A 144,179-nucleotide genomic window follows, 5' to 3' on the forward strand; every position below is an offset into this window, starting at 1 on the left:
CTGACTACTAATACCTAGGTGGAGGTACTGATAAAAGGATGTTCACCGCATAGTGGAAGGTTAAGCGTGGGTACATTAGACTAGGGAGTTAGTAACCTAGAGTCCCTTTATAGAGAGTAAAAAGGGGTTACATAAGTGTAGTATTACAGAGTATTAATGTAGCATACCTCCCAACCATCCCGATTGCGGTGAGACAATCCTGATTTAATGGGGATTGTCCTGCGTCTGACCTTTTGTCCTGACTTTCAGGGGTTAAGAAGGTACAGTACGCTACTGCTTCACAAGCGCCTCCCTGGCATTCAGCTGGAAGTGTGGTCATGTGCCAAGATTGATGCTGCCATGCCCGGTCCAGATTTTGCAACCTCCCAAAGCTAGGAGGTGTGAATATATCAAAGTTAAATTATCCATATACATTGATGCAGGAAGTGGGCAATCTGCAGGCTTGGTGACCCGATTTCCATTGAATCAGGTCATTGTGGCTCTGCCTCCGCTTTGCAATCCCGGCTTTGTATAGCGGGATGGCATCATACTATGGTGCAACATGAAACCTGGGATTCTGCCACCGGTCATTGCTTGGATGGATTTAGGTTATGTGATGCAGCTTCTCAGATGTACTGTATAATTTGACAAGGTGCAGGCTGGTACAAGTTAGCATTTTGACGAGTACCAAGTCAAGCATACAGACAGGGGGTGGGCACCTGGAAGATGTGTGTAACTCTGCATTTGGGGGAATATATGACATTATTACTCTGCATGCAATGTGGAAGCACATGCAGGACATTTCCTTCCACCTCTGCAACAGGCCCCTCATTCCTTCATTCCTGCCCGCTAGCCATGAGTGAAATGGAATGATAGTTTGCTGCTTACTGCACGTCATACTTGTCTACTCTTCTCGATCATCTGGGAGGCTTATGAAAATCAGGTGGTGCTTTCAGACGCCCAGAAGAATGGGAAAGTCTCTTAGGGATATTGGCCCTCATTCAGAGCCGTTCGCTATTTGCGGTCGTTCGTTTAAAAACAAGGGGTGGCTATTCAAATGATCCGTACGCACATTGCAGTCTGTTCACACCTCTAAGTCTGAACGAACGAGCAAAACATACGCTCGTTTATTTGTTAAAAACGCCCCCTGGCCGCTCGCACCATACGTCATGTCCGCTATTTATTAGATTAATCGAGTACATCGACCAGCGTATGAACTGCTCGCTATTCTTGTGGTTGGTGTTTGCTACCACAAATTTGCGAGCAGTTCTGGCTATAAAATAACCCAGTGACGTGGTCAATGACGCTGCTGTTTTAAATATACACACCCATAAAACGCCCGTTTTGACCTTTAAGCACGCCTGCGTTCGGATCTCCACTCCCCATTTTCAAACACCTTCCCCTGTTACCACCCACATACGCCTCATTCTGTCACTCAAAATAGCAGGCACTCGCTATATAGCGTACAAACGATTTTCGGCCGCACTGACTGGTTCGCGCATGCGTACTAAAAACCGTACGCATGCGCAGATGTGCAAACATCGCTCGGAACGAGCGTACTGCCGCTAACGAGCGGCTCTGAATGAGGGCCATAGTTACTAAAGTGCAGGTTTTTAGAAGTGGAGATGTTGCCCATAGTATCCAAGCAGATTCTACTTAACAATTAACTAGCACCTTCTAGAAGATAATAGCTAGAATCTGATTGGTTGCTATGGGCAACATCTCCACTTCTACAAACTCTCACTTTAGTAAATATACCCCTTAGATGTCATCTACAGTCCGTCCACGGCTGCCCACTTTGGTGGTCTTCCCCCTGCTTCACATTTGCTGCATTGTATAGTCCATGATGATAGGATCGCAGCCTCCTACTCCCGGGGAACATGCTCCCCATAGTGCCAAGATGGCTGTCCCCTCCCAGACGGAGTAGATAATTGCTATAGGGTCATGCACAGCTGGGTGCTGTCAGTTTGTCGTCTATGGACCAGTGGTCTCTCTGCTATAAGGGGAAGGCAATGGTATTACTGATTTTTTTTAAATATGGATCTTTCCTGGAATGATCATTAATAAGTACTGAAACTACAGTAAGAGCATAAAAATATATCACAGACACATACCAGAAAAAGAGAAAACAATTTATATATGCCAATCTATAGTATTTCCCTGTGATAAATAGTGAGCCTATAAGAATAAATGCCTATAAAATAGTTTTTACACTATTGGGGAGAACTAAGTTTGGGCAGCAGTTTCAATCAGCCAAAGATCACAGGTGGTTTTCACCTTTGGGGAGAGGCATGAATCCTTGGAGAGTAATAAAGGGCCTGATTCATTATGGATCACAACTACGATTACGCACACAAATGGCCGATTGCTGCGTACTGCACATGCATATGCATCACAGTGCATATGCGCTAAGGCACCACTCGATCGCAATGCGATCTCAGAGATCACTCAGACCCATCGCAGAGTGAATGACAGGAAGTGAGCGTTTGGTAGTGTTGACAGTGGGGGTTGTTGGCGAAACACAGGTGTGCCAGTGCGTTGGAACACCGTTACAGGGGCGTGCATAAATTAGCCACTGCGATGGCATATGCAGCCTGAGCTCTCACTGCTTACAGGAAGATTAGCAATTTATGAGTATGGTCTGACCTTGTGAAATTGTGCGTGAGGCTCCTATGTTACTTGATGGTACCGATGTTTTCGCTGACTTACAAGGTGTTACGGATGTGAGTAAGGGGAAGCGTCTTTATGTTGGGTTGCGATGGCATTGTGATTGCAAACAGCATATTTTCACGCGGGTCTGCGTGTGTAGTCGCAGCTGCAATCGCAGTTCGATCTGTAATGAATCAGGCCCAAAGTGGAGAAGTTGCCCAAATCGGCCAATCAGCTTCTGTCATTTCAAAGACACTGCTGATAAATTACAGTTGGAAGCTGTTTTTGCTTTTACCTTTTATATGATTGTCACTTTAAAACATTGGGCTGACTGGCCGGAATCTTACAGACGCCTGATAGTCTCAGGTTATTAAATTTCCCCTATGGTCTTGATATAAATGATTACACTGTAAATCATTACATAAAATGTCCTTAATTGCAGTGAGCTCTTCCCTGAGCTGATTACAGCATCACAGATTTTTTGCATCATGTATACACAACAGTGTAAAAAGAAACACGACTTACCCTGAGCGTCCATGTGTTTAGCATTGCCGGGCAATGACTATGGTACTGTGGTGGTGTAACGAATGATAGAGCACACAGTACGTGTTATGTGATATGTGTGACTGAACATCCTGCCCAGTTTTCCTGTGTGATCTAACCAGACTAGACGGACATCTGACTTAGAGCTATTCATAAAGCATCTCAATTCTCAGTAACGTTAAGCCTGTAGCTTTACAGAGCATCTGTGCTTTACTAGCCCTTAACAGACATCTCTCCTCATTGGAAGTCTATATAAAGTCTGTATAAATGAGTTATGTGTTTAGAGAAATGAGTAGCTGAACTGATTATTTGGGATGAGTTTTAATCGTTTGCATAGCCTATTGTCAGATTATTATAAATGACGTCTTACTATACACACACAATCACATGGCTGCAGTCTTACATATCACACATCTAACAGTCACAATATTTGCTAGACAGTATTGATTCCCTGTGGGCATTGCCTATTGGTTTAGGGGTATAGCCATGGCAAAATAGGGAGATGGCTGGGTGGAATTGGGCGGGAACCGGTCAGAATCCTGATGTGCGGGATGCCGGCACTTAGAATGTCGGCATCATAATCACGGCACCGGCATCCCGACTGTAAATAGTGGGCTTAAGGGAGAGTTAGGGTTAGGGATAGGCACTAGGGGGAGGGTTAGGTTTAGGGTGCGGGAGGGAGGTTAGGTTTAGGCACTGGGGAGGGAGGTTAGGTTTAGGCACTAGGAGGGAGGTTAGGTTTAGGCACTAAGAAGGAGGTTGGGTTTCAGCACTGGGGAGAGAGGTTAGGTTTTGGCACTGGGGAGGGAGGTTGGGTTTAGGCACTGGGGAGTGAGGTTAGGGTTAGACACTAGGAGGGAGGTTAGGTTTAGGAACTGGGGAGGGAGGTTAGGGTTAGGCACTAGGAGGGAGGTTAGGTTTAGGCACTAAGAAGGAGGTTGGGTTTCAGCACTGGGGAGAGAGGTTAGGTTTTGGCACTAGGAGGGAGGTTAGGTTTAGGCACTGGGGAGGGAGGTTAGGGTTAGGCACTAGGAGGGAGGTTAGGTTTAGGCACTGGGGAGGGAGGTTAGGGTTAGGCACTGGGGAGGGAGCTTAGGTTTAGGCACTAGGAGGGAGGTTAGGGTTAGGCACAGGGGAGGGAGGTTAGGTTTAGGCACTAGGAGGGAGGTTAGGTTTAGGCACTAGGAGGGAGGTTAGGTTTAGGCACTGGGGAGGGAGCTTAGGTTTAGGCACTAGGAGGGAGGTTAGGGTTAGGCACAGGGGAGGGATGTTAGGTTTAGGCACTAGGAGGGAGGTTAGGTTTAGGCACTAGGAGGGAGGTTAGGTTTAGGCACTGGGGAGGGAGATTAGGTTAAGGCACTGGGCAGGGAGGTTAGGGGTAGGCACTGGTGAAGGAGGTTAGGGTTAGGCACTAGGAGGGAAGTTAGGTTTAGGCACTGGGGAGGGAGGTTAGGTTTAGGCACTGGGGGGGAGGTTAGGGTTAGACACTAGGATGGAGGTTAGGTTTAGGTACTAGGAGGGAGGTTAGGGTTAGGCACTAGGAGGGGGGTTAGGCACTAGGAGGGAGGATAGGGTTAGGCATGGGGGATGGAGGTTAAGTTTAGACATGGGGGATGGAGTTTAGGGTTAGGCACTGGGGATGGAGGTTAGGGTTAGGTACTAGGAGGGAGGTTAGGGTTAGGTACTAGGAGGGAGGTTAGGGTTAGGCACTGGGGAGGGAGGTTAGGTTTAGGCACTAGGAGGGAGGTTAGGTTTAGGCACTAGGAGGGAGGTTAGGGTTAGGTACTAGGAGGGAGGTTAGGTTTAGGCACTAGGAGGGAGGTTAGGTTTAGTACAATACATGGATGTCTCTGTAGAGGACATGGTTGTACAGTGGATGGTCCATCACTGATCTTCCACTGTACAACCAGGTCCTCTACAAGGGACACACTTTACAGGAGCTCTCTGCACTGCACACTCACTTCTCACTGCAGGCATGCCACTTCCAAGCAGCTTTCCCTCTCTTATCCTTGACAGGGGGTCTCCCTCTATTGCTGCAGTCACTCATCAGCATCTGTTGCAGCAGAGCATTTCTTCTCTTCCTTGTACACTTACAGGGGAGTAGTCTTACAGGAGGACCTTTAATGTGCAGGGTCTTTCCTGCTCTTCTTTACCTTTTTATGGGGGGGGGAAATATTAAGGGAGACCCTATCTTAGTGAAGGCTTCCCCCTTTTCTTACAGATGATGGGGCACATCAGAGGAGGGCCCTTTGCTTACTGCGCTTTACCCCCTATACTTCTGGTGCCCCATCACAGAGTGATTGACAGGAAGTGAGCATTTGGGGTGTTGAAAGCGGGAGTGGTCGGCGAAGCGCAGGCGTGCCAGTGCGTTTGAACACCATTACAGGGGCGTACATAAATTAACCACTGCAATGGCATATGCAGCCTGAGCTCTCACTGCATACAGGAAGATTTCTGAGTAAGGTGTAATTGTGCGTCAGGCACCGATGTTACTTGATGGTACCGATGCAACGGCACTGCGATTGTAAGCATTAGCATATTTTCGCAGCGGGTCTGCGTGGGTCATCGCAGCTGCGATCCGTATTGAATCAGGCCCAAAGTTGTAAAGTTGCCCAAATCGACCAATCAGCTTCTACTGTAATCGTCATTTCAAAGTCTGTGCTGATAAATAATAGTTGGAAGCTGTTTTTGGTTTTGCCATTTACTGAGAATTCATGGCTAATGCTGCAGTCGCTGTAATGTGCACAGAGACACCCACCGACATTTGCGTACGTACACTGACCCACCATCAAACTTCTAAACAGCCCTATGGCTGGATACACATCAGAATGATGTGTATCCCAGCTAACCTGAGGCCCGATGGAACGATAAACACTATGTAGACAAATGTGATTGGACACTGACAGCAAATAGATCAACAAGATGTTATTGACGTCAGTACTTTGTAGATCCATCTCGTGCTGTAATTACTGCAGACACCCTTCTTGGCAAACTGTACACAAGTCCCTGGACAGCAGCAGGCGGTATGTTTTGCCATTCCGCCTTATGTACAGCGACCAACTGTCACACTGAAGAAGGTCGAGTCGGCCTAGAACGCACCCGTCGCTCCAATTCGTCCGAGAGGTTCTCAATGGGGTTAAGATCTGCACTCTGAGCTGGCCAGTACATCCGGGTTACCGATTTTTCTGTATATCAGTCCAGCGTCACCTTGAAAACAGGACAGGTGGCATTATCGTCCTGACAGAAACATTTGTTGATTCCGTAGAACTGCCACAATGCAGGGAGTACAAAGTTATTGAGAACATCTCTATACCTTCTCAGAGCTAATGTGACCATGCATTACAACTAGTGGACCCATGCCAAACCAGCTGAAACGCAGGGGTGTCCAATCACTCTTCTCTACATAGTGCAGCAGTCGGCCGTATACACTGCACGATCCGGTGTACGAGCACCTTCCATCCTCCACCTACCTGCATGCCCTTGTCAGCGACAAGTCGTCCCATCTGATGTGCAGCACAGCCGACGGGATGACGTAGCTGACCATATACGTGCATGAGCGATTGTGCGTACACATTAGACGATATGAATGATATGTCGTTCAGATCCACGCCAGAAATGTGCTCAGACACATTTAAATGCCCCTCATATCACATTCCCCCACAGAGAACCCCCCAGCTCACATTATGCCACAGTGCTCTCCACACTGGTGATGTAGCTACAGTATGTGTGTGGGCCCCTGGGAGACCGCACCAGTTGCCCTGTTGGTAATCCTGCACTACTAAACCCCCATCCCCCCAGCCAAATAAAAAGGGGAAAATTGTTTTCTGCAAATCAAGAAGTTGGGAGAAACAAGTTTAGACTGTTTCACAGTTTGTTTAGTTATGAAATGTAACATGCGGCACCATTGTGGGTGTGCCAATAAATTCTAGCTTAGTATATCCGATACCTTTTGAGCTGTAGCACCTCAAACACCATGACCTCATCTTACAATAGCAGCACAGGGGAATTCATTTAATTGTTTTATTATTTTTTTAAGATTCATGACAGTGCCCTTATAATTATAATATTATCCTTATATTACGGCTGAATTCAATAAATAACATTCCGCTGTGTTAATCCTATGAGAAAGGGGCACAGTGCTTGAGTGGATACATGTCCAAACCAATCAGACATAATGAGGTGAAATAAGGTATGTTCATGGAGAACCATGTGTGGGTGCTGCGTGCCAACTTTCAGGGCAAAAGAAAAAAACATGTTGTTTTGTTCAATTACTCTTGTCTCATGGTCTTTTGGGGTTAAAGTTTTTGAGAAAGTTAGCATTTTTCAATTTGGATATATACTGTCTATATATTACATATATATACTGTTTCTGTATATATAGTATACACTTACTGAAGTGCCAAAAGTCATGGAATAAAATCCTAGATTTGTGTAAGGACCCCCTCTAACCAGCCGAAGTGCAGCAACTCAACGTGATATCGATTCCATAAGTGAATGGAAGACCTCTGGAGAGATGCTGACCCATGCCATCTGGATAGCTTGTCACAGCTCCCTGTTATTTGTAGGTGCAGGATCTTGGGTGTGAACGGACCTCTCCACCACGTCCCATAAATGCTTGATTGTTCATGTTGGCCACACCATTCGTCGGAACTCTCCAGAATGCTCCTTGAACCAATTCTGGACAACTTGGGACAAATGACATGGTGCATTATCCTGCTGGAATATTCCATCATTGTGGGGTACATGAAGTCCATGAAGGGCTGCAAATGGTCACCAAGCAGTGCAACGTAGTGGATACTGGTCAATGACATGTTCAGGTGGACCAGCGGACCCAACCCATGCCACAGGAACACACCCACACCATAATGGTACTACCACCAGTCTGCACAGTGCCTTGTTCACAACTGTGGTCCATGACTTCATGGGGTCTGCAGCACACCTGAACCTTACCAGCAGCCTAAAACAACTAGAACCATAACTCAACAGGCCACTCCACATGTTGCCAATTCTTCAGCGTCCAATTATTGATATCACAAGCCCAGGTGAGGTGCTATGTCTGGTGTCATAGTGTTAACAGGTGCATTGTGTGAGTCTTCTGCTCCCATATCCCATGGAAGCTAAAAAAATCTGGTACCTCCTGCATTGAATGTGGAAGCGATTTGACAAGTGTTGCCTGTCTGTTACCACGGATAATTCTGGCCATGATTATTAAGCACCCATTGTCGGCCACTGCATTGTCCATGGTGGATGGTAAAGCCTTCCATGAAGTATTCCCAGTACAAACTTGATCCTGTAGATCAAGAAATGTTGAAGGTATGCCCAACTTTGAAAATGGAATGACCCATCTGTTGGGCACCCACTATCATGCCCCATTTGAAAGACGGTGTTCAAACTGACTCAAATGATGTCAGATTATCAGATTTCAACTGATACAGGTCCTGGCATTTCCAAGATGTCACAGTATGGTGATGCCACCTACCATTACATATTACATACGCATATGCACACACAACCAACACACACATATGTTTGTGTGTGTATATATATATATATATATATATATATGTATATATATATATATATATATATATATAGAAAGCACTGGATGTTTCATTCTGTATAAATGATCATGTTTATTATACCTTAGGGGCAACATTTAAGAAATTATTGGGGACAATCCAATTAGCTATGAGGGGTGCGAATCGGGTACGTGCTGCTGTTGCCACGGTGTTCAAACGCCGGAAATTGCACCGCTTTTCGCACCCCTCAGGGGCCCTCTTTCGAGCTGAACTCGTTAAATATTGTACGCAACCCCATGGGTCTACACTCAGTTTTGAGATTCAGGCTGCCATCCAGTGCGGCCGTTGTCGCAATGACTCGCATCCGCAAAAGCACCTCTTATAATTGGATTGACCCCTTTGAATAGATTGAAACTAGCCAGCATCATAGATGTTTGTCCTTAAAGAAAAAGCCTCATAAGTATTATACTGTATGGTGCAATATTCAACTTACATGTTGTAGCTCTACTGCCACCTACTGTCTAAGATCTTCTCTTTATTTCTCTGTAAAGCCTCATTCGTGAACACAAGCAAATTTAAACTACCGATGTGCCCTCATTTAACTATCATTCGGCAAATGCACTAAGCCTCGGAGAGAGATAAAGTGGAGAGTAATAAATTACCAACCAATCAGCTCCCGTCAGTTTACAGGCTGTATTTGAAAAGTGAGTTAGGAGCCGATTGGTTGGTACTTTATCACTCTCTGTAAAGCTTAGTGCATCTCCCCATTGGTGAGAATAAATCTGAGTGCAAATGAAAAAAAAAAAAACATCCTGTGATAAGGTGTCACGAGCTAATTAGTCTATATAGAACTCTACACAATAATAGCTTCTGACACATTATCATGAGTTTTTATTTTTTCTTTGCTCTAGCAACTCGCACAAAGCCACACACACACAGGCCCGCTGAGAGCCGTGGCGGGCCCGGGTAATAGGGGGCGTGGCCTAATCGCGGCGGCGTGGCCACGCCCCTTCCCGAAAACTAAATAAATATTTGCAGCGCTGCCCGCTGGGGAGGGGGGCACTCTGGGCCCCCTCAGCCCTGCTCAAAGCCAGGGGGGGCACGATCAGTGTGATCGCTCCCTCCCACAGGCATAGGAGACTGCTGTGGCTGTTGCTCTGCAGCCACGAGCAGTCTCCACTGCAGCTCAGCACACGCTGTGTGCTGGGCTGCTGTGAGGGAGGGGGAGCGGCGCCGGACCCGGGCCCCCGCCGGGCCCCTCAGAAAGCCCGGGCCCCGGTAATCTGTACCCGCTCCCCCCCCCTCTCGGCGCCCCTGCACACACATCCGGCCAGAAGGATTGTTACGTGGATACGTGGACACGTCTGAATTATGCTAAAAGAAGTTAGTAGTACAGTTAGAACTATAAGAGAGGAATTTAGCCCACAACCACATGTTATATGTGTACATCATTTTCGCAAACTTAGAAACTTTTTTTTTTTTTTAAAGTTCCAGTCATAATGCCGGTGAAAGGACTCAGTGATATGTGCCGGGCCGGATTAAGGTTTGTGGGGGCACCTACCAATAAAATGATCAATATTATATACTGGCAATGTTGACAATGGTGATGCTTGAACCCCTCCTCCTGTTATGGGATACAGATTCCGTCGGATACTTGCAGGATTGTCCTCTCATTTCTGCACCAACTGTATTTCAATAATCCAGAGTTCCCATCACGGCACATTATTTATCGGCATATTGGCTGCAAAGAAGTGTTAATGACCGACATTTACCACCGAGGAAAGTTTCAGTGAACATGCTGTAATAACTAAGTAATGAAACTATCGGTCTCTAAACAAGATCTTGTGAACTTGTAGTGCTAGAAAATAAAACTGAAAGTATCCCGGCACGATGTTCCGTCTGGACATGCAGAGTAGATTTTTCTGGCTTCACCTAAAATTATTTAACACTTATCCAACCTGCCCAGACTGGAAAACATTGTAACAACTAATAAACACTAGTACTGTATACATCTGCTAATTTCGTAGCATCTCATATTAAAATAACTTTTTAATGAATTGTAAAAATGTATGTGTAAGCAGACTGTTTCCATAACTCTCTCTACATCTACAGTATTTGATTGCATTAATATATATACTTAGGAGTTAGGGGTCTTTCTACCATTGGGGTAGTACCCCTGTGGCAAATATAATTATGTATTGCTGCATATCACAGTGATACATAATAAAGTATGTATCATGTTGGGGCTAGTGCTGAATAGTTTCACCTACACTAGTAGCCTAAAAAGACAAAGTATTACATGTTACTAATGTCGGTGTGTTGTGTTTGGAACCAGCGGGAATTCAGTGATGCCTCTCCAACTTCATCGATCTCCACTAACAGGGTCAAAATAACAAAATCCTTGGTTGGTGTTTTTGGCGAAAGGCAAAGCTTTGCACTACCTGGTAAATAGGCTCCAGCTGCTTTCCCCCTAGTGGTCTATGGGAGCAGCAGTGAGTGGCAGGTAATGAGGAACCAATGTAGAAAAAAAAAAAAATTTCTCCACTGTTAATGTATGGTGAATTTCAGCAAAAGGACAGAGCCATTGGGCCAAATGTAATAGGGTGAGAGTTTAGAACATTGAGAGTTTAGCAGTAACCTCTCACACTGGGCGAGTTTCATCTTCAAAATGGGAAAACATCTGGATGAGAGTTTAAATCGTGAGAGTTTGAGTCCAAAAACATGCAAGTTTCCATGTTCTCGGGCTCTATTACATTCGGGGAGTTTAAAAAGTGCGAGAGGTTACTGCTAAACTGCCACGTGTTCTAAACTCCCAGCCTATTCCATTTGGCCCATTGTCTTTTTTGCATGTAGAGTCAAACTAGGGTGTACCCACACCTGACTTTCAATTTACCTTACATTGCAACATAGTATTTCCAAGGTACAAAACAGTGACTACTAGATGTAATTATGCATGGCTCTTAATGAGTCCCATTATGGGAAAGTACATTGCAGAACAAAATTGTGGGCATTTTGAAAGAAACTTTGGAGCCTAATTTACCTTTGAAAATACGCTGAGATCACACAGGCATTCTACGGTACCAAAAACTGCAAAGATAACCGTTAAGTTTTAGGCTTCAGCACTTCTATCTTTACAGCAGTTTCTCATATTAGGGGTCAGTAGTGCTTCTCTTTCTGAGCAGACACAGGGGCCCATTTATTAAGGATCGCATTTTGCAATGCTATCAGGGCATGCAGTACCGCCCATGATCGCATTGCAAAATGCGATCATACCGGCCGAATGTATCACCCGGCATATGCACAGAGACGGGCTCCGAAAAGAAAATCTGGGAGATCCTTCCGACGGCTGAAAATGCAGTAAGTGCCCATAGGACACAGCGGCTAACGCTATCTGCAGATGGCGTTAGCTACTGGGGTCAATATCGGGAATGCGAAGCATTCCTGATATTGATACATTTGGCAGCATCACATCCCCCATAGAAACCTATGGGGGAGGCGGCTGCCGGCGGCAATGGAGAGATCGCAGCAGGTATCGGAGATACCTGCTGCGGTCCCTCCTTCATACATTCGGGGGATACTAAGTATTTGAGGTAAACCCCCGAAAACAGGTGTTTTCGGGGAATTTACCTCATATGATCTTTGATAAATGGGCCTCACAGTCTGAGTGACAAGTTGTCATACTTGCTCCAAACAAAAGCACAGAGTGGTTTGTACTGTAGATACATACAAGAGGGGCAGTGATGTCACAGCAACTCAACTGACTGAAGTCTCAGCTTCCTGACCAGTATTAGATCCCTTTAAACACATGTCCTAAAAGAGGCGGTGACTTTAGTGGTCAGTAAAGGAGTGACACGGTAATACTTGTACTCTTAAACTTTATTTTTGATCAGGGGAGCAGCAGAATGTCAGGTTAACACTTTGAAATCTTCAGGCACAAAGTAAAACATATAAACAATTTTAGAATTAATGAACATTTTAAAATGGATCTACTTTTCCCTACACTCAGTTGCATGCATCATTAACATATTTACCAGAGTGAAGCAGGCGTTCTAGAAACTAAGCTAAAAAACAAACACACTGTACATTTGTAGGTCTCTAGGCTACAGTACCTGGCACTAAATTTCCAGGTCTTTTGTAAAAACAGGTTTGAACCATTGCAGTTATTTTGAGTTACTACAGTAGGTTACTGTAGGTTTCTTTTGCCTATTTAGCAGTTATATGCTATAGACTGTTGTACCAGAGGGGATAATATCTGCACAAATGTAAGTTATTACAGTATGAAGACTTCACAATACAGATTACAGTGCGATTCGAAGATAGATTTATATTATTTCCTAAACACATAAACGGGAGTATGCATTGTTGTCCAACTAATTCGTAGATGTGATAATACAATTAGCACAAGCGATGTCCACTTGTTAGAAAGCCGGTGGTGGAGGATATAGATGGCATGGGTCGGCAAGACTGGAAAAGGGCCTTCATCATATTTCTCTGTGTGCAGAAACAGAACCGTCAAAAACAGTACATAGATCTAAAACAAATAACCCTCCTAGAATTCCTGCAGTCCTAAAGTCTGAGTCCATGGGGTCTATTTACTAAGCAGTGTTAGAAGACAGAGTGAAAAGTGATAAGGAAGTGAGAAGGTGCCAGTCAATCAGCTCCCAACTGTCATCTCACAGGTTGTTTGAAAAATGACAGTTGGGAGCTGATTGGCTGGCACCTTATCACTTTTCACTCTGTCTCCTTACACTGCTTAGTAAATAGACCCCCATATCTTGTGTAAATCTAGTGAATCCACCTACAGCCAGCCACTTTCTTCCTCATAAGGTCTCCTCAGTGTAGGATAGGACTTTATGGTCAGTATGTTAAGTTTTATAAAGACTGTACCCTGAAACAGTGAAAAAAGGTACTTCGACTTGAAATAATCAAGAACAGCATCAAACTGCTTGTCAGAGGGTACAGAGGGCCTGATTCAGAGATGGACGCTCTGACAGAGCGCTCACTCTGAATCTGGGCGTCTTTTTTTTTTTTTTTGGTGCGGCCTCCTGGCCGCTCATATAGCTGTGGGTGACCACCCACAGGTATTGCGAGCGGCCAGGTTGATAGTCGCGATGGTCTCGACCATCGGGCATGCGACAAGGCCCTTGCAGTAGGGTCTCGTCTGCCGCAAGCCCCAGTGAGCTTCCGGTTCTAAATAGAGCCGGAAGCTCACCACTGACATCACTAGTGATGTCAGTGGGGCCGCCCCCAAACGGAAAGCGTTCCGTCAGGAACGCCTCCGTTTGGCCCCCCTGCCCGCCTACCAAATGGGACGAGCTGTCAATCACCATCGACAGCTCGCCACCTTTGGTGCGAGACCCGGAGCGACAGAGCGCCCGTCACTAGCCGGGTCTCGCGCATGCGCACGACAGAGCCGGCTCCATCGTGCGCATGCCCAGTGGGCAAACATGGACCTGGTTGCGAGCGCTCAGTGCTTGCAACCGGGTTTGAATCAGGCCCAGAGTACAGTAGTGATCTTTTTTGTAAACACAAAGATAATTTAAAAATGGCTTACAAATAACACATTGGGGATGATGCAATTGTTTTTGCGCACCCGATTTCCCATCTAAAGTGATTGGAGATCGGGGTGCAATATTCAATTGTTTTTGGGTGCCCATGCTCATGTCGCATCCAAATAGGCTGGATTTAGCAGCGTAAAGTGGCTAAACCCATCTAAAGTTGTGGTTAGAGAGCCCAAACCGCTTATCGCACATTTCCTGCTCGCCACCTCAGGAGGCGGCGAGCAGAAATGCCGGAGCTGGTGGCTCTCACGCCGGAACGGAGTAACAATTGAATTGATCCATCGGGCGCCAATCACTGACAGCTGCCAATAACAATTGAATCACCCCCCCCATTGATATATTAATGGTATGTACAACAAAAAAGTTGCAGATCTCATCAGGACACAATTACTCTCAGTAACAAATGTCACAGACTTGAGACAAAAAAAAAAAATCTTGTGTCTGTTGTGTAACTCGTGCAAACATGTTTTTGATTTCCTGTGAACTTTATAAAAAATCTCAATTCATGGAGGACATGGAACAGAGGGAAAAAATATGTGGATACGTATCAAGTAAAGTGCAGAGTGAAAGACATATAGAATATTCTTGGTTCCATATACTTTTATAAATGGTCCCCTGAGTCTGTGAAGTTGGCCCCTGGGTATAAGATAATATGATCTTACCTCCAAACTCCTCATATGTTAGAGCAAGGATGGCGCATTACAGCAGCTCCATTTTCAGCTGAAAGAATAGGTCAAATAAAAATGGAAAGAAAAAAAAAAGATACAGTAAGCAACAAGATACAAAGAACATCTTACGTCAACTACACAAAGGAACCAAATATTAAGAACGATGCAGAAGTTAGCTGTATTTAAAAAATAATATGTGTCAGTAAGTAATGAATGCACCTGTGCACCTGTTAGGGGACATGGAATATGTGACCTGTTTGAGGCCCTGAGGACCGGGTTTGAGAAACACTGCAGTAAACTAATTAGGCCACACCCATTTAGCCAACGAGTAAGTGTCTGTGTGTGTCCAGAACCTTCATAATTCATGTGTCCTTGATTAAGGGATATTGTAGCAACCCTAGCTTAAGATTTCTACTTGGTGGTGGATCACTGACTGTATGAGGGCCTCATAAATAGACACTATATTTTTTAATCTATTGTAGATTCCATGTTTGATTTGAGAAGTATTGCATATAAGTGATACAATGCAAATATTTAACAATCGTACAAGTCAATCCACATTGTCCTTCACCAATACGCACCGAAGACACCTGTTTTTTGTGAAATATACAGTTTACCTGTCTCATAGTAATCCCAGGCTTTAGCAATTTTTGGTTGGAAATTCAATACCATTGCAGTCATTTCTAGTTTTAGAGAGAAGCTGAGGACATCACTGCCGACCTGTAGACACAAGGAAGACAAAGGTTAGAAGATCTCCTAGAACATGATGAGTCAAACCGTATACTTGCACTCTTTGAGAGGGTTGGTGCTTTTTATTGTAAGTCATGTTCCACAAGCCATGCCAACTCAAAATAGGGAAGCTGGTTATGTAAACTAGTGCCAAGCAAGCCAACAATTAATATAAGGTACATATACCCATATCACACTGAAGGAGCAAGTGAGGTATCCAAGTGACAGAACTCACAAGATCTGATAGGTAGGTCAACAAGCTCCACAACACATCCAAGGAGAGATGTGCTGGTACTTTAATTGAGGGCATAAGGGTGATATCTGGATTGTTTAAATACATGAAGTAAAGAAAAATGTTCCACAATAATAATTAAAATAATAATAAGACAGAATATTACTAATAATAACATTATTTGTATTATTATTATTATTATTATTAATAATAATAATAATAATAATAATAATCTTCAGTTGGAAAGAGAAAGTCATACTTAGTTTGTTTTTGTTTTTTTAAAAGCCAAAAAACAGCTCTTTATTGAAACATGGATTTATGGGTAAGAGTTGCCAGCTCAGAGACCTGTCCCTCGGAAATAGGTTAGAACACGTAGGAAAAAAATTCTCACTCACAACAGGACCTTAGATCTAGGCTCAGGTCCCATTGAGATATACTGTAGGAGAATGATTGGGTAGCAAAATGCCTGTACTTTGGAGAAGCAGCATTTGTAATCAACTATCACTGGCGGGCAAAAAAATAAAAACAAACAATTAACACACTTACTGATATGGTGATAATGGCAGAGATCTATATCCATCAAATCGGCACTAGGACTTGAAAAATGTGGGGATATAGAGACCAAAGTGCCAGCCAGAGAAAAGCAGACTCAGTAGATCTAAAACAACTTCTATTTTCTCTAGGGGTCTGTGATAGGATCACTGGTAAAATGGTCAGTGACAGGGACATTTATCCCAGATTCCTGTCTCATGTGTTTAAATCCCCAGGAGAAAATCTGCAGTGTAGCAGGCTTGAGTCTCGGCTTTTTGAAAAGCCGGTTTGGGACCTGGGGGTTGTGGGTGAGAGGAGAGGGAGGGCTCCACCCACGGCCACTCCAGGTTTTGGTTCTCTTAGCCTGGTAACAGGCTTATTAGGGCTTCCACCTGAGAGTGGCCAAGATAAGCATAATGTGTTGAGGGCTGATTGTCTCACCTGGGAGAGCAGACAGGGAGTTTGCTCAGAGACACTGGAAAAACCTAACTGTGAGTGTTGTGCTGTGCCTTGGTTACTGGTGAAGGCATTAGGCCCTGCCAGGTTCTGGTAGTGAGGGAACTACCTGTGAAGTTAGTGCCCCGACAGGGCTAGGATTTATGTTTATGTTTTCTTTATGTTATTTCGGACATTGTACAATAAAGACTGGCGCCGACCAGCTTGTACTTGCATCCAGACTGGTGTGCTGCTTCCCTGCTGCTGTGGGTGTGTGTAAGAAAGGAGTCCTTCTACCCCGGAGAGGGACCCCCTAACCTGACTGTGTCACAATATGGTGGAGAATGCGGGCACCCACACACACTGAAGTTGCAGCAAGAGGAAAACTTTCCATTTAAAAATTAAAGGGACAGACACCCAATTTGTGAGTGTGGAAATAACACTGTGTCCTTGGAGTCCCATAGAGGGGGCGTCAGCCAATGCGCAGAGAGGCAAGGTTCAGCTTCCAACCTACACCCCAGGCCAAAATGGAGGACATTATTAAGGCCTTGCTCCAAGCTACAGCAGCTCAGCAGGAAGCTACCAGGTCTCAGCAGGAGACTAACAAACTTCAGCAGGAGTCCACCAGGGTGCAACTGTTGGCCTTGGAGACAGCCCAGAGGCAACAACAGGTCGCCGTCGAGGAAAGCCGCCAGGCCTTAGTGGAAAACAGCCGGGCCTTAGCGGAAAACAGCCAGGCAATAAAAGAGGTGTACAGCACCTGGTCGCCCAGCCCAGAGATGTTACTGCTGGTCCTCCCACCACCACTCACTCCATACGAGCCAGTCACTTCCTCCAAAAGATGACTTCGGGCGATGATGTGGAGGCCTATCTCGCCGCATTTGAAAGAACGGCCGAAAGGGAGAGTTGGCCTAAGGAGCAGTGGGCAAGTCTGGTGGCACCTTTTTTGTCTGGGGAGCCACAAAAGGCCTATTTCGACTTATGCCTGGCTGATGCCAAGGACTATAAAAAACTAAAACAGGAGATCCTAACTCGCTTGGGAGTCACCTCCTTTGTTCATGCCCAACGGGTCCACCGCTGGGAGTTCCATATGGACAAGCCTCCACGTTCACAGATGCATGACCTCGTCCATCTGTCCTCAAAATGGCTACAGCCCAAGATGCTGACGGGACCAAAGATTGTGGAAAGGGTCATGATGGACTGGTACCTGCGATCGGTACCTGCGACTCTGCGCAAGTGGGTGAGCCATGCAGACCCTAAGTCCGCGGACCAGTTGGTCGAGCTGGTGGAGAGGTACGTGGCGGCTGAGGAGCTGAATAGTATGCCCCGATGGCACACCGGCGAACTCCCACAGACACTGGTAAGACTGTTCCAGGGGAGAAGGGTGCTGGGCGGTGGAATGTACCTAAGACTGAGGGTGTAGAACCTGGAGACAGGCCTGCCAGGCCAGGAAGGTTCTTGCCCTGTAAACTACTAGACATTAATATGATTCAGTGTTTCCGGTGTGGTGACTTCGGCCATATTTCCGCTAATTGTTCACTTACAACTGAACCTATGCAATGTGATACTGCTCATGTGTACCGCAGGGCGTCTTTCTATGCACAGACAGCCTGTACGGCTGACCGGCAGGCTGAGAATGATAAGCACATGTGTGTACTCACTGTAGATGGCAACCGAGTAGAGGCACTGTTAGACTCTGGTAGCTTGGTGACACTTATAAAAGCTGAGCTGGTGAACCCCTTGAGGCATACAGGGAAAACTGTTGGTGTGACCTGCATACATGGGGATACTCAATATTGTTACTGCCGAGGTGAACATCGAGACACCATGTGGTTCTGCTATAGTTTCTGTGGGTTTGGTGCCTGGTCTGATGTGCGATGCAATATTTGGGAGAGACTTTGCTCACTTCTGGAAGTTGTGGGAAAGCCGTTTTGTTCCAGAAGTGAACAACCCCGATCCATTTGAGAAGGTTGTCGATGTAGTGGAGGAGGGAGTTTCTTCTGAGTCAGAGGTACTCCCTTTTTCTACTATGATTGGTGAACTAGAGAATGCGGAGCGTGACGGTGGCCCGCCAACTGATGTGCCTCCCATTGAGGTGGAACGTGTTGTTGGGCCAGTTGATCGTCTGCCTGATTTAGAGGTCAGAAGAGAGGTCTTTGCCGTGGAGCAGTTGAATGACCCTGCTTTGGTAAAAGCCAGGGAGAATGTAAATTAGTTGATGGTAAACCCGTAGACCCTGAGAGTCCTTTGTCCTATTCCCACATGGCAATGTGTCAGGATTTGTTATATCAGGTAACTAAGAAGGGGGAAGATGTTGTGGAACAGGCTCAACAGGCACGGCAGAGGGTATACAACCGCAATGCTCGGTTACGCAGCTTTGCTCCCGGGGACAGAGTGTTAGTGTTGGTTCCCACTGTGGAAAATAAACTTTTGGCTAAATGGCAAGGCCCCTTTGAAATCTTAGAAAGAGTGGGACAGGTCAATTACAAAGTTTACCAGCCGGGGAAAAGAAAGCCGGAACAGATATACCATATAAATCTGTTAAAGCCCTGGAAAGATAGAACGGTACTGTCGGCCGTCCGAGCCCCTCCAGTAAAATCAGGGCCCTTAGTTCCCAAAGTGACAGTGGCAAAAACCCTGTCAGCAATTCAACAACGAGAGGTCAAGGAGTTTCTGGTCAGATCTAGGGTGCTGTTCTCTGACGTACCTGGGAAAACCTCGGTCGTTAAACATGACATCATCACTGACCCAGGGGTTAAAGTTAATCTAAAGCCCTATAGGTTACCAGAAGCACCAAAAGAATCGGTGTCGAAAGAAATTAAAAATATGCTAGAGTTAGGGGTTATTGAAGTATCACATAGTGAATGGTCAAGTCCCATTGTGTTGATTCCAAAGCCCGACGGGAGTGTGACTTCCAAAAGTTGAACAGTGTTTCAAAATTCGATGCCTACCCGGTGCCACAGTGGAGAAGGAAGCGTTGGCCATAAAGTGGGCGTTAGAGGCTCTCAGGTACTACTTGGTTGGTAGAAAGTTCAAATTGATCACTGACCATGCCCTTTGAAGTGGATGTCCGAAAATAAGGACAGTAATGCGAGAATTACGTGACGGTTCTTGGCGTTACAAACTTTTAAATTTTCAGTGGAACACAGGCCAGGGGGCCTGTTATTTAATACAGATGCGTTGTCATGCGTTCATTGTTTGGGGCTTCAGTTGTTCCGCCCCATAGGTCGAAACAAAGGGGGGGAATATGTGATAGGATCACTGGTAAAATGGTCTGTGACAGGGACATTTATCCCAGATTCCTGTCTCATGTGTTTAAATCCCCAGGAGAAAGTCTGCAGTGTAGCAGGCTTGAGTCTCGGCTTTTTGAAAAGCCGGTTTGGGACCTGGGGGTTGTGGGTGAGAGGAGTGGGAGGGCTCCACCCACGGCCACTCCAGGTTTTGGTTCTCTTAGCCTGGTAACAGGCTTATTAGGGCTTCCACCTGAGAGTGGCCAAGATAAGCCTAATGTGTTGAGGGCTGATTGTCTCACCTGGGAGAGCAGACAGGGAGTTTGCTCAGAGACACTGGAAAAACCTAACTGTGAGTGTTGTGCTGTGCCTTGGTTACTGGTGAAGGCATTAGGCCCTGCCAGGTTCTGGTAGTGAGGGAACTACCTGTGAAGTTAGTGCCCCGACAGGGCTAGGATTTATGTTTATGATTTCTTTATGTTATTTCTGACATTGTACAATAAAGACTGGCGCCGACCAGCTTGTACTTGCATCCAGACTGGTGTGCTGCTTCCCTGCTGCTGTGGGTGTGTGTAAGAAAGGAGTCCTTCTACCCCGGAGAGGGACCCCCTAACCTGACTGTGTCACAGGGTCTTTGAAGGGTGCTGCTTCTGATGAAGGATTCCGAGATATGTTTGGGGAGTGGGCAGATCCAGAGAAACGATTTCATGCAACTCCGAGATCGTCTGGCCAAAAAACTCTAGGTGATGTGTTGATTTCTAAAACCAGTGCGCAAGTTGACCTTTATCTTGGGGGATTTTATATCTATCTTTGAAGAAAATGGGCAAACAAAAAAAAAAAGAATGTGTTTTCGGGTAATAAACTTTCAACTTTTTACCTCAGAAAGCTCCATGATTAAACCAAGACCTAGCCCTGGCAGGTTCTAGGAAGAAAGTCCAATCCATAGACTAGACAATGTAGTAATGGTCTGTCTAAGGAATTGCTCTTAAGGATTCTAGTTATCTCTGCCTCTAGTGCAGTACCTACTGTATCTCCACCTCACCTTCCATGGTCAAAGCAAAAAAAAAATCTAATTTGCATTTACCTCTCTCTTGCAATATTAAAAGGATTTTATGGTTAGGCAAGAACAAAGAGGAAGGACCAATACTCCACTGACCACAGGGTGAATTATGACAAATGAAGAAGGATTAATAGCAGATACCACACAGACTTGTTCAGCATGGTGTAAAAGTGTTTAGTTACAAAACGTCTCATATACTATAACAAAATGTGAATTTGTATAATTTTATGTGTGTATATATATATATATATATATATATATATACACACACACACACACACACACACATATACACACTCCTGGCATGGCACTCCCATTCAAGCAAAATTGTAAACCGCGGTGCCAGTCATAGAATAAAATGGTAGATACAAGGCAGCGGCACTCAGCAGGATCACTCAAAAAAAAACAATCATATGGCATGATCGACGTTTCGGGTTTATTGCAACCCGTCTTCAAGATACACCAACGGTGTTGGTGTATCTTGACGGGTTGCTATAAACCCGAAACGTCGATCATGCCATATGATTATCTTTGAAGAGTCTTTTGTTTGAGTGATCCCGCTGAGTGCCGCTGCCTTCTTTCTACTATATACTGTATATATCAACCACATGTAAACATTGCAGAATATCTAGGTACTGTATTAAAGCTGCACAGCCAAGAACCTTCCAGGATCCAAGTAACCGCACATCACTGCTGCTGGAGGAAGCTGCTCTTTCCATTGTCTTTCAATCAAAGGCTCTAATAATATTGCTTCACATAAAGGCCTGGGCACTAGCTAATATTGTGGGAGGTAGTGACCAATATGTACTCTTAATCGCACACCACACACACGAATGTCCTCTATAAGATTACACTGAATAAGGGCACCACAAGGGAATAGAAGTAAACAGCCATGTGTAGATGAATCATCTCCTTATACTATCAAAATGCCATGCACACCCCAGAACCTGTGCACCTTTGCTGAAGAAACAAGCTCAGTTGACTCACGTAATTAAGGTAGATAATGAGATTGCTGTTCTTCTGTTCAACTTTGGGCACCTGTCTTTTCAGCTGTGAAAAGAATACATGATTTATGAAAAAGACACCAAAATAAATTACAAATATACAGTATACTGCCATCCATGTACCACCCAAATAATCCAAGGCCTGACCCATTCTGGTTCCAATTGTGTTTCCTCCCCCCTCCCCCTCCACATTAGTACACTTGTGAAATCTGCTCCAACTGGCATTTGTCCAAACCAGCCAGTTACCATGCTGGTTAGTGGGGGGACATCTGCTGAAAGAATAACAGTGAGCATAGAAATCTCTGAAGCGCTACTAGAATACCATATGACAATCAACTTCTGATTTGATATACTGTATATTGTGAATATAAGTTTAAAGGAAATTTCCTTCGGCGTCTCCCATACACAATTAAACAAATGGCATTTACAATCGATCCATACCTCCATGAGTGACTGGTGTTCCACAGTGTACCCGGATAGCAGGTCTAGGTCTATTAAAGCCATGTTAGACTGCTTCTGCATGCCATTATAGCTGCAACAATTGCGGTGAGAAAACACAATAGATTAGATGTCAATTGAAGTTTGCCAAGTGGACTCAAAACCAAAAATTTGTCTAAGACCTTTAAGCACTATTTTGGATAATCCGTTTTAGAACACCAATAATGTATGGGGCTTTAGGTTATTGAATTTTGACATATAAAAATACAATAAGACAATAATGCATATAAATTATACAACACATGACCCTAATAGACCTGTTTTTCCCCCCACCACTAAAATGGGAAAAACCATGTGAAATCCACCTCCTGTATTTTATCTCTAGAAAGACTGTCCTGCCCAGTCTTCATTCATTTATCCTTCATACTCAAATGTGAAAGCAGCTGATCCCTAAGGTACGTCTATATATTTTGTGCATCTCTAATCATGGACTCATCATAACCAAGTATGTACAATAAGGGGGAGAGGAACATGCATAATAATGTATGGCCATGCACTCCATACCTCACATTGACCTGTACCGGAATGGTATATGCTACTCCATTGACACAGCTCTCAGGAGAGGTACTGACTGACAGTGAGAAGGCAGCGTTTTCCTGACGCACTGGTACATTGAATTCAACGGCCGTCTGTAGCAAGAAACAAAGCATACAGATACACATTACCAAGTAGTCAATGTATATATAATTATTTAAAATACAGTATAATTTACACAACACAGTTCATCAGAAGTCTTTGTGCTCATGTAAAAGCTGCTCCCTCCTACCTGCAATTTTCACTATACATTTAAGTAAAATACTTTAAGCAATATTGAACACATTTGTCAGCGATTAAGATCCTGCTGAAAATCTTAATGATAACAGTGTTCCAGCACCTATGGACCACAGGCCTTATCACAATATTTTGCCGTCTTGCACCAAAATTTCTGCTTAACCCTCATTTAGGTCTTAATCATTGTAAGAGATGACAGGAGGGCAATTATAACTAGGGATGTGCGTCGGACCATTTTTGCCGGATTTGGTTCTAATTAGGGGTGAGCGGGTTCGGTTCTACTCGGTTCCGTTCGGATTTAAATACCGAATCTTATTGGCTATCCAAAACTCGTGACAGCTGATAGCCAATAAGATTCGGTTTTTAAATCCGAACGGAACCGAGTAGAACCGAACCTGCTCATCCCTAGTACTAATTCATTGTTTGGATTTGGATTTGCCAAACTTGCCGTGACTGGATTTGGATTTTTTACAAAAATTTCCAAAAAAAAAGCTAAAATCACATAAAAATTGGCTCTTTTTTCTTCCTAGACTATTATTAACCTCAATAACATTAATTTCCAGTCATTTACAGTCAATTTAGACCACCTCACAGCTCACAATATTGTTTTCACCATTATTGGCCAAAGGTTGCAGTGAGCCGACTGGTTACTAAGCGTCAGAGCAGCGGCGCAGTGGCACAGACTCCACAGTGTAAAGCACATCTATGAAACATTGCCACACAGCAGTGGCAGAAATGAAAGGTAGTGCAAGATGGAATTGTCCTTGGGCCCTCCTACCCACCCAGTGGAGTACAGCCAGCAGAGTCAAAGTACTTGTATACACAGTGGGCTACGGCCCAAGGAGTCACAGTACTTGTATACACAGTGGGCTACAGCCAAAGGAGTCACAGTACTTGTATTTGTTATACACAGAGGGCTATGGCCCACAGTCATGGTGCTTGTATTTGTTATACACAGAGGGCTATGGCCCACAGTCACGGTGCTTGTATTTGTTATACACAGAGGGCTATGACCCACAGTCACGGTGCTTGTATTTGTTATACACAGAGGGCTATGACCCACAGTCACGGTGCTTGTATTTGTTATACACAGAGGGCTATGGCCCACAGTCACGGTGCTTGTATTTGTTATACACAGAGGGCTATTTTTAATTTTTCTTTTTTCTTTTTAACACACAGCCACTTCTTGTAGTCAGTGTACCCCCTTACACAGTCGCAGCCACTTGTGAGTCTCTGGATCCAGCACTTAATCAGCAGAGTATAGCGCAGCGTGCAGGGTGCCCCCTTACATATACAGTCACTTTTGCCAGCGCAGCCACTTAGCAGGGTATAGTGCAGCATCAGCGTGTGTGTCCCTATACAGCCACTCACTGATCAGCGCTAGTGATCTAGCCACTCAGTGCCCCCTCAGCCCAGTTGCAGAGTAGCACGCTGTCGGAGTGTGCAGGACAAATGGCGCCGAGTTGCGGGACTTAGCGCCTCGAGACGCTGACGTCGGGCTCGGAGTGGGGATCCGAGTCGGTGGGAACACTCGAGCCTCAGCTCGGTTGGATTTGGATCCCCACTGTTCTGAGTTTTTCATGCATCAGCCCTTAATGCAGCATCTGATGTAACAAGCCACCACCAACCAGTCACACATTGCCATTTTGAAACCATGATTTTTTTATTTAAGTTGCAACATTAACTAAGCTCCATTGACAGCCTAAAATAAAAGTAGAAGACATTTTTTATTTAGTTATGCTTTATTTTTAGATCGGCTTTTTTTTTTATATTACATTTGTAATGCTGTGTTAGACAGTAACTTGCATAAAAAAGTTGTGGCATTTTCCGAACTAGTCCGCAGAACATTCGCCTAGTTCCTCTTGATCAGTGATAAAAGTAAAAAAAAGTTATCGTAGCCACAATTCAATATTTTGGATCTACCGTATGGCAGATGGGTAATACTCAACTGCCGCAGCGAGCGTTACTGATCGCTTCGGAGCTTCCCAACAGTTAGCACAAAAGATAACAAAGTTAATCAAAAGCCAACTAAAGTATAACAACTAAAAACCTGGTGATGACGTGTACACATATCGCTGCAATAAGTGTTAAGGCCCCCATACACCTACGCGATTTCAGCACGATTACACGATTTTCGACTCGCCGTATGATCGAACTTGTAAGAAACGTGTGTATTTTTACTATGAAATTATCCGATGCGCGCTCCCGCTGTTCGTACAGTCGTCTCTTCTGATCATATTGTGCAGCACATCTTGCCCGTCGTATCCGTATGAGGATCGTGCCGTTTATTTTGTTCATGCGATCCATCGTGTGGCATTTCAAGTCCTTTCAGTGACTGTTTCCCTGATGAGCCCCTGATGAGCCTGTGAGACAAAGGATCGATCTTACGACTGATCCTGTGCTAGAAAAACCACAAACATGCTGCCGGGACAGCCAGGGAGCTCCGGGAGAATCGTAGGGAAAACGTATCATTCATCTGATCTTATGCTGGTCGTTTAGGTGTATGGGCCTTATTAGGTTCATAAACGGGCCCCTATGTAACCTGGAAGCGGTTGGAGTGAAAGGCTGTCTAGTCACTTTATGGCAAGGATAGAAAATCCTTACACAAGCTTGTTCATTATATACTGTATGCGTTAACTGTAAAATAGGATTAAGGAGGAATAAATGCAACATTGTTACCTGGAGCAGCACACAACCTGTCCCACTGATGGTAGCGATATAGTTTCCAGGTATCTGGGACAGTGGCTGAGTTTGGACCAGAAGTCTGTTGTCGGTGTTAACGTTAATCTCTCGGAGGATATTATCTGCAAGTTTCACTTGGACAGCAACATTGGTATTTTTCTGGTAGACCAAAGCAGCAAAAGCAGAGAGAGCTTTCAGAGACTCCATAGTGTCCTGAGGAAAAAGAGGAGCAATGCATTAATGTGTCGCTCTCCACACCATCCTGCCTCAGCCATCGCCACCTTGCCTACGTCCTCAGGTCCCCATTTACACACTCAATGCCTCATGTCATCTGTTTATCTTCCCTCCTAGATTATAAGCTCCTAGGAGCAGAGTGCTCCTCCCTACTGTCTCACAGCCCTCTTCTCTAGCACTTCTATGGCAGCCTCCACCTTCCCAGCTGTATTGTGTATGGAGAATTGTGGTGCTTTGTTACTTGTGCTCTATTTATGTTTTGGTTACTGTATTGTAATGTTCTGTGTACCCTGTACTTTCCTACTGTTGACGTATGTGCGGTGCTGCGGACCACTGGTGGTGCCCGATAAATAAAATGTAATAATGATAATAAACTCATCCATTTCCGGCATCCTCCGGGATTGGCATAGCATAAAGGGAAACGTCTGTTAGGGACATACAGTACACAAACTGCTGCAAGTTTTCCCCATTTCACCTTGATCTACACATATCCCAAAGCTGTAAAATAAAACCCCTTACAGGTGATCTAACCTGTTAGCGCTTCATGTTATAACCAAACGGCAGTGTAAGTTTTCAAAGACAGCAGGATATTTTTTTTCATTAAAATTATGACATCGTCCATAAACATGTTTGAAGCATTATTGCAACTATACAAATATTTCCCCGTTCCTCACCAACTAGCAGAAGGGACCCCTCCACTAAGAGCAATGTTTTTACAAAGGTGCAGCCCCCTTCAATCAGCCGTATGTTACATTTCAGACTGCCCAGGGGGCCCTGCTGGGCAAGTGGACAAAAGTGGGTATGTTTGAACACTCCTACAGCCCCGAATACCCCGGATGCCATCCCGAGCACCTTCACGATCATCTTTTATAAGTCGATAAATAGAAAATGCTAGGGAGGCAGTTCAGCCTATGACCTATAGTCACCTAGGGGACCAGTTATCAACTAATTTTATCATATGCAACAAGTGATAAATCTTATTGTGCATGATAATGGTGCTCCAGCCAATCCGCTCCAAACTATCGTCTGTTTGAAAAATAACAGCTGGGAGCTGATTGGCTTTAGCACCATTTTTCATATGCAACGAGTTTTGATACTTGTTACGTTGATAAAACTTGTCGACAAGTGGGCACCCTGGACTTCACTGAAATCCATTTGACAGCTAACATCATGTGATGAAAGGCTTCGGATTGCTTCTGTATATCTCCAACAGTCCAGTTATTGGCAGTGATGTGTGCTTCAAGTTCTAATTACTGTGAACAGTGTCAATGCTGGAGAAGGATTTTGTGCTATACTGGTCATCCTATATATCTTTGCAATCTATGAATGGTTTAATATTATTATTATCTTTATTATTCTCACCATCAACCACCTTTATTTATCTGGCACCACAAGTGGTAGTAACTAGCAGGGCGTGCGAGCTGCGCCATCGCCCAGGACGCAAGGCCCTCAGGTCGGCACCGTTACTGCCCAATGTCCCTGCATCTAGTTAGCAGGGTGCATAGAACGGCACTTTTTGGCCAGTAGCATTGCTTCAGTGCTGCTTAGAATGTCTTAAGTATGTTCCGAGCATGCACCCTACAGTGTGCAGAGCCAACCGTAGCATCCTCCCAGCGGTCATGGTATCTATCTATCTAGCGACACTGTTGAGAGGTGCCTCATTTCTCACATCGAATCGAGAACACTGGTTATTTCTGAAATGACGGGGCTCATGAATATTGGCTGGTTTCACAAAATGGAAATGTTTTTAATCTCTTTTGCAATGAAGTGTGTAGTCAGCGTTAATTTTAACGAAAGGGTCGGAGAATTTAAAAGTCTTCCTAAACAATATTACAAGTCAAGTGGAATCGGGTATGTGGCACGGACGAGCTGAGTGGGCGGAGTTAACACCCCACATTCCAGCTCATATGGCCATTGCCATTTTCATTTGTCTCAAGTAAACTTGATCCTTTAGGTACATTTAGGGGCCTATGTATCGAGCTGATTTTTACATCAAATTATGCAGAAACTGCAGTTTCTCCATAATTTTATGTATCGATCCTATGTACTAATAGCACAAGGCAGGAGATTTCACAGAAATCTCTGGCAAAGTGTTAATTAGCGCTGCAGATCGCAGTCCCCATTATTATCAATGGGGACTATGATTTAACCCCTATGTACTAATAGCACAAGGCAGGAGATTTCACAGAAATCTCTGGCAAAGTGCTAATTAGCGCTGCAGATCGCAGTCCCCATTATTATCAATGGGGACTATGATCTTACCCCTATGTACTAAACTCCAAAAAGCGAAGCTTTTCGGAGTTTAGCACCGGTAGTTTACACCATCTTCAGATGGTGTAAACAACTGTTTTTCTATGGGGTCTCCAGGGGATGGAGAGAACCCCGCATCCCCTGGCCAGTCCTAGAAGCTGCCCCTGTGCGCATGCATAGTGTCAGCTTCCCCTGGGGAAGTCCTTCACTTCTCATAACTGCCGGCGATATAACTCGCTGGGATAGTGGTTACCCCAACCGCTGTCCCTGCGAGTTCCCCATGGTACATAGCCGGGATATTTTTATTAAAAATGAAAATATCCCCGGCGAGTTGGACCATTAATAATCGCGCCAGTACCCTGATTCTTAATACATAGACCCCTTATTCTCTATTAGCATTATCTAAGGGACCGATTGCTCATCCTCCACAGTTCAAATGTATCACAGTGAAAACATATATTCATTGCTGTGCTTCTTTTAATTTTCACTGTATATCAATGAAGCCTTTTGTGTAAATGACTAGAAATAAGCGATACATTGCAACTGAAGATTGCAATAAATATCTGGAAAGTGTCACAGTGCCTTGTCCATGGACATGTATGCCCGCCAACAGCCACCTCATCTCACAAGTGTACTCTAGACTTCTAGACATTGTAACCTAATTGCAACAGGGCCATAGCTTAAGTCTACCCTGCTGCATAACATGATGGCGCAATAAATAATAAGTATCTTACCGATGTAGATCTGTAGGACCCAGATGAGCTCTGATGACTTGTAAGATAAAGAGCAACCGTCAACATGTAGCTTAATTCCTCTTCGGACGGATCAGGCCCCACAGCCAAGGCTTGCAGGACACGGGCCGTTATCTCAATTTCTGCTGATGCAGGTTTAGGAGCGAACAAATAGGGGGTCTGCCGCTCGGGTTTGATGGGACGCTCCCAGTGAATGGTGCCATCTGCAAGAGGTTAGAGAGGTAGAGGATGGGTTTCAGGCATTAATTACATAGAACGGTTTTTAGGCAGAAACTTCCCATTACGAGGTCCGTGTTGGGCATAGCACCATTGATTGATTTCATTTACGCTTATCAAGTTGGGAGGGTTATTATTTTTCTGGCTTATTGTTGTTCTCATTATCTTTTAGTGCACTTGTCACCGTGAATGAAAGAGGTCTTCCGCCTTCCAGGGGAGTCTCTTACACCTTACCGTAGACAGCAGCTCGCAATTCTCTTCATGTACCGAAGACTCCTGCTGGAGATTTGGTATAATGCATAGCACCACCAAGGGCAAGGAGGAATCCAAAATTACTATTTAGCCCTATGTGTTGAGAACCTCTTACCACTGTCTTTTCATACAGACTTTTTCATTATGATGTTTGCCGTATGTTGTATAGTGCTACAGAGTATGCTGGTGCTATAAAAATATGAATAAATAATGATTAACTTTGATGAGAGAATGAGGATGTTGGGATATGTGAGTGATGTGTGTGAGTTTGCATTCTACCCAAGTGGTTTCCCCCATAAGAGCTGACTACAGGCGGTGCTCTATCTCCCCCCTGTTATAATCATTCAGAGCAGCTACTGTATATATTGTCTACTGCCAGCCTAGACAACTGGTGGCTTTCCTGGTTAAAATTAAAACCTGGTGGGATAAGACTTGTAGTTTCACAACACCTGGCACGCCACAGGTTGCTCTGCCTGTTCTTCGGACAATGGGGAGATGTGTCAAAGAGTGGAGAAGTTACCCATAGCAACTAATCAGCTTCTACCCATCATATTATAGAATGCACTGTACTTGATAAATGCAAGCTAGAATGCAATTGGTTGATAGGGGCAAGTTCTCCACTTGTCCATGGCTCTACTTTTCAGGTACATCTCCCAATGTCTCAAAAATACACACTTAACACAACTCCCCAGATCAGGGGTAGAACTATGGGAGACAATGGAGGCGCCTGCCGCCGGGCTCCAGCTCTGAAGGGGCACCTCCTTCATTGTCCACAACATATTCACCCCACTTAGGGCTGTAATCATGTACCCGGAGTGTACCGTCACTGCCGCCCAATACATAGCACCCCTTCCCGGCACCTGAGAAGCCTCCATACACTAGTGGAGAGCTCCATGTCAGACCATCAGCTGCTGCCTTCGTCTATCTATAGCCTGTCTGCATGCGAATTGCTAGATTACAGTGTCCGCGGCTGTGACCGGGGGTGGGGGGGGGGCACCAAATTATAACTGGCCTCCGGGGCGTCTGGGATGAACTTACGCCACTGCCCCAGATAATGAAGCCTATTTCAGATGTCAGGCCATACTTTTCCCTTCCAGCTCTGTTATCCTAGTTTTTTTGGACTATGGTTGTTCTGGTAACAATTATGTTGGAATGAATTGGTGATAGATTAACAGTTCATGTAGGGCTTTGTTTGTCAAAGGGTGAAGCCAGTACCTTCCACAATTGCCAGGTCTTTCAGCTTTTCTAGCATTGCATTGCTCCGCTCCACATTCGCAGTCACCCGGAACGCATGGAACAGCACAGCCAGATTATAAACACTCTGATCTTGCCTAGAGGCTGTATCCAGGTATTCAAGAGCTTTACGAAGCATTGTTGGCTTTAAACAAACAGAAATTCATTTTAGAAATCATTTACATAAAAATTACATCAAAATAATAAAATATTCAAGCAGAAAAACAGCTTAAAAACAAACAATACCATCCAATTCAGGCAAGTATTGTATTTAATAACATATAATCCCTGGGTATTGCCAATTGGTAATCTGTAACTGTATACCATTTTACTAGAGAGATAAAGTGGTGAAGTTGTCCATAGCAACCATGAAACAGTTAGTAAATGATTGGTTGTTATGGGAAACCTCTCTAATTCATCGTTCTCGAAGGCTTGATAAATTTCCTGGCAAGTGAGCCTTCATCTTCACACCTCGATTTCTTCTTTTAGTTTTGTGAGACTTCTATTTTCAGTCCTGCCTCGTTCAGGTTTGGTTACAAATCAATTATAATTTTTAACCTTATGAGAGGTTTTAGCTCTATCAGTTTAAGAATATTTGCCTAACCATGTACCTAGACAGTTTCTGGGGGGAAGGGAAGGGAAGGGAAGGGACAGCATAAAGTTCTAGAAATCAACAAACAAAGATAAAATAATTCCCCACACACTCCTCAAACAAACAGCAGTATGAAGATTAGCAATAGGGTAGTGGTCACTGGTACTACAAACGATTCATGCATGGGGAGAAGGATGCCATAAGCCTGGCATAACTAAAGTGGCCCATATACCTATGGCCCCAATTCCCCATTCTGCTGATCCAACATGATCCACAGCCATTGATGATTGGCGATCCATCGGTGGATTGGGAGAAATTGAACATGTAAAAAAATCCACTACTCGCCGATTCAGACCATTTGTATGACATAAAATCAAAAATTTTCAACATGTTGACTATCCCTGATTCCACAAACCTGCCGTCAGCAGAACTAGGAATTACGGCAATCAGTCGCAGATGTATGGGCCCCATTAAATCACAAGGCTGGGAGCTGGATTGTGTGTTATGTCAGCTGTTGTGTGTTGCCCTATAAGATAGTTGGGGGTGTGGTTAGGATAAGGTTATAAATGTCTTCCTTTGTCAGGTTTCACCCTCTCTTCCCTATTTTGGTAGGTGTTTAGCATTAGAGTATGTCTTTGTGGCCGGAAAGAACAGCAGATCAGCGGCCTTGGGTGCGCTAAAAGTGGTTTGGGTGCACTCACCTTCATTGTCAGGCATAGAAAGCCTGTGTCAACGAAACAGGTACAGTGCACCACCTGCCCTGGTGTGTTTTTGTGATGGATGGTCAATTTTGTGAGGTCATAAAAGGGAGCCACCCTAAATACATTTGCTTTGTGTAGCTGATGACACACACTCAAGACACACATCAGCTGTTAGGAGGTTTAATAGATAATCACTTACAGATGCCGCATAGCTGGATTGCGACAGAACAACCACCACGGCCGCTGTAAAGGAGACTGTGCCCTCTGCACCACCCTGTAAGATAATTTATTTTACTATAGTTTCTACTATAACAGGATTCCCAAAAGCAATATTTGTTATTTTGGCTAAATTTAAAAATAAAAAAAGCAACAAAAAACACAACCACAAAATAATATCACATGAAATGTAAGACAAAAGTTGTTTGGTTCAAATCTCAATTTCTGTGCATGGGGAGGACCTTTGTTCTTGTGCCCCATAGGAAATAAGCTGGGTGTCTGGTACATTCATAGGGCCTGATCCAGACCCACTCGCGAGCGGCTGTCCGCTCGCAAGTGGGTCGATGGTGTGCACTACGCATGCGCACGACGGAGGGAGCTCCGTCGTGCGCATGCGCGAGACGCGATGAGCGAAGGACTTTCCTTCGCTCGTTGTGTCTGATGAAAGGGGGCGTGCTGTCGATGTTGATTGACAGCACGCCCCCTTTGGTGGGCGTGCCGGGGCGTGCCTGCCAGACGGAGGCGTTCCCAAGGGAACGCCTACCATCAGAAGCCGGACCCACTGACATCACTAGTGATGTCAGTGGGAGTGATTTTGGCTCTGATAGAGCCAAAATCACTCCTGGCCTTGCGTTTGAGAAACTCAACTGCAGGCTTCTGCTCGCACTGGCGATGGTCGCGATGGTCAAGACCATCGCAACCATCATCCTGCACGCTCGTGTAGGCTGTGGGTGGTGACCAACAGCTATACGAGTGTCCAGGAGGACGCTCCATATTTATGGAGGTGGGCCCTGATTCAGAGCGAGCGCTCTGGTCAGAGCGTCCGGCTCTGAATCAGGGCCATAGTCCGTATAGTCAGTACTGAAATAATTAATTTTAACCTCTGGATGTACGGTATTATGAAATCATGATTGAATGATGATTAAAAATGATTCTGAGAAAATGCAGTCGGAGCTCTTAGCCCTTGACCTCACCGCATATGACTGGGTGGAAGTACATCCTCTCCAGTAAACAAATACGTTTAATTTAGAGAGGTGTGCGGACCTCCCCGTGTTTGGGTTTTGGTTTTGCCAAAACCACCCTCCAAAAATAAAAAAGGAGTTGGTTTTGACAAAACTACCCTGAAGTGTTCTGGTTCTTTTCAATTTTGGTTTTCTTTAAAAATTTATAAAAACAGCTCAACTCGTGTAACTTGGACCTGTTTTGGTTCCTACAGTATTATTAACATCAATTACATTCATATTCAGTCAATTTTGACCACCTCGCAGCACCTGAACTCATGAGGGAGGGCATTAAATGCAATCCGTTTTTTAAATGCGAGTTCCGAATTGCGAGAAGACCAGAGTCAGAACTCAGGGCCTGATTCAGACCCGCTCGCAAGCGCTATGCACTCACGAGTGGGTCGATGTTTTCCCACTGCACATGCGCACGCCGGAGCCGGCTCCGAAGTGCACATGCTATGTCGCTCGCACCAAAAGGGGGCGGCTGTTGATTTTGATCGACAGCTCGCACCGTTTTGGAGGCGGGCAGGGTGGTGGCTGGCCAAACGGAGGCTTTCCCGACGGAATGCCTGCTGTTTGGGGGGGGCCCCACTGACATCACGAGTGATGTCAGTGGTGAGCTTCTGACTCTTAAGAGCCAGAAGCTCACTGAGGCTTACGGGAACAAGACCCTACCGCAAGGGTCTCGTCGCAAGCCCCGATGGTCGAGACTATCACCTGGCTGCTTGCAATAGCTGTGGGTGGTCACCCACAGCTATGCGAGCGGCCAGGAGGCCGCACAAAAGAAAAATGCCCTGATTCAGAGTGAGCGCTCTTTCAGAGCATCCGGGTCTGAAACAGGGCCTCAGTACTTACTGGGAATCCATTCGATTAGGGAACCCTAAAGTTCGGTTGTCTTCAGTTCTCTCAAAAACCAAACTGCTCATCTCTACTTTTAATACCCATGCAGTGGGGGAAATCAGAGGCGTCATGGGGGGTCTGGTGACAGCCGGTGCGCACTCCATATTCCCCTCACATGGTCGAGCCGTGCACATCTGAAAAGGGGTATGGTCTCTCATAAAGTGGCGTGGCCTTGTAGGAAATACCTCCTGGGATGTGCTGCCCCCGGTGGCTAGTGCCTGCAGTGTTAGCTCCTCCTCTATGACAGGGGCTGAGTGTTACAGAAGAATGTCACACTGCAGCACCAAGCTCCTGTCACTGAGGAAGAGCCGACATTTTTGTGTCACCCCTTCCGAGGGTGACACCCAGTGCGGCCCGCACCCCCCAGCACTCCCATAGCAACGCCACTGGGAAAAATATATAAAACCTCCTAAAGAGTAGAGAAGTGTAATAGTGGACAAGTGGAGAAATTGCCCAGCTTCTAGCTAGCAATTATAAAGTTCAGTCTATAAAATGACAGAAGCTTATTTGTTGCTATGGGCAACTTCTCCACTCTTTGAAAGGGTTGAAACATTTCCCCCTGTAAATGTAACTATGTTATAAATCAGAGGATAAGGTGTAAAAATATCTTGATGAACCTGAGGCACAGCAGCACTGCACCACATATCATTGCGGCTGTCAATGACCACTGAGGGAGTCAGGTACTGTTCATCATGTTGGTTTCTGCCCCCCATGATCTATACAAACAGAAGCCATAAGGTGACCGTACAATGCAGAGAGTGCATCTGCACTCTAATGGGAAGTGGGTCTAGTCCTGTTCGTGGTAACCACCAGCTTTTAAATCCTCATTTACCTTCAGGGCACTGTTAAAGAGTGTTCCCCTTGGCTCATAACTACCAGTCCTTAAATCCTGTAAGCTTTCCAGTTTCACCAAGGCTTGGTTTAAAATTGTCTGGTCAACATAGGTGTGTGGGACAAGTCTCTGGAAAGTGTCAAAGGTTAAGAGAGTCAACCTAAAGGAGAAATCAAAAAGCACAAATTGTCAAAGCAAAGCAACATCTAAAATAATAATAATAATAATAATAATAATAATAATAATAATAATACAAATGTTGTTTGTATTTCCTTAATTTAGGTAGGCCAAGGCAGGGATCATGTACTAAACAGGTGCCACAAAGTCCCTGTCCACCTGCTCAGTTTAACCCGTACGAACCCCAGTTTCTTTTCTGGTGGGGTGGTACATGGTAAATTTTCATAGAACGTATCTGCTGAGTTAATTTCTCTCTTGTTTGGGACAATATGATCATTTCCCAGTGCCCCAAACACAGTTCCGACCAAGAGACCACAACAGGTCTTTGCTGAGAATCATCCAAAATCGAAATCTCATTTTCAACACACATACCCTACTTTACGATATTATGGCATCATTGAACATTGTCTAAACATGAATTCATGCCGTCATTTACTTGTATGCGACTCTACATCAACATGCTCAGTAATATACCCAAATATAGTAAAAGTAAGAACACACTTCATGTGACTTTTTCCTTCCATCTCTAGTCCCTGTTTTCCTTGCAAATTCTTACAATGATTATATTCATTTGAAACTAATAATTAAATATGTAATCGCCTAATACAGATTGCTTTTCATTGCACAAGTGGTGCTTATATGTGTATATTCTAAGGGGCTTATTTACTAAATGGCGGCTTTTCCAAATCATCACTTCCCGGGTGTTTAAGCCAAAAATTGAAATGCAATGAAAAATCAAAACACTGCAATAACCCCTAGGAGTTGATCACTTGTGCTCATGAGAATAACTTCTATAATTTATATGCTATACAAGTCGCAATGCCAGTGATTGTATAATTCAAAGTAGGGAACACATTATTCCATTATGTTCCATTCCTTTTGTACAACAATATGGAACCCTTGTGATGCCATGTAAAATATGTATTTATATTATTAATGTTCTTGCTTTTGAAAAGTATAATACATAATGCAATAAACTGTACATTATGGCAGTGTCTGTCGCTCCATACATAATACAATGACTGTACATTATGGCAGTGTCTGTCGCTTCATACATAATACAATGACTGTACATTATGGCAGTGTCTGTCGCTCCATACATAATACAATGACTGTACATTATGGATTAGCCAGTGTCAGCCCCTCCATACATAATACAATGACTGTACATTATGGCTTAGCCAGTGTCAGCCCCTCCATAATCAGGCAATGACTGTACATTATGGCTTAGCCAGTGTCAGACCCTCCATACATAATGCAATGACTGTACATTATGGCAGTGTCTGTCTCTCCATACATAATGCAATGACTGTACATTATGGATTAGCCAGTGTCAGTCCCTCCATACATAATGCAATGACAGTACATTATGGCTTAGTGAGTATAAGTCCCTCCATACATCAGGCAATGACTGTAAATTATGGCTTAGCCAGTGTCAGCCCATCCATACATAATGCACTGACTGTACATTATGGCAGTGTCTGTCCATCCATACATAATGCAATGACTGTACATTATGGCTTAGCCAGTGTCAGTCCCTCCATACATAATGCAATGACTGTACACTATGGCTTTGCCAGTGTCAGTACCTCCATACATAATGCAATGAATGTACATTATGGCTTAGCCAGTGTGAGTCCCTCCATACATCAGGCAATGACTGTACATTATGGCTTAGCCAGTGTCAGCCCATCCATACATAATGCAATGACTGTACATAATGGCAGTATCTGTCCCTCCAAACATAATGCAATGACTGTACATTATGGCAGTGTCTGTCCCTCCATACATAATGCAATGACTGTACATTATGGCTTAGTGAGTGTAAGTCCCTCCATACATAATGCAATGACTGTACATTATGGCAGTGTCTGTCCCTCCATACATAATGCAATGACTGTACATTATGGCAGTGTCTGTCCCTCCAAACATAATGCAATGACTGTACATTATGGCTTAGTGAGTGTAAGTCCCTCCATACATAATGCAATGACTGTACATTATGGCAGTGTCTGTCCCTCCATACATAATGCAATGACTGTACATTATGGCTTAGCCAGTGTTAGTCCCTCCATACATAATGCAATGAATGTACATTATGGCTTAGCCAGAGTGAGTCCCTCCATACATAATGCAATGACTGTACATTATGGCTTAGCCAGTGTCAGCCCATCCATACATAATGCAATGACTGTACATTATGGCAGTGTCAGTCCCTCCATACATAATGCAATGACTGTACATTATGGCTTAGCCAGTGTCAGCCCCTCTATACATAATGCAATGAATGTACATTATGGATTAGCCAGTGTCAGTCCCTCCATACATCAGGCAATGACTGTACATTATGGCTTAGCCAGTGTCAGCCCATCCATACATAATGCAATGACTGTACTTTATGGCAGTGTCTGTCCCTCCATACATAATGCAATGACTGTACATTATGGCTTAGTGAGTATAAGTCCCTCCATACATCAGGCAATGACTGTAAATTATTGCTTAGCCAGTGTCAGCCCATCCTTACATAATGCAATGACTGTACATTATGGCTTAGCCAGTGTCTGTCCATCCATACGTAATGCAATGACTGTACATTATGGCTTAGCCACTGTCAGTCCCTCCATACATAATGCAATGACTGTACATTATGGCTTTGCCAGTGTCAGTCCCTCCATACATAATGCAATGAATGTACATTATGGCTTAGCCAGTGTGAGTCCCTCCATACATCAGGCAATGACTGTACATTATGGCTTAGCCAGTGTCAGCCCATCCATACATAATGCAATGACTGTACATTGCAGTGTCTGTCCCTCCATACATAATGCAATGACTGTACATTATGGCAGTGTCTGTCCCTCCATACATAATGCAATGACTGTACATTATGGCTTAGTGAGTGTAAGTCCCTCCATACATAATGCAATGACTGTACATTATGGCAGTGTCTGTCCCTCCATACATAATGCAATGACTGTACATTATGGCAGTGTCTGTCCCTTCATGCATAATGCAATGACTGTACATTATGGCTTAGTGAGTGTAACTCCCTCCATACATAATGCAATGACTGTACATTATGGCTTAGCCAGTGTCAGCCCCTCCATACATAATACAATGACTGTGCATTATGGCAGTGTCTGTCCCTCCATACATAATGCAATTTCTGTACATTATGGCAGTGTCTGTCCCTCCATACATAATACAATGAATGTACATTATGGCTTAGCCAGTGTCAGTCCCTCCATACATAATACAATTACTGTACATTATGGCTTAGCCAGTGTCAGCTCCTCCCTACATAATGCAATGACTGTACATTATGGCAGTGTCTGTCCCTCCATACATAATGCAATGACTGTACATTATGGCTTGCCCAGTGTCAGTCTCTCCATACATAATGCAATGACTATACATTATGGCTTAGCCAGTGTCAGCCCATCCATACATAATGCAATGACTTTACATTATGGCTTAGCCAGTGTCAGCCCCTCCATACATAATGCAATGACTGTACATTATGGCAGTGTCTGTCCCTCCATACATAATGCAATGACTGTACATTATGGCTTGCCCCGTGTCAGTCTCTCCATACATAATGCAATGACTATACATTATGGCTTAGCCAGTGTCAGTCCCTCCATACATAATGCAATGAATGTACATTATGGCTTAGCCAGTGTGAGTCCCTCCATACATCAGGCAATGACTGTACATTATGGCTTAGCCAGTGTCAGCCCATCCATACTTAATGCAATGACTGTACATTATGGCAGTGTCTGTCCCTCCATACATAATGCAATGACTGTACATTATGGCAGTGTCTGTCCCTCCATACATAATGCAATGACTGTACATTATGGCTTAGTGAGTGTAAGTCCCTCCATACATAATGCAATGACTGTACATTATGGCAGTGTCTGTCCCTCCATACATAATGCAATGACTGTACATTATGGCAGTGTCTGTCCCTCCATGCATAATGCAATGACTGTACATTATGGCTTAGTGAGTGTAAGTCACTCCATACATAATGCAATGACTGTACATTATGGCTTAGCCAGTGTCAGCCCCTCCATACATAATACAATGACTGTACATTATGGCTGTGTCTGTCCCTCCATACATAATGCATTGACTGTACATTATGGATTAGCCAGTGTCAGCCCATCCATACATAATACAATGACTGTACATTATGGCTTAGCCAGTGTCAGTCCCTCCATACATCAGGCAATGACTGTACATTATGGCTTAGCCAGTGTCAGTCCCTCCATACATAATGCAATGACTGTACATTATGGCAGTGTCTGTCCCTCCATACATAATGCAATTTCTGTACATTATGGCAGTGTCTGTCCCTCCATACATAATACAATTACTGTACATTATGGCTTAGCCAGTGTCAGCTCCACCCTACATAATGCAATGACTGTACATTATGGCTGTGTCTGTCCCTCCATACATAATGCATTGACTGTACATTATGGATTAGCCAGTGTCAGCCCATCCATACATAATACAATGACTGTACATTATGGCTTAGCCAGTGTCAGTCCCTCCATACATCAGGCAATGACTGTACATTATGGCTTAGCCAGTGTCAGTCCCTCCATACATAATGCAATGACTGTACATTATGGCAGTGTCTGTCCCTCCATATATAATACAATGACTGTATATTATGGCTTAGCCAGTGTCAGTCCCTCCATACATCAGGCAATGATTGTACAGTCTCCGTCTGACTTACCATGCACTCCAATCAGATCTTCCTGGTGCAAAAGCACCAAAGCTGCCGTCGGGATTCTTGAAACTGAGCATTTTCCTGTAGCCTAGGAGAGGAAATGATGGTGTTACAGTCCATGTTACAGTATCTGTACCACCTTCTGAGTAAATCACAGAACACTAAACTAGGAGTACCACACTGCACTCAGGGTGTCCTTTATTGCTGCATTTACCTTTTATTACCAACTGTATTAACTGAAGTTATAGAAAGGTAGAACCTCATTTGTCCTATGCATGTCTCAAACCATGGCCTTATAGTGTCCTTCCAATGCACTTTTGTTCTGGGCCACCTGTGTTCCCTTATCTCGATAGTATAGCGGTACAGGCCTGGTGTGTGTTCATTTTACTCTAGTTGGCTATGCAACAGAGGCTCTGCTGCAATAAGGCATTTCTGCACCCAGAAACAATGTTAAACTACACTGTGAAAGGATACTTGGTGTATTTCTTTAATGACATCCAATAAACTCAACTATCACTTTAAACTATGGTTTCTTAGCTTCAATTTGAGGCTTTCTATTGGCTAGCATGGGGCCAAGTAATCTCTCTTAACTACAGTATGAATGGATTTATTGAGTACGCTATGTTAGGGTTACTACAATTGTATATTTCAGTGTATGAATATATTTTTTTTGTCATCAAAAGAATTGAAAAGCAAATTCTCATTGGTAGCAAGCAACTAAAAACCCTGACATTTAAAATATTCTATTTGAAATCTAGTAACTGACTTAAGTACTCGTCTAAAGCTGGCCACACACTAGACCAACTTGCATCCAAACATCCAACTTGTTGATTGATTGGAATGAAAATCTGGTAACGTATGAGAGTAAATGATGATCAGCAATTTGCTCCTAAATGCCAGAAAACAGATGAAAATGGTCGGTCAGACAAGTTTGTTAAATGTTTGATCTAAACAATTTGTTCAAACAACAGTTTCTGTCCAATTTTCGGCATGTGGGATCAAATTGCTGATTGTCATTTGCTTTCATCCCTTACCAGATTTTCATTCCAACCAATCAACAAGTTGGATGGTTGGATGAAAGTTGGTCTAATGTGTGGCCAGCTTAACACGAGTAAGCCATGTTAAGCCCAAAACAACTGCCTCTCTGACTTGTCCCTCACCCGGACTACACAATAATGTGTCAGTTCTCCTGGCTGTGCATGGCACTTTCCTATCTCAGATCTCCCATAGAAGTTCTAAAGGTATAATCAAAGCATTTTACTTTTCTGCTACAGACCTTTCATTTTAAACAGGCTAGGAAATTGCAATTGCCTGCCAATAATGTAAATAATCACTTTCTGTAAAGTAAGTCTAGATCTAGGATTACCAATTCCCATGTTTAGCTTAGCTCTCTCTTCAAATTCATCTGTCAGGAGTCCAGTGTGTTTCATATACTTCACAACAAGTGGTATGGGCATGAGAGTAGCGATCGTCTGTTCTCCGCATCCTGTGGGCTCTCTGTTCAAAGACTCTGGATTGGTCACAGCGCGGCCCAATATATCTCCTACAAACATATAAAGATAACAAATTGTGACCTTACAACAACTTTAATATTACAAAGCGACATAGGAACATGACAACATTATATAGAAGGCAAGAAAGACTAAAGGGTATATTTACTAAAAGCTGATTTTGATCTATTTAAAATCGATAAAAATCTATCAACATCGATCAACATTGAAGTTGTGCGTCTTGGGCTAAATCACTTATTTTAATAATTAAGGAGAAGCTGCCTTTTAATCCTTCGTGATAACAAAGCTTAATTCCGTTCTGCTACCTAGCTAGTCCAGCAAAACTACAGTCCATGATATTCTTTGTTACTAGGTGCACAAAACAAAGAGCAACATGTTGTCAATTTCAGTGAGCAAGAGCGATAAAATGTGAGTTGATGGAGCAATGTACCATTGAAGTCCTGCACTGACAGTGCTTCCTACAGGAGGCTCTGCAATGAAGCTACCTTCACCGTTTGCCTATCGCGGCGGTCATGAAGGTGCCGTTTGTATTGCTAGGGCATCGTGAACCACGCGTGCGCTCAGTCGATGCTGCAGGGGAGGGATCTGAAGAATCCGGTCTGATGAGACAGTGGCTTAAAGGTCATCAGCCACTGGGTGTCAATCTTAAAAATGTTAGCTTTGATAAATTGGTGCAGACCATAGTCCCCCATTGACAATTAAAGTGATTGCAGTATAATAGCGATATTTAACTAAATGCAGAAGATAACTTATGCTGTCCCAATGCTAAGTTAGTCAGAGCTCAATTCAACATTAGTGTCGATGTTGTCACGAATATTTTCGGGCAACATCGACACGATCATTTTAATTTTATTGTTTTTCAACTCTACTGTTCAGCATGAAACTTTTCAGAGACAGCTGTTGTGTTAACACCCTGTCCCTGCGAAGGGGATGTAGTTATGAGACCGCCGGTCTCAATCCCGACACTGTAATCCCGGTAAAGGATTTAACATAGGTGTCAAAATATTCCGCCGGTCACATAACTACATCCCTGATAAATTACATCTGTTTACCTATAAAAAAAAAATCAAAGTGTCTTTGCACTTACCAATTACAGTAAGAGTCGCCTTTGTTGAATCTGCCACAGTGTTCTCAGAAAGAAGGATGTTGTTCAGTATTACAACACTTGTGTCTGAGGGAAAATAAACTTGGTTAGTACACCCAATAACGTGAGGATAGAGGACCTTATTCAGAGCCGCTCATAAGCGGCTGCTCGTTCGCTCCGAGTGATGTTCGCACATCTGCGCATGCGTATGGGTTTTAGTACGCATGCGCGAACCAGTCAGTGCGGTCGAAAATCGTGTGCTTGCAAAATAGCGAATGCCTGCTAATTTGAGTGACAGGATGAGGCGTTTGTGGGTGGTAACAGGGGAAGGTGCATGAAAATGGGGAGTGGAGATCCGAACGCAGGCGTGCCAAACGGTCAAAACGGGCATTTAATGGGAGTGCATAATTAACAAAGCAGCGTCATTGACCACTTCACTTGGTTGTCTTTTAGCCTGAACTGCTCGCAGTGATTGCGGTAGGAAAATCCAACCACAAGCACTGCGAGCAGTTCATACACCTTTCGATGTACACGATTAATCTAATAAATAGCGGAGATGACGTAGGATGCGAGCGGCCAGGGGGCGTTTTTTCCAAAATAGTTAGCGCATGTTTTGTTCGCTCATTCAGACATAGAGGCGTCAACAGACCGCAAAGAGCGAGCGCTTAATTTAAATAGCCAGCCCCTTTTTCTGAACGAGCGTCCGCAAATAGCGTCCGGCTCTGAATCAGGCCCAGAGACCCCTTGCTCATGTAATTACAGTATGGTATCATAAAAATGACATGATATCCAACTATCCAGTAATGGATGAGCCTAGTGAATGAATCATTTCTATTAGTGTATTTGACAATATAGGAGACAGAATGTACACAGAACAATACACTCAAGGGAAAGCACATTTGCGCACATACAGTAAGGTCAGTTTAACTTAGGTCGAGAAATCTCCAGCTATAAAAACAGTAGCAGCTGTCCCCAGTGGCTTCACAGCGTTACTAAACATAAAAGTTAAATTACCTTATTTGTACACAATATTATAATGAAAAATGTCTTACATAATATCAGGGTCTATTCACTAAGCAGTGTTAGGAGAAAGAGTGAAAAATGATAAGGTGCCAGCCAATCAGTTCCTAACTGTCATCTCACAGGCTGTGTTTGAAAAATGGCAGTTGGGAGCTAATTGGCTGGCACCTTATCACTTTTCACTCTGTCTGCTAACAATGCTTAGTAAATAGACCCCATAGTTAATAAATGCTAATGTCCCATTTTCAACATAAATTGGAACTGAATACAAACGACATACAAACAGGATACGTTCAATAGCCCGGCAAAGGGGTTTCCGGAGCTTAGAATACCGGCACCTGAATCCCAACACCTTTCAAAATCCAGGCTCTGGTATCCCAACCACCAGCATCTTGAAGGTAAGTAGCGGGGTTAGGGGTAGGCACTAGGAGGAGGGGGAGGGTTAGGCACTAGGAGGGGAGAGTTAGGTTTAGGGTACGTGGAGGGGGAGATTAACTTTTGACACTAGGGTGAGAGGTTAATTTAGGCACCGGGGAGGGAGGGTTGGGGTTAGGGGTAGAGAAGGGTTAGGATACCTACCGACAGGTGTCATATCCAAACAATGTCAGGAAGCCGGGATCAGGATTTTGACCATACCCAATCCCAGACAAACATATACGTAGAAATCAAAATGGGAATTGCTTTTGTAATGATCCAAATTGAAGTGTTCATAAAGTCAGCAGGGAGCAGCTGATGCAATTCATTGATTGCGCACTAGCAGGCGCTCTTTCCCACCTGGGACAAGCTATCCAACTGCATTGCCGATCGGCATCCAGCTGTTTAGGGTTACGATACTGAGGAGGGTTAGGGGGTTGTTTTGGCTCAAAACGCACCACAATTTCCAGCCAATTAGATGGTAAAATACCTCACTGGCTGGAGGATTGTAGCCTATACAATATACTGATATACTATAAAGCTAAATACCATCCACTTACCATTCACACAGACATAGTCGCTTTTGGTTACATCTTTGCGTATACCCTCAGCCTTTTAATAGAAAAGAGGAATAAAAAAAATCAAGGATCAGAACATATTGTATATAATGCATTTTGAGCACTATCCTTCCTATAAGCTACTATAAACCCTGTACTGTATGCAAATGTAACAGAGGGATCTCACAATACATAACTGTACATAACAATGCAAAAGACATTACTAAATGTATTTATTTTTTACTGAATCATGATGCCAGCCAATAACCATCACCATTTTACCCATTAGAGGAAATACTAAATCAATGTCACCGGCACTGAAAGATCCTCCAGCAGGATACAAGTTATGCCCGTGTGAGATCTACCCTATAGGATACAAACCACCATCACACTGGCCTGACTAAGAGGTGGACGCTATCGCAGTCGTAGTTGCTTTTTGCGCAGCACAACTGCGAATTTATGCTAAAACCGCAGCCGATGGTCTTCCCACTGAGGCACCCACCGGCTGCGTCTCTAAGCCGCCGCTGTGTGTAAAGAGTTCCACCACTGAGCGCACATCAGTCGCACCATCAGACATTAGTCTGTCAGAAATTGACCCGTCTTACTAGCTACCCCCGTTACTTCCCAGGAACGCCCACCAAAATAGTCTCTCTGCATCCAAATTCGTTCTGCAACCACCGGCGGTAACCATCGGGACGCATGCGCAATACGTCGGCAATGCACCCACCTCTGAATCAGGCTGAATTAATCTTCAGCTGTTGCCTGTATAATAGATATTCCCATTCATATTAATATAATTGTATGGGCTACTGGATGAGACTGATTACATTACAAATTCAGGTTTTTCATTATTATTATTTTAATGCCGTGACTTTAGTTGCTGTTTAAATATTTTACCTAGTCCATTCCATCCAATGGTGTAACTAGAACTGTGTGGGCCCCATAGAAACATTGTGAAGAGACCCTTTCTCAGCAGAGGGGTCATACATTCTGTAGTGCTGCCCAGAGACGCTCTTACAGCTGCTACTCATTTTAACGCATTAACATCCTAAAGTCGCATCCTCATCTTCACACCCCCTCATACGACCATCAACTTCTGCCATCATAATCATTACCCCATATTATAATATCCAACCAAAATAATTATTCCCCATAGTAGTGCCTAGGTTTGCTTCATGCCACATAATAGTGTCCTAGTTGACTTCATGTCTCATAGTAGTATCCTAGTTTGCTTCATGCTCCATAATAGTGTCCTCGTTTGCTTTATGTCCCATAGTAGTAACCCTAGTTGACTTCATGTCCCATAGTAGTACCCTAGTTTGCTTCATGTCCCATAGCAGTGCCCTAGTTTGCTTCATGCTCCATAATAGTGTCCTCGTTTGCTTCATGTCCCATAGTAGTGCCCTAGTTTGCTTCATGTCCCATAGTAGTACCCTAGTTTGCTTCATGTCCCATAGCAGTGCCCTAGTTTGCTTCATGTCCCATAGCAGTGCCCTAGTTTGCTTCATGCCCCATAATAGTGCCCTAGTTTGCTTCATTCCCCATAGTAGTGCCCTAGTTTGCTTGATGCCCCGTAATAGTGCCACAGTGTGCTTTATGCTTCAAATTAGTGCTCTAGTTTACTTCATGCCCGATAGTAGTGCCCTAGTTTGCTTCTAGATCCGGCCCTAGGCATAGACAAACTAAGCAAATGCCTCAGGGCATTTGGAATGCCTAGTAGCACTCAAGCCCGCCTAGGGCCAGCAGTGGTTCGGGGCAGGCACGGCTGGGGCACCTGCTGCTGGCAGGGCAGAGACTATGGCAGCTGCTACTGTCACTGTGCAGCATCCATGATCGGAGCTCAGCTGACAGCTCCGATTGGGCCTGGTAGCAGCAAACAGTGAGCGGGCAGCGGTGGTTTGCTGAGACAGGGCACCTGGACGACGGCTAGTGGTTAGCGCGGGTGCTGTGCTGGGAGAGGGGTGCTGGGTGATGTGTGTTGTGCTGTGTTCTGTGCTGGGTGAGGGGTGCTGGGTGCGCAGCATAATGGGGAAGGGGCCACAGCACAGCCCTATGGGTTGGCACCACCCAAAATCTTACCTAGGGCACTGTTTTGGCTAGGGCAGGCTTTAGTTTGCTTCATGCCCCATATTAGTCCCCTAGTTTGCTTTATGCCCCATAGTAGTGCCCCAGTTTGCTTTGTGCCCCATAGTAGTGCTCCAGCTGCATTATGTCTCATTGTCTGGCCTTAGTTTCTGCCCTATGGAAGTGCCCCTACTCTCACTCTCCAGAGGACAATGCAGAGTTGTACGCATCTCCGCTTGCAGCTGAATGGGCATAACTGGATGGTATTGGGGCTTTGAGATATAAGCCAAGTTTAGTTAAGGTGTGTAGACAAAACTGCGGGCTATGACGTGTTATGCACACACACAGCCCATGGAGAACAATGAGGACTGCTGTCTATAGTGTCATTTAGTCTATTACAAGAGATCTGAAGTCTCCTGCATTAGACTCTTGTTAAATAGCCCTGACAGTATATAACGCAGAAGCTGGCTTGTCAGCGTTAGCGTTAGGTAAGAGCCACTTGTTAAATGGAACACAGAGTTTTTTTTTAAAGGCTTTCTGCAGGAAGGAAAAAGAAAGAGTGGTCTCACCTTCACAACGAGAGGTTTTACTACGGTATCCTTGCGGGATGGTTGCTCGGGGTCCGCGGGGCCTTCACATAAATCACCGATATGGATAGTTTCAGCCGTCACACTGACATCTAGCACACCTGCAAAATGGGAGCAAGTCGGTGTACAGGTGCAGAAGGCTTCATTGCAAATTCAGAAATGCAGATACCACGGGATGTAATTCAGAGTCACATCAAATTAGTATCAATAGTTTAGGTCTACAACTGAGCGTTCGAGACAGTTCCTATACAGAAGCTAATACAAAGTAGTGCTCAAATCAACTTAAGGGTCCATCATAGGTGCTTGAAAAGGGAGGGGTTTAACAAATAATTGCAATATTTTGGAACCAACATTCCCTGTGTTCAAAGGAGTTGCAGTTTGAAAAGCATGTGAGTGCCGAGTTTGTATGATATTTTTTTATGTAGATGGTGTGGTCACATGCCAAGGGCACCCCAGATGGGGGGGGGGGGGAGAGAGAGAGAGAGAGGGAGAGAGAGATTGAGAGGTGAGATTGATTTATTTTGCATACCTGCACTTCTTGTAAAAGTCCCTGGGAAGACCGGTGGAGCTGGGATTTGTTTCCAGGATAAATCACTACAACAAGCACTTTTAGCCCAAAGGTATTCCCTGAGCTTTATATATGGTTTGTGTGGAGTCTATAGAAATTATATGACACTAGGAAAGTCAAAAATTAATGCACTAGGAAGTGCCTTTCACTTTTATTTTATCATATATATATATATATATATATATATATATATATATATATATATATTAGGGGTGTGCACCGGCCACTTTTCGTGTTTTGTGTTTTGGTTTTGGATCTGGATCTTTCTTCGTGTTTTGGATCTGGATTGGTTTTGCCAAAACCACCCTTCCGTGTTTTGGGTTCTGGGTTTTGTGTTTTGGATCTGTATTTTTTTTAAAAAAAGCATAAAAACAGCTAAAATCACAGAATTTGTTGGTTTCTCTGCTCCTATGCTATTATTAACCTCAATAACCTTAATTTCCACTCATTTCCAGTCTATTCTGAACACCTCACACCTCACAATAGTGTTTTCATGTCCAAAAGGTTGCACCGAGGTAGCTGGATGACTATGCTAAGCGACACGAGTGGGCGGCACAAACACGTGACCCATCTAGGAGTGACACTGCAGTGGCAGACAGGATGGCAGTTAGAAAAACTAGGCCCCAAACTGTACATAATGCAAAGAAAAAAAAGAAGTGCAAGATGGAATTGTCCTTGGGCCCTCCCACCCACCCTTATGTTGTATAAACAGGACATGCACACTTTAACAAATCAATCATTTCAGCACCAGGGTCTGCCACACAACTGTGGCTGAAATGATTGGTTCGTTTGGGCCCCCACAAAACAAGCTGGCAATTAATGTGTCCCTGCACAAACTGGCTCTACGGAGGCAAGATGTCATCCTCATCCTCCACATCCACCGATTCCTCACCCTCTTCAGTGTGTACATCCTCATCCTCACAAAGTATTAACTCATCCCCACTTGAATCCACCACCACAGGTCCCTCTGTACCTTCTGGAGGCTGGTCTCCCTGGAAGAGCTGATAATTCATTTTGATGAACATCATCTTCTCCACATTCTGTGGAAGCAACCTCCTACGCCTTTCGCTGACAAGGTTCCCGGCTGCACTAAACACTCTTTCGGAGTACACACTGGAGGGGGGGCAACTCAGGTAAAATAGAGCCAGCTTGTACAGGGGCCTCCAAATTGCCTCTTTTTCCTGCCAGTACAGGTATGGACTGTCTGACATGCCTACTTGGATGCTGTCACCGATGTAATCCTCCACCATTCTGTCAATGGTGACAGTATCATATGCAGTGACAGTAGACATGTCAGAAATTGTTGCCAGGTCCTTCAGTCCGGACCAGATGTCCAAACTTGGTCCTGCCTGCCCTGCATCACCGCCAGCGGGTTGCTTAGGATACCTAAGTTTTTTCCTGGCAGCCCCAGTTGCGGGAGAAAATGAAGAAGGAGCCGTTGACGTGTCACGTTCCGCTTCAGCTGACAGTGTGTTCACCAGCAGGTCTTTGCACCTCTGCAGGCTTGTGTCGGCCGGAAAGAGAGACACCACATAGGCTTTAAACCTAGGATCAAGCACGGTGGCCAAAATGTAGTGGTCTGATTTCAACAGATTGACCACCCTGGAATCCTGGCAAAGCGAATGAAGGGCTTCATCCACAAGTCCCACATGCCGAGCGGAATCGCTCCGTCTTAGCTCCTCCTTCACTTTCTCCAGCTGCTTCTGCAAAAGCCTGATGAGGGGAATGACCTGACTCAAGCTGGCTGTGTCTGAACTGACTTCACGTGTGGCAAGTTCGAAGGGCTGGAGAACCTTGCACAACACGGAAATCATTCTCCACTGCGCTTGAGTCAGGTGCATACCCCCTCCTTTGCCTATGTCATAGGTGGATGTATAGGCTTGTATGGCCTTTTGCTGCTCCTCCATCCTCTGAAGCATATAGAGGGTTGAGTTCCACCGCGTCACAACCTCTTGCTTCAGGTGATGGCGGGGTAGGTTCAAGAGTGTTTGCTGGCGCTCCAGTCTTCGGCACGCAGTCGCTGAATGGCGAAAGTGGCCAGAAATTTTTCGGGCCACCCAAAGCGTCTCCTGCACGCCCCTGTCGCTTTTCAGAAAAATCTGCACCACCAAGTTTATTGTGTGAGCAAAACATGGGACGTGCTGGAATTTGCCCAGATGTAATGCCCGCACAATATTGGTGGCGTTGTCAGATATCACAAATCCCCAGGAGAGTCTAAGTGGGGTAAGCCACTGGGCGATGATTTCCCTCAGTTTCTCTAAGAGGCTGTCGGCGGTGTGCCTCTTACTGAAACCGGTGATACACAGCGTAGCCTGCCTTGTAACGAGCTGGCGTTTCTGAGATGCTGCTACTGGTGACGCTGCTGCTGTTGCTGCGTAAGGTGATACATCTACCCAGTGGGCTGTCACAGTCATATAGTCCTTAGTCTGCCCTGTTCCACTTGTCCACATGTCCGTGGTTAAGTGGACATTGTGTACAACGGCATTTTTCAGGACACTGAGGACACTTTTTCTGACGTTTCTGTACAGTCTCGGTATCGCCTGCCTAGTGAAGTGGAATCTAGACGGGATTTGGAACCGGGGACACACTACCTCCATCAATTGTCTAAATCCCACTGCACTAATGGCGGATACCGGACGCACGTCTAACACCAACATAGCAGTCAAGGCCTCAGTTATACGTTTTGCTTCAGGATGACTGCTGTCGTACTTCATCCTCCTCGCTAAGGACTGTTGGAGGGTCAATTGTTTAGTAAAAGTAGTGGTGTTCCTACTTCCTCTCTGGGATGATGAACGACTCCCAGCAGCAGCAACAGCAGCAGCGGCAGCAGTAGGCGTAGCAATGCAGGATCCTCCAGAGGAATCCCGGATAGGAGAGTCAGTCATGCCAGTGACATGGCCTGCAGGACTACTTCCGATCCTGACTAAGGAGGAAATTGACGAGGAGGGAGTTGACGGTGTGGTTTGCAGGCGCTTGGATACAACAGGACAACGGGATTTAGGTGTCCCTGGACTGCTTACGGTCTTAGCCAAAGTTTCTGAACTTGACAGTAACTTTTTATGAACGCGCTGCAGGTGCCATATAAGGGAGGATGTTCCTAGGTGGTTGACGTCCCTACCCCTACTTATTTCACCTTTACATATGGTACATATGGCAAGACAGTTGTTGTCCGGATTTGGATAGAAATATTGCCAGACCAAAGAGGTGGAATGTTTGGTCTTCTGCCCAGGCATGACCGTGATGGGCTTTTTCATCCCACGGACAACAACTGTCTCCCCCGGAGCCTGATTTAAACAAACCACATCACCATCAGAATCCTCCTCGCCAACTTCCTCCTCAGCGCCAGCTACACCAGTATCCTCATCCTGTTGTACTTCAACAGTGACATCTTCAATTTGCATATCAGCAAGTGGACTGTGGGTGCTCCTTTCAGCACTTGCAGGGGGCGTGCAAATGGTGGAAAGAGCCACCTCTTCCCGTCCAGTGCTGGGAAGGTCAGGCATCGCAACCACCACCACACTTGGACTCTCCTTGGGGATTTGTGATATCTTCTTAGAAAGCACAGTTCTTCGCTGTGCTTTTGCCAGCTTAACTCTTTTGATTTTTTTAGTGGGAGGAGGGCTTCCATCGTCATGTGAAGCTGAACCACTAGTCATGAACATACTAGGGATCGACCTTAACCGTTCCTTGCCACTCCGTGTCGTAAATGGCATATTGGCAAGTTTACGTTTCTCTTCAGCTGATTTAAATGTCTTTTTCAAGGTCATTTTCCAGAACTTTGCCATTTGGGATTGTATGTGCCCTCTACTATGACATTGGGCATCGGCCTTGGCAGACGACGTTGATGGCATGTTATCGTCTATGTCATGACTAGTGGCAGCAGCTTCAGCACTAGGAGGAAGTGGTTCTTGATCTTTCTCTATTTTATTTTTATCGGAGAAAGTTTGGTCCTCCATTTATGTTATATCGATTTGATATATACGTGCGGCTAAACACAGAAAATAATTTTTTTTTTGGTTTGGACTGGAGTGTACTTTCAGGGGTTACAGCACCCTTTAACGGTCAAGCCAGCCGGCCCTTTACTTATGACACAGGCGCACGCTTGGCACTACTTTGTTGATGCACGTGCGGCTACTGCGCACACAATTCACAAACACAGAAAATAATTTTTTTTTTGGTTTGGACTGGAGTGTACTTTGGGGGTTACAGCACCCTTTAACGGTCAAGCCAGCCGGCCCTTTACTTATGACACAGGCGCACTCTTGGCACTACTTTGTTGATGCACGTGCGGCTACTGCGCACACAATTCACAAACACAGAAAATAATTTTTTTTTTGGTTTGGACTGGAGTGTACTTTCGGGGGTTACAGCACCCTTTAACGGTCAAGCCAGCCGGCCCTTTACTTATGACACAGGCGCACGCTTGGCACTACTTTGTTGATGCACGTGCGGCTACTGCGCACACAATTCACAAACACAGAAAATATTTTTTTTTTTGGTTTGGACTGGAGTGTACTTTGGGGGTTACAGCACCCTTTAACGGTCAAGCCAGCCGGCCCTTTACTTATGACACAGGCGCACGCTTGGCACTACTTTGTTGATGCACGTGCGGCTACTGCGCACACAATTCACAAACACAGAAAATAATTTTTTTTTTGGTTTGGACTGGAGTGTACTTTCGGGGGTTACAGCACCCTTAACGGTCAAGCCAGCCGGCCCTTTACTTATGACACAGGCGCACGCTTGGCACTACTTTGTTGATGCACGTGCGGCTACTGCGCACACAATTCACAAACACAGAAAATAATTTTTTTTTTGGTTTGGACTGGAGTGTACTTTCGGGGGTTACAGCACCCTTAACGGTCAAGCCAGCCGGCCCTTTACTTATGACACAGGCGCACGCTTGGCACTACTTTGTTGATGCACGTGCGGCTACTGCGCACACAATTCACAAACACAGAAAATAATTTTTTTTTGGTTTGGACTGGAGTGTACTTTCGGGGGTTACAGCACCCTTTAACGGTCAAGCCAGCCGGCCCTTTACTTATGACACAGGCGCACGCTTGGCACTACTTTGTTGATGCACGTGCGGCTACTGCGCACACAATTCACAAACACAGAAAATATATTATTTTTTTAGCACGTGGGGGGAGCACCCCTGATGGACAGAGCACCCCCTGGACAACACTACAGCACTCCTTTAGGACTGGGACACTGCACAGGACTTTGGAGTGGACACAGCCCCTATGGAGAACTGACTGCACAACACAGTCCAGCCAGCCCCTATGGACTTTGAAGTAGTGGACACAGCCCCTATTAACAACAGCAGCACAGCACAACACAGCCAGCCCCTATGGACTTTGAAGTAGTGGACAACAGCAGCACTACACTACACTACACTACACAGCCCTAACTCCCACCCTCCCTCTTCACTGTCCACAGCCGAGTGAGAAAATGGCGCCGACGCGGGTACCTTATATAGGATCCAAAACCCGCGAGACTCGGAAGGCGGGATGATGACGTTTTGCCTCGATTTCAGATCCGAGTCAGGCGGGAAAAGTCGAGCCTGACTCGGATCAGACTCGGATCGGGGGGGTTCGGGGGGGTTCGGATTTCAGAAATCCGAACCCGCTCACCCCTAATATATATATATATATATATATATATATATACACACACAAACATACACACACACACACATTATATATATATATATATATATATATATATATATATACTAGGGATGTGCGCCGGACCATTTTTGCCGGATTTGGATTTGGTTCTAATTCGTCGTCCGGCTTTGGATTTGGATTTGGATTTGCCAAACTGCGGTGACTGGCTTTGGATTTGGATTTGGATTTTTTTACAAAAATTGACAAAAAAAGCTAAAATCACATAAATTGGTCTTTTTTTTCTTCCTAGAGTATTATTAACCTCAATAACATTAATTTCCAGTCAATTTAGACCATATCACAGCTTATAATATTGTTTTCAACATTATTGGCCAAAGGTTGCAGTGAGCTGACTGGTTACTAAGCGACAAAGCAGCGGCACAACGACACAGACACCACAGTATAAAGCACATCTATGACACATTGCCACACAGCAGTGGCAGAAATGAAAAGTAGTGCACCCACCCAGTGGGGTACGGCCAGCAGAGTCACAGTACTTGTTTACAAAGTGGGCTACGGCCCTAGGAGTCACAGTGCACAATCTTATTAGCATTACACCGCACATAGGGCCTGATTCACATTACACCATAAAGTAGTGTCTCTTATTTATGTTACGACACACAGTAGTGCCCCTTTTACACAAAGCCCACAGTAGTGACCCTTTTACACAATGCCCACAGTAGCGGTGTCCCTTACACAATGTCCCCCAGCAGTGGTGCCCCCTATGCAGTCCCCTTAGTAGTAGGGTCCACTATGCAGTGCCCCCAGTAGTATGCCCCCCATTAGCAGGCCCCCCCCAGTAGTATGCCCCCCATTAGCTGGCCCCCCCAGTAGTATGCCCCCCATTAGCATGCCACCCAGTAGTATGCCCCCCCAGTAGTATGGCTCCCCCAGTAGTAGGCTGCCCCAGTAGCAGGCCCCCCCAGTAGTAGGCCCCCCCAGTAGTATGGGCCCCCCCTGTAGTATGGCCCCCCCTGTAGTAGGCTGCCCCAGTAGCAGCCCCCCCCAGTAGTAGTAAGCCCCCCCAGTAGTATGGCCCCCCCCAGTAGCAGGCCCCTCAGTAGCATGGCCCCCCCAGTAGCAGACCCCCCCAGTAGTATAGCCCCCCCAGTAGCAGGCCCCTCTGTAGTATGGCCCCCCCAGTAGTATAGCCCCGCCCAGTAGCAGACCCCCCCAGTAGTGCAGACCCCCCCAGTAGTATAGCCCCCCCCAGTAGCAGGCCCCTCTGTAGTATGGCCCCCCAATAGTGCAGATCCCCCCAGTAGTATGGCCCCCCCAGTAGCAGACCCCCCCAGTAGTATATCCCCCCCCAGTAGCAGGCCCCTCTGTAGTATGGCCCCCCCAGTAGTATTGCCCCCCCCAGTAGCAGACCCCCCCAGTAGTGCAGACCCCCCCAGTAGTATAGCCCCCCCCAGTAGCAGGCCCCTCTGTAGTATGGCCCCCCCAGTAGTATAGCCCCCCCCAGTAGCAGACCCCCCCAGTAGTGCAGACCCCCCCCCCAGTAGCGCCCCCGGACCTTTGACAAGTGTGTCTGTGTGAGGCTGTGTGTCTGTGTCTGTGTAGGGCAGAGCGCTATCACTGCGCTCTGCCCTACACGCGAGGAGACTTGATGTTGGATTCTCTAGTGAGAATCCGACATCAGGCGGCCGCCGTTCGGCCCCGAACGGGGATCCGAGTCAGGCGGTGAACACCCGAACAGGGTTCGGGTGGACTCGGATCCCCAATGTTCGGAGCGGTTCGGATTCCACAGAATCCGAACCGCTCATCTCTAATATATACCCCTAAATAATTTAAAAATAAAGTACTTGTAAATACATTGTACAAAGAGGAGTTTGCACGCAGTGTAGCTGTAGCTGAGGGCAACGGCTGGATTCTGCTTTACTACTTTATGCTAATGCAGCAATCCCTCGGGCTAATGTAGAAAGCCATGCTGTCTATTGATCTTACACCGGCTGCCGGTACAGTCGTCATTGGTATTGGCACCTGCACCAGCCCAATGCTAGGAGCTAGAGATATGCTACGCTATACGCACAACTCGCACAGATCATTTCATACATGACCATGACACGCCCAAAATTAAGGATGGCTATGTGCGATCGTATCGTCATCACCCAGTTCCCGTCCCCTTATTTCACAAGGGATCTTTTCCATCCGACTCAGAATAGGACGGACAGGTGCAAAAAATGCTTAAAATCACTTCTGCGCATTCTCTAAATGCAAAAACTAGCCTTTAGTGGCCCACCAACTCGAATAAGCCCCAGATTGTACATCTAGATTATTTCTTCCTTGATAACTTCCTCAGGTCACCACCTTCTCATCTATATGGTGTTAATCCCTCCTCTGTAAATAGACCTCCCCACCCCCACTAGACCATATGTTGATGACTAGTTTACAAATTTCCGCTAAGATCAGCAGAAAATTTCTCCATAATACCCTTTGATATACAGCAGACAAAATCCAGAAGAGCTTACTCCTATCTCCATCAAGAAAATCAGAGGTTTAATTCTGTAAAATGGTTCAAGTCTGCGAAGCGACACTCCAGAACAAGCCCGGCCAACCTGCGGCTCTTCAGCTGTTCCAGCACACACTTCAAGTTCCAGCACACACTCCCACCGATCAGCTTGGTAAGATATGCTGGAACTTTCACAACAGCTGGAGAGCCACAGGTTGGCCAGGCCTGCTGTAAAAGTTTTCAAGCTTATATTCTGAAAAAGGAGAAGGACCAGGGCCGTCTTTCTCATTGGGCTTGTTGGGCAGTTGCCCCCCTGCAGCCGCGGCCAGTTAGTAAATGTGTATTTTTTTTTAAAGCACTGTGTGCTCCGATTCAACACCCGCAGCCCCCCCGGGTGATGAGTGATAACCAATCCTACCCCCCTTCCTGGCCTCGCCCCGCGGTTGATGAGTCAAAGTACTCACCAGTCCACTACATGCGCCAGTCAGACGACTGCTTTACTTCATGCGCAAGATGTAGCAGCTCCGCCAAGGCCAGCTGCTGCTGGCTTTGCCTCCTTGTAGTGTGCCGCTCAGCCGCTTGCCTCGTGGTCCGACTGTCTTCTCTGGTGCCGGACTGGTTGTGGTGAGGTCACTGGAGCAGTTCGAGGATCCGTCCGTCGTCGTCCCGGGGTCTGGTCTCAGCCTTCTCAGGAGTCAGTACTCAGGTCAGGAGACTCCTCTGAGTCATAGGACCACATTGAAGGCAGCTTTTGTGTTGACTTAATATGCATGGGAATGCAACATACCAGTTTACTATGAATCTGTCATGAGTCATGACTAGGACATTTTTGATACGTGTTAACACGTGGTAATCTTGACATTGTGTGTGTGGTTGCCCTGACGACACGCTGACGTCATTGGCATTTCCCGGGCACCGGAAGTGAGCCGGAAGCGGATCTGTCTGGCGGCACACACGGTGAGGGAAGGGGTATATAGGTAAGAATTCACTATATGTATTTGTATATCCTGATGACGAGTTGTTATTAAAACTATAAGTGACTGGAGTGAGACCCTTTTTCAAGTCCGGAGAGTGACTTACTGCCTTACTGCTACTTTTTAGTGAGCACCACGGCCAGAGGATTTTGTTTTGGGAGTGCCTGCACTACGTGGAACTGTGTATATATATATATATATCAGTGGCGGCTCCAGGCACGGGCAAGCCGGGTCGTCGCCTGGAGCGCCATTGTAGCTGGCTGGTGAAGGAAAAGCCCTCCCGGCACTAGTTGGATAATTTATTTATTAACAGTGTCTTATATAGTGCAGCATATTCCATTGCGCTTTACAATTGGAACATTTATAGAACAAAACTGGGTAATAACAGACAGATATATAGGTAGGATAATATAAGTTCAGGGGGAGGGGGCGGAGGAGGGTAGTGGCGGCAACACAGGACGGCAGGTAGGGGCAGGGTTGCCAAGAGGGGGGGGGTGAGCGGATACAAATTACTCGGGACCGCTCCCCCCCCTTTTACATTATAGCAGCCCAGCACACGCTGCTGTGTGATGTGCTGTGTGCTGGGCTGCACTGGCAGACTGCTCGTGGTTGCTAAGAAGCAGCCACAGCAGTCTCCTATGCCTCTGGGGGTAGCGATCAAGCTGATCACACCCCCCACTGGTTAAGCGCTGGGCTGAAGGGGCTCACTGCGCCCCCCTTGCCCGCATGCAGCGCCGCAAAACTTTTATTTTTTTTACCAAAGGGGGCGTGGCCACGCCTCCCGCAATTAGGCCATGCCCCCTTTTTTACCGGGGCCGGGCGTGGCTCTTGACGGACCTGGGTAGGGGCCCCAGTGCATTGCTTTGCCCAGGGCCCACACTGCTGTTTAGACAGCTCTGAGAAGGACCTCTCTACAACCAGCATACTGGAGACTCGGTTAAGTCTTCTTATTGCAGAGGCTAACTACACAACTCTCCCAAGACAGTATGAAAACATAGTAATGCTTGGCAGTAGGAGTACTAGCATCTCTCAGACACTGCGTACAAAAGTTATTGCATTGTACAAACATTATGATCAGACTCCTCGCAGCAGAGAAGATTAGTTAGAGGGGAGGTCTCGGACAAAATGTGAGAAATGCTGAGCCTTATTTAATGTGTGTACAGTAAGTACTATTTATGCCAATCTATGCTGTAAATAAAAATGGTAACCTACCTAATGAAAGAGCATTGAGCTTCCAAGAAAACGAGGCTCTCTGTCCAGAGCAAACACATTTTACATCGGTTTCATCCATGGCTTCTGCGGTGTGGTCATCAGACTGATGTAAGGTTACGCGGGCCTGGATAAACAAGCACAGACAGAGGGTGAGAGCGTATATTGTATACAGTTTAGTTGTCATTCAAAGATAACAAATCATGTAAGTGTTAAGCACACAAAAAGTGTATTCAAATTATTCTGTGAAATTGCCAAATACATTGATATACCATAGATGAATATTTAATCAAAAGGGAAAGAAACAGTACCATCTCCAGGGGTAACCACGCTGTCACAGTGTGCCAGACACCGGTCATCACTTACCGGGTCCAGCAGCACTGGCTCCTTGGCGGGCAGCGGGCGGCGAGATCCCGGTGCCCGCTGCTGACGAGGTCCTCTCCGGCTGCTTGTCATGTTCCCCAGTGAGCGGCAAGCAGGGAGATCCCAGCTGCGGCTCCCCTAGGGACGCGTGTGCCGTACTGCAAGAAGATTTAAAGGGCCAGGCGTGCCAAATCACGTCAAGATTTGAACTACTCCCTATAAGAGGGAGTCTCTGGAAACTGACAGGTGCCAGAGTATAGGCTCCATTACCATACTCCAGCATTCCTGTGCATATCCTGATTATTGGTTCTGACCTTGGCTTGTTCGTGACTCCGATTCTGTCTGATCCCTGGTTCTATGCTGATATCTGGTTCTGACCTCGGCTATTTCTTGTGACCCGGCTATTTCTTGTGACCCGTTTACCCCTGCTCCCTGGTACCGTCTCGTCTGTTTGGTTTTGACCCGGCTTGTTGACTACACTAAAGTCTCCTGCACTCCGCCCAAAGTTCACCAGCACTTGTATAGGGAAACCTAACCTGAGCGCCGCGACCTGTGTGTTGGATGCAGCCAAGTCCATACCTTCATGCGAGGGTCCCTGGTGAATACCGCCGGCACATTAGAGACTGCGCCTCAGGAATAGGTCAAGCTACTTCCCTGAATACGGGTTGCATCCACAATCAATCCGAGAGTTTGTGACACACGCACAGTAATAACACCACATACACTATTGCTGGGTTCATACCACCAAGGAACAGGTCCACATTTGTGGAGGCCCAATTACATATATGGCCCTCGAAGAGATCCACAAGTAAGGGGGGGACCTAGTGAAACACTGAACTGGGGAGGGGCGGGGGGGTCTAAGCAGTAGGAATTCTCCTACAGTAGGAATTATCCTTAAAGTCAGTGATTAGTTCAATTAAAACTAAGTTTCCCATTAGTGTTGCAGAAGAGAATTTGGAATTGAAAAACAAACAAACAGCGTAAATGTATGCATGTATGTACAGTATTTACCCCGCTTCCCTCTTTGCCCATGCAGTTTTGTATATACTGTATGCTCACGAAAAACATGCACTAAATCATTTGCTTGTTGCACATGTGTGCAGAGTTCTTCTTAGAGTACACATGTAGTGAATATGTAGACAGTAAAGATAGGTCAGAGATTTAGGGGCAGACCTAGTTGCATGTAAGTCCATTTTGCACTGCGCATGTACCTACGGGAAAGGCATAGTCGTCCGCAGCTTTGTCACATTACCACTCATGGCGGAATGGACGTAATGGGGCATTCGCACATAGGCAAAGTGTTGATGCAATTGCAGGCTAGGCCGAGTCGTGCGTGTGCAGATATCTGTCTGATTTCAGATACATCTATTGCACAATGTATAGGGTTGACGCAAGAGTGCATGGTTAATGGTGACGGCTAATTAGGCAAAGTACAGATAGGGGAGTTGTAGTCACAGACACATACGGGTTATTATTCATATCCATGTGTATAAGGAGCACATTGTAGATTAACTAAAGTCACATTCCCTCCTTGGTGGGAAACAAAGAAACCACCAGTGAGTATGTACCCCTATTTAGAAGATATTCATTGTAACGTATAGCATTCCAGCACCTAAGGGCAGAACTATCCTTTGTAACCTGCACAGAGTGTAAGCAAAAGAGCTCATACAAGTGCAGATAAGTGCAAATATTAAAGAGGTAATAATTGGATATACACAAAGCCCCTGACTGGTGATCACCTTGGCACATTTATCATTTTCCATGTAGTTGAACACAGAGGACCGCAAGATCAGGATCTCTCCGCGGACAATAGAAGTAGGAAGGGTAAAATCTACAAAGAACGGCTGGAAGGCGGTGTAGTTGGCTGCATATTTGGTCATGCCGATGCCGGACTGTTTTGAGAGACAGATCATGTCAGCTTTCCATTCGGTGATGGTGCCCGGGACCTGCAGTGGCACTGTGGTAGTACCACTTTCCCTGAGAAGGAAAAAAAAGAAAAAGACATTTAAAGAGAACAATAATTAAGTACTAAAGCCCAGAAATATTTCTGCTTTACCCATGTAACTTCAGGCCAATGCAGCTTCTCCTGGGCCCTAGCTAAGAAACTCTACGCTTATATCTTTTGGCCAAGGTTCTATTGCACTGTTATACCACATTACCACATTAGTTTATTATAGGAGTTCTATTACAACATGTAAACAGGATTATTCAGCATGTGGCTCTGCAGCTGCTGTGGAACTACACATCCCAGTATGCCCTGTCACAGTTTTGCTATTAGGGCATGCTGGGATGTGTAGTGCCATTGCAGTTGTAGAGACGCATGTTAAACACGTTTGGCTGTGCACATTATAAGCTATAAATGTCATGGATGTCTAGAGAAGTACCAGAATATGGCTATTAGGCAAGCATGGTTTTAATCTGTATTACTACTAATACAACATTAAAAAATACACTAAAATGGGTAAGCTCTGCTAGAAAAAAAATTGTAGTTAATAGTTTAAAAGGAGAACCATTTAAACCTTTACTTTACTCCTACCTTCTGCTGAAGGCCCCTCCCTTAGGAATACCTGCTGAACTAACTTGGTATTTTAGTGCTATTACATATCATCCGCAAAGGAGTATACTGTATATCGTAGCAGTAAATGGATATACCATAAGTATAGTAAATGCAGGTTAGCTTAACTCAGAACAGCAAATGTGTGGAATCAAACCATAATTAAATTCTACAAGGGAACTAATCTCTGTAAGAGTCTCAGGAGACCTGGAGCTCGGCATCTGCTGCAGAATTAAGAGATCAGAAGTAAAGACAGATCTTAGATTTTTTTTCCAGTGTTACCAGTGACCCCAGGATTGTCAGAAACTCACCCAACATGCGTAAGTTCGTTATACCATATTTCAGAAAAGTCTGTCCGTACACTGACGATCTCTGAGTCCGTAGGTGCTACAATGCCACTATTGCCACGTCCTGTAACACAAGATATTAAGCAGACGTTTAGGGCCTGATTCTAAAGTGCACAAACAGAATCAGTGCGCTTAGCACAGCGAGGAGAACCCGCTGGACCAATAGAAAGGAAATAGTCGTTGTAGTGCCCCCCTGTACCAGCTACCAACGGTGAAAGGTGCTAAAACCGCTCAAACAAGTCACAATAAAATGTAACATCCCATAGGTAAGCATATGTCTACGAAATATCCATAACTCAAATGAAATAATTTCGGATAGAAGTGTAGAAGTCGAAAGGCAGACTCGTCCCCATGATACAGAGGGGCTCTATGAGTGATAACAGTACTTTTCACTGCTTCTTCCTATTCAGAGAAGGGGTTACTATGGAGAAATCTCAGATTTCTCCAGCGGTGCCCCTGATTAGTGTAGATATTGTTTCCTAATACTGTAGTGTGGTGAGAGAGATTCAGAGAAGCATGAAAAGCTCCACTTTCTATTTCACTTCTGAATTCGCCATCTCAGGATGGCATAAAGAGCCTCCTGATGGGAGAAAAGCAGAGAAGACAGCCGTTTACCTGCCTTCTCCTTGTTCATTCTGCCCCCTTCACTTTCACTTGCTAATGCCTGGGCTACTCAACACAGAGAAACAGCAATGTCCATCTTCCTGCTTTACCCAGGTCACCTCAGACTGCCAATGGCACTGCCCCCTCAACACCGCTGCCTCGCTCTGCCCCCACACTGATATTGCCGACTGCACTCCCTCACCTCCTCCCCTGCTGACACAGTCTGCACCTACAGCTGCTACTGTTCCACCCCCTCTCAACTCCCCCCCCACCAATGCCGACCTGGTCTGCCCCCGCAGCTGATAGTGCTGACGCCTGCACTCTCTCTCATCCTAAGGAGGCATGGCCACACCTCCCGAAATTATGCCATGTCCCCTTCTGGCTCTCTACGGCCATAGTTACGAGTAGACTCTGGCACTGTACCAGACAGTACTTCACACGTGCAGGTCTCTTGGAGTGGGATTTCTATAATGCGCCTGAGCAAATCTCTGGCAAAATGGTGGCCTGGCCATTTTAACAGTGATTGTGCAGCAAATTCCCTATATAGATATTACAACTCAGTGTGTCCCCAAAAGCAGTCCTCAGAGATCCCTAACAGGGCAGGCTTTACAGATCTCCCCAGTATCACAATTTCAATAATTAGCTCAGAAAACTCCATGTTATCCAAAAATAAAATAAATGTTGTGCAATGCAGGAATCACGTCCACAACTTCCCTTGCACAGGAGACAAAAGAAATAAAATTTAAAAAAAAATCTTGAATTAGTTACCTGGATCGTTGAATTCCATAGAGTTCATACTCATAAAAACTGAGTTCGTATTCATAAAATCTGGTCGACCAAACGAGATTGGACTATAACTTCCGCACACTTTTGGTTTGTGTATTGTGATGTTTGGAGCATAAGTATGCAAGCACATGGTCTGAAAGAAAGAAACATGTTTAACATACTGTATATATATAAAAAAACAAATATATATGAAATATTAATCCAGTGTCTACACATATATGAGGGAGAGGAAAAACTTTTTAGGGTAGGTCGCCAGTGTGGGGGCTATCTTAAAGTCGGGCCATCTTGGATGCAACTCTAATTTTTTAATTGGGAAGGTAGTTATGTGACAAATCAAACAGATGCAGTATTTCATAGGAAGAACAAGGGTGTTCTTCGTTTTTAATTCATTCTCGAGTTTTAACTGAGTTTACTTTTGCAGGTAGTGACATTAATGCCTATGGCACAAACAGAAACAGAACATGTTGAGATTGTCTTAATATCTGGAGAACGAAGCACACCTGCTATTGCAAATGACTTCAACCATCATTTCCCAAATAGGCCACCCATTACTCACAGGGCAGTTGCCAAACTCCTTGCCAAACATACAAAAAAAAAACAAATCAGTTGCAGATAAAACAAAAAGTGGATGACCAAAAACTGTTACAGATGAAGTAACAACAACTGCGGTGCTGGCAACTTTCTCAAAGAGCCAGGGGCGGATTGGGCCACCGGGACAGCGGGATAGTTCCCGCTGGGCCGGTCCAATACACCCCTCTGCCGGGCCGGCTGACATTGCCTGCCCGGCCGCCTGCTACAGCAGCTGCCGGCATAGGCTAATTCCTCTATGTATGCCTGTGCCGGCTGCCACACTTCCTGGATTTGCGTTCTACTGCAGAACGCAAACAGGAAGCTGTCATAGACTCTGGCTAGCGGGCATTTAAGAGTGCCGCCAGCTAGCCAGGAGCCGCAGCGCTGAGTTAGTGAATATGGAGCTTGTGCTCCAGCGTCCAACCAGGGAACCACAGGCGGAAGAGTGCGGCACTGTAAGCAGGGCCAGCCAGGTGAAACCAAGGGGTGGCCCGTTTGTGAGAAGACCACCCCTTAGCAGTGCGGGGCCGGGCAGCAAATAACACCGACATCGGTCAGGAGTCGGACCACTGACAATCACCAGAGTCATAAGCACTGGTGGATTTAGGCTCCCCTTACCAGCGGTCCAGCGAGGTCTATCTCCTGCCACTACAGTCAGCACACAGAGATCCTGGACCCTGTGACAGCTGCACTTATACAGCTCTACATGTAAAGGTAAGCAGATTCTATTTGCAAATTCCTAAAAAAAGACGTGTGTATGTGTGTGTGTATGTATATAAATGTGTGTATATATATATATATATATATATATATATATATTATATATATATATGCGCACACTGTGTATGTGTGTGTGTGTGTGTGTGTGTGTATATATATATATATATATATACACACACACTTCCTTATGGATGGCACTCCCAATAAAACTTGCAAATAGTCCCGGGTACCCTCCGTGGGAGAAACCATAGCTATCCCCAATATGCACAACAGAACAGCGGCACTTCAGTATAAACAGGACACATATGCAGGCTTAGTAATCAACGTTTTGATGCTTTATTGCTTCATTTTCAAGATATGTATCTTGAAAATGATGCAATAAAGCTTTGAAACATCGATTACTAAGCCTGCATATGTGTCCTGTTTATACTGGAGTGCCGCTGTTCTGTTTTATCGTGTGTCACCCTCCCTGTAACTCCCCCTCGGTGTCTCTACCCTCACCATCCCTGTAACTCCCCCTCAGTGTCTCTACCCTCACCCTCCCTGTAACTCCCCCTCAGTGTCTCTACCGTCACCTTCCCTGTAATTACCCCTCAGTGTCTCTACCGTCATCCTCCCTGTAATTCCCCCTCAGCATCCCTGCCCTCACCCACCCTGTAACTCCCCCTCACTGTCCTGCAGCCTTCACGATTAAGTCTAGATCCCTTCGGCTAATGGATCTGGACGTGACATTGAGTGAGGGCAGAAGTGTGGCTCTACGCCCAGATAGCGTTGTTTTTTTAGTCATCGTCTCCCTAGGGGTGAAGCGCATACACTGAATGTTCAGACGTTCAGTGTATGCACATCAATCATTTACGAACATGGGCAACCTGACGACGGTCATCAGGTTGACCGTCATGTTCGGGCGATGATAGATGTCGGAAACGACCAGCAGGCGTGTGCATTGCTGGTCGTTTCCGACATTTGGATGCCCGAATTGCAGCCGATAACTGAGCTTTTGCACAATTACAATGTTGTAATCGTGCAATCGCTGAGTATTATCGGCAAGTGGGTGGGCACCTTAACTCACTCAGAAATGCAAGATCCATACTGGGCTCTATGTAAAAAGCAAAGTGTAAATTGACTGCAGCTTTTTCGAAATATTTTTTGCATCCAACTAAGAATCAGGCTCTATGAAGAGGGATCCAGACCCCACCCCTTCAACAGACCCCGCCTCTATTAGGGCTGCTTCTATAAATTTCCCGGGCTGGTTCCCCAGCCCAATCCGCCCCTGCAAAGAGCCCATAACATACTGTAGCACTCATCATCTGTCTCGTGAGTGTGGGTTTAGTCGTACAGCCATTTTGAGAATTTTGTTTACACATAAATGGCACCTCTACAAGATTCAGATGTTAGAAAAAGTAAAAGAAAGTACTCTCTCTTTTTGGGGGGCACAAGAATCTACCTTGGATAGTAAAACTTAACTTTTAATGTTTTGTCATAAAAGAATCATAGGAATAACTTAAATTATAAACATACAATAATATACATACAATAATTGCACATTATATTAAAAAAGTGAACACTTGTTTCATATCAGACAGTGGTCAAGATTTATGTAAATAGATTTAATAATCCAAGGTACCAATACCACAATACAAAATGTAAGGGAAACACCCCCCCCCCTTTAATTGGTTCTGATGCAGCTGTAGCCAAGGTGAAGTTTTAAGTTTGTATATATATTTTATACAAGGGAAAAAATATCCCAGTATCTTTAAAACAAGCACAATCCAATCACATATGAATTAATAGCAGACGATTAACAGTTAATAATCTATAATCTTCTGAGGAGGAAAAAAGCAAACAAATGAATATTCAGATGATCTGAGTGTAATCACTGCATAGATACGGCCCACCACAGTATCTCATCTCATTGTATTTTACGTGGTAAAGAGGTAAAATGTCCTTGAGTCCACCATTAGCCATCTATAGTAGTAATGAAGCCAGTCTGGATCTTAATTAATCTTGTGTCCCAAGTCCTATTCCTCAACTCCTCCTTTACCTCTGGACTTGGCTAAAGCGTTAATCAAAGTGAAAACAGACACCTGAGATCCAATACAAACCTCAAAAACTATCCTAAATGAGCTCTGACCATGGCCACCCACAACAGCATTATCATTTGTACCAGTGGAAGAATACATATTGTATGTCTTCTATCTGATACCATGTGTTTCCCAAATAGGCAGTACAAATTCTAACCTATTTCACAAAGCTATAGGGGAGTGACCTGCTGTATAACTGCTAATGCCTTTACTGGCCCCGATTTCCCTCAGCTAGCCAGGCTATTCCACCACTGAATTGTTTTGCACCTTTATGTATTTACAAACATTATATTTTCAGCTACTTACTTTGAACAACTGGTAGACGTCACCTTCTTCTGGAGAATCTTGGGGTACATAGTATGTACCGTTAAATATCACACGTTGATTAGGGTCAATGCACGGAGGCAGAGTCGGCTCTAGATTATACCCACTTGAATAGTACTCTTTATTGCTGAACTGGTAAGATGAATACACCTGTAATAGAAACAGGTCAGCATTCCATTAGGTCAGTGTGAGCCATTAGACACCGCTCCAACAGTCTGTACTGATCTCATCCGAATCCCATTGCACAGTCATTATCATTTCCCCAAATAAAAAGATGGCAACCTAACAGTTCCATTGCTGTCAGAGCCATCATGTCACTCACCACCAATCCAAAACGCTCCCTCCTATATAAACCACCCCCAACGCACACACATACACTCCATCTCAACATTACATTTATATCACCAAAGCTGTACCGAGTCACAGGTGATTGGATTTCCTTGTTTCATGAGCAGGAGACTGGAGTCAACGATCCGGGTGGCGCAGATGGATTCTGAAGCCGCTGTTATACCTAAGTTGACATCAGAACCAGGAATTCCGCCGACTTCGGAGAATTCTACTGACACCTAATGGGCGGCGAAGAAAAAACAAAAACATTGACCGTGAGTCATTTTTTAACCAACTGGAAGACATCTAGAATATCTAGCTCAGATGTGTCCACATACATCTAGTCTCCGTGCGCTACACGTCGCACTATACATAATGCGGGAGCTCCGTTTGACTCGGTAGCGCAGAGAGTCTTTTTGTGCAACTTTTTATCTTCAAATGTGTCTTATTCACACAGCGATGCCAATAGGTAGCGTATGCCAATATGTGGCATGCCTATATTCTGTGTGAGTCACTGCGAGTGTATCTGAATGCGAAATGCTACATTACAGTGATACAGCCGCTGACACTAACGTAGCATTTCACATGCAGATACACTCGCAGCCGCTCACAGAATATAGGCATGCCGCACATCATTTTAACCAGCAGAAACTGCTTGTGCGTCCTATGTGCATCACTGCATAAATAAGATGCATTTAAAGGTTAAATGTTGCATGAAAAGATGCTTGGTGCTACCGTGTCACGCCACGGCATGGTGCGACTAGTTTAATGCGCAAGGAGGCTAGATGTATGTGGGCACATCTGTACATCCCAATTCAATTGTGTCATTGTACAAAATATGGCCACGTGTCGCCAAGGAATTGTGTGAACGCTGTACTCTCAATTCTCAGAAAAGCTCATAGCTTTTACATAAAATAAATTCCTTGATTTGAATTCATTTTACCAATTGCTAAGGAAACAATTGTTTAGTCGAGTTGTATGACAGCTGATCGCCCTATAGTGCCGTTTATGGTTAGAATAGCTGCAATCAATCACAATACTGGCAGAATTCCTTAGAATACTTTTGCAGTATATGAAGAATGATATTAGGGAATGTTCTGATCATGGAGGGGAGGTAATGACACACATCAGATTATCTAGGAGAGTAGGTCAGGGAAGTGGCTGGTCTGGGGCTCAGTGGTGCAGTTTGTTTCATTATGACCCTCAGAGGCGCACTGGAAATCTCAGCATTCTACAGCGTGGGACGGACAGAGACAAAATTACACTATTCTCAGCGACCCAAACCTAGACCTCCCAAAGGCAGTCAGAGAACAGTTAGCATGTAGGCCGTAATCCCATTGGAGCACACAACAGATAACATATTCAAGCAACACTTTGTATGCCATGGCAGGTAACAAAATCTTGAGCTCTGCAGCAAATCAAATGCTCAAATGTAACTTCCCTTGAGGTATGGAAACTTGAATGCCACTAGCAGCTCTTCTATAAGACAAGGTGGGAGATTATCAAATCTTGAAAAGTAATAGAGCGGGATGTACTAAGCATCGCCTCCGCGATGTGGTACATCCCTCCTGTCTTCAGGTACATACTGCGGTTCATTACCGCAGTATGTACCAAGAATATCGCAAAGGACAGCTCTCCGGTTAAAAGCTGTCCTTTGCGATGGCTCGGGACAGAGGCACTTCTGAGTTTAACACCCAGAAGTCCTATGGCGCCCTTCTGCACTTGCGCAGAAGGCCGCAGCCTGCGGGGGTGATGGGAGGCGTCCGATCCCAGCCTGGAGCGTCCCAATAAGAATCCCATAGGCTTCTGTAGGGTAAGGCCACCTGAAGATGGCGTTACCCATCGGGGCGAAGCACCGGAACACCTCGCATATCCGGTGCTTAGTACATTTGGCGAATGCAGTAAAGTAGGTTTTGCCGCATTTTCCCCGTTAGTACATTTGGGCCATAAAGTGGAGAAGTTGCCCATAGCAACCAATCAGCTTCTAACTTTTATTTTATTTTTAGCACAGCCTACAAATGACAGCTAGAATCTGATTGGTTGGTAGTTTCTCTCTCTCCGCTTCATCTCTCCACAAGGTTTCATACATCTCTCCCAAGGACTGTTGGGGAGACACACATGGAGATGAGCCTGTCTCACCACCTACACATTGTAACTCTCCTCTCACCAAACTAAGCTTCAGTGTCCATTGATTATCATACCTTCATCACTATGTCTTCTCTTGCTGCTGCTGACTGAGCTTGAACTCTAAGCACTGCAGCACACTTGCTGGTCACATGACACATCAAAGGTGTCCATCAGTGCTCAGGGCATGCCCCCCCCTTCCATACTCAGACATGCCTCTATTAGCTCTCTTTCTGTGCTGCTTACTGCCCGTGGTGTGGCCCCATCCCCACATCAGCAAGCAGTGTCTGACTATACAGAAGCGAGGCTAAGCTGTTTCTGCCTCATCTCTAGTCTTCCTGCAGTCCCAGGGAGCTCCACAAAGCTGGGGAGTGTTAACTATAAAAATGATTACAATAACCAACGAAAATGTTTACAAGTTATAATCATTTTCTTTGTATTATTCGAATAATTTTTTTTATATCAAATCTCATGGGTATGACAGGGGAGGCTCTAAGTTGGGGCGGGGCTTCATGATAATTGTGTAATATGGTTCCACCCCCTATTTAAATATTGCTTTGTTAATGGCAATTTACAGCGAGGGGTGGAGTTTAATTATGCAAAACGTCCAGCCCTGCCACCCTTTGCCACCCTCCTGCTTCTTCTCCCTGGTCTCCCGGGGAGCAAGAATAAAAAGTAGACAAGTATGATGCTGACTTACTGAAGTGTTAAATGTACAGTACATAAGGCATACAGGGCCTAATTGAGACCCGCTCACGAGCGCTATGTGCTCGCAAGCGGGTCGAAGGGGGCCCAGTGCGCATGCGCACGACGGAGTTGGCTCCGTTGTGCGCATGCGCAAGACCCAGATAGTGACGGGCAAACCGTCGCTCCGGGTCTCGCACCAAAGGTGGCGTGCTGTCGATGTTGAGTGATCTCAAGTGATGTCAGTGGGAGTGCTTTCGGCTCTGTTAGAGCCGAAAACACTCTTGGGGTTGTGGCAATGAGACCCTACCACAAGTGTCTCGTCGCAAGCCCGATGGTCGCGATGGTCTTGACCATCGCGACCATCTTCCTGGCCGCTCGCTATAGCTGTGGGTGGACCCCCACAGCTATGTGAGTGGCCAGGAGGCCGCTCTAAAAAAAACAGAAGGTCGGCCCTGATTCAGGGCCACATAAGACATACAGGGCCTGATTCAGAGCTGGACGCTCTGACAGAATCAGGGCCGGCCCTCTGGTTTTTCAGAATGGCCTCCTGGCCGCTCGCATAGATGTGGGTGACCACCCACAGCTCTAGCGAGCGGCCATGATGATGGTCACGATGGTCAAGACCATCGAGACCATCAGGCTTGCGATGAGACCCTTGTGGTAGGGTCTCGTTGCCGCAAGCCCAAGAGTGCTTTCAGCTCTAACAGAGCCGAAAGCACTCCCACTGACATCACTTGTGATGTCAGTGGGGCCGGCCCCAGACAGTAGGTGTTCCCATGGGAATGCCTCCGTCTGAGCAGCCACGCCCCCGGCCCGCCCACCAAAGGGGGCGTGCTGTCACTCAACATCGACAGCACGCCCCCTTTGGTACGAGACCCGGAGCGACGGTTTGCCCGTCGGCTCCGTCGTGCGCATGCGCACTGGGCCACCATTGACCTGCTTGCGAGCACATATCGCTCGCGAGCAGGGTCTGAATCAGGCCCACAGTACATAAGGCATACAGTACATAAGGCATACAGTACACTACGGTGGATACAGCTAACTTCCTGGCAAGTAAAATGTTATTTTACAATATGTAAAAATACCCTTTTAAATATTCTACTAATAATGGGCCTGATTCAGCAAGGAACGCAAGTGTGCGCACGTACTCGGCCGCCGTGTGTATATGCTAATCAATGCATACGCATGGCAACCACAGCAGAAGATGCAGATGCCCAGCACTACACTACACAATGCCACCCACTTCCCTTTACTCATAGCCTGAGTAGTCCGCAAGACAGCGGAAACATCAGAAACATCGAGAACCATCAGAACCATTCGCACAATAAAGGGTGACCTGATCTTGTGCAGGATTTTGGCCACTTCCTGCGTGCATCGAGTCATCTGACTGCGTATGCCGCCGCACTGCCTTAATTATGCATGTCCCTATAACGGCGTCCCAATGCACAGGTACACCTGCTTTCGTTCGACCAACCCCCTGTCCCCCGTCACAAATGGCACTACCTGTCAATCAATATCGGAAGGCTCTGCGTACACACTGCATGTAGCAGTGACCTGCGGTCAGGTGAGGCATGTTTGCAGAGCCTTTCCTGTCATTCACAGGTATTCTCTAATTTGTTCTTATCATTTTTATAGTCAAAACTTTGAAGAACATATTATAAATATCTTCTTTGTATCATTCTAATAATTTTTATAGTCAAGACCTTGGAGTAAAAAGTGTATGGCTGGTGAGGCACTGCCTCCCCTGTCAATATTTTCCGCACATCCCTGATCAAAACTCACCAAATTTCCAGCACTATATACTGCTGCCCCTTTGTATAATGCTCACATGAGCGCTTGGTTCATATATATATATATATATATATATATATATATATATATATATGTTTAAATCTGGCTCTGATGCTAGCCAGTGCCTCCTCAGCCATTTAACTGGCTGGGAGGCACCGCACGTCACTAGCGTGTAGCCTGCGTACCCTTACCCGCTCGCACTGGCTAGTTCGCATACGCGCAGTGCGATTCATACGCATGCGCAGTGCAAAAACATCGGCCGGGTGCGTGCAAATTCTCTCCTGCGTTCCTTGCTGAATCAGGCCCAATTATACTAGATAAGACTGAATATGCAACGCTTTGGGACTGAACCACCAAAAAAGGAAGCACTCCAACAGCTTCTTGGGGTATATTTACTTAAGTGAAGGTTTATAGAAGTGTTGATGCTGCCCATAGCAACCAATCAGATTTTACTTATCATTTATCTACCGCCTTCTAGAAAATAATAGCTAGAATCTGACTGGTTGCTATGGGCAACACCTCCACTTCTATAAACCCCCTCATCTCTATAGACAACAAACAGTACACACAGCACTGCTTTTGTATCTGACAGATACTAGCTGCACAAAGTCGCGGCTTGGTCCTGTCATCAACAATACGGTTAATGTAATAGTCTGTGTGATGCAGGCATCGATGAGTATGGAGGATGGTTTAAAGGGGCAATCATTTCAAAGACAAAACCAACCTGGTTTTGCCTTTTAAATGATTGCCCCTTTAAATCATCACCAAGCTCCGCTGGAAAACCACAGATGCCTGCATCACATAGTCTATTACATGTACCCCTGTTGTCTGCATTGTCCTGTACTCCCCAATTAGTCACATACCGTCATGGTAAGTCTGCCTAATGACACCCCTGCATACATTACACCAGCACAGTCATGGTTGGGGGGAGAACCCTGATGATTGCAAAAGTATGAGCAATTGTTAGATTGTATAAGAAAGTGGAAACTGCCCCACAGTTGGGTTACATCTAATTTTGAAGGTACCTGATTTGCGAAGCCCTTCTCAATACTGAGATAAGCAGTGTCTGCCACCAGCTCTTCTCTTGACATGTAGTATACAAGAAAGATGGCTTCAGGAGCAAGCTCCACAGTTGCTGTAAAGGAAATGGTCGTCTCCCCTTTCAGAGCTGTCAGGAGAGGGAAAATACACAGTTCAATATGTAGCTCTGTGACCATAAAGCACATGATGTTAGAGTGTTAAGAGGGGCTCTCATCTGATCAAAACATTTCAGAAAGCTCCACTACAGTGGTCTAAATACAAAATTCTATGGGGGCCAACGTCTGATTAAGTATCGAGCATCACAGAGTTGTGTATCCCCCATAAAGTAAAATAAATAAATAAAACCACATCAGGCAAACTTAACCATGGTACAAGTTTCATAGCCAGATGGCATCTGCTCTTCATAGGAGAAACATCCTGTCTGGTAAGTGCCCGCCCCTTCCTGTGATACATGCTACATTACTCAGCGATGGCATAATACACCATGCAGGCAGTCTGTTTAACATTAATAAAAGTATACCCACTCCATACCTGTATGTCTGTATCACTTACACATGTCTGTATGTGCTGTGCAACTTATCTACTGTGCATCTGTCTGTACAACACATGTCTAGGGTCACCTGATCAGCCGGGATCCAATCACATTGTTGATAATTGCTAGGTCGACAAGTTCAACTTGTTGACACTCTAGCACCATGTCAACATCCCCAGAATGTGGCCATATTACAATGCTGCTATTCTCTGAATGCCGACGGTTGGGTTTAGATGTCTCCGGGGAGGGTTAGGTAATAGTGGGAGGGATTAGTTATGGGGCGGAATGGGAAATATTCCCCAGAACCGCTGCTCCGTCAGAAGTCTGCCACATAACTTCCCCATATGTGACTGCCGGGACCCGGAAGATGATGTTGGAGACACAGCTGCCACAGAGAGCAGGTACCACACCACTAGACTACCAGGAATGAGTTGTCAACAGTCTATCATGTCAATATGTCATTTGTGTAGACATGATGAATGCTGACATGGTCACTGTCGATATGCTATGCATGTTGACTTCAGGCCACCTCCCAGGAAACCCCATCACTTTGCCATCCAATTTCTGACACCATTGGTCCCAAACGCAACATCATTTTAATGTGTATGCTCTATAACACAGGTGCCCTAGGGGTTTTCTAGATTTGTGCATGTGTAATTGCAAATAATCGCTCAATTATTGTACGTTAACATCGGCATTGCATTCGACTCAGAAATAGGCCCCAATTAACAATTGATATTGCCCCTTTAATATAAATAATAATATTGTTCTCAAAACAATTTCCACACTAATCTTATATATAAAATTCACTGGTCTGTTTGTTTGTCTGTCCAGTTATGCATTTGGGCACCCCATGCACTGGTTGTGATGGAACCAACGCGAGGTGGTCTAGTTGTGGATCCTGGCCAGGGGGGGTACCACCCGTTGGTGTACGTTGGGCAGAAATTTGATTTGGGGAGCCTTTTCTGAGCCTTCCACTGAATGGATTTGGATGAAAACTTCACAGAGTGGTAACATTGGATCCCAGAAGACATACTAGGGGGTTGAGGTCCCGGTTGCACCTCAGGTTGGTGTACGCTGGACAGAACTTTGACCTGGGGATCCTGGGTAGAAGTTTGACCCGTGGAGACTGTTCTGGGCCTTCTACTGGACGGATTTGGACGACATCACATAATAAAACTTAACTTCAAGATTTAAACCCAGGCAATGCCGGGTACTTCAGCTAATATGTTAATAAAAAAATATTTCCCCACACAAGAGAATCAATATTATCTGCCTCCTTATTCAGTGCATAAGGATATTCCTCATTATGGGCCTGAATTAGTGGTGCTCACTATTGTATGCATGGTTGTGAATTTTTGCAGAGTTGCAGTGGCGGTAATATGCAAATTTAAGCACTCCCATTGTGCACTCGTATATGCCGGAAAGTGCAAACCCTGAGACGCCCACTTTCAATGCCTGCAGACAGTGCAAAGCCGCCGGTGGTTCCAAACACACCATCGTGCTCACCATCGACACTAGCACCAGCCTGAAATTGCTGTAATCATGGCTGCGCGTTTGGAAACGTAGCTGCATTCATTGACACCCTCGTGACATCCCTTTAACATGCACATAATACGGCCATTACTTGCTTTCACATCAGGTCACATCCCAAGAACACCCATGTTTTTTCTCACTAGTTCTAATGCCAGCACCTCCATACACAACATCTGACTCTCAGGGGAAACCCATGCGCCATAGGGGATGTGAGGAAGTTTTGCACATGCGCAGTATCAAATAATCGCTCAACTGGCAAACTACATCAAAACTAGGGATGTGCAGGCTCGGATTAGTTTGGATTTTCCCGCCAAATCCAGATTTTTCCCGCCAAATATCGGGTCTCAGAAAGAGACAAAACATCATCTTTTATGGACAAACATCATCATTCCTGGACAAAAGTCCATGAAAGATGAAGTTTGGCCTCTTTCTGAGACCCGATTTTTGGTGGGAAAAATTAGAATTTGGCGAGAAAATACTTAATAATCCGAGCCTGCACATCCCTAATCAAAACCGACAGGATTTCAAACCAGCTGCTTAGTAAATATAAATATATCCCTAGATTTCTATAACCGACTGTGTAAATGTCAGTTATGTATGTTCGTCTCCTTCCCAACAGCACGGAACGGTCTACAGTACTGTAAAGAATTTCTGTTATTCATGGAGGTTTTCTTAATATTAAATAAAAAAACAACAAGTTGTGGAATTATAATTAAGTACTGGGGTGGGTGGTCCCGGTTAAGGAACAAAATAGGCAGAAAAACTTACATGTGGTCATGTCTATTGGATGTACACCATTATGAACAATCTTTGATCTTGACATCACCTGCAGAAAAATGTAACAGCGTTATAGGACAAGTTAATTAAAAATTAGACATACAGAGACTGATTAGGATTTGGGAGCAAAACAAAAAAACAAACAGCTTATTTTCACCTTGGCAAAATTGTGCTGAACTGCAGGTGGGGCAGATTTTGAATCTGCAGAAAGATTTAGAGGTGGGAGGGGCGAGTCCTAGCTCAACTCTAATAAAGCTGTCCAATGTATGCGAGCTTCAGGCAAAGGCTGCCTGTACTTACCCTACTTGCCTTGTAACATGGTCCATGGATGATTCACAGGTTTATGCTATTCCCATGTTTATGCAGTTGAGTGATGATCGATAAGCTGCGCATGCGTCCGAGTTGCAAAGTGTGAAACTCCATTAACGTAGTCACTGGCAGTGACTATTTTCATGCAGGACGACTGACAGTTGGGCACCGTTTGGGGGATGGGGGAGTGGTGACAAAGACGTTTCGCAACCATTTTTTGGCGGGATCGCAGCCTGCAATTGCGATCCAGTTTGCAGATAACATGGCTCTAGCGCGGTCATTCTGCATGACAATAGGGCTACTCAGAAGTCATAGTGCAGCTGTGTAATCGCACGCAATGAATCTGAGAAAATATGCTAATGACTGCAACCGCTCGGCCAGCATAGAGACGCTGACTGCTGCCTTCTCACATCTGTAATACCTCGCAGTTCTGCGTAAACATCGGTAACAATGGTCCCTCATGCACAATTACAGAGACCTGACCTTACTCATCGCACGCAGTGAGTACTCAAGCTGCGTTTGCCGTCGCAGTGGCTAATTTATGCACGCCCATGCAATGGCATTCGCACGGTCAGGCACACCTAAGTTTCTCCAACCACTCCCCCATCACCACCCCAAAAACACTTACAAGCTGTCAATCACTCTGCTATGGATTCCTCTCTGCATCTGTAATTGAGTACGATTGGCCGAGCACGTGCGGTGCACAGACATGCGCAGTACGCAACAATCGGTCAATCTGCATACGCAATTGCAAATGTGATCTGTGATGAACCAGGCCCGCAGTCGCTTGGATTTTTCGTAGCCGCCGGTGGACATCTCAATACATATTCCAGCAGCTGTGACATTTGCATGCACAAAAACACAGCAGTGACGGCATTAGGTCCATCTCTCAATCAGGCCCTAGGTCCAAAGATTTGTTCTACTTTTTCTACTCGCTAGGCTCCCAACTGTGAATCAGCCCTACAGAGAGCATGATTGCCGTAGGCTGGACTTGTAGATTTTAAAATATTAATATGATATAAAGGCAAACTAAACCCCATGAAATTATTCCCATGATCTTTGCCCATTCCTTCGATTAAGGTTCCTCTACTAGCATCTGCTGCCACCATCACCAAAATCACCAGTTAGGTAGACATACATTTCCAAGCTCTACCAATACTCACCATGTGGACGAAATTGGCAGTGGTTTCCCCTTCCTGCAGCAATTCTTTGCCAAATGAATATTGAATCTTTATCTCATGTGTCTGTCCGAGTTGTAGTTCTTTTTTGGGACTCTGCATCTGAATAAAACTCCCTGACCGAGAAAAGAATCGCATGATTTGGTGATAAGCGTTGGAGTAGCTAGGCATTATCCAATTGGAGTCATAGCACTGTTCGGAATTTTTGTAAATTGCCTGGATGGAGGGAAGATACAGTCTCATTCTCATACAATGGTAAGTAAGTACTTAATGGCAGAGTCCTGGTCCACACAAGTGAATTGAAAGGTGCGTGAAATAGGACTCATTCACAAGATTTAGAAACTAGATTTATGAGTGGTTTGTAAAGCAAACTGCCAGCCAATGATCATCATTATTACTTCTGACTAGAGATGTGCGGTTCGGTTCTCCAGAAATCCGAATCCACCCGAATTACGTGAATCCGGGGTAAATCCGAGTCGTGGTTCTAATTTACTGAGGAGATCTGGGTAATTCCGGTTTGCGTTTCTGATTTTTGCGGTTCGTAATTCAGATTTTAAATCTGAATTGTGGGTTTTGGATTGCACAAATTACATGATTTTAGCTGTTTTTAAAACATTTTATTTATTTATTTAAAAAAAATCCAGATCCAAAACCAAAACACTTGAGGGTGGTTTGCAAAACCAAATCCATATCCAAAACCCTGAAGCAGATACAGATCCAGAACCAAAACACAAAGGTCACACACATTCCATAGCCAACCATAGGGTCTATGTACTAAGCCGCAGAGAGAGATAAAGTGGTCGGAGATTAAGTACCAACCAATCAGCTCCTAACTGTCACTTTACAGACTGTGTTTGAAAAATAACGAGCTGATTGGTTGGTTCTTTATCTCCATCCACTTTATCTCTCTCCAAGGCTTAGCACACAGACCCCCATGTCACAAACGCATCCCTAGCACAATGTGTGTAGAGTGGTTCCCATTTAGATTGTAAGCTCTCATGAGCAGGGCGCTGTTCTCTCATGTGATTTTCCTGGCAATTTGTACCATTATCAGCACAATGGTTATATACTATACTGTAGCTTGTATACCATGTTCTCAATGTTTTGTAGTTTTTGTGTTTTGTTTGCAGTTTTTTCTGCTTATGTATTTTATCATTGAAAGGCAGTGAATCATTTGGTCTCTAGTTAAAATACACTCTGGACCACCAGGCATAAGGGGCCACGGCAGAAATGGAATGAGTCATCTACAACTCATATTTTATACAGAACGGCCTCTCTGATGAATATTTGCTGCTGCTATTGACCTGCGTCCACTCACCTGAATATTGATTATTGACTGGGTAAGATCAGATGTATCAAATTTATGTTGAGTTTTGCCGTCGTCATCAGTGGTCAGATTCTGAATATTAAGCCCATTTAAGTACAGTGCTATTGGCTGGTTAGCTAAAGGCTGTCCAACACCGTCTTCTGCAAGGATCTGTAGGTTTGCAAATAAAATGTAACAGAAATTAGTTTCTTTGAGAGTACTGTACAGTTTTCTCCAGTTTGAAAGCTCTTAAATTAGAGAATTCAATGTCACCATAAAAAAAAAAAATATGAAGACTACCGCCGCACTCCAAAACACTTCTAGCCCCAATTACCCCTGCATGGTCCTGCATGAATAGAGCTTTTAATTCAGGCAAGTGGAAAACAGCACTATACATAGGTAACTAAACTGAAAGATCAGTAAGGTGGGATAATATAACAGAGCATGGTAAAAATAGGCTAGGGGGTCAAATTATACAAATTTATGAAGGGAAAAGGGATCTGGAAAGACCTAGTAGGTTAATTATTATTCATGTTTCAAATAAACTCAAAGGTTTAAATAAACTCCAATGTCATTCTCAAATGACATTATTTATAAAGTGGCTGGGGGTGATGCCGAGGACAAAATTAAATCTCTGCAGGGGCAGAACTAGCGGAGGTGCAGCCGGTGCCTTGCACCGGGGCCCGCTGTGGTGCAGGGGCCCATTGCCGCCTGCATCCGACAGCGCCACTGCCCACCGACCCGGTCACTATTAAGACAAAATGGTTGGGGCTGGAGCGGGCAAGCTTCAGCCGCTCCGGCTCCAACGTGACCTGACCAACACACGCCGCAGCCCGGCCCCTTGTTATGACACGGAGAGCGTGACATCATGCATGCCGTGTCATAACAAGGGGCCAGGCAGCTGGAGGGAGAGGATCAACTGGAGCCACGGACCGAGAGAAGCTGCATGGAAGAGGCATCCAAGGAAACTAGGTAAGTGGCGGCGACTGCGGTGGTATTTTTTTTGGGGGGGCGCAAAGCTGAGACACATGCTGGGGGGGGAGAATGAGGCTGACATGCTGGGACTGGGGGGGGGGGAGAATAAGCCTGACATGCTGGGGCTGGGGGGGAAGAATGAGGCTGATGTGCTGGGGGCTGGGGGGGAGAATGAGGGTGACATGCAGGGGGGGTAGAAGGAGGGCGACATGCTGGGGCTGGTAGGGGGGAGAATGAGGCTGACGTGCTGGGGCTGGTGGGGAAGAATGAGGCTGACGTGCTGGGGCTGGTGGGGAAGAATGAGGCTGACGTGCTGGGGATGGGGAGGAGAATGAGGGTGACATGCTGGGGCTGGGGGGGGAGAATGAGGCTGACATGCTGGGGCTGGTAGGGGGGAGAATGAAGCTGACATGCTGGGGCTGTGGGGGAGAATGAGGCTGACATGCTGGGGCTGGGGGGGGGAAATGAGGCTGACATGCTGGGGGGGGAATGAGGCTGACATTCTGGGGCTGGGTGGTAGAATGAGGCTGACACGCTGGGTCTGGGGGGCGAGAATGAGGCTGACACTGGGGGGGGTGAAGCTAACACGCTAGGGCTGGGGAAGGAGAGTTTGGCTGACATGCTGGGCCTGGGGGGGGGGAATGAGGCTGACATGCTGGGGCTGGGGAGGGGGAGAAAGAGGTTGACATGCTGGGGCTGGGGGGGGGGGGAGAAAGAGGTTGACATGCTGGGGCTGGGGGGGAGAATGAGGCTGACATGCTGGGGCTGAGGGGGAGCATGGGGATGAAACACTTGGGCTGAGGGAGGAGATTGAGGCTCTGATGCTGACACACTGAGGCTTGATGGGAATGAGGCTGACACACTGGGGCTGGGGAGGAGAATGAGGCTGACATACTGGGGCTGGGGGGGAGAATGAGGCTGACATGCTGGGGCTGGGGGGGGGAGAATGAGGCTGGGGCTGGTAGGGAGAATGAGTCTGAGACACTGGGAAGGGGGAATGAGGCTAACACGTTGGGGCTGGGGAGGAGAAAGAGGCTGACACGCTCTGGCTGAGTGGGAGAATGAGGCTGACACACTGGGGGGGAATGAGGCTAACATGCTGGGGCTGGGGTGGAGAATGGCGCTGACACATTGGGGATGGGGGGGAGAACGAGGCTGACAAACTGAGAGGGAGAATGAGGCTGACACGCTGGGGCAGAGAATGAGGCTGACACGCTGGCGGGCGTGAGAATGAGGCTGACACGCTGGGGCTTGGGGGGAGAATGAGGCTGACACACTGGGGCTGGACAGACTGGATTTAGTGACTGGCGGGGCAGTGAGGGGTGGTGTAAAAACAAGTCTGGGCAGGTGGACAGTCACTGGATTTAATTACTGGGGGGCAGTGAGGGGTGGTGAAAAAATGTTGGGGTGCCAGTAATGAGCAGGGGGGGCCCAAAGCATATTCTTGGGCCCACCACTCTCTAGTTCCGCCACTGAATACCTATAACAACAGAAAAAGAGAAAAAGAAATGTCCTCTTTGTTGGCGCAGTAGAGAAAAATATATAAAATATAACCTTTAATCAGTAAATTTTAAAAAATATGTACACTCCTGTAGTGAAATATAAAATTACAGCATGTTGTAGAAATAAAAACTTTATTAAATAAATTATGTTTTTGTCGTATTTTCTCTATTGGTATCGCTTGTTTAATCAAATAATTAATTGGTTATCCTAAATCCTCAAAATTATTGTGCAGCTAATTTAAGCAGTGATCCTATAAAAATGGTAAACTGATAGGTGCATCAATGAGAAGTTATAAATCAGGAGAACCAGTAATATAGCCTTCTAAATAGTGCTGGTGATTAACTATATAGGCTTGTTATGTTGCGCTTTATACGCATTTAAATGCCCGCACACTTATTTAAGTATTATGCATAATATCTTGAGCTGATGTAATGCTCATGACTTCGATGTTTTGGCACATCTATAAATAGAATTGAAAAATCTGGATTATTTATACAACAGCGACATCTAGTGGCATTAGGTATATTTTCATAGTCACATTTGCTGCTATTTGATTCACAACATTGTTTATACTTAGGGAACTGTTACTAAATATATACTACTGTATCACGAATAATATTACTGGTTCTCCTGATTTATAACTTGTCATTGATGCACCTATCAGCTTACCATTTTTATAGGATCACTGCTTAAATTAGATGCATAATAATATTGTGGATTTAGGATAACCAATTAATTATTTGATTAAACAAGCGATACCAATAGAGAAATTATGACACAAACATAATTTATTTAATAAAGTTTATATTTCTACAACATGCTGTAATTTTATATTTCACTACAGGAGTGTATATATTTTTTAAAATGTAATGATTAAAGGTTATATTTTATATATTTTTCTCTAGTGCGCCAACAAAGAGGACATTTCTTTTTCTCTTTTTCTGTTGTGACAGGTCAAATTAAACATAATGCATTCAAAATAAAAACGGTCATTGCAGACATTTAAATAAAGCAAGAATATTTCTGAAACGGAATTGGCTCACCTCCACAGAATAAGGAATCCCCTGTTTGTAATATGGCTGCATATAATTGCGATTAAAAGAGACCCGGGCCAATTGGGAGGTGATACTGATGTATTTAGATTCAGTCACCTGGATTCCTGCCAGAATAAAATACAAGTAATAGAGAGAATAAAAAAGCAAAGAAAAATCAGGAGAGATTTATTTGTAGACGGAGGAATGCGAGCAGTGAGTAAATCAAAATTATATGCAGAGTTGTGCTACATTTGCCTTAAGGGATTCCAAATACACTACATTTAGGAGATCCCCTACCCTCTTACATATGCATAAAAGACCTGGCTCTCAAAATAGATCCAAAATGAATAAACAAGGGTGTTGTGGAATGAAATAGCCAACACCAAGTACAGTGTTAGCATGCTTAAACCATCAATCACCCAGCTTTATTCTCTCTGTTCCAAAAAATTAAGTATTTAATAGTCAAATAAAAGGACTTGTGGAAAGGACCAGAAAATCCGTCCCTAGTGCCCCTCTTTGGCAACTATGCAGACTGAGTCTCATGTGTAGCCCTCAATGTAGAACAACATGTCCTCTCACATACAATTGTTCCAATCGGGATGTAGTAATGAGACCGGCAGCCGCGATACCGTCTCTTTCAATACCGACATCCAAATCCTGACAAGGGACTTAAAATAGGTGTTGAAATACCAACACCCATATTAATCCCAGCGCTGGAACGTCGAAGGATGCCAGCCCGAATAAGGTAAGTCCGGGGCGCTCTTAACATTAGGTGTGAAGGGTGAGGGTTAGGTTTAGGGAGCGTAGCGGGGTTAGGGTTAGGTTTTGGGGGAGGATGTTAGGGTTAGGCACCCCTATGGGGAAGGGTTAGGGTTAGGCACCCCGGTGGGAGGTTAGGGTTAGGCAATGCCCCCGGGGTGCACACGGGGTGGGTTAGTTTTAGGATGCGGTAAGGGGGGGTTAGGGTTAGGCCCCCGGGGGGAGGTTAGGGTTAGGCACCACTAAGGGAGGGTCAGGGAGAGGGGAAGGGATAGGGTACTTACCTGTCCTGTCCCTGTTGGGATCTTCTCCCTTTGGGCTGCAGGCGTCAGGACCTCATACACACACATATATATATATATATATATATATAAAATGGGTAAAAGTATCTCTATAGATATGAATAACCATACCACTTATGTTGTGATGCCATCGAAATTCTGTTTATTAATTCTGCTTACGTTGTTGTTTGTTTATTTATTTTTGGTTACCATGGTGATGGTATTTTTATTTCACTTACATGTATTGCAGCGTGTGGTCACCTGACCCAACGTGTGACATCATGCCGCACAACGCCGGAGGGGAGGGATGCCTGCCCGTCTGCAGCCGCACTCAAGTGTGATTAAAGTATTTAAGGTGAGTTTTTCTTGTTGTAAGTTGGCTTGACGAAAGATTGTAATAAATCCAAAACGTTGCACGAACCTTATTAGTGTTGTGAAGTCCGTGGAGTGCTGCATCAAATATCTTTTTATATATATATATATATATATATATATAAATGCGCCAAAATTTAGCTTACTGTTCCATGATCTTACGCCTTACTGCCAAAGCCCATACAAGTAGACCTAAATGACTATTTCCTCTGGAGTGGTTATGATTTTCCTGCATGAAACGAGGTCCTGCCAATTCATTATGGGACAGATCTTACAAAAGAGTGTAGTGTTGCTATACCACGGCCTATAGATTTTCCCTTCCAAGCTCCTTATCAACAGAACGATAACATCTAGACAAATAATTAATTTACCTGTACCCTCCTCAGTTAAAGTGATCTGCAAAGTAATCCCCATCTGGTATCCTGAGCGATCCATCTGGAAACTAGTCAGATCAAGGTTTCCACTAAATGTACCATCTGAGTCCAACTGTAATGCAGAGGGAAAAAACAGACATCAATGAAGAATGTGGTCCACCACTTGCCATATTGGCACTGCCAAACCACTATGTTATTGTGGTATGCCAGAGTACATATCACTAAGGTCTAGTTAAAGGCCCAGTGCTAAATCTGAGCCACCATACCCCTCTGACCAGGTCTCCATATTCCCCACATGGTTCCCATTAGGCATGTCCATTTATGCTCCTGGATGCATAATTGACTATTTTTAGGTCTCGTTGTGTGATCTATTGTTCCATCTGAGCTTTTGCGGACAATTTAGTGTCATGCACTGCGCTTTTAATTATTGGGTCATTGGATCCTCTTTTGTATGCTTGAGTTACAGGCCCCAGTTCCTTTGCCGTTTGGTTGCCCATTGTCTGGGAGGGGAACGTGGGGCAGGTTGGAGCCTAAATGTAAAAAATTAGCAGGAGGTCAACACAACACGTTCACTGTGTATACTGGGTATCATTCAGACTCGCTCGTGAGCACTGTATGCTCGCAAGCGGGTCGATGTTTCCCAAATGCGCATGCGCACGACGGAGGCTTCTCCGTCGTGCGCATGCGCGAGACCCGGCGAGCGACGGGGAAGCCGTTGCTCGGGGTCTTGCACCAAAGGGGGCGTGCTGTTGATGTTGAGTGACAGCACGCCCCCTTTGGTGGGCGTGCCGGGGGCGTGGCTGCCCAGACGGAGGCGTTCCCATGGGAACGCATACCGTCTGGGTCTGGCCCCACTGACATCACTAGTGATGTCAGTGGGAGTGTTTTTGGCTCTGATAGAGCCAAAAGCACTCCGGGCTTGCGGCAGACGAGACCCTACCACAAGGGTCTCGTCGCAAGCCCGATGGTCACGATGGTCTTGACCATCGCGACCATCTTTTTGGCCGCTCGCATAAGCTGTGGGTGGTCACCCACAGCTATGCGAGCGGCCAGGAGGCCGCTCCAATTTAAGGTAGGCCGGCTCTGATTCAGAGCGAGCGCTCTGGTCAGAGCGTCCGGCCCTGAATCAGGCCCACTGTCCACACTGTTTGACTGTGTAGACATTTTGCTACATCGTAGTCTGTGGTACAAGGAATGGGTAATCTTAGGAACCCAAGTCTTGCTTCTGAAGAAGTTGTGGGACCACCACGATGAAATGTGTTAAGCCTCTTGGACTTGGACAGTTTGGACCATTACACCTCTTCATCAGAACCAGCTTTATTACATCCACAGCGCCAATCGCCACCAGCCAGCCATCTTATTGCCAGGAGACCTTGCCAAAAAGACGACTGGATGGATAATTCTGACTTAAACCAAAGTGGTAATATATTTTCCATTTGCTGGTTAATTATCTGGATGCACTTTAATTTGTGAACATCTGACTTTTTTTTTGTTGAGACTATGACTAGTTCTTAAATAACTATTTTATCTCAATTGGTCCCGGACTTCTTCGAGGTGTTGCAGATATATTATTAGAGCATTAATCTGATACTACCTATATGTTGTTTTATTGCTTGTTTAGTATTATTTAATATTAAATATATAAAATTTTAACCAAGCCATATTTTTCCTTTTTGTCTAATTTTTACTTTATATTGATACTAACTACCAAATTATTCAGGTATTACTGTCATCTACCACCCTAGCGCTGTTCATCCCCTCCTTTTTTGTAGTCACTTAAGTCTGTTAGTTATGAAGGTGACAATTTATTTCTATAATGTGTGAACATTGCTGCAGTGGGCCTGTTTGGTCCATAAACATAATCAATTAGTTTATAACAGATAAACCTGAATAGCATTGAGAAGGGTCTTAATTGGAATCAGTGGCGTAAGTTTATCCCAGATGCCCGGAGGCAAGTTATAATTTGGTGCCCCCCGTAAAAAAATAGGGAAAATAATTATGGTGCATATCTACTTATCTATCTATTACATATGCACAAAACACTAATATAAAATAGCCTTAAGTTGGGTGACTATATTTATGGGCAATGGAGGAGGTGCCCCTTTAGTGCTGGCGCCAAGCGGCAGGCGCCTCCATTGTCTCCCATAGTTCTGCCCCTGATTGGAATGAGTGGGATGCAATAATCTAGGGGGAGATGTACTAAGCTCTGGAAAGTGATAAATTAGAGAATGATGAACTACCAGCCAATCAGCTCCTAACTGTCACTGTAGAGGCTGTGTTTGAAAAATTACACAAGCTGATTAGTTTATTACTTTCCAAATTATCACTTTCCAGAGCTTAGTACATCTGCCCCACAGTGTGTAAACATAGTAATTAGTTGGATATCAGCTGCTATAATGACATTTTATTTTGGAAGGCTTTATTGATACAGAGGGCAAAATTTACTAAGCGGCGGGTTTTAAACCACGGTGGTTTGGTGGCGGTTTTGCTATCTGCAGATTTACTGATGCCGAAACCACTGCAAAACTGCCGTCAAAACACATTTTAGAATAGAATAGAACAGGGCTGTCATTTAGAAACTGCCGCAAAACCGCCACCAAACCCCCAGGGTTTAGAACCCGCCATCAGACTGCCACCAAACCACTGGGGTTTAGAACCCGTTGCTTAGTAAATTTTGACCAGAGTTTCTGGTTCATGGGAGTTCAGATCACCTCTGCAGATGATGGGTTTTTACTGGTCAGGAGCGGGATGCAGCAAGGGGAGAAATGCGGTCAATCCCCAAAAATGCAGGTTTTACCACACTTCTCATGTGCACCAAGCCTCGAGGTAACGCTATTTCTGATGGCGTTACCCTATATAAGCCTATGGGCTTCTCTCCGCAGAGTGCAATGGGATGCCTCCTAGCACCCCCAGAGGCACTTGTGTCATTCTGTGCATGCGCAGAATGACACCAGAGGGGCTTCTGGGTCATAGACCCGGAACTCCCTCATTCGCAAAGAGCCACTCTTACCGAGAGAGCGGCCCTTTGCGCATTCCTTCATGCATGCCAGCGGCAGGATGCATCGTATCCCGAATGTGATGCGTCCCGCATCTCGCCCCAGGACTGATAATTAAATTTGAAGTGGTTTATACAGTGAAACAGCAATATTCCAAAGGAACAAATTATTGTCATCCTTTCAGGAGGACACAAATGGAGAATGAACCCTTTGCTTCATGTAGATCAATCACTTGTGTGGGCCGTCTCAGTGGGATGTTGGTGATGGAGCACCAGTTGAAAAGAGGTGAAAAGGGAGCAAGAGTAGAGAAAGCGAGATACACGGCTGTACAGATGTCATTACATACAGTAGTTTGAAAACAAAAGGACAGAGAAAAATAGGGCAGCATTAAGGGAGAGATGGTTTCTGGGGGATTGGTGGGATGAGCGCGTGTGTAGAGCAGACGTTTCCAAACTCGGTCCCCAAGGCACCCTAACAGTCCAGGGGGTATATTCAGGCTCGCCAAGATCCGCGGGGGGCCTGGGTAAAAGGGGGCATGGCCTAATTGTGATAGGCATAGCCACGACTCCCTTTGTTAAAAAAAGTTACGTTTTGCAGCGCCGCTCTGAGGCCCCTCAGCCCGACGCATCACCAGTGTGGGAGGTGCGATCAGCTTGATCGCTCCCCCCACTGGCATAGGAGACTGCTGTGGCTGCTTCTTAGCAACCGTGAGCAGTCTCCCAGTGCAGCCTAGCACACAACAGCGTATGCTGGGCTGCTGTGATGTTAGAGGGGGGGGGGGGGAGTGGTGCCAGACCCGGGCCCCCGCCGGGTCCCTTCAGCAAGCCCAGGCCCGGTTAATTAGTACCTACTCCCCCCCCCCCTCGGCACCCCTGGGTATATTTAATAAAGTAAGAGCTTTTAAAAGTAGAGATGTTGCCCATAACAACCAATCAGATTCTACTTAACATTTAACTAGCACCTTCTAGAAGATAATAGCTAGAATCTGATTGGTTGTTATGGGCAACATCTCCACTTCAATAAACCTGCAGTAAAGATACTGATGCTTCAACACAATTAATTTAATTAGTAATTCATTCAATTTGAGAAAACCATCTGCGCTCAGCTAAGGATATCATTAATACCTCAAGTAAGGATATCATTAATACCTGGACTGCTAGGGTGTCTTGAGGACAGAGTTTGGGAAACACTGGATTAGAGGATGGACATGTGCCAATGGAGAGATAGATTGAAGAAATGTGCATTTATATGGATGGCGAACAAGAGCGAAGTCTGGACGGAAAAGGGAAGGAGGGAGCTAATCGTAGGGTTGAAATAAATGGTTATTGCATACAGATAATACAATTTATATTTTCCTTTTTAGTGCGTGTAGGGAGGTCACGTACAATTCTCTGTAAATGTAGATCAAAAAAAGACAATACAACTGTATGCCAATTCCCCTGCAATTAGAGTCATTAGAATGTCAACATCCAATAATCCTAATGGCCATGACAACGATTACGACATGAGTAACCTTTCATAAAATGGGAAAAACGCATTCCTCAGTGTAACAGGTCTCATTTAAAGCATGAGTTAACTTCAGACATTAACAATGGTCACAGGTGGAACTTACGTCGCCCGTGGAATGAAAGCAGAGACCATCAGGATTCCTGTTGCAGGTATTGCCCATATAATAATTAGTTGGTGCCCTGCATGCTCGGACTGCAACCTTTCCTGGGACACCTTGACCATAAGTGTATCTAGGATAAATTAGCACAAAATAAAAGGTTTAGCATGCAACCAAAGATTTCTACGTTTTATGAACATCGGGTGCCAAGTTGTACTAGTATATCCTACAAGTGAAGTAGTCCAAACATAAATAGTCTCACACCAAAACCAAAGCAAAGCTGTCTTTGTTTGCCTGGCCCCAATCCAAACCTACCAGTCATGTTTTTAACACCGCAAAGCAGGCTCCCCCTGGCATCATCTCAGCATCTCCTGGTTTCTTATTAACTTCTAGACTCCAATATCCTTTTGATGTAGCTTCTTCCACAATAAGCCATTCATTTATTTATGTCCACTCTGCCTACATTTTCCTTGTCCTGGTAACCACTTAACTGTTTTTGAGATCCCAGTGGTGATCACTACACCACATATTGGGTGATCTTTATAGTCCATGGATGGAAAATATGCAGAAAAGGTTCAGAGAACCAAATTCCAAGAAATTAAGAAATAAGTTTCTCTACTGTGTTTTTATACAGTACAGGTTGAGTCTCCCATAACCAAAATGCTTGGGACCATGGGTTATTTTGGATACCGGATTTTTCCACATTTTGGAATATTTGCATACCATAATGAGATATCTTGGGAATGGGAACCACATCTACACACAGAATGCATGTATGCTTCATATACACCTTATACGCACAGCCTGCAGGTCATTTTATACAATATTTTTTAACAATTTTGTGCATCAAACAAAGGGCCTGATTCAGACCCACTCGCGAGCGGCTGTCCGCTCGCCAGTGGGTCGATGGTTTGCACTGAGCATGCGCACGACGGAGGGAGCTCCGTCGTGCGCATGCGTGAGATGCGATGAGCGAAGGACTTTCCTTCGCTCGTTGTGTCTGATCAAAGGGGGCGTGCTGTCGATGTTGATTGACAGCACGCCCCCTTCGGTGGGCGTGCCTCCCAGACGGGCGCGTTCCCAAGGGAACGCCTACCGTCAGAAGCCGGCCCACTGACATCACTTGTGATGTCAGTGGGAGAGATTTTGGCTCTGATAGAGCCAAAATCACTCCGGGCCTTGCGGTTGAGAAACTCAACCGCAGGCTCCGGCTCGCAGTGGCGATGGTCGCGATAGTCAAGACCATCGCGACCATCAACCTGCACGCTCGTATAGGCTGTGGGTGGTGACCCACAGCTATACGAGCGTCCAGGAGGACGCTCCATTTTTATGGAGGACGGCCCTCATTCAGAGCGAGTGCTCTGCTCAGAGCGTCCGGCTCTGAATGAGGGCCAAAGTTTGTTTAGATTGAACCATCAAAAAGCAAAGGTGTCACTTTCTCATTCACGCTAAAAAAATAAGATATGGGAGACTCAACCTGTAGACTGGGTCTATATCTGGTAAAAATAACCATGCCAGCATAATACAAGCTGGTGCATATGAAGGTGTGCATTTGTCTCCACAATTTTACTGCATCACCTTGAGCCTTGCACCACTACTGTGAGTGCTGGAAGACCCCGCCCCTTCTACAATCTATATTTCAGCCTTTTTTCTCTGGGCTAGTCTCCATTCTCCTTCCGGCATCGTGTCATATGTAGCCCCAGTCCTCACTAGCAATTCCATGAGTGGATAGCTCACCAATTCCAATATCAGCTCAATCACCTCCTGATCTGATTGACTATTGATTATTCTACCCCTGTGCCACAGGAATCCCAGAAGAGAATAGGATTTAGAGGTGCACAGGTGTCAGACAAATCCAACAACTAAATATAGATCTTTGTGCAGCAATTTAGCCAAAGCCCCCCACATTTCCGCTCTAGATCACTTACATGGCAGAAGCTTTGTATGACATGTTCTTGTCCAGAATGGTTATAGAACTAGAGGCTTCAAGCGCCAGATTCATTTTAGGCAAAACTAAAATACAAGGACGGGGACAATGTTAGCATTCGGCAACAGGTTTAGATCAGTGTTGAGAAAGGGAGGGGTGGCTCCATGTCAAATATGGACAGGTTCTCATAACGTAGCACTACTTTTTATTTAATCAATCTCCTATGACACAGGTAGCTAAACGCTGTCAGGGAACAATGTGGTTTAATGACATACATACAGGATACAGTGATAATAAATGCAGGATACTCATGAGATGATATTTGTGGAAAATTTATTCCATTCCTCTATTCAGAACATGGTCCTTCCGACAAACGATCCCAAAGACCAGACTGAGAAGATAAAGATTTGTATTTCTATATTTTCCATCGCAATCCATATACCAGATGCTCTCTAGCTGATTCCAGTGTTATCCTATCTCTCTCCTCACCGGATAAGTGTGATCTCATGGTCAGAACTACTCTATAATCCATTTACGATAGATATGCGATTAGTATATTTACAGTATTTTGGCAAAAAATAAACATGACATTGAATGCCAGTCTGGAGTTGTTGTTTCACATTTAGTGGTTTTTAGGATTTCTGCAGACCGTAATTATCCTCCATCAGGACTGGCATCTACTGTACTTATTATCCAGATCGCTAAGGGTACTCCGTGCAGTCCTGTAGCTTTTTCAGTATCTCCATATATATCTGAGGTACAGTACCAGCCATGAACTTAAAAGTATTTCTTGTTGATGGTACACTACATATTCATACAAATTCCTGGACACTGGATTTTTAAGTTAACAGTAGAAAATGGGAAACTTTGGCCATAGTTCCAGAATAATTTTTTTTCAAGTGGAAGACAGATTGACTGTATGAAATATCTAGGAGTGAAGAACCCCAGCTGTCAGAAGACATCTATAAAAGTATAAAATATACCAACCAACTCCAATGGTAACATTTCATAGTTACTCAAAGGTATAGATGGTGGCACAGTCATACATAGTTCTATGTGTACTCCAGACCCTCACCTATCTCTGTGCCGAGTCCATACTCCATATTTTTTCAAGAATCGGTGACCATCTGTTGGCTAGGTGGAAAGCCAATGACATCCAAAAACTCTTTGGCTGATTCTAGAAAATTGGTTTTCTTCCCTCACATTTCCCTACCCATCTCCAAGAAGGTATCGGGCAATATATTGTATCCCAGTGTCATAGGCCCCTGAAGTAGTAGATTGCTACAATAAAGTCACATAGACACACGTACCATACTCTTCAACCACGAATGTCTTAATAGCTGATGCACTGGACTTTCCTTCAACTGTGATTTGGTATGACCCAAAATCTTGATCATCAAGCAGTTCGAATTCTATCTTCAGAAAGCCATTTTCTGTTTTCTGATCCAACCACTGAAACATTCGATTCCCAGCAGGATCCTAAATGCAAGTTGGATATAAATACATTGCACCCCATTGTCAAAGTAAGTACGTTAAAGAAAAACAAAATAGCATAAAATATGTATATATTCATAGTCTTGTGATTAAAAAAAAGTTCTTACAGTATACAGTAAGCACTTATATATCTACATACTGTGGATGGACTGACAAAAAAATATATGTCTTCAGTGTGGTTGTATATTGCTCAGTTTAATCAATATCTACAAAAATGAATGTAAAGTATACAAAAAAACACAAATGAAACATACATAGTAAAGAACTGCTCACCTGTACATAGATTGTAGGATACTGGGTGGAGAGAATAGAAAAAAAATGTTTTATTACTCATGAAAATAAATTAAATAAAAGCACCTTTGAACACTCTGGATATATTATTAGCGTAATATATAGGAGACAACACATGTGACAACAAGGAGAGATGGTAGAGAAAATAAAATATTACGCTGTGATGATATTGCGCAACTTTAATTTAGTTATTAAATTAACAAATTGTGATTTTGATGAGGTTGTGTGAAAATGGGAGTGCTAGGATGAGGTATATTATTACAACATTCACCATGTCAATATGAGAATAAGGACATGGTCATAACATCTACATTGGTGAAATGTCGACATGGCGAGATTATCAACAATGTGGTTTTTAAGCGAGTATCCCTAAACCTAAATCCAATGTCTGCATTCTGCCCATGTCCAGGTGTCGACATTTTACCTGGAAACAGTTTGGTATCGACATTCTGACTGCATACCCCAGGATGAAGCAGATTACATGAACTATCAAAAGAATATTGATCATTAATACCACTTTCAGACAGAAACCCTGGATTTAACCTGGCTCGTACCCGGCACACTGAACTTGGGTTGAAACCGGGGTTTCAGTACTTACCCCCTTTTACACCATTGAATGGACTGGGGTTATTCCTGGGTCATTGCCATTCACACTGGACTGGGTCTTCCATCTCTCAGTGGGCCGATGGTGATAATGTCATCTCCAAGCACCCACTGTGCCCTCCATTCTACTCCCTTTAGGCATGACCAGGATCATCATGACCCAGGTCATGCCTTTTACACAGGAGCCTACCATGGTCAGACCCGGGAATGACCCTGGTAATGACCAGGGTCAAAGTCCCTGAGATTTTGACCCGGGTTGACCCTTTCACACAGAAAAAGGAGCTGGGTTTCCCTGGCACATTACAGGGTCCTTTGTCTAAATGGGGTATTCATGTGATCTAATAACCAATATACTGTAGATTAAATGCTTGTTCTTAATAGGGGGGAATATAAGAGAAAAAGCCCCAATGTCCCAAGAGGGTTTTGTACATGTTCGCAACTCTAACATGGGTTATTAATTTTCTGGCTAGACAGCCTGCTCGCTCACATTTTTATTTTGTTTAAATAGTTTCATAGCTGACAAAAAAAAAAACTTTCAGAATCAGATTAAAAGCCTGATTGAGAGGGGCACGCAGACCACATGCAATGCTGATGTTCAGGTAAATGGGTGATTTGCTGAAGCGTGTACTCAAACTATTCTGAAAACCCAGAGTGCGTACGATTTACCCTGAGTGTAGGCTCAAAGGTGCTGATGTATACAGGACCAATGGTGCCAGAAGTGGGGAGGGAAAACCATTGGTCTTCCCATACAGGGACTTGGAGGAGGCCAAGAGTGAATGCCACAAAAAAAAACATCTGTCTCATGGGTGTGTTATGGGAGTGTCACAGTGGTATCAGTGAAAGCAGCAGCACGCTCAGGCGTATAGCCTCTTCCACAGAGGCCATGTTTAAATGGAGAAGGTGCACTTGCCATAGAACCAGTGCAAGTGTCAATGGTGCACCAGTGGTGGCCTGTCCAGAACTACCAGCGGAGTTACAGCGTGCACGGACAGTGAAAGTGGGCATCTTAGGGCTTGTATGTTCCAGCGCATGCTTGTACACAAGGGAAAGGCTGATGCCAGCATTTGCATATTATTGCAGCCATGACTCTGGCAAAACAAAGTCTAGAGCAGCCGCAGGATCCTCCAGCTCTGAATCAGGTCTATCTCTGATCTAGAAACACATTTCTGAGCCATACTCACAGTCTGGTCCACCGGTTTGAAGTTATCTTGTAGTGTAAACACATAACAGCGCACTGTGCAAAATAAATAGGTGTAAAATAAAATACAGTAGGTGTTAGTGAAAAAATAAATGTTGCAAAGAATAAATATGGCTGAATGAGATGCATACACCTAAGGCTCTATGAAGGGTTTATGGAAAACAGTGCAAAGGAAGATGCCAGTTTTGCCCTGCCACAGCATTATGTTTGCATTTATGTGGGAAACAGTCGGGAAGCCGATGGACGGAATCCCGACCGCAGGCCCAGCTTCCCGACTGTATAATCCCGGCAAGGGTTAAATGACAGGCAACGATATCCCGACGCCTGTCATTTTCCCTACGTCGGGAGCCCGACACCCAACTTACTGATCGACAGCCGCGCGGGGGGGGGGGAGTTAGGTCTAAATTCCCCTCTTGGGAAGGGGGGGATTTATGGTTAGGCACGCCCCGGGAGGTTAGGTTTAGGCTAGGGGAAAGGAGGTTTAGGGTTAGGCAGCCCCCGGTTGACTTAGGTTTTGGCTAGGGGAAGGGGGGGTTAGGTTTAGGCACCCCTAAGGGAAAAAAATCTAAGTAAGATGGTGAAGAAAGAATATTGGAATTGTGACATATCTACTGCTGCGGCCAGCCTTGTAAATATCACTCCAATATCAGTATTTATTAGCACTTGTAGCTTGTTTATTAATGTTGTTTCAATAAGCATAACAGTTCACTTGTATTGCAAATGTATATAAAAAAAGTATCTCTATAAACAGTATGGAGATTTTTTTTCTTTACTTTCTGGACTTAGTTTAGTAGTGTTATTAGGATAGACTGGTACAGTCTTGTTTATATAGATGGATTTTCTGTATGTATTTATTATTATTGTTTTTTTTGGTATTACAAAACAAAACAGACCGTGGCACAAGTTTTCTTGTGCTATTGTCAGTGTCGGTTTTCGCGAAACCCAGTTTCATTTTTCTATGTTTTTCTATGTTATGCCGCGTGTCCACTAGCAGAAATAAATGAGCGATTGCACGATTACAACATCGTAATCATGCAATCGCTCATTAATCATGCACTATAATGTCAGAAATGACCAGCGATGCGTGCTCCCGCTGGTCGTTTCAAACATCAATCATCGGCTGAACATGCCAGTCAATCTGCCGATAACGACAGATTGACCGTGTTCAGGGATGATGGAGGGTGCCCGCACTGAATGACTAATTGTTCAGTGTAGGCACTGCAGGGGATGGGGAATGACGGTAAGATTACGATGTCGTAATCGGAATCGTACTGTCGTTCCGCTATCTATTAGTGGATATGCACCATTAGTGATATAGCTGTCAGCATAATAAACTGACTGCTGGGACACCGTCTGTTGAATTCCCGGCTTCCCGACACATTATTTAACATAGGCGGCTAAATCCTGATGCCAGCCTACTCACCAACGCCAGAACCTCGACAGACGGCAACCAGATCGAAGATAAGCGGGGCGCCCATACCTGTTAGCCGCAGGGGAGGGGGAGGGATAGAATTAGGCACCCCTGAGGGGTTAGGCTTTGTGGGGAGGGGTTAGGGTTAGGCACCAAGGGGGGAGGTTTAGGTACTAACGTGGAGGGCTAGGGTGCAGGGTGGGGATGGTTAGGATTAGGGTGCAAGAAGGGAGAGTTAGGGTTAGGGGGAGAAGGTTTAACATACTTACCTGACCCCTGTCAGGATTCCCAGCATCAGGATGCCGCTGTCTGCATTTTGATAGCAGGCATCCTGACTGCCAGGATTTCATACCAGCCCACTAAATTCGACAGCCAGTTCATAGAATGAGAATGTCATTATATAATATCTGTCTACTTTTCGTTTGTTACCACAATACTCATATACTATACATCATCTCCACATTTTATAACAGCCCTCCTTTGTTATTTAGGCTGTTGAGTGGTGTTTGTCTTTAAGTACCGGTACACGGTTTATTCATTGTAGTGCTGTATGTTGGTAACGTCAATTGTATAACTTATGCTTATATATAAATATATAGAGTCTTGAAATAATAACAACCAATACTTTTATAATTAGGCTGTATAATTATGTTGTTTTGATATGTAACTTAGTTGGTCTATAATTATAATGTCACAAAATAATTAGAATTCCCTTGTGGTTTTGATTATTCTGTGATGTTATTTCTTGGAGACTGCTGTAGTATAAGGATCATATTGTCAGTCAGTCAGTCAATGTCAGGATATGATTAAGCTGCAACAGTGGTATTACTCTCATACAGGTTAGGGGGAGACGTCACTTTACTTCAGGGTTCTGGTATTACTCTCATACAGGTTAGGGGGAGACGTCACTTTACTTCAGGGTTCTGGTATTACTCTCATACAGGTTAGGGGGAGACGTCACTTTACTTCAGGGCTCTGGTATTACTCTCATACAGGTTAGGGGGAGACGTCACTTTACTTCAGGGCTCTGGTATTACTCTCATACAGGTTAGGGGGAGACGTCACTTTACTTCAGGGCTCTGGTATTACTCTCATACAGGTTAGGGGGAGACGTCACTTTACTTCAGGGCTCTGGTATTACTCTCATACAGGTTAGGGGGAGACGTCACTTTACTTCAGGGCTCTGGTATTACTCTCATACAGGTTAGGGGGAGACGTCACTTTACTTCAGGGCTCTGGTATTACTCTCATACAGGTTAGGGGGAGACGTCACTTTACTTCAGGGCTCTGGTATTACTCTCATACAGGTTAGGGGGAGACGTCACTTTACTTCAGGGCTCTGGTATTACTCTCATACAGGTTAGGGGGAGACGTCACTTTACTTCAGGGCTCTGGTATTACTCTCATACAGGTTAGGGGGAGACGTCACTTTACTTCAGGGCTCTGGTATTACTCTCATACAGGTTAGGGGGAGACGTCACTTTACTTCAGGGCTCTGGTATTACTCTCATACAGGTTAGGGGGAGACGTCACTTTACTTCAGGGCTCTGGTATTACTCTCATACAGGTTAGGGGGAGACGTCACTTTACTTCAGGGCTCTGGTATTACTCTCATACAGGTTAGGGGGAGACGTCACTTTACTTCAGGGCTCTGGTATTACTCTCATACAGGTTAGGGGGAGACGTCACTTTACTTCAGGGCTCTGGTATTACTCTCATACAGGTTAGGGGGAGACGTCACTTTACTTCAGGGCTCTGGTATTACTCTCATACAGGTTAGGGGGAGACGTCACTTTACTTCAGGGCTCTGGTATTACTCTCATACAGGTTAGGGGGAGACGTCACTTTACTTCAGGGCTCTGGTATTACTCTCATACAGGTTAGGGGGAGACGTCACTTTACTTCAGGGCTCTGGTATTACTCTCATACAGGTTAGGGGGAGACGTCACTTTACTTCAGGGCTCTGGTATTACTCTCATACAGGTTAGGGGGAGACGTCACTTTACTTCAGGGCTCTGGTATTACTCTCATACAGGTTAGGGGGAGACGTCACTTTACTTCAGGGCTCTGGTATTACTCTCATACAGGTTAGGGGGAGACGTCACTTTACTTCAGGGCTCTGGTATTACTCTCATACAGGTTAGGGGGAGACGTCACTTTACTTCAGGGCTCTGGTATTACTCTCATACAGGTTAGGGGGAGACGTCACTTTACTTCAGGGCTCTGGTATTACTCTCATACAGGTTAGGGGGAGACGTCACTTTACTTCAGGGCTCTGGTATTACTCTCATACAGGTTAGGGGGAGACGTCACTTTACTTCAGGGCTCTGGTATTACTCTCATACAGGTTAGGGGGAGACGTCACTTTACTTCAGGGCTCTGGTATTACTCTCATACAGGTTAGGGGGAGACGTCACTTTACTTCAGGGCTCTGGTATTACTCTCATACAGGTTAGGGGGAGACGTCACTTTACTTCAGGGCTCTGGTATTACTCTCATACAGGTTAGGGGGAGACGTCACTTTACTTCAGGGTTCTGGTATTACTCTCATACAGGTTAGGGGGAGACGTCACTTTACTTCAGGGTTCTGGTATTACTCTCATACAGGTTAGGGGGAGACGTCACTTTACTTCAGGGTTCTGGTATTACTCTCATACAGGTTAGGGGGAGACGTCACTTTACTTCAGGGTTCTGGTATTACTCTCATACAGGTTAGGGGGAGACGTCACTTTACTTCAGGGTTCTGGTATTACTCTCATACAGGTTAGGGGGAGACGTCACTTTACTTCAGGGTTCTGGTATTACTCTCATACAGGTTAGGGGGAGACGTCACTTTACTTCAGGGTTCTGGTATTACTCTCATACAGGTTAGGGGGAGACGTCACTTTACTTCAGGGTTCTGGTATTACTCTCATACAGGTTAGGGGGAGACGTCACTTTACTTCAGGGTTCTGGTATTACTCTCATACAGGTTAGGGGGAGACGTCACTTTACTTCAGGGTTCTGGTATTACTCTCATACAGGTTAGGGGGAGACGTCACTTTACTTCAGGGTTCTGGTATTACTCTCATACAGGTTAGGGGGAGACGTCACTTTACTTCAGGGTTCTGGTATTACTCTCATACAGGTTAGGGGGAGACGTCACTTTACTTCAGGGTTCTGGTATTACTCTCATACAGGTTAGGGGGAGACGTCACTTTACTTCAGGGTTCTGGTATTACTCTCATACAGGTTAGGGGGAGACGTCACTTTACTTCAGGGTTCTGGTATTACTCTCATACAGGTTAGGGGGAGACGTCACTTTACTTCAGGGTTCTGGTATTACTCTCATACAGGTTAGGGGGAGACGTCACTTTACTTCAGGGTTCTGGTATTACTCTCATACAGGTTAGGGGGAGACGTCACTTTACTTCAGGGTTCTGGTATTACTCTCATACAGGTTAGGGGGAGACGTCACTTTACTTCAGGGTTCTGGTATTACTCTCATACAGGTTAGGGGGAGACGTCACTTTACTTCAGGGTTCTGGTATTACTCTCATACAGGTTAGGGGGAGACGTCACTTTACTTCAGGGTTCTGGTATTACTCTCATACAGGTTAGGGGGAGACGTCACTTTACTTCAGGGTTCTGGTATTACTCTCATACAGGTTAGGGGGAGACGTCACTTTACTTCAGGGTTCTGGTATTACTCTCATACAGGTTAGGGGGAGACGTCACTTTACTTCAGGGTTCTGGTATTACTCTCATACAGGTTAGGGGGAGACGTCACTTTACTTCAGGGTTCTGGTATTACTCTCATACAGGTTAGGGGGAGACGTCACTTTACTTCAGGGTTCTGGTATTACTCTCATACAGGTTAGGGGGAGACGTCACTTTACTTCAGGGTTCTGGTATTACTCTCATACAGGTTAGGGGGAGACGTCACTTTACTTCAGGGTTCTGGTATTACTCTCATACAGGTTAGGGGGAGACGTCACTTTACTTCAGGGTTCTGGTATTACTCTCATACAGGTTAGGGGGAGACGTCACTTTACTTCAGGGTTCTGGTATTACTCTCATACAGGTTAGGGGGAGACGTCACTTTACTTCAGGGTTCTGGTATTACTCTCATACAGGTTAGGGGGAGACGTCACTTTACTTCAGGGTTCTGGTATTACTCTCATACAGGTTAGGGGGAGACGTCACTTTACTTCAGGGTTCTGGTATTACTCTCATACAGGTTAGGGGGAGACGTCACTTTACTTCAGGGTTCTGGTATTACTCTCATACAGGTTAGGGGGAGACGTCACTTTACTTCAGGGTTCTGGTATTACTCTCATACAGGTTAGGGGGAGACGTCACTTTACTTCAGGGTTCTGGTATTACTCTCATACAGGTTAGGGGGAGACGTCACTTTACTTCAGGGTTCTGGTATTACTCTCATACAGGTTAGGGGGAGACGTCACTTTACTTCAGGGTTCTGGTATTACTCTCATACAGGTTAGGGGGAGACGTCACTTTACTTCAGGGTTCTGGTATTACTCTCATACAGGTTAGGGGGAGACGTCACTTTACTTCAGGGTTCTGGTATTACTCTCATACAGGTTAGGGGGAGACGTCACTTTACTTCAGGGTTCTGGTATTACTCTCATACAGGTTAGGGGGAGACGTCACTTTACTTCAGGGTTCTGGTATTACTCTCATACAGGTTAGGGGGAGACGTCACTTTACTTCAGGGTTCTGGTATTACTCTCATACAGGTTAGGGGGAGACGTCACTTTACTTCAGGGTTCTGGTATTACTCTCATACAGGTTAGGGGGAGACGTCACTTTACTTCAGGGTTCTGGTATTACTCTCATACAGGTTAGGGGGAGACGTCACTTTACTTCAGGGTTCTGGTATTACTCTCATACAGGTTAGGGGGAGACGTCACTTTACTTCAGGGTTCTGGTATTACTCTCATACAGGTTAGGGGGAGACGTCACTTTACTTCAGGGTTCTGGTATTACTCTCATACAGGTTAGGGGGAGACGTCACTTTACTTCAGGGTTCTGGTATTACTCTCATACAGGTTAGGGGGAGACGTCACTTTACTTCAGGGTTCTGGTATTACTCTCATACAGGTTAGGGGGAGACGTCACTTTACTTCAGGGTTCTGGTATTACTCTCATACAGGTTAGGGGGAGACGTCACTTTACTTCAGGGTTCTGGTATTACTCTCATACAGGTTAGGGGGAGACGTCACTTTACTTCAGGGTTCTGGTATTACTCTCATACAGGTTAGGGGGAGACGTCACTTTACTTCAGGGTTCTGGTATTACTCTCATACAGGTTAGGGGGAGACGTCACTTTACTTCAGGGTTCTGGTATTACTCTCATACAGGTTAGGGGGAGACGTCACTTTACTTCAGGGTTCTGGTATTACTCTCATACAGGTTAGGGGGAGACGTCACTTTACTTCAGGGTTCTGGTATTACTCTCATACAGGTTAGGGGGAGACGTCACTTTACTTCAGGGTTCTGGTATTACTCTCATACAGGTTAGGGGGAGACGTCACTTTACTTCAGGGTTCTGGTATTACTCTCATACAGGTTAGGGGGAGACGTCACTTTACTTCAGGGTTCTGGTATTACTCTCATACAGGTTAGGGGGAGACGTCACTTTACTTCAGGGTTCTGGTATTACTCTCATACAGGTTAGGGGGAGACGTCACTTTACTTCAGGGTTCTGGTATTACTCTCATACAGGTTAGGGGGAGACGTCACTTTACTTCAGGGTTCTGGTATTACTCTCATACAGGTTAGGGGGAGACGTCACTTTACTTCAGGGTTCTGGTATTACTCTCATACAGGTTAGGGGGAGACGTCACTTTACTTCAGGGTTCTGGTATTACTCTCATACAGGTTAGGGGGAGACGTCACTTTACTTCAGGGTTCTGGTATTACTCTCATACAGGTTAGGGGGAGACGTCACTTTACTTCAGGGTTCTGGTATTACTCTCATACAGGTTAGGGGGAGACGTCACTTTACTTCAGGGTTCTGGTATTACTCTCATACAGGTTAGGGGGAGACGTCACTTTACTTCAGGGTTCTGGTATTACTCTCATACAGGTTAGGGGGAGACGTCACTTTACTTCAGGGTTCTGGTATTACTCTCATACAGGTTAGGGGGAGACGTCACTTTACTTCAGGGTTCTGGTATTACTCTCATACAGGTTAGGGGGAGACGTCACTTTACTTCAGGGTTCTGGTATTACTCTCATACAGGTTAGGGGGAGACGTCACTTTACTTCAGGGTTCTGGTATTACTCTCATACAGGTTAGGGGGAGACGTCACTTTACTTCAGGGTTCTGGTATTACTCTCATACAGGTTAGGGGGAGACGTCACTTTACTTCAGGGTTCTGGTATTACTCTCATACAGGTTAGGGGGAGACGTCACTTTACTTCAGGGTTCTGGTATTACTCTCATACAGGTTAGGGGGAGACGTCACTTTACTTCAGGGTTCTGGTATTACTCTCATACAGGTTAGGGGGAGACGTCACTTTACTTCAGGGTTCTGGTATTACTCTCATACAGGTTAGGGGGAGACGTCACTTTACTTCAGGGTTCTGGTATTACTCTCATACAGGTTAGGGGGAGACGTCACTTTACTTCAGGGTTCTGGTATTACTCTCATACAGGTTAGGGGGAGACGTCACTTTACTTCAGGGTTCTGGTATTACTCTCATACAGGTTAGGGGGAGACGTCACTTTACTTCAGGGTTCTGGTATTACTCTCATACAGGTTAGGACGTCACTTTACTTCAGGGTTCTGGTATTACTCTCATACAGGTTAGGGGGAGACGTCACTTTACTTCAGGGTTCTGGTATTACTCTCATACAGGTTAGGACGTCACTTTACTTCAGGGTTCTGGTATTACTCTCATACAGGTTAGGGGGAGACGTCACTTTACTTCAGGGTTCTGGTATTACTGTTATACAGGTTAGGACGTCACTTTACTTCAGGGTTCTGGTATTAACAAATTGTTTATTGCTGATTCTTTGCTGCTCTTGTTATTTTTTTTCTATAATGTAGCTGATGTGCTTTACTGTATGGGGGGAATTCAATTGCTTTTGGATGCCCAATCTCCCATCTAAAGTGAACAGGATCAATTCATTTTGTTATGCCATTGGGTACAAGTGCCAAGGGTGCCCATTATATATGCTAGCACCCTCTTGAGGCAGCGCTCATTATTTTGCACGGGTTTAGCTGCTTTACACGTGTAAATCCGGTGCAACATGCACAATTATTAATGGGCGCTAGTGGCACTCGCTTCCATCGGCAAAACAGTTATATATTGCATTTTGGATGCAAATTACATACAGAGGCGCAAAAGCAATTGATTCCCCCCTCCCCCTCCCCCTTATCAATCTCATAGTAATCGTCAGCTAGAGCTTTTTATATAATGTAACTATTGCTACAGGCAGGGATGGAGAGGGGCTGTATTTCAGCCCTGGCAGTCTGCCCTGTACTTGCGTGTAAAGGGGGCATGGTTAAAATCAGGGGGGCGTGCCATAAGTCATGGGGGCTGGCCTCGCGGCACACCCCCGTCTTTCCCTGGCCCAGCACAGCAGCCACTGGCCCATCCATGCCTCCACCCCTTCCGTCTCCCGTGGGATGGAGGACGGGGAACTCTTCATTTCCCCCTCCTCGAGCCAGTCCTTACTCCATCGGCCCTTCTGGCATATGCCAGAAGTGCCCGATGGCCAGTCCGGCCTTGGCTACAGGGTGAAGAGCTGCAGCCAATAAACCATCATGGTGGCGTTGTGTTTGGTAATTACAGCAGCTGTTCTCACTAGCTAATATTTAATGGGGGAGATGTAGTAAACCTGAGATAGAGATAGAGTGAAGAAGTTGCCCAGGGCAATGAATCAGCTTCTAATTGCCATTTATCTAGCACAGTCTATGAAATTACGCTTAGGGGTATATTTACTAAAGTGTGGGTTTTTAGAAGTGGAGATGTTGCCCTCAGCAACCAATCAGATTCTACTTAACATTTATCTAACACCTTCTAGAAGATAATAGCTAGATTCTGATTGGTTGCAATGGGCAACATCTCCACTTCTAAAAACCTGTATTTTAGTAAATACACCCCTTAGAAGCTGACTGGTTTCTTTAGGCAAATTCTCCACTTTGTCTCACTCCAAGGCTGGATACATCTCCCCTTAAATGTTTAATGAAACTGAAACAAAGATCATAACTTGTAATATACGATCAGTGGTCCCATGTGCACTACAATTGCAAACTCACTGTGTCCCCGTGTGTTTGTATTTATTGGGGAGCACTTAGAGAATTTGGGGCATGATGCCATCACCTGAACAGTAATATCCCCACCACTAATAAACAAACAGCATCTGACATCATGAAAACGTCTGCCCTCACATCCATCTCTTAACCAATGCGACAACTGCAGAAGGGGCAATATGTGACCACTGAGCTTTCTCCTACAATCTGTGAGGGCACCAACCTGGATGGAGCTCAGTAAGCCCTAAGAAGAAAGGTGAGAACTTTATCTACTGTACATTGTGCCGTCTGAGAGAAGTTTGGGGGAGGAGTATCAAGTTTCCTAAAGAGTGAACAAATGGGCATATAGAGAATTTGCCCATAGCAACCAATCAGGTCTAGCTAGCATTTATCAAATACATGCCACAAAATGATAGGTAGAAGAGACACATTTATTTGTAAAAGTCTATTTTGGAAAAACCATTCATGGAAAGTACTGGATAAAAAAAAACCTCCCTACTGTATGTTAAAACATGATGGAACCTGATTGCTAAAAGATACCCTTCACCTGTTGATAAATCTGTCCCATACCAAGGTACAGTAGTTTAAATTTCATTTTAAAGTATATTCCATTATTAAAGTCCACCTTTTGCCTACACACAGAAAAGGCAGCCATTTTGTGGTTAGAATTACTATTTGTGAGCATCATTATGGCGTCCCTATCTCAGAGAACAAAATGGCCGCCATCTTGTACTTAAAGGATTTTAATACTAAAGAAGTGAAAATAATTAGCATTACCTGTGTCTCCACCCTTGAACATGTACTTATTCAGATGAATAAAAGGGACGCTGACTGCTGGGGCCACAACCACAGCCCTTCGTTCTATGTAACTGAAATCCCCACCTTCTGCATTAATAGTAATAAAGACTGGAGCAGCCTTTGACACCAAAGGCACCTGTAAAAAATGTAAAATAAAAGGGACACAGGAAATGTAGGAAAATCATTATTTATTGTTACAGGTAGAACACATAACTTAATGAAGATTCAAATTCACAGCAAAAATAAAATATGCATACATGGCCAAATGGGACAAATCAAGTGAACTGCACTTTCACATAAAGTACTTACACAATGTAAAATCCAGGTAAAGAATTATATATACCGTATATACTCGAGTATAGGCCGAGTTATTCAGCACATTTTTTGTGCTGAAAAAGCCCCCCCTCGGCTTATACTCGAGTGATGCTCCAGGACCAGGGCCGGTTCTCCCGTTACGCAGCTGAGTAGGGCGCCACATATTGGAGGGCGCCTCACTCAGCTGCGTACCATGCGGGCCGCGGTGCAGACTGTGTCTCTGTGACACAGCTGCACCGCGTGTGTAGCACTGACCGTACGGAGTTCGGTCAGCACTACACAGTGCCAAACACACAGCCGCCGGCGCCGGCAGCTGTGTGTTTGTTGTAATTAGCAGCCGATGAGAGTCGGTCTTACTCTGCTGCTGCTGCTCCCACTGCGGGAGCCATCTTCCGGCTCCCATAGTGGGTAATGGGAGAGACGTCATAATGTCATGACGTCTCTCCCATAATGCAAAGCGGCCGGAGGAGCCGGTAGCAGCGTCGGGACCAGGAGCGGGGTTTCAGGTAAGTGCTTTTTTTATTACCGGTACGTCTCTCTCTACTGGGGGGGCTACTACTGGGGGCAGTACCAGGGGGGATTACTACTGGGGGCACTACCAGGGGGGGATTACTACTGGTGGCACTACCAGGGGGGATTACTACTGGGGGAAGTACCGGGGGGGGATTACTACCAGAAACTGCTGCATTTCCCACCCTAGGCTTATACTCGAGTCAATAAGTTTTCCCAGTTTTTTGTGGTAAAATTAGGTACCTCGGCTTATATTCGGGTCGACTTATACTCGAGTATATACGGTGTGTATATATATATATATATATATATATTTTGTTATTATTTTTTATTTTTGTTTGTTGTTTTTTTTTTTAATGTTTAAAAGAAGTCTAACATAAAAATAATGAAGGAAATAATATTAAAAATGACATCCTCCAAAGCAAGGTATTTCTCAAACTACTCAATAAGGTACTCAGTAGAAGAATTGGTGCAAGGCTTTTGGGTCTGAAGCAGCATCGAAAGTGTGCTTGTTTGTAAAGCATACAACAGTTCCGTATGTTGCTTTTTGTTTTATTTTTGTTTGTTTTTTTTACACATTCTTGGAAACTAAGCAATTCAGACCTGTGTGCATTTTAATCAGACGTGCAGAGAGGGGGGGCACGGGTACTAATTACTTGGACCTGGGCATGTTGGTAGGGCCCGAGTCTGACGCTGCTCCTTCCTCCTCCCCCTCTTACTTGTCAGCAGCCCAGCTCGCTGCTGCTGCTCTCCTCTGCCTGTTAGTGGGAGTGATCACACTGATCGCGCCCCCCCCTGGATTTGCGTCGAGCTGAGGGGCTTACGGCACCCTTCCTCCCCAGCGCAAACGGGCGCTGCAAATCTTTTTGTTTTTTTCCTAAGGGAGCGTGGCCACACCTCCTATGATTAGGCCCTTGGTTTCCAGACCAGGTTTTTACAGCCCTGATTTTAATCATATCTACAGTACAGTTACGCTAGACCTGGGGAGTAATGGAGTACTCCCAGGAAGGCAAAATTAATTGAGAGCATGTTGGAACTTGAACAGGGCAGGGGCAAACACATATATCACACATGTATGTCACACATGCCCCCTAAAAAAGAATATGCATAGCCATAACAAAATCACTGTTGGACAATTTGTGCAGTATTAAGTTTATAGCAGGTGTTATCTATACAAATATTAATTTAGTAAATCTCCACTGAAAATGACAAAATCAATTCACAGATTTCCAAAACTCTATGTAGCCGCCAAAAGAATTTGTGGGGAAAAAACAAATGATTTATGCATGTTGTCAAAAGAGATTTAAATGACCAGTGATGTGTTTGGTTTCAACAGTGAATGTACGCGATTATCTGCGCCTCACACATGGTGCTGTGACTTAGAAGAACTAAAATATTAGAGATACACTTCTTATATTTTAATCAAAATACAGATACAGTATTAAGAGTGCAAAGATTATATTCTCATATGTATCTATCCAGATGTAAAGTGTTATGTAGGAGAAATAGAAAACACACTGTGCAACATAAAGTACTCCATAAGCCAATGAGAGAAAAAGGTGTAATAGGTCAGGTGTTTAGTCAAAGATAAAGAGATCTTTGTTTTAAAGTTAGGAGCAATTGTATAAAGGGCACTACTGGGGGCACTGTATAAGGATGCACTACTGGGGCACTGTATAAAGGGGGCATTCCTACATGGGGCATTCCTACTGGGGACATTGCATAAGGGGCACTACAACAGTGGTCATTGCAAGAGGGGCACTACTACTCGGGGCATTAAGGTGCATATGGAATGGTAAGGAATATTCCCAGAGGGACGAGAAAGGTGTGTGTGTCCTGTTGACACGCCCCATTTTTCAGTGGTCACGCCCCTCTGGCAATTTTTTGATGGGCGCATATAAGGGGGGAGGGGGCTCAATTTTTCATCTTGCCCTGTGCTCCAAATACCCTAGTTACGCCACTGATTGATAGGACCACGTTTCTGGGTGGTGACTATGTGGACACACAGAACTGCTCCATCTAGAGGGATTGTTATGCAATCCATGTTCGGTAGCCTGTGGCCAGAAATGGGATGTCTGATTTAGATGGACGTTTTGCACCCAGCATGGAGTGGGTGCGTATCCAGATACTAATGGCGTTTGCATCTGCAGACAGACTGGGCAGCTTTCCACGTGTGGAGGCATGGATGTTCAGCATAAGCTAGAAATTAGGCTGCCACGGCTGTACGAGGGAAGCATATGCAGATGCCTTCAACATAATATCAGCCCTATATGCTCAAAGGATGGCAGCATGTACTTGGGGAATCCATGAATCATAAAGTAAAGAAGAGAAGAGCTCCTTATATTAATGTTCTATGTTTAATTAACATGAATGTGCTAAACAAGTTACTCAGTACAGTTAGCCCCCATGTGCCACCACTTCAGGGATAATCTTTGCAGCATTAAAAACTTTACCAGGAAATTCTCCTAAAGGTCATCACATTTCTTTTGGTAACTTTTATTGATGGTTTCCAGTTTAGAACAAATTCATCATATATACATTAGTTTATACTGAGTAGTTATAAGCAATAGAACCAATGAGATGGTTTTAGTGGTCACATTTAATTTAACAGTTTTCTGAAACTCTGAACTTCCTACTAAGAGCAAGTAAACTTTTAGCAACCGCGACGCGCCCCAATGGTCTATGTCACCAGTGTGTTAGTACTGGATTACCAGAAGGTAGAATCAGGAACGGTCCACTGGAACTAACCTGGAAGTCATAGCACTTGAAGGTGAAATCTACAGGGGCCTCCTCATTGATGATGGTGTGGTTTACCCCATCAACCTCCAGGAAGGCATCAACATTTATGGATAAGTCGTGGTTCCTGATATCCAAACATCCTCTAGCAGTCTGCTCACTCTGCAGCTGGCAAGGGACGTAAAATGCAAATTGCCTGTAAAGAGATAACACAGACAAATAGATTTAGATTACAATGAGTTATAACTATAAAGTACAGTAGCAGTGGGACTGTCAATCAAATTTTAACAGTGCAGGAAGGGTCTCCCTTCCAAAGCCATCCCACTCAGATCTAGGGGTCTAGTTACTAAGCAGTGTTAGGAGACAGAGTGAAAAGTGATATGTCTGTGATAAGGTGCCAGCCAATCAGCTCCCAACTGTCATTTTTCAAACACAGCCTGTGAAATGGGAGTTGGGAGCGGATTGGCTGGCACCTTCTCACTTTTTACTCTGTCTCCTAACACTGCTTAGTAACTAGACCTCCTAGACTTCAAAAATACTTAAAAATATAGCCGGACCAGAGACTGCAGTGGATTCTATATACATAACCTGATTGTCATGGAATTTTTATTTATTTATTTTTTTTAAATTAAATGCACTATTTCACAGCAACAATATTTTGACAGCAAGCATCCTTTGGTCATTTGAGATGGCTAAAGGCAGGCATGTTGACAATCTGATACTTCCCAAAAATCATTCCAGTGTAACACATCCAAAACGGGATGTAGTTAGGAGCCGGCGTCCGACACTGGAATCCCAGCAAGGGATTTAACATAGGCGTCGAAATACCGATGCCTATGTTAATCCCGATGCCGGAATGCCGAGAGGATGCCGGACCGATCGTCCTCTGCAGGGGTAAGTATACTCTTAGCCGGGGATGGGGGGGTTAGGCACCCCCCCCCCGAGGAAGGTTAGGGTTAGGCTAGCGGAAGGGTGGGTTAGGTTTAGGCACTAGGGAGGAGGGTTAGGGTACAGTAAGGGGGGGAGGTTAGGTACTAACCGGAGGAGGTTAGGGTTAGGCACTAGGGGGGGAGGTTAGAGTTAGGTACCCCTAAAGGAGGGTTGGGGTTATGGGGGGGAGAGAGGGGTAGGGATAGTATACTTACCTGCACTGTCGGGATATTCACCCATCGGGCTGCCGGCATCGGGATTTGAACTGCCGGACGTCATTCATACTGATCCCATTCGAAACAATGATGCAACTAGACATTGTGCACATATGGACTTTACGCAGCGTACTTCTCTCAAACTACACGAGATTTAGTTATGCGCAGTTGCTTATTGTGTCACACACAAAGTGGCTGCAGTCGCTGGCAATTTACTTTATACTAGTGCGCAATGGCGTATCAATAACGGGTGCAGGGTGTGCGGTGCACACTGGTCCCTGGTTCCAGGGGGGAACCTACACGAAAGGTTAGGGTTAGGCTAGGGGAAGAAGGGGCCGGTGCTGCAGAGCAGTAAAAATCACAAGGAAAACGGCACCGGCCAATTTCCCGGTGACTTGCGCATGCTCTGGAGAGATGTCGACGGAAGAAGGCGTGGACGCCACTTTCCTGGAGACCGACATATGCGCTATAGATTCTGGCACCAAGCCAGAATCTACTGCGCTGTCTGTGCAAACGGGCCCTCTCCTCTCTTAAAACGCTAATGCGGGTATCCGTTCCACTAATACGAGATTCGCTTCAGTGCAAGCGGAAACCCGTGCCAGCCGCTGCATCATCATCATTAGTGTCTGCACTTGTACCAGCCGAATGTTAGGTGCAAGAGACCCTTTAACCTATATGCAAGAGTCTTGATGACTATGACACTCCCGCAAGAAATGGTAGTTATGTGCGATTGCTTTGCCACAGACCAGATCCCATCTCAAAATACCCTATTTCATGAAAAGACAGATCCGGCCAAGTGGTTTCCGGCTGAGGATAGGACAGACGTACTGAAAAATGTTTCTATATGTGCTTCTGTGCATGCACTGTATACAAAATCTCGCCATTTGCATACGTTAAGAGAGATCCATTGCACTAAGAATAAGCCCCCCAATGTCTATATATGTTCCACATTATACGTTCTATAAGCTCCTATAGACTTTTCTACTTGTCTCTCAGTCTTTGCTCACTTGAGTCAGCCGATGGGGCCTGATAATTAGCTTAAGGATGAAACAGAATACTGCAAATATATATGTGTGTAGAAATCCGCACACACCTCGAGAGGCTTCCAGACACACATAGAAACACACCTACTGTATAAAAAAGTTCCACACAAACAGCATATAATTAGGACATGTAAACACAAGCATTAAAGTCTTACACTGTTCTAAAACTAAATGAAACGCCTCTAAAAACAGGATTAGGAGATGCAGATTACAAAGTGAACTGGTCACCTACACACAACAGATGCTGGCATTTTGTGGCCAATACCATTATACATTCTAAAGGGCCTATTCAATTCTTAATGATGGCCACAAACAGTTGGTGGCTGAGAGTTGCCGGTGAAACCGCCCAAATGCCGGCAACTCTCAGGCACCAATTTTGCAGATTTTCCTTTGCAGCACATAGAGGTGGGCTGGAAAATGTACGATTTTGCTGCATTATAATTCTCGACAGTGGCCCTGATTCAGCAGTGCGCGAATGTGCCCTGCTGAACGCAGATTCCTGATGGTCAGGATTCAGCGCAGGTGCTGGGCCCGTACTGATCATGTGCCCTGCTGAATGCAGATTCCTGATGGTCGGGATTCTGCGCAGGTGCTGGGCCCGTACTGATCATGTGCCCTGCTGAATGCAGATTCCTGATGGTCGGGATTCTGCGCAGGTGCTGGGCCCATACTGATCATGTGCCCTGCTGAACGCAGATTCCTGATGGTCGGGATTCTGCGCAGGTGCTGGGCCCGTACTGATCATGTGCCCTGCTGAATGCAGATTCCTGATGGTCGGGATTCTGCACAGGTGCTGGGCCCGTACTGATCATGTGCAATGCTGAACGCAGATTCCTGAGGGTCGGGATTCTGCGCAGGTGCTGGGCCCGTACTGATCATGTGCAATGCTGAACGCAGATTCCTGATGGTCGAGATTCTGCGCAGGTGCTGGGTCTGTACTGATCATGTGCAATGCTGAATGGAGATTCCTGATGGTCAGGATTCTGCGCAGGTGCTGGGTCCGTACTGATCATGTGCAATGCTGAATGCAGATTCCTGATGGTCGGCATTCTGCGCAGGTGCTGGGTCCGTACTGATCATGTGCCCTGCTGAACGCAGATTCCTGATGGTCGGGATTCTGCGCAGGTGCTGGGTCCGTACTGATCATGTGCCCTGCTGAACGCAGATTCCTGATGGTCGGGATTCTGCGCTGGTGCTGGGTCCGTACTGATCATGTGCAATGCTGAACGCAGATTCCTGATGGTCGAGATTCTGCGCAGGAGCTGGGTCCGTACTGATCATGTGCAATGCTGAACGCAGATTCCTGATGGTCGGGATTCTGCGCAGGTGCTGGGCCCGTACTGATCATGTGCAATGCTGAACGCAGATTCCTGATGGTCGGGATTCTGCACAGGTGCTGGGCCCGTATTGATCATGTGTAGTACGGATCCTGTGTGATCGCACGTAGAGCGACCACAGACAGCCAGTGACTGACAGTCAGCTGCCACTTGTGAGTGGGAGGGGGTGGCGACGGATTCCGTTTCCCAAAACAGAGGGATATCACCGCCGTTGGGGGGGGAGAGGGAAGAGGCCAGGATGTCCTTCAGCTGACGGAGACTTTCTGGCCTCTTTGTTGTATCTGCAGCGGTCGGCTTACGTGAACCCATGGGTCACTCAGCCGGCCTATGTGATCACAGATTATCTGATGCTGCGTCCTTCGACGCAGCTTGGATAATTACCATAATGGTGGTATCGCACCCTCAATGTGTACATCCCTAGCAGTATACTAAGGAACTGGACCTCGGCCATAATAGTCCCGATCCCTGCATTCTCATAAATATTGGGTTAAACTCACAAAAATCGCTCCCTCTCCGGTACATTGACTATTGCACAGGGTCTTACTACCTTTCTCTGTAGAAGTTACTGTGCCTTTCATATTAAATCAAGTCGTTGTGTCTTTTACTGACCAACTTTTACTAAAGTTTTCCCTACTCTGCTCATAAATGGACCAGTCTAGGCTGACCACCATACTATACATCGCTCTATCACCGGGGCACAGCACGGTCATTCTGCGCAGTGTGGCATATTTCTGAGCTACAAATAATTAAGGAGAAAGTTTTGACATTGCCGTTAGTGCACAGCTTACACTTAGCCACACCAATTACCTGCTAACTGTTTATTGCAAGTTATACAATCATACGATCTTATTCACAGTTATGGATGGGTACAAATGTTGCGCTGTAATTCTATGCTAGTAAGGAACCTTTATGACTGCGATATTTGTAAACATTCCATTAAATTGCAGAACATGAGAATTTTTGCACATCTTTCATTTCTATAATAAAAAGAAGCACTTTTTTTCCCCCTAAAATAACAATAGAATGAAGATTCGGCTTGGTGAGGGGCCAGGTATGTGATAAGTGCCAGCACAAATAATGCAGCATATTATACCTTTCATGCGTCTCCCTGATAATAGCCCCCATCAGATGTATCACACATTCCATCTTGTTTACTGGAATGTTACAAGAAGATTCTTTCACCAGTCACAGACCCCATCAATCCGCACTGCGCAAATCTAGGCAGTTACTGGACTGGAATTATAAGGGCACAAAACCAAATAATTAAATGACCAGGGTAAACCTATGGCTAGAAAAAGGGTCTTTGTGTGAAAAACGTGCCATTTAGGTTCTCATTGTCTTTCATGTTTTGCCCAGGAACGCATTATTGCATCCGCAAACAAGCAGAGAAGCTACAAGTCAAAATAAAACCTTAAATGGCACAGACATTTTCTAGTTACATAGGAGCAACATTAAAATAAAAATACAGGTCTATAGCCCAGGCTCTAAAATTATATACAAGCTACCTATTTTGTGGTATTATTTATTTATTACCAGTTATTTACAGTATATAGCGCATACATATTCCGCAGCGCTTTACAGATAATATGAGTTTACAGTCATGTAAATTACCTGTACTTCTTAGTTTAGATCATTGCAGCCAAGCAGAGCTATGTAGTCTGCAGTCACACAATACACCAGGCTGGCTGCAGTGATCTAAACTAAGAAATACAAGTAGCATACACAGAGCTAAAATTGGCAGGTATAGTACAGTACATACTATAGTAAACAGTAGCTTATGTATTAAGTGTCTGACTGTAGTACATGAGGTCTGGGGCAAAAATCCCTGGCATGGAATGCTTTTTTTGCTACAGAGCTATTAAACAGAAAGTTCATAATAAAGGGCACATATACAATATATTATTTATGATTGCTCACAAGGAAAGTGTCAGACTATACAGTTAGCTCTCCAGCTAAATGCCTAACTATGGCACATGTGGTATTCAGTTTAAGTCCCCTGCAGGTAGAGCTTTGAAGTGTGTAATTTAAGAGGCGATCTACATGTGTAAATCATATTAATTATTTGTATTGTAAGAGTATAGATGATGAAGTGGGATGAGTCAGGAATAATAAGGAGAGAAGTCCATATTAATTGTCAAACTGTTCCACCCATAAAAGAAAATGCTAGGCCCGGCCCTGCCTGACCCCACCACAAGCCGAAAAGAGGAGGCACCCCAGCATCCATCCTGGCTCAGTTAACTCAGGGATCCAGCAGTACAATCAAGCAGGGAAATAACATAGACGTCCGCAACATTGATTATTGCTATCTATTGATGTAAAACCCCTACTAAGTAGGGTGCATGGGAACCAGTCCTCTTTGGAGTACATATCCACCAGTAAGGCAACTGCATTTTTTTTTCTAGTCTCACGCTACATTCACCACAAGGTAATGGCAGCTTTATCGGACCTGGTCTTGGAGACCATATATACTGTACTATAATTAGGATTATCACCTGGTCAGTGGGTAACCGAACGGCTCCTATAGAGATCAATGATTATGAAGACCAGACCTGTTTATTGTGCATGTAGTGGAGAGTGGAGACAGACCTCAGTAAATTACAAGCATGCCAATTGGGGTGGAATCTTTTGGCTCCATTGACCCCACAAGCTTTTCTGCTTGCATCGGCAATCAGGATCAGGAGCGTTAATAGCTTTAGTATGCTGTCTGACCTATTTACTTGTGCTTCCTGCAAGAAAATGTGTTTTCCATTGCCCCCACCATGACCACAGGTGCAAGTTACCATAGGTGCTGCTTACACACAACGGGCAAAATTTACTAAGCTGCGGGTTCTAAACCGCAGCAGTTTGGTGGATATTTGCAGATTTACTAAGGCCAAAACTGCTTCAAAACCCACTGGAAAAAACGCAGTTAAAACACATTTTAGATTAGAATAGAAAAGGGCTAGGGCTAAAATTACTAGGCAGCGGTTTTGGTGTCATTTTGGTGTCATTTAGAGCCCGCGGTCAAACTGCCACCAAACTGCTGGAGTTTAGAACCCGCAGCTTAGTGAATTTTGCCCAGCATGTCAAATGCAATTGCATTTGTAGTGTTGGGTTTCTTAACATCAGATGACAACTACCCTTCTCATGTATGTGGAAGGGGAAATAAAATGTTGCGAACAAAATTATTACTAGAAAAGAATTTAAATTTGATTTGGATAAACACAGGACTCCCACGATAAACCTGAACTTACCAGACTGGTGGCGCCTCCTATTAACTCTAATGCAGTTTCTCACCTCCCATCCTAAGCCTCTAGACAAGACATTTGGCTCCTGCATTGGTTAGTGTGACATATTAGTCAGGAGTCCTTTAGCTTATTAATTACACAGTGCAGCTGTGTGATATTATATTCATGTATAAGTATTTTTTTCCCACCCTCAATAATTTATTCATATGAATAGAGTTCTATAATATGAGAGTACAGAAGATTAAATGGTAGCTCAGTATGGCTGCCAAATCATGGACTCACAGCATTTACAACTAAACATTGTATACAGTATGTTGCGGAAATACAGATCTTGCAACCTGAAAAAAGTTACATTTAAACTATAAAATAAATAAATATTTCAGTTTTCCAAACTTACCATTTCAGTAACAGGGGTATTCAATATGGGAGCGAAAAGTCCGTGCTGGACTTTTTGCTCCACATCGGAGATTTTCCTGGGATAAAGTATCGGGTGCGCGCCTGCTTTATCCCGTATTCAATTTGAAAGCTACGAAAACGGACCCGGCGAAGTAGGATCGGCGAAAAAAAACGAAATTGACCTGGAATAAATTGTAGGACCCCCCTAAAACTGTAAAAACATGGGGGATCACTATGGGTACCCCCGTTTTAGCCTGCAAATGAAAGTCAGGGATTTAAATAGCGGCTGCAGGTGTTTTTTTCCCGACATTGAAGAAGTGATGCAGAAGAGCACTTAGGTTTTTTTTTTTCGTTTTTTTAAGTGGTCTCATCAAATTTGGGGTACATGAAAATGGGTACTAGCATATTTTTATGTCCCTAAAGTCTTTATTTAAAAATTCTGCAAATATGCACCTGCCGCTAATAATCTATTCTAGAATACACCTGCCGCATACTTGCAGAATAGCCCTGAACCTATTTCACTATTTTTAAACACTTTTTTCCCATTTTTTTTATTTTCACCCCAAATTTTCAATAACTTTTTTGGGGTGTCCCTATTTTATTTTTAAACTTTTTTTGACACAGTTTATTTTAAAAAGTCATTCCCAGGGGTGCAGGCTATTTTTTTTAAGCCTGCACCCCTAAACCCCAATTCTGCACTTTATTTCGCCACCTATTCAGTGGTGAAAAGTTATCCCCGTTTTTTTTCAAAGACTTTTCGAACCTGCCAAAAGTCTTTGAAATTGAATATGGTGTAAAACCAAAACCAGCGAAAATGACGTCATCGGTGCAAAATTATCGCAAAAACTGACTTTTCGCTCCAAATTGAATTGCCCTGTAAGAAGTTTAAAAATATTTATAGACATTTGGGGCGAGATGTAATAGGGTGTGAGTTTTGAAATATAGAGCTATACTCACAAATTTTCCGAACTTGCCCTAGGTAATAGGGTGTGAGAACATGCAAACTCGCATGTATCTCACACCTCCGCAACCAGGGGCTGGCTGGCAACTTTTAGCCTGGGGGGCAAATGCATGCAGGCGGCCCTGGCAGAGGAGTAGCGTGTAGTCAGGGTGCCCGAAGAATGTGCGTGCTACGGCGCCCTTCCCCCTCAAGTGTTCCAGGGAGGAGACGGGTCCATATGGGATTAATGTAAGGTGAAAATAAAGATTAGGGGCAGCCCCCTGTCATTGTGCCCATATGCAGTGACCCCGTGTGCCACAGGAGAGAACACCCTTATGCAGGCCTCCATTAGTGCCCCCAGTAGTGATCCCCCGTATGCAGTGACCCTTGTGCCCCCAGTAGTAAGCCCTTTATATAGTGCCCCCAGTAGTGGTCCCCCCTGTGCAGTGCCCCTTGTGCCCCCCAGTAGTAAGCCCCTTATACAGTGCCCCTAATAGTGGTACCCCTATGCAGTGCACCTTATATAGTGCCCCCAGTAGCAGTCCACCCCCCATGCAGTGCCCCAATAGTGGTAACCTTTATGCAATACCCCTTAAATAGTGGCCCTAGTTGTAGTCTCCCCCCTATGCAGTACCCCCAGTATTGCCCTTTATATAGAGCCCCCAGCAGTGGTCCCTCGATGCAGTGCCCACAGTAGTAGTCCCCTCCCCCTATGTAGTGCCCCTAGTAGTAGTGCCCTCCCCCCTATGCAGTGCCCCTAGTAGTAGTCCCCTCCCCTTGTAGTGCCCCTAGTAGTAGTCCCCCCCTTGTAGTGCACCCAGTTGTAGTAGCTCCCCCTTGTAGTGCCCCCAGTAGTAGAAGTCCCCCCAGTAGTAGTCCCCCCCTTGTAGTGACCCCAGAAGCCCCCCCCTTTGTAGTGCCCCCAGTAGTAGTAGTCCCCCCCTATGTAGTGCCCCCAGTAGTAGTAGCCCCCCTTGTAGTGCCTCCAGTAGTAATAGTCCCCCCCTTGTAGTGTCCCCAATAGTAGTAGTCCCCAGTATTAGTAGTCCCCCACCCCCCTTGTAGTGCCCCCAGTAGTAGTAGTAGTCCCCTTGTAGTGCCCCCAGTATTAGTAGTCCACAGTAGTAGTAGTCCCCTCTCCCTTGTAGTGCCCCCAGTAGTAGTAGTCCCCAGTAGTAGTAGTCCCCCATCCCCCTTGTAGTGCCCCCAGTAGTAGTAGTAGTCCCCCCCCTTGTAGTGCCCCCAGTAGTGCCAGACCCCCCCCCAGTAGACACAAGTAATATAAAAAACAAAAACACTTACCTGAATCCCCGCTCCCGCCATCGCCATCCGCTCCTCCGTCTGTCCTTCCCGGGTCGGGACGCTCTGCATTATGGGAGAGACGTCATATGACGTCACGACGCCTCTCCCATTACCCACTGCGGGAGCCGGAAGATGGAGCGGCTCCCGCAGTGGGCGCAGCAGCAGCTAATGCGAGTCTGACAGACTCTCATTGGCTGCTGATCAAACACACAGCTGCCGGCGCCGGCGGCTGTGTGTTTGTCACTTGTGTAGCGCTGACCGAACTCCGTTCAGTCAGCACTACACGTGCGGACAGCCGCTTGTGAGTGGGTCTGAATCAGGCCCAGAGTCCGAAAAATATGGAAACTACCATGTTATTAGACTAAAAAACTCTCACGATTTAAACTCTCATCCAGATGTTTTCCCATTTTGAAGATAAAACCCAATCCAATGAGAGATTTTACAGCTAAACTTTCCAATTTTCTAAACTCTCACATTTGCCCTATAATTCAGTAGGAGAAGTTTACCAGTAATAATACACAGGGATTTTGGAGAGTGAATGCAGTCATGGAAATGATACATATGTGGCTTGCAAAATATATTATTATTAATTATTATGCAGGGACATTTCTCTGCAAAATACTGTTTGCCAAATTGTTTATCCTCAAAATATCACCTACTAGTGATAGTAACACAAAGGAAAATAATGACAGCATCACCCAGTAAGAAAATAAATACCTTCATGGCATATACAGTATCCGTGTAAAGAATAAGCCATGTGTACTGTACAATGCCTCACCAATAGTCTGCACAGTGTGTTGATATTCCCATCAAATCAGTACAACTACCCACACTCTGATGAGAAGAGCCACAAAACATTAAAGAAATGTAAGTTTCCATTAATGTATTGTGTTACATGCAGCCTCCAGCTGCTATGGAACTACACATCTCAGCATGCCCTGCTAAAGTGTTAGCATGTCCTAATAGAAAAACTGTGGCATGGCATGCTGGTATGTCTAGTTCCACAGCAGATCGAGGGCCGCAGGTACAATATTCCTGTTCTACATTACACAATACAGCAGGGCAACAGAAAATGCATCAGAAAACTCAGGGATGATGTACACGGGATGCTGTGAATTTATTCCTGCAGTGCACAGAATTAGATGTCATTGTCCCCTCAGACTCACCATTAGTCTAGACAGCATCCAGGTAATTTGTAGGTACTGTACCGCATTATACATGTAACACATTATGCAGAAACAGAAATACTCTACTGTTTCCATCATTGATGGAATGAGGAGAATAGGACACGGGAGAACAGTATACTGTGCTTTATAAGAGAGGGGCAGCCTAAGTCTATGCACCCATGAAGTAACAGTACAATTCCATGCCTGTGTGACATGCTAGGAGTTGCAGTTGTTACATACAAGTTGGATGGCCACAGGCTGTTGTGTATGGTTTATCAATTACCAAGTCCTCACTTACGGCTTTGATACTGTTCCAGCGATGAGACAGAGGAAGGACAAATTCAGGAACAGCATCCTCAGGTCCATGTCAGCAGATAGACCCAGCTCTCACCTGCTCCAGCTCATTGCACTGGTTATATGCACCTGAGAAAGGGGAGGGAACTTCCTTGTTAGTCAGAGTACGACGTCAAAATTCCAGCTCGGCATGCAAAGTACTGTGTCCTGTGATTGCTTCCCTGTAATTATCAGGAAGAGCAGATCAACGCAAAAGGACAATGACAAACAGATATACAGTGTAATGAATATTGCAGGCAGCAGAGGATTAGCAAATGATCACAATTCAAGCTAATGTAGTGGGTTCACACCTGTAATGTCTGTTGGTAACAAAGGGCTCTATTTACTACAATCTGCATTGGGAATACCACCCACAGCTTTAGCGACCGACCAGGGTGATGGTCGCGATGGTCAAGACCATCGCGACCATCGGGGCTTGCGACGAGACCCTAAGGTTGGGTCTCGGCAACCGCAAGCCCCAGGGAGCTTCCTGCTCTGATCGAACAGGAAGCTCCCCACTGACATCACTGCTGATGTCAGTGCGGCCGCACACAAAACGCCTCCGTTTGTGTAGCCGCCCCCCGCCCCGCCTACAATACGGGGTGAGCTGTCGATCAACATCGACAGCCGCCCCTTTTGTAGTGAGCTCTGGAGCAAGAGAGTTTCTCTCTCGCTCCGGGGTTTGCGCACGCACAGTGCGGCCGCTGCGCGTGCGCAGGGCCTTAACATCAACCCGGTTGCGAGCGCTCGGCGCTTGCGACCGGGTCTGAATGAGACCCAATATGTAGTATTTGTACATGAAAAACACATTGCAACAAATTCCCTAAACCACCCACCCACATGGTGAGGGTATAGTGAGGTGGTTGGAGATAGATGGAGGTCAGAATCCCTAGTTTGGAGAGTTTTGTGAACTAATTTATGATTGTTGAGAGTTGTCTTGTCCTATTGTGTGTAATCTTGTCGTAGTTAAAAGTTTTGTCTAATTTTTTTGTTTGCTGTGATGTATTTTTCTGTCAGTGTTTATTTGTGTGTACCGGTGGCGTGTTTGTGAGGAGTGTAGTGTTAGTATAGCTTTTCTGTGTTTGTCTGTCTGTTTTATTCGTGTCATTTTTTAAGATGGAGGGGAAGAGGAGAAGGATCGGAGGGGACGTAACCAGCATCCTCGCTTGTGGGATGCTAACAGTCAAAATACTGGAGTCAAGTAGAACGCAAGAAGCACTATGCATGAGGCACATACTATGGCTATAAGTGAGTTAAGTAATAATATAATATCCTTGCTAGCTTACCAGAAAGCAGACTTTCAACTTCAGTGAGGATCCCCACCACCACACAACTCAGCACCACAGGGTGTGGCCACAGGGGTGGATTAAGAGCCACATGGACCTGAATGTTTAACAGCCTGTACTGAAAAGAGGAGGATCTGTGACCATTGCTATGTGAGAGTGGCCTGAGCCACGTGGGACCCCTCACGCTATCAGTGCCACTGTTTCCTAAATACATTAAATAGAAAAATTGCATAATTTGTGAGAAAACTACAAATACAGTTTTAATACTTATGGTTTATGGATGAATGCGGGCCAGCTAGGCAGCTGGTCATCATCATGCCGCCAATATAATGGGCTTATTTTTATGTGGAGGCCTGGAGCTGTACTGTAGATTCATCTGCTTTCCTTCTCAAGAATATTGCCAAGATCAGACCCTTTCTCACCCAGGATGCTACCAAAACCCTCGTACATTCACTGGTCATGTCCACATTGGACTACTGTAACCTCCTCCTAGCTGGCCTCCCCAAATCCCATCTCTCTCCTCTCCAGTCTGTGCTCAGTGCTGCTGCTCGGCTCATCTTCCTCTCCAAACGCTATAAATCTGCCTTCCCTCTCTTACAAGCCCTCGACTGGCTCCCATTCCCTTTCAGAACCCAATTTAAGGTTCTTACACTCACTTACAAAGCCCTCACCCATTCCTCTCCCATTTAGATCTCTGATCTCATCTGCCTTCACTCTTCTGTCCACCCTCTTCGTTCACTTAATACACGCCGCCTTTCATGCCAATTGATTACTTCCTCCCACTCCCACCTCCAAGATTTTGCCTGTGCTGCTCCCCACCTCTGGAATTCCCTCCCTCTCCCCATCAGACTCTCCACCTCTCTACAATCTTTCAAATGAGCTTCATTAAAGCCTTCCAGCTCTCATCCTAACATTCTGCTATATCTTCCTTCCTCCCTGCCTACCGTATCTGTGTCACTTCTGTTTGTCTACCACTCCCTTAAAGAATGTAAACTCTTTCGAGCAGGGTCCTCTACCCTCTTGTGCTTATCCCTACTGTAATTTAATTTCAAACTCCCCACTAGGGCAACTAACACTTGGCTGCTTATGTGGGCGTAAAGTTTGCTAATATAGCAATGTTTATTATCCTTGTCCTCTATTGTATTGTATTGTATTGTAATATAAGTCACTGGTTACTTATTTGTCTATGTACTTTGTAAGGCGCTGTGGAACACTTGTGGTGCCATATATATAAATGATAATAATAATAATAATAATCTGCCCCATTGTTAATCTGGCCCTACATGGCCTCCCTAGGTGTGGTGGTCCCACATGCAGAAAGCATGATGACCGATCCCCAGCATCACTTCCTAACAGGAAAAGATAATATTCAATTATTAACTTACATTTATGTTTAATTTCATCATATATGTAGTTTTTACCAATTAAATGTTTGTTGGTTTCTTTAGTGGTTCTGTAAATAAAATGTTGACATGACAAATAATAAATTTTGTAAAGCTACAACAAATGTGGTATAATGGTTATGTGCTATGTTTTAACAATATGTTTAAACAGGTAGAGTAAAGCCTATTTTTTTAAACATTTAAATTGATTTTTTTTTCTAAACAATTGCGTGTGCTGTAATACATCAAGTACCCATTACACTAACAAACCACAAATGAAAGGTAAAATGAGAAAAAGTTGTGAATAAGTATAGTCCTAACCTGCATTCTACTGTCTGTGCTCAGGGAGTTGCTTGAAGGTAACAAGACCTGCTCACTGTCTATTACATAATTTGGTGGATGAGGTTGATTCCTCTTAAGTTTACTTTAGACTAACCTTTCCATAGATGTTATATTACTGTGACCTTTGTATCCAGCCATCTGTGTCACCCATGTTTGTCTGCCCCCTCCCCTTTAGAATGTAAGCTCTCACGAGCAGAGCCCTCTTCCCTCGTGTGCTTCTCCTTCACTTGATTACACTTTAATTTACAACAGCACCCAACCCTTGGTTGCTGACACCATGCTGCTTATTTAAGTGCTATGCAGCAATGTATAAATGATTGTATTTGTCCTGCATTGTTTGTACTGTTTTCTTGTGTGCTCATTTGTTTATGTACTGTGTAAGGCGTTGCGGAACCCTTGTTGTGCCATATAAATAAAGGATAATAATAATAATAATAATAATAATAATAATAATAATAATAATAATAATTTAATGCCAGATTATGGAATAGACAAGAGCATATCACAATATCAGACACTGGGTCTGATTCAGAGCCGGATGCTCTTTCAGAGCGCTCGCTCTGAATCAGGGTGGCATTTTTTTTTTTGGAACCGGCCTCCTGGCCGCTCGCTAAGCTGTGGGTGACCACCCACAGCTTTTGCGAGCGGCCAGGTGATGGTCGCAATGGTCGCAACCATCGCGACCATCGGGCTTGCAACGAGACCCTTGTGGTAGGGTCTCATTCATCGCAAGCCCCAGTGAGCTTCCGGCTCAAATAGAGCCGGAAGTTCACTACTAAAGCCGCCCCCAAATGGCAGGCGTTCCTTTGGGAACGCCTCCATTTGGCCAGCCACTCCCACTGCCCGCCTCCAAAACAGGGCGAGCTATCAATCACAATTGACAGCCACCCTTTTTGGTGTGAGACCCGTAGCGATGGAGCACCCATTGCTGGCCAAGTCTCGCGCATGCGCACGCCGGAACTGGCTCCAGCATGCACATGCGCAGTGGGGGACCATCGACCTGCTTGCGAGCGCTGTGCGCTTGTGAGCAGGTCTGAATCAGGCCCACTGTGCTTGGATTATATAACAAAATGACACCAAATTTATCAAGACACCTGAACCTGCATTATATTTTAATAGACCAAGTTAATTTTATCACAAATCTAGCGAATATAAAGATATGCCCAGCTATATCCTTGCTACTGGCACAGCAAATCGCGACTCGCATAGTGTGATATGCATGCCCACAACTGTGTATGCGACCGTGGCTCCATAGGAATGAATGGTGCAATTGCAGTACCCACCATAGTGTACCGTAGGGTATGCAGACACGGTGAATTGGATGGTGCAATACGTGTGTACATTTGTGGCGCGATCAGCCACAATGTAACTTGGTGCTTCTGTATGTTCTTTATTATACTTATGCTCAGCAGGAGTGTGCAGAAGTAACAATGGAGTCAGAAGTCAGGAGCAACAACCATATACAGAATCCCCTGTGTAAAAGAAATTACTGCAAATCATTTATTGTTTATACCTCTTTAGTGAACAAAAACATTACAGGTTACATATATAAGAGCCATCCCTAGGGTATTTTGTCTGCCTCAAATTTAGCATAAAGGGATGAGTGTCTGAGGATAAAGGCATTGTGGCATGAACTAGGCTAGCTACAACATTCATAATTTTTGTTTTGCATCACACACCACCTTTACATTTATGGCATAGGCATGAAGCCTATTTATACAATTATTGGCTCTATTCTTAGGTGGTCCCAACCCAATGTGTGTGCAATCAATATATCCCAGAACATTATGCATGCCTACAGGACTATATAAAGCTGCACATAGCTCCCTGGCTGGTAAAGCAGATGAAGGTATAGGAGAAGGTCTTAAGGGCTGCAATGACCTGGTTGAGATGGCAGCTGAATGTTGACTGTGATATGCCCAGTTCTGGAGAGGCAACTGGAAAGAACCAGTTGCAAAAAGTGCAGAGCACACAGCAGTTTATGTAGCCTGATACGGGATGTGACCATGCAGTGCCTGGCCCAAGCTGGTCCTTGATGAGGTCATACAGGTTCATTAAGTTGTCACGGTAGTGAAGGAACATCTGTATGACCTCAGATTAGACACTACATTGAGGTTTAACCACCCACGGAAGAACCTAGGCCTGTGTATGCTCTGTGGCACCTTATTAAGCTACTGTTGGGCCTCTGTTTCTGCACCCTGCCTCCTCTCACTCAGGTGGTGTGCTGCATATATGAGGTATGTGCTGAGCATAGAGTACCCTTGAAAGGCCATAATTCCTATAGATACAGTGCACCACATGGTTTTTATAGGTATGATGATAAAGCTTTCTCCAATATAAGGTGTTTTTAGTACTCAAACATGCATCTCATTTGCTAGTATATTATTTCAGCTGTTTTGCCATTGGTTTCGGTCAGTCTTCCAAACCAATGCTTAGCAAATCTGCAGTTTTGTATTCTTGCCTATGGGCCTGATTCAGAGGTGTACGTTAATGCCACCTCAACTGCAAATCTGTACCCAGTGGCTGTGCAAAAAATATGCAAATGTTGCAGCTGCCAGGATTTGTATCAAGATGCCTACCAGCAACTTCGCAAATCCAAGTGACTGCATACAAAGACGCAGCTTGGTCGTGGATCTTCTGAGTAACCCTATGGTCTCCCAGAATGCCCATGGGAATTGAGACGCCGGAGCCATTTTGACTGCATATGGGATTGCAGTTGCAGGCAGAGACAAACCCTGAAAATGGCCACGACACATTTGAGTTTGAGTTGCCACCTCCCTGTTGCTGCCCACAAATGGCCCCTTCCTGTCAATCACTTTGCAAATTCCCACTGTGAGCGACAATGACAATGAAATTTGATGCATGCGCAGATTACCGATCATCACTCAAACTGCGTAAACATCGACATTCCGTCTAAATCTGAATTTCCCCCTATGTAAAGTATTCAATAGTTAGTCCAAAGTTCTATTGTGTCCTAAAGTCAATAATTTAGTTGGTTTTTTAATATTTTGCCCTTAAGAGCCGTTTTCAATATGGGAGCGAAAAGTCCGTGCTGGACTTTTCGCTCCACATCGGAGATTTTCCTGGGATAAAGTATCGGGCGTGTGCCCGTTTTATCCCCGTATTCAATTTAAAATCAGCGAAAATGGGACCTGGCGAATTGGGAGCTACGAAATTTTTTTTTAATTTTCGGGAACTAACTCTAGGACCCGCCTAAAGAAGTCCAGACATGGGGGATAATTATGGGTACCCCTGTTTTTGCCTGCAAAAGAAAGTCGGGTTTTAAATAGTCGTGCAAGGTGTTTTTTCCCGACATTGAAGAAGTGATGCAGAAGAGCACTTAGGTTGTTTTTTTTTTTTTTAAGCAGTCCCATCAAATTTGGGGTACATGAAAATGGGTACAAGCATATTTTTAAGTCCCTAAAGTAATTTTTTTTAAATTCTGCAAAAAAACACCTGCCACTAATAGCCTATTCTAGAAAACACCTGCCGCATATTTGCAGAACACCCCTGAAGCTATTTCTCTATTTTTAAACACTGTTTCCACTTTTATTTTTTTTCACCCCAAATTTGTAATTTATTTTTTCTGGGTTGTCCCTATTTTATTTTTAAACTTTTTTGACACAGTTTATTTTTAAATGACATTCCCAGGGGTGCGGCCGCTGATTGGCTGTCGGGACGTGCAAGCCCCGTGCAGTCCCGTCAGTTGTCATTAGGGAAGGATCTGTATGTGTGGCAACACACATACAGATTCTGGGTATGCGGATCGTGAACTCGTTTTTTTGTTTTGCCAAGTTCATGGATTACTGCAGAGACCAGCGCCAGGATATAGGTGAGTATGGTTGTTTTGCAGGGCCATTCATTAAGGATTTTCTACTGGACAGGGGGACAGAAACATCTGGTATAGGTAAGTATGTGTGAATGGGTAGGTGTGTGTAATAAAGTTATACTAATCATGGTGTGTGTATTTTGTCTTTATTTAACTATTTATTTTACAGTGAAGTTACAGGTGCCGCATGTCTGCTGGCACTTGTAGTTCCACAAGTGCAAAATGGCAGGCATGCTGGCACTTGTGGTTCTACTGTAAAATACAATAGTTTTACATTATTTGGCCCCCCCATTACCACCATACCCCCTGCTCCAGGGGTATGGGAAGAGCCCCAGGCTTCAGCATAAGCCTGTGGTGCTCAGGAGGGGAGGACCCTTCTTTGGGGGGTCCCCGACTCCCCCAAGATCACCGGCTTGGGCTGACCGACTTGGGGTGCTAATGCTTTGGACCTGGAGCTCCGGTGATTTGGTCACTGGGCTGTGGCATTACACCCTAGTCGGTTGGGTCTGGTGCTGGTCTTAAATATAGGGGGATGCCCACATCTTTTTTTCCTCCTATATTTAAAACCAGGACTGGTCACTGCAGCCTGGTGTTGGATTCTAAGTTACGGTGGAACCCTGCACATTTTGTTCCACGTATTATTAGAAACCAGGACTGGCTGGCAAGCCCGGGGCTGGTTTGGCTTTTGGGGGGGCCTATGTCATTTTTTTTTAAAAACTTTTAACCCTTTTTTTTTTACAAGTTACACACAACGGGAATTTTCGGGAAAAATTCCAGGGACCCCCCTAAAGATGTGTAGACATAGGGGATGACAAAGGGTACCCCATTTTTATCTCTTGACGGAAGTCGGGGGTTTCCAATAGCCGCAGCAGGTGCATAAATGCGGCTTTGTATAAGGTGATGCAGAAGAGTATTTAGAAGTTTTTTTTAGGGAAAAATAACTTATCCCAGCAAATTTGGGGTACTTGAAAATGTGGTTCAGCATATTTTAAAGTTGCTAAAGTGAGTTGAAAAAATCATGAAAAACCCACCTGCTGCAAGCAGCTGCAATGAAAAAACACCTGAGGCATACTTGGGGACCCCCCCAGAGTCAAGTTCGCTAGTTTTTAACTTTGTCCCCCAAATTTTTTTTTTCACCCCCAAATTCAAAGTGATTTTTTGGGGTGTCCTTAAGTGTTTTTTTATTTCTTTTTTTTGACACAGTTTACCTTTGGGGGACTGTCTGAAGGCTGCATGGGGGTTCCCGCAAAGTTGCACCCCAAAATCCCTATTCTGCACTTTTTTCCGCCGGCTATTCATAGGCGATACTTTTTCGCCTATTACATTGCATTAACTTTCTGCCTAGGCAAACAGTCTTCCAAATTGAATACGGAGTAAAAGCCAAACAGGCGAAATGACGTCATCGGCGAAATGTTTTTTCGGCGAAAACGTTTTTTTCGCAGCAAATTGAATATGGGCCTTAGTCAATGAGCATATTTCAAAACCGACGGAAAGATGCCCCAAAACAACAAACCAACCTTTTGTAAATTTATACCCCCAAATTTCCAACAAGTCAGCTACAGATGCCCCAGTCAATTGTAAGTGCTGTTATTGGGAAGCGCAGACATCTAGGAGCCACAATGCTGTAGCTCAGCCATGTAGTGATAGGCCACACAGACCGAGACCAACAAATGCTGAAATTAATAGCCGGTAAGTCATCATGCATACTCACTACCGAGTTCCAAACTGCCTCTGGAAGCAATGACAGCACAAGAACTGTTTATTGTGAGCTTCATGGATGGGGCCTCCATGGCCTAGCAGCCTCACACAAGCCTCAGATTACTATGTGCAATGCCAGACATCAGCTGGAGTGGTGTGAAGCAAACCTTTACTGAACTACGGAGTAGTGTAAACATGATCTATCTAGTGATGAATCACAGATCACCATCTCGCCATCTACCAAAATGTGCAAACCTGTAATGTTTGATGAAGGTTTGTGTGGAAGAACCTGAATGACATGACCAGAGCCCTGACCTCAAACCCATTGAACAGCTATTGGATAAAATGGAACATGACATTTCAAGCCAGGTCTTATCACCTAATATCAGTACTCAACTTCACTTATGCTCTTGTAGTTTTATGGAAGTGAATCCTAGCAGCCATGTTGTCTAGTAGAAAGGTAACAAGTAGTGAATTGGCTTCCTACCAGAGAACATATGTTAAACAGGTATAAAGAGGTTTCTGTGTTCCCTGGGAACAAACAGAGGAGAAGGCCAAATGGTTCCCTGTTCGGAGGTAAAGACATCACCGGGTTCCCCAACCACCAACGCGTTTCAATCTTTTTTTTCAAGGTAAGGTCCATAATAAACCTTGTTTGTTCCCAGGAAACACAGAAACCTTTTGATGCCTGTTTAACACCTGTTCCCTGGTAGGAGGCCAATTCACTTCTTGTGACTTTGTTATTTTACATGTATTTCACGTGTTCCTTTGCTATTTCATATATATCCAGCCTTTTTAAGAATGAAATTAATTTTTAATGGAATTACGCTACGCAATATTTCCTCTCTCCTTTTAATATTGTATTTCAGAGACAAATGATGATAAGGAGGAGAATCAGCAATTATTTGGCCTGATTCAGAGATGCACGTAAACCTGATTGCTTATGTTCTGTACATCACCGATGTTTGGCAATATGCACATGTTCAGATCTGTGTCTTTGATGATGGTCATAGTACCCCCTAAGCCGCTGCATGATAGACATGCTGCGGCTATATGTGGGTGGTGACGGGCAGTGTTTCAGAAAGTGGGGGCATGCCAAAGTCAGTGGCTATGTCCTTGTATGCAGCCTCACTGGTCCCGGAAGTGTGAAATACATGCCCTTCCTGAGTAATCTGAGGGTTATTTAGATGACAGATGACCTAATGCTACGTCTTCCATGCAGCAGCCGGATCACAAAGGCCTGCATGTGGCGTCTTTTTACTGTGTTTATAGATACAGTGCTTGAAGTGTGCTGGTATGAAACTGTATTTTATACCGACACTTCACCTTGGCACCAAACACTGGGATAGTGAGGTTCACATTTGTTTAAATTTAGCACAACGCCGCATCTCCACTCACCGCAGCACTAACGGTCACCTCGCGCAGACACGCAATGCTCCTCCCATCCCCAGCGGCATTTGCATGTTGAGTGTGCCGCCGGCCTCCAGCCAATCACGGCTTGCTAACCAACAGCCAATCAGAGGTGGCCGTGTGGATTCAAATTGCTGCCTGGGAAGTGAGCACTGCGCAGGGTGACTGGTGCAAGGAGTGGAGGCGCTGTGAGTTTCCAATTAAAAAAAAACTTTACCTTGCCCATGGGTGCAGTCAGGCCTCAGGCCTGCGGTGCTTTTTAGGTGGGCAGAGAGCCTGCACACCTGGGAAGTGTCCCTGGGCATTAGGCCCAGGCTACTGACATTATTTAACAGTGGAGATATGGATAAATCAAGAGGGGCTCAGGATATGGGCTTGCCTAAGTAATATACCCAGATATATATGTATATATATATATATTGTGACACAGTCAGGGTAGGGGGTCCCTCTCCTGGGTAGAAGGACTCCTTTCTTACACACACCCACAGCAGCAGGGAAGCAGCACACCAGTCTGGATGCAAGGACAAGCTGGTTGGCGCCAGTCTTTATTGTACAATGTCAGAAATAACATAAAGAAAACATAAACATAAATCCTAGCCCTGTCGGGGCACTAACTTCACATGTAGTTCCCTCACTACCAGAACCTGGCAGGGCCTAATGCCCTCACCAGCAAACAAAGCACAGCACAACACTCACTGTTAGGTTTTCCAAGTGTCTCAGAGCAAACTCCCTGTCTGCTCTCCCAGGTGAGACAATCAGCCCTCAACACACTAGGCTTATATTGGCCACTCTCAGGTGGAAATCCTAACAAGCCTGTTACCAGGCTGCGAGAACCAAAACCTGGAGTGGCCGTGGGTGGAGCCCTCCCTCTCCTCTCACCCACAACCCCCAGGTCCCAAACCGGCTTTTCAAAAAGCAGATACTCAAGCCTGCTACACTGCAGACTTTCTCCTGGGGATTTTAAACACATAGGACAGGAATCTGGGATAAATGCCCCTGTCACAGACCACTTTACCAGTGATCCTATCACATATCCCCCCCCCTTGTTTCGACCTATGGGGCGGAACAACTGAAGCCCCCAAACAATGAACGCGTGACAACGCGTCTGCTTTAGACAACAGGCCCCCTGGCCTGTGTTCCACTGAAAATTTAAAAGTTTGTAACGCCAAGAACCATCTCGTAATTCTCGCATTGCTGTCCTTATTTTCGGACATCCACTTCAAAGGGCATGGTCGGTGATCAATTTGAACTTTCACCAACCAAGTAGTACCTGAGAGCCTCTAACGCCCACTTTATGGCCAACGCCTCCTTCTCCACTGTGGCACCGGGTAGGCATCGAATTTTGAAACACTGTTCAACTTTCGGAAGTCATTGCAGAAACGCACACTCTCGTCGGGCTTTGGAATCAACACAATGGGACTTGACCATTCACTATGTGATACTTCAATAACCCCTAACTCTAGCATATTTTTAATTTCTTTCGACACCGATTCTCTTGGTGCTTCTGGTAACTTATAGGGCTTTAGATTAACTTTAACCCCTGGGTCTGTGATGATGTCATGTTTAACGACCGAGGTTTTCCCAGGTACGTCAGAGAACAGCACCCTATTTCTGACCAGAAACTCCTTGACCTCTCGTTGTTGAATTGCCGACAGGGTTATTGCCACTGTCACTTCGGGAACTAAGGGCCCTGGACTTACTGGAGGGGCTCGGATGGCCGACAGTACCGTTCTATCTTTCCAGGGCTTTAACAGATTTATATGGTATACCTGTTCCGGCTTTCTTTTCCCCGGCTGGTAAACTTTGTAATTGACCTGTCCCACTCTTTCTAAGATTTCAAAGGGCCCTTGCCATTTAGCCAAAAGTTTATTTTCCACAGTGGGAACCAACACTAACATTCTGTCCCCGGGAGCAAAGCGGCGTAACCGAGCATTGTGGTTGTATACCCTCTGCTGTGCCTGTTCCAAAACATCTTCCCCCTTCTTAGTCACCTGATATAACAAATCCTGACACATTGCCATGTGGGGATAGGACAAAGGACTATCAGGATCTACGGGTTTACCATCAACTACTTTTACATTCTCCCTGGCTTTTACCAAAGCAGGGTCATTCAACTGCTCCACGGCAAAGACCTCTCTTCTGACCTCTAAATCAGGCAGACGATCAACTGGCCCAACAACACTTCCCACCTCAATGGGAGGCACATCAGTTGGGGGGCCACCGTCACGCTCCGCATTCTCTAGTTCGCCAATCATAGTAGAAAAAGGGAGTACCTCGGACTCAGAAGAAACTCCCTCCTCCACTACATCGACAACCTTCTCAAATGGATCGGGGTTGTTCACTTCTGGAACAAAACGGCTTTCCCACAACTTCCAGAAGTGAGCAAAGTCTCTCCCCAATATTGCATCGCACATCAGACCAGGCACCAAACCCACAGAAACTATAGCAGAACCACATGGTGTCTCGATGTTCACCTCGGCAGTAACATAATATCGAGTATCCCCATGTATGCAGGTCACACCAACAGTTTTCCCCTTACACCTCAAGGGGTTCACCAGCTCAGCTTTCATAAGTGCCACCAAGCTACCAGAGTCTAACAGTGCCTCTACTTGGTTGCCATCTACAGTGAGTACACACATGTGCTTATCAGTCTCAGCCTGCCGGTCAGCCGTACAGGCTGTCTGTGCAAAGAAAGACGCCCTGCGGTAGACATGAGCAGTATCACATTGCATAGGTTCAGTTGTAAGCGAACAATTAGCGGAAATATGGCCGAAGTCACTACACCGGAAACACTGAATCATATTAAAGTCTAGTCGCTTATGGAGCAAGAACCTTCCTGGCCTGGCAGGCCTGTCTCCAGGTTCTACACCCTCAGTAATAGGTACATCCCACCGCCCAGCACCCTTCTCCCCTGGAACAGTCTTACCAGTGTCTGTGGGAGTTCGCCGGTGCGCCATCGGGGCTCGGTGGGGCATACTCATCAGCTCCTCAGCTGCCACGTACCTCTCCACCAGCTCGACCAACTGGTCCGCGGACTTAGGGTCTGCATGGCTCACCCACTTGCGCAGAGTCGCAGGTAACGATCGCAGGTACCGGTCCATCACGACCCTTTCCACGATCTGTAGTCCCGTCAGCGTCTCGGGCTGTAGCCATTTTGAGGACAGATGGACGAGGTCATGCATCTGTGAACGTGGAGGCTTGTCCATATGGAACTCCCAGCGGTGGACCCGTTGGGCACGAACAAAGGTGGTGACTCCCAAGCGAGTTAGGATCTCTTGTTTTAGTTTTTTATAGTCCTTGGCATCAGCCAGGCATAAGTCGAAATATGCTTTTTGTGGCTCCCCAGACAAAAAAGGTGCCACCAGACTTGCCCACTGCTCCTTGGGCCAACTCTCCCTTTCGGCCGTTCTTTCAAATGCGGCGAGATAGGCCTCCACATCATTGCCCGAAGTCATCTTTTGGAGGAAGTGACTGGCTCGTACGGAGTGAGTGGTGGTGGGAGAACCCGTATTAACATCTCTGGGCCGGGCGACCAGGTGCTGTACCACCTCTTTTATGGCCTGGCTGTTTTCCGCTAAGGCCTGGCGGGTTTCCTCGATGGCAACCTGTTGTTGCCTCTGGGCTGTCTCCAAGGCCAACAGTTGCACCCTGGTGGATTCCTGCAGAGCCCTGGTAGATTCCTGCTGAGATGCTGTAGCTTGGAGCAAGGCCTTAATAATGTCCTCCATTTTGGCCTCGGGTGTAGGTTGGAAGCTGAACCTTGCCTCTCTGAGCATTGGCTGACGCCCCCTCTATGGGACTCCAAGGACACAGTGTTATTTCCACACTCACAAATTGGGTGTCTGTCCCTTTAATTTTTAAATGGAAAGTTTTCCTCTTGCTGCAACTTCAGTGTGTGTGGGTGCCCGCATTCTCCACCATATTGTGACACAGTCAGGGTAGGGGGTCCCTCTCCTGGGTAGAAGGACTCCTTTCTTACACACACCCACAGCAGCAGGGAAGCAGCACACCAGTCTGGATGCAAGTACAAGCTGGTCGGCGCCAGTCTTTATTGTACAATGTCAGAAATAACATAAAGAAAACATAAACATAAATCCTAGCCCTGTCGGGGCACTAACTTCACAGGTAGTTCCCTCACTACCAGAACCTGGCAGGGCCTAATGCCCTCACCAGCAAACAAAGCACAGCACAACACTCACTGTTAGGTTTTCCAAGTGTCTCTGAGCAAACTCCCTGTCTGCTCTCCCAGGTGAGACAATCAGCCCTCAACACACTAGGCTTATATTGGCCATTCTCAGGTGGAAATCCTAACAAGCCTGTTACCAGGCTGCGAGAACCAAAACCTGGAGTGGCCGTGGGTGAAGCCCTCCCTCTCCTCTCACCCACAACCCCCAGGTCCCAAACCGGCTTTTCAAAAAGCAGAGACTCAGGCCTGCTACACTGCAGACTTTCTCCTGGGGATTTTAAACACATAGGACAGGAATCTGGGATAAATGTCCCTGTCACAGACCACTTTACCAGTGATCCTATCACAATATATATATATATATATATATATATATATATATATATATAGGGAAAAACAGCGGCACTCTCAGGACTTGAAAAATAAATGAGATTCACGACTCCAAGGGATCAGCGTCCAACGTTTCAGTCGGTGTGACTTTTATCAAGAACGTTCTGAGAGTCCCGCTGTTTTTCCCTATATACTTGGTTCATACACCATTAGAGGGCACCCAGGCAGGTACTGACTATACTGTGGAGTGCCGGCGTTATTTCTACATATATATATATATATATATATATATATATATACAGTATATACTGTGTATATATATATATATATATATTAGTTAGAGAAATCTAAATCAAATTAATATTTGCTGTGATCACCCTTTGCCTTCAAAACAGCATCAATTCCTCTAGGTACACTTGCAGACAGTTTTTATTAGCTGGGCCACCTCAGCCTCTGGCTCTGCCCCATCCCACCCCTCAAGCTATCCGGCCATCTGAGGATGGCGTAAACCAAAGGAGCAAAACTCCAAAAAGTTTGGTACGTAGGGGTCAGATCATCGTCCCAATTGATAATAATGGGGATTGCAATCTGCAGCGCCAATGATCCTTATGCAGGAGATTTGTCCTGCATTAGGAACAATGCATAAAGTTATGCAGGAAATGCTGTTTCTGCATAATTTTATGAAAAATGGGCTTGATAAATAGGCCCCTTCATCTTTCATGGTCAATAAAATAAAATAAAATAAAATACTAAAATCTCATGCCCCAACTGCAGCACTGTTTGCTGTATTTACTATTCCCTGTTTTGTAATATGTACTTCCACCCCACTGTATGATATACTGGTGTGCTATACCTCCACTGTATGCTATACTGGTGTGCTATACCTCCACTGGGGGCATGTACTTCATGTGGATCTATTCACACAGGGCATATCATACTGCCACACACGTGTCAGTCATCCCATATATTCCTTGGGTCCTTGTATGGCTTATCTCCCACAGTGCAAACTTTGTAGTGCGCCCACCATGGCTGCCTCACCTGGTACACTTGTGGATGGGAGGAAAAGTACATGGACCTGACTATCATGTTGTGACCCTACTCCTAGCATCAGGACGCTGCAACCACCCATTTTTTGTCATCTCTTCTAGGCGTAACCTATTCCACCCAGGATACTCCTACGTAGTGCGCCCAAGATGGCTGCCTCATTTGGTACCTTTATGGGTGGAATATATAACCCATGGAAGTTATTTCCCCAAATTGTCTGCACCAACCCCGCAATATGCTTACTGTGCTCTCTAGGTTTCGGTTGATTTTAATTATCTCGGTGTGGTTTTCTATTTTTTTGCAATACCAAATCCTTGTACAATGAACCATGTTTTCTGATGTCTGTAAAGCGACTTTGAGTCCTATGGGAGAAAAGCGCTATATAAATAAAATTATTATTATTATTATCATTATTATTAGTATTATTATTAATAAAATACCCCACATTTATTGAACTATATATTTTTAAAAAACCAAAAGTTGGAGAAAAGTTGACTGGTGTGATGAAAAAGTTGGTTAGGTGTGTGGGGCACTGTTTTAGTTGGACAGAGAAGTTGTACGGTTGGTCAGTTGGATGGTTGGAGGAATGTTGGTCTGATGTATGGCCAGCTTAAGGTACCCTTCTAAAAGTGTTCTTGCTTGTAACAAAAGTAGGGCAGAGGTGTCATTTCAAATTGGAATTAGGAAGTCACAAGACAGGTTTGAGATTACGGGCAGGCTCACAGATATCCGTCTGATAGATCGTACATATCCTCCTATTGCACTGTACCTAAGGGACACTTCCTTCTGCCTTTAGGCTGTGACATCACTGACACTGTGTGTGCAATTGAAGTGTTGCAACAATGTTCCTGAGCTACTATTACGCCAGAGTTCCAAGACGGGTTCCAAAAATCAGGTTAAAGAAACAATTCTCATAGGATGGTTGTTAAATATGATGCAAAAGAGAATGACTGTACATTTGTCTGGCAAAGACAATTCATTATTACATGTGCTGGGTTCATTAACTTATATCCATAAGAGAGGAAATGGAAAGCTTCAGTGCTATAACAAGGCTTTATGTTGCCCTGTGCTGGCCTCACCCCCTATGACATGACATCACGCTCCGCCGCAGGCCCCTGTAACTAGAGCACTGCCTGGAGCGTTCTAAGGGTTTGATTCACTACCATATGCAACTGCGTATGCAATAGCGATTACGCACGCAGTTCAACTGCTATAGTATGCTAATACATTGCTATTCCCTCGCAGCACTACACAAGCATGCTATGAGACCTCAGGCTGCATAGGCCATAGCAGTGGATATTTTATATATGCCGCTGCAACGGCATTAAAATGCACTGGTACGCCTGCGTTTGCCCAAACACCGCCGTCACCACCACCAAATGGCACTTCCTGTCATTCACTCTGCGATGGGTCTGCGTAGTCACTGCAATCGCAGTCCCGATCACAATAGCTAGTTTGCGCACGCACACTGCGATGCATGAGCAGACCGCAACAATCAGTCCAATGAGTGAGTAATTGCAGTTGCTTACGGTAGTGAATCAAGCCCTAAGGACGCTCTGGGCAGCTCTACAGGCTGCAGGGTTCCCCAGGCAGCTCTTCAATATTGCTGCTGGCTACAGGGTTCTGTTCCAGGCACCCTGCAAGCCTCATGCAGGTGCCACGGGGCAGTGACGGTGCCGTCCATAGGTATAGCTGAGGATTTTGTTGGCTGGTCTGATGAAAAAGCTGGTTAGATGCGTGGGGCAGCATTTTAGTTGGACTGACAAGTTGAAGGGTTGGTCAGTTGGATGGTTGGAGGAGAGATGGTCTGATGTATGGGCCAGCTTAAGGTACCCTTCTAAAAGTGTTCTTGCTTGTAACAAAATTACAAAAAACCCTAATCCCCACCCCGTGTGTCTAAACCTAACCTCCCCCCTACTGCCTAACCCTACACCTCCACTTAGCGCCTAAACCTAAGCCTCCCCCTAAGCCCAGTACTTACCGACTGCAGTCGGGATGCTGGCACCAGGATTCTGATAAGTGTCTGGATTCTGGCGCCGGCATATTAAGCACCGGCATCTCACATGTGGGGTTTTTGACCGGATGCCCCTTGTCCCTCTTCCTCACGATGAGGCGATTCAGCGCAGATCACGTCATGATTCAGAGATGGGCGCTAATGCTGCTGCCGCCACTGCTGCTGCTAAATTTGTAAGCAGCAGCTGTGCGAAAATTTGCAAGTGTCGTAGCCGCCGGGATTTAAATTGAGAACCCACTGGCGGCTTCACATACCAAAGCCACTGTGTACAAAGACACAATATCTGTCACAGACCAGTTGATTATTAGAGTTTTAAATAACGCTACGGCTACTCAGAATAGCCGCCGTCACTGAGAATTTGGAGCAGGGGCGTTTCAAAAGAGGAGGGGGCCAGTGTGCAGTGGAATGGGTCTGGCTAGAAAGTCTAATTCTTCCCCACTATTATTAATAGTAACAACTCATCTCAGGCACCAACTAAGTCCCACTGCACCCCTGATAGCATCCATGCAAAACATGAAGGACTATTACTGATCTTGCATCCACCAACATAGGGCAATTTACAGCACAAGCTGCCCCCCTACCTTTCAGCCAGGGGTGTTTTAATAGAGGAGGAGGCCTGTGTGCAGCCACCATTTGGGCCCCCTCCTCTCCGACTGCGGAACAGCACTTCGGGAATCATCGTAGAGGTAAGTATAATTACATATGGGTGCAGGATGTGCAGTGTGGGCCCCCCTGGACCCGAGGGCCCGTGTGCCCCGCACACCCTGCACTCATTATAGATACGCCCCTGCTTTCAGCCTCTGATAGGTAATCCCTGCTGCCACTTGAGCTGAGGATGCTGCAGTGCTAAGCCAGCAGTGTAGGAAGCTATGGGGAGAATGCCATGGAGATGGGGCATGAGCTGGGGCAGCAGCAGTTTGAAATAGATCTGAATACTTGAATAAGTTTGAGGAAAGATAAGCACCCTGTTTAGGATGGAATATTGCCAGTCCACCAGGGGTTAAGGAAAAGAGGGGGCGTAGTCGGGATTGTGTCCATCAAAACAATAGCCTATGGCAGCAATAAAGGGCAGGGCCCATACTATGCACTATAAATAGCCTGGAAGAGGAGACATCTTCCTCTTTTCCAGTTCTGGAACCAGGCTGCTGAGTATCACCTTTTATAATGCATTGTGTTCTGCTCTCACTGTATTTCATTAATAGTCCTTTACTGCTCCCATTTGTATATCCATCCAGTCCCCCTGTATCCTTCCACCAGTTCCTGTAGTAAGCTGGCTTTTCTCTCCCCCTCCCCCCAGCCCAAGTGCCCTCCACTCCACCATTCTCCACCGCCGCTACCCTCCCTCCACCTCAGCCTCCTTCCCCACGCTGCTTACTCACCCCACACCCGGCACACACACACAGCGGGCCTTACCCAGGCATGTCACGCGGCATCTGGCATCCCACGATGCTGCCCATTCCTACCCTCCAGGCGCATACACCCGGCACACACACACAGGGCACCTTTCCGCAGGCATGTCACGCATCACCAGGCAGCCCGCGATGCTGGTCCTTCCACCCTTCAGACGACCGCGGGCAACTCCATCACTCCTCATATACCCCCAGCCAGGCTCGCGGGGGTCTCCACGGGTCGGCCGCACACCCCCCACCGAGCTGTGCACCCCACCCCGGATAAGGCCTCCCACGCTACACGCCACCGCATGGCCCCACCCACTATCCATTGGCGGCCATTTTAGCATCCAGCAAATAAAGAAGCAAATGCCTGAATGGCCCCTGCTGTCCACCCTCCCACTGCCACTGCTTCAAGTGCGGGGGAGGGGGGCAGCCTCCCTCAAGTTCCCCCCCAAGGTTTTCACCCCCCAAAAAAGTTTTCCACCCCCCCAAAAGTTTTCCACCTCCCCAGAGTTTCATCTCCCCAAGGTTTTACCTCTCCAGGTTTTCACCTTCCCACGGTTTTACCCCCTGAAGACCCCCCTCCCCCACAGGGTTTCGCACCGCTGGTTTCACCTCCCCAGGGTTACGCCCCCACAGGGTTTTTTCACACAAGGTTTTGCCCCCCCATTATTATTCAGCACCAGTGTGCCAGGCGCTGCTGTTTTTTCCTGTGCATTCCATTGCTCACTGAATGCACCCACGCATCCATCCCAGCCCCAGCCATTGCTTTAAACTGGTTGTTCCACCGTCCTGATAACGTGGTGAGTTCTAGGTTTACTTATCAAACCTTACTTGTTATAAAGGATAATGAAATAATTCACACAAATACAGATTCTAAAATAAATGACAATGTTTTTACTTTTAGACAACAGTCTCATACATGTATTTTGCCAGTGCAGAGTTGCAACAAAAAACATGTGGGCCAAGGCTATCTTGTTAAGCTCTCTTATTTATAAAGTCTGAGCCTTATTGTCTGCTGTTCTGTACACGCTGAAATTGACATAGATCTAAACCTACAAGCATTTCTATTGCTTGAACCATTAAAAAAACATGGCTGCCTCATCAGTTCTAACTTATCCAGATCTTCGCAGTTAATCACAGCTACATAGAAATAAACACTAATCTGTATATACTTTTTAATACATTATATAATATACTTTTAGATCAAACATTAAACAAAATGACTGATGCAACAGGGACCCATCTATTTACTTTGGAGAGGAAAAGGGTAGGCCGTATATCTCTCCAGGCCTGAGACCATTCAACAGATGAGACACAGGTGCACCTCGCACAACTATACTAATACTGAGTCTCATCCTAACATTTCTATGTATTCTACATTGCAATATAAGGGAAAATAAAGGAACATAATAATGCATATTTTCGTGAATTGCTGAAGGAATATGTACGACCACTTATTCCTGCGTTATCAGTCCATCCTCATGAACCTTCATCATAACTCCGAGGAAAGTTCATATCTCTCATAAATTGCATCATCTGATTTCTTCTTAATACATTGGAAAATCTTCCTGAAGCATTTCACTAATATATAGAAAATCAACAATATTATCATAACAAAAAATATTAACATTCCCAATATATGCATAATATTGCTTAACCAATTTCCAATCCATGCGAACTAAGTACTGGGGTTCGACCAGGTGAACCAGCTATCGGGAACTACACCCTCACGTGTATTTGTTCAGCAATTTAATTTTTAACCTGAGTAACTTCATTTAACCTTTATTTTATTTCTTCTGCATCAGAAGAATTTGTGATGTATATATGACACTTTAACCCATATACTGTTTGTAATGTGACACAATATCCAAAGTTGTAGCTGTAAGGTAGTGTGTTCTGCATTTTATTGCTTGAAACTCTCTTACCACAATGTCTGTGATATTGTTTATTAATAAGACCCATTCCAAAAGAATTCACCAGTAATTATTTATAATCTCTATGCCCACGCATATATAATATAACCCTTGTGGTAGTGTCATGGCTTACTAGACAATGTGTTCGTTTCATCCATGGTTTCTTCTTGCTTGTTACATTCTGCGATATGATGACTGTATGTTTTATTGTACCCCTACATTTTTTCTGTTATTACACAGTTTATTAATGCACTCACGCATTCTTCTTTATTAGGTTTTGTGTAATTAATCATTTCTAAAAGATCCCCAAACAAGTTTAATTCTGTAAGGTCCTCTTTGTAAAATTGTGTTACAAATACTGGTTCCTAAATAAGTACCTTCAGCCATACCATTTTGTTAATAGACATGATGTTGTCCTGATCATACCTTGGATACCTTGTTAATTTTAAACGTAGGGAACCTGTGACATTATAAGGTTCAAGTGTGTGAGTTCCACATAGTGAGTGAAGTGTTGTTTGATTTGAGTGCAATGAGATAGACATTAGCACAACATTCCCTGAATAACATGGTGACTACATACCCAACAATCAACTTTATTGTTCTTCCTATCAGCTCATGATAAGTGTTAAAGGACGAAGTATCAGTTTGTATAGAGGTGCTGTTTTTGCACCATTGTATACACGGCTTCTCTGAATTTAAACCACAATATTCACATATACATCTTGGAATTGTGAGGCAAACCTCCACACCTTTTCCTCACTGTAAAGGTTCTTCTTTTCCCGATACTTCATAAGATGTCTCTTATACCTAGTATCAGTATGAGTCCTTATTTACTCATATTTTGTTACTTTTATGTATATCTTTTTCAAACATTTTAATTATTTTTATATATGGGTTATTAAGAATTTTTCACCTTGGTCTTTTGACCATCCTCTGATCCGTATCTATACCTGGGAGTATCAGTAGTAAAATGATTGTGTGCATCTTTTATAGCTCTTAGTGTGGTTAACACCCTATCCCTTACAATCATGGATTTCAAAACAGCAGAGGAGTCTACCAGTATGACCCCGGCAGTACCCCTAGGATAACTCTCCACACCGTCCTCGTCGGCCACCTGTCCTTGACAGCCCCTATGCACTATAAAAAATAAAAAATGTAAAAGTGCAACAAAAATAACTGTCCTAATTATTGGATACACAGAGACTTGTTCACACCTAGCCATCTTTCATTTTCTTTTTCCACAATCTACAGAACACTACAAATAATGTCCCCGATTCTGTGAATCTTATCTTGGTCTGAACTGTGACTGTGATCAGGCCCATCATCAAATAAGTTTGTTAAATTTAAGTCACAGTCAATGTCTTTATCTGCGTCTTCTTTGGCTTTAACTGACCTCACCGCCAGGTCGGAAACCTTTGTGCAGTTTAATGTGTGAATCCAATTGTCCTTTTCAGTCACATCGAGGTTGTTAGCAGAACCTGGAACGGGCCTTGCCATCGATCTATGAGACAACCAGAACATAAGAAATTTCTCACCATTACATAGTCTCTAGGCTGGACTCCATGACAAGGTTCTTCTGGGAGTCTCTTCATCAGCTTTCCTTGCTTTTCTTCAGATGCTGTGAGAATTGTATAACATAGTCCGTTAAATCATATAACAGTGACAAGTCTGTTGCTGGACTTACAATAAGGATAGGCAGTGTTCCAAAAAATAGCTCATAAGGCACAGGTTAAGTGGCTGCTTTGGAGTTGTGTGGATGCTATACAAAACTAGAGATAAAGCCTCCAGCCAACGCATGGCAGTCTCCACACTCACCTTAGCTAACTTTTGTCACAGTTGGTGTCTGCGAGTTGCCTGTATCAGGTGATGAACTGGAATCACTGGAGGCCGGCTCGACTGGAACCATGGGTAACATGAATAGCTCTTTCATTAGATGAAGTGGGTAGCAGTGAGAACTGCCTTTGGTGATGAGTGACTGGAACTGGAAACTTGAGACGTTGGAATGAGACCAAAGGAACTTGGAGGGACCGGACTGGGACCGGCAGGTAGGCTGACTGAGCTGGTCGGGTTACTAGTAGGTGGGCTTGCAGATGGATGGTAGCATAGAAGCTACTTGTTGTGGCTTGGGAGGCTGTGGGTAGACATTGGTAGCTGGGTGGCTACGTGAAGTGGCTGGAAAGCCGTGGGTGAGATGGTAGCGTGGAAGCTACTTGGAGTGGCCTGGGAGCCGTAGGTGAGAGATGGTAGCGTGGAAGCTACTTGGTGCAGCCTGGGAGCCATGTGGAGAAGCTGGTAGCGTGGAAGCTACTTGGAGCGGCCTGGGAGCCGTAGGTGAGAGATGGTAGTGTGGAAGCTACTTGGAGCGGCCTGGGAGCCATAGGTGAGAGATGGTAGTGTGGATGCTACTTGGAGTGGCCTGGGAGCCGTAGGTGAGAGATGGTAGCGTGGAAGCTACTTGGTGCGGCCTGGGAGCCGGGGGTGAGAAATGGTAGCGTGGATAGCAGAGCGCAGTAGGCTTACAGATAGCACTGGTCTAGGAACCAGCAGGAGCCTGGGACATACTGGTACACAGAGGTACAGCTATAGCACAAGTAGTACACCATGGAACGTAACTAGATGTTCAAGCACTGAGTGCTATTAGAGGAGGATCTATATACCTAGAGTCTGGCAGCGATTGGTGGATACAGACAGGTGGTCTGTCAGTGGCATTCAGAGTGGAGCAAGGCACAGCATGCAGAGGGAGTATTCATCTCTGCAGCCCTTGAGAATCAGGACCACACCTGTGATTCCAATTAAGACTAGCAATGCTCACAGACAGAGCAGCATCCAGGTGTTTAATCAGTGTGGGGGGAGAGCAGTCTGCACACACAGAGATGTTACAGCCAGCATGATTCAGCCAGAGCAGATGTCCCAGGAGAATTACAAACACAGATCCATGGAGCAGCTGGCAGAGGTTAGTCACAAAAGGTAAAAACTAGCCAGGATCGTGACAACTTTTGCTTAATGTTAGTGTTTATACATTCAATTTTGTTTTTTATACCCATATTTTGACATATTGCTTGTAATACCTTCCCTGTAAAATGTGTACCAGAAACAATAAATAGTTAGATAAATGCAAGGTATCCAGGACACATTGAACCTGCTAATGATAGTGAGATTAGTTGCAGGAAGGGCATGAACATCAGTAATAATCATCAGTTGAATCAGCTAAATCAGATCTAACAGTTCACTTCTGGGGAACAGTCATAACCAAATTGTTGATTAGAATAAACAGGCATAGCTATAACAGTAAGCTTAGACATTAAGGCCCTGATTCAGACCCACTCGCAAGCGGCTGTCCGCTCGCAAGTGGGTCGATGGTCTGCACTGAGCATGCGCACGATGGAGGGAGCTCCGTCATGCGCATGCGCTAGACGCGACGAGCGAAGGAAAGTCCTTCGCTCGTTGTGTCTGATCAAAGGGGGCGTGCTGTCAATGTTGATTGACAGCACGCCCCCTTTGGTGGGCGTGCCTCCCTGATGGGGGCGTTCCCAAGGGAACGCCTGCCGTCAGAAGCCGGCCCACTGACATCACTAGTGATGTCAGTGGGAGTGATTTTGGCTCTGATAGAGCCAAAATCACTCCGGGCCTTGCGGTTGAAAACCTCAACCGCAGGCTCCGGCTCGCAGTTTCGATGGTCGCGATGGTCAAGACCATCGCGGCCATCAAACTGCACGCTCATATAGGCTGTGGGTGGTGACCCACAGCTATACGAGCGTCCAGGAGGACGCTCCATTTTTATGGAGGGCGGCCCTCATTCAGAGCGTGCGCTCTGCTCAGAGCGTACAGCTCTGAATGAGGGCCTAAGTCAGCTTCAGAGACAATAGTCTATAAGATACAAATCTTGGTATTATTGATTAAAATAAGCAAGCATAGCCATAGATATAGCAATAAGCTTAAGCGTTACATCAGCATTGTCATCACCAGAGACAGCAGTCTCTGAGGTATAAATCTTGAGCAGATATCAATGCAAAACTGGAGTTTGAAGGGTGTTCAGATTTGCCCTCAAAGAGGTTTGCTGTCTTTCACCTTCAGATGGGTCACCCAACTATTGTTTGGCTAGGCTGTTTTTCTATAAATTGTATCAGACATCCGGACTTGTATAACCCCTTTTTGCAGGCTATTAGAAATGCTAACTGTCTGGTGTGGTTCGTGGAACATTCATGTATCTATTGGGCTAATGAGCATCTTTTATTAATTCAGGCCCTGCATTATTAGGTACAAATAAGATTCAAAGTTCAGTGTTGGGGGTATGCCCTGGTACTTATGATTGCATTGCATTTATACTTGCTATTAGGAAGGACCTGCAAATAGTCTACTAGAGAGGGCCAGCAGTAGGGTAGGCTGGCGTAATAACTAGTCTGGTCACTAATTTATGGGCATTTTATATGTTGCACCTTAGATTGCCTTACAAGAGAGTTTTTATAAGCCCGTTGAGGTACACCTCACGGGTGCGATTATTTCCTGATGGGTGGTGGGCCTCGGCTCTTTGAGCTGAGCTTTTGGCAGGAAGCAGTGCTCCTAGGCGGTCTATTATAGCCTAAGAGTACCTGGGTAGCATTTGCCTTTTGATAGCGGCCAGTTGGCCATTCCCCTTAAAGGGGGACCGGGCCATCATCTTAGGGAGGGGTAAATGCTGTGCCAATTAAGGGAGAATGGTTCTGCCTCAGGCCAGTTTACGCCGGGTGGGGATCTGTCTCTTATTGTTTAGTCA

At 45.1% G+C, this 144,179-nt stretch overlaps 1 protein-coding gene across 1 annotated transcript; it reads right to left on the reverse strand.

The window, feature by feature from the left end:
• Positions 1-12,559: 12,559 nt before the first annotated feature.
• On the reverse strand, positions 12,560-118,632 carry LOC148514825 (ovostatin-like). Its single transcript, XM_088480948.1, has 36 exons — positions 118,564-118,632; positions 107,722-107,905; positions 104,128-104,284; positions 93,656-93,708; positions 91,854-91,874; positions 91,397-91,565; positions 90,088-90,172; positions 88,166-88,292; positions 83,555-83,669; positions 81,781-81,896; positions 78,272-78,430; positions 76,939-77,169; positions 75,458-75,515; positions 72,606-72,748; positions 67,068-67,217; positions 66,634-66,801; positions 62,939-63,089; positions 61,532-61,631; positions 60,406-60,643; positions 58,307-58,430; positions 47,411-47,529; positions 44,781-44,832; positions 42,790-42,873; positions 41,558-41,734; positions 40,198-40,279; positions 35,271-35,430; positions 32,521-32,595; positions 31,011-31,173; positions 29,310-29,530; positions 26,089-26,304; positions 23,143-23,267; positions 22,582-22,672; positions 22,124-22,186; positions 15,537-15,639; positions 14,914-14,971; positions 12,560-13,181 (listed from the first exon to the last, which is right to left on the reverse strand). Exons 1-35 carry the CDS (start codon positions 118,629-118,631, stop codon positions 14,925-14,927), a joined length of 4,395 nt encoding a protein of 1,464 aa, XP_088337074.1. The 5' UTR covers position 118,632; the 3' UTR covers positions 12,560-13,181; positions 14,914-14,924.
• Positions 118,633-144,179: the final 25,547 nt, after the last annotated feature.

Source organism: Taudactylus pleione, unplaced genomic scaffold (genome assembly GCF_031769625.1).
Source record: "Taudactylus pleione unplaced genomic scaffold, aTauple2 ptg000258l, whole genome shotgun sequence".
NCBI lineage: Eukaryota > Metazoa > Chordata > Amphibia > Anura > Myobatrachidae > Taudactylus > Taudactylus pleione.

What these genes read in the sequence shown, in the direction of transcription:
- LOC148514825 (XM_088480948.1), bottom strand. Translation starts at nt 118,631, where the DNA reads ATGGACCTGAGGATGCTGTTCCTGAATTTGTCCTTCCTCTGTCTCATC. An exon ending in TCAAACCGGTGGACCAGACT is followed by an intron (nt 91,875 to 93,655) that starts GTGAGTATGGCT and finishes CTCTCCACCCAG; the next exon opens with TATCCTACAATCTATGTACA. An exon ending in AGATCTGATTGGAGTGCATG is followed by an intron (nt 35,431 to 40,197) that starts GTAAGTCAGACG and finishes TTTCTCCTTTAG; the next exon opens with GTTGACTCTCTTAACCTTTG.